General features: G+C 46.3%; 1 protein-coding gene across 3 annotated transcripts; it reads left to right on the top strand.

The window, feature by feature from the left end:
- Positions 1-72,846: 72,846 nt before the first annotated feature.
- On the top strand, positions 72,847-126,593 carry UBE2D2 (ubiquitin conjugating enzyme E2 D2). 3 transcript variants are annotated; one of them, XM_065408811.1, is made up of 7 exons: positions 72,847-73,148; positions 89,675-89,738; positions 94,778-94,809; positions 94,891-94,968; positions 95,372-95,477; positions 122,707-122,800; positions 124,951-126,593. In XM_065408811.1, exons 1-7 carry the CDS (start codon positions 73,125-73,127, stop codon positions 124,994-124,996), a joined length of 444 nt encoding a protein of 147 aa, XP_065264883.1. In that variant the 5' UTR covers positions 72,847-73,124; the 3' UTR covers positions 124,997-126,593. The 3 variants fall into 3 exon arrangements, with proteins under 3 accessions (XP_065264883.1, XP_065264885.1, XP_065264884.1); XM_065408812.1 differs by lacking the exon at positions 72,847-73,148 and adding an exon at positions 76,239-76,260; XM_065408813.1 differs by lacking the exon at positions 89,675-89,738.
- Positions 126,594-144,179: the final 17,586 nt, after the last annotated feature.

Genomic DNA, 144,179 nt, shown 5'->3' with positions numbered 1-144,179 from the left:
ACCGTGGCATGGGGGCATGTAAGCAGGCTGGTGAAGCAACAGGGGCATGGGCAATCAGGCTGAACACAGAGCAGATCCAATGGCCCCAAATCCTGGGGCGGGGGGAGAAGGTGCAGCAAGAGGTGACTGCTAACCCAGCCTAGCCTGGATGAGCAGGTGCCCTTCATCCCAACTGTGTCCTACCCAGACTACTTGTCGATCCCCTGTGCAAATCCCTCTCATGCAGACTTCCCACAAAGGGCTGGAATTTGGCCTATGTGCACTGATTCGGTGGGGTGGTTAGTCAGTCATCTTCCCCACAAGGGCTCAAAAATGGCCCTTAAAATGCAAGCAGTGACCTTTGAAAATCTAACCTCAAAGCTTTCTGAGGGTCCCTGAGGAGCTCTTTAAGGCCAAGTGACCCTCTGTTACCGTGGTGAGAGAGGATCAGACTGTAGGGAGCTTGTTATGGCTTTAGAGAATTCTAAAATAAATACAGAGGAATAAATTAATGAGAACCTCCATCCTCCTCCTCAAACACCAGTAGGCAGCAAGCAGCTGCCACAGAATTTTGCAGTGTTCGACTCAATACTGTTCCCAGGCAAGCAGCACTGAGGGGGCTAGACCAACATCTTGAACCTTGGATTCCTTTCCGATCTGCATGAACTCACTCAGGATCCCATGGGGGAAGTAGCAGCCTCGTTTGATCCCCTCTGAGCTAGGGGTCTCTGAAAAGATCTATTGCATTAATTTAGATGGTCTATATGGGCCAAAGGTGTTAATATCACCCGGTCACTGTTTAACATTAAACAGTGTTAAGCAAGGTTTGGTATACAGAGACATTACTTTGCTTAGTATCATAGCAAACACCATTCAAGAGCTTGCTAACCTTTTATTAAAAATATAGAAAAGAAGGAAAAAACAGTTAAAGCATTTTAAATATAGAGTAGTAAGTAAAACTTATTTCAGCAACTGTTTTCTTTTTTCTTGTCTGGAGAGAGATTTCAGAAGGAAGAGAAAAAGTTAGTTGAGATGGGTTGGAGCCGTCATTGTTGCTGTTCCTGTTATAGTCGAGTCCTGTTTCCTAGAAGACAAAACACGACAAAGACACACAAAGGGGACAGAAAAGAACAGCAAAGGTCGAAAATGCAGCTTCTGGCTCTTTGGGGTTGATATTTTTTTACAAAAATTACAAAAAAAAGTTTGGTGTTGCAATAGCTTTTGGTGGTTTGAGATTTAATGTATAGTTAATGCTGTAGCAGCTTTTAATTAAGTTGGCATTTCGTTAACAAGAAGGGGGTCATTTAAGATGTCATTTTAGTAAAAGATTGCTTTAGCAATCTAACAATTTAAAACATTATTTCCCTACTTTTCCTTTTTAAAAATACTTTTACATTAAACCTTTAAAGTTTTTACTGTTTATAAAAACTACAAACCCTAAAATAAAGGGGGGGGGGGAAGAAAACAAAACAAAGCATTTGTTAAAAAAAAGTAAAAGAATTTATAACTTTAAAAAAAAAACCTTTTAAAAAACAAAAGCATTAATGGTTTGCTTTGCAAATTAGAAAAACACATGTAAAATTTTAAAACAAATTTTTGTTTTAAATCAGCTTTAAAAACCAATTGCTTATTTGCTAAGCTATTAGCTACTGGGTATGTATTAACCCTTTAGGCCCCATCTTGGGTGCCAAAACTGTTGCACTAATTTAGATGGACTGTATAGGCCAAAGGAGTGAATGTAACACTGTCACTGTTTAACGTTAAACAAGGTTTTGGGTTGGGTATACAGAGACTTTAGCTTGTTTAGTGCCATGGCAAACAGACCATTAAAAATCATTTTAACCTTCTATTAAAAATACAGAAAAGAAGGAAAAACAGCTAATACTTTACATTTCAAATGCTTTAAGAGAGACTTATTTTAACTCCTTTTTTTTTTTTTTTTTTTTTTTTTGTATTTTAGCTGGAGAGAGGTTTTTAGATGGAAAACCCCCCCATGTTTGACAGTCTTTTAGATGGTGTTAAATATGATAATAACTGGTTTTTTGGGGGTGGGAGGGTGAGAAAAGAAGTTAGTAGAAATGGGCTCGAGCTGTCATTGCAATAGCTGTTAAAGTGCAATCCCATTTCCTAGAAGACAAGACAAAGATACACGAAGGGGACAGAACAGAGCAGCAAAGATCAAAAATGCCACTTCTGTCTCTGGGGTTGATTTTTACTTGCAACTTTACTGCTGGAGAAACACAGGCAGTTTTATTAGCTACTTTGGGACTCAGCAAACTTGTACCAGCGTTGGGCTGTTTAGGGCATTGCATTTGGCTGCCTTGGTTTGATCACAGGGTACAGCTGTGTTGCAAAATGTACACTTTTGGCTATCTAAGCCACACTCTGGTTAGACAGAAAGAAAGGTGGGGAAGGAAAAGGACACATTGGAGGGGAGGGGCAGGGGAAAAGCCTCACAATGTCATTTGGCTTGGTTTCTTTGGCTTGGTCAGGAAATTTTTTAAGCTTAGGATGACAAGGACCTGGGGTCCCAGGACATGGCAGGGGTGACAGTCATGAAGGTGAAGCTCATGTAACACTGACAGATCCCGGTCGTCAGCAGCTCTTTCTCTCTGCCACTAGATGGGACAGAACACCACACTCCGGAGGTGTGTGGGTTACACTCCTCCAGCAGTCAGTTTTTCTTTTTCTTTAAGTTTTTCTTTAAGAACCCAAAATGCGAGTGATAGGTGGAATAGCTCCTCCCGCAGAAGCGGCGGAAGGTCCCTAACAGTGGGGGAAGGCCCCACCCCATTCCTTCCACCCAAGACCCCGCCACGCTTGCTCTTCTCCACACACACACACACCCCCATCGCTTGTCCTTATGGCTGGGAAAAAGTGGGAGGGCCATGGCCTCCTGGCTCCCCCATTCCGGCACCCTTGCCCTCCCCTCATTATATTGTCCACCAATTACAGTAGCCCTAATTTCTGATTTTGGTTCACCGCTTGCTGGTTTTACACTTTTCTTGTTTAACAAACACAATTTTAAGTTATATTAGTGCTTGAGTTATATTAGTAGCCTTTTCATTTGGACTGATTTAGTTTTTGTGTGTTCCTTGTGCAACTTCTCCCATTTACACTTATCATTACAGGGTATTGTGACATATGAATTTACATATAGTTTTTACAGTTGAGCTCACAATTAAGTTAAATTTCTAGGCCCAATTATTACAACATAGTACCCTTTTTTAATTAATCAGTTCCCCATAGGATCAGACCTTTGTTTTGGTTCATAACACCACAATTATAAACAAAAACCTTATTTTAGTTTAAGCCCATAGAAAAACTACACCTCTACCCCGATATAATGCTGTCCTCGGGAGCCCCCCCCCCCCCCCCCCCGAGCACTGCTTTACCGCGTTATATCCGAATTTGTGTTATATCAGGTCGCATTATATCGGGGTAGAGGTGTATTTGGTTGTATTTTAAGGTTTGCAAATTTTTTATTTTAAAATTGGGATTTACAAATTGTATTTGATTAGATGTTACAAAAATATAGTTAAACTTTTTAGCTGTTAATAAAGCTAAAGTCTTATTTAACCCTTCTGCTGGGTGGAGTCGGCAGCATGAAGGGTTAAATATCAAGGGGTTCCTCTTAACACAACCTAGTAATCTGGGAAAATTTACCACCACCCCAGAGTGCCTTTAAGAGCCAATACTTCCCCTCTCACAAGCACTGAGTGTGTGTATAACAAAAGAGAACTTTCATTAAAAGGAAAAGGGAACCAAGCATTAGTTTGGGAAAACACAACCACCACATTCACCAGCACACAACCCTAAACGAACCCAACCTCACAGCGGATTAGGCAGTGTCCTCTGCCTCAGTTTCCCACCTTGTGGTGGGAAAGTCCTACAAACAAATGTCCCTTTAACACATCACCTCCTCCCCCCCGCCACTGCACCCTACTCACAGTTGGCCGTCCTTGGTTAGCAAAGACCCAGAGTTCAGAGGTGGGTTCACCTCTCACCCCAGAAAGGGGGGAGAGGCACCAAGCAATGTATGCAGTCACTGTGCGCCTCTGTAACTGGCTGTTTGCTGTTGCCTCTGCTGCCACTGCTTTACTCATACAATAAGCAGAACATTTCATTCCCCGGCTCTCAATACTGAAGTGATCTGTAACCCAGCACCAGCCAAAAGGGATCATTTTGGCAAAGCAGCTCCATCATCATGCTGCATGCGTAGGCAGAGTAGGCATGACTATGCAAACTCAGTCTATTCCTGAAGTGTCTTCCCCTAGCTCATCCCTAGATGTCAGGGAGAGCTCATTCACACCCTGCTTACACTTACAACTTATTTTATTTGTAGCTAAAACAAAGCCCTAGCTGTTGTTATATTTGTAAGATGTTTAATAACAAACCAGTTTTTGTTATTATTATTTTTTGTCTGTGCACTGAGAATGGGTAAAGATGGGAAAAGATTTTTCTTTTTTGCTGCTGATACATTTAAAGCTACACATTTATACAAATTGTGAAAACTTCATGCACTAGTGGTTAATTTGGAGAAAAAGCTTTAGTGCTGATGGTATTTTTACCCAAGTGTGTTGCTTTTAAAAAGGCAGCAGCAAAATGATGTTTTTTGGAATTATTTTTGTATTTGTGAGCTATTTGTAACACCTAAAGGCAGTCAAAATTTGAAGCAGGGCTGTTGATCACAATTAACTCAAGCGATTAACTCAAAACAAATTAACTCAATTAAAAATTAATCACAATTAATCACAGTTTTAATCGCATTGTTGAACAATAATAGAATATTAATTTAAATTGATTATAAATATTTTGGATTTTTTCTACATTTTCAAATACACCTCTACCCCAGTATAACGCAACCCGATATAACACAAATTCAGATATAACGCAGTAAAGCAGCGCTCTGGGGGGCGGGACTGCGCGCTCTGGCGGATCAGTGCGTCAGTGTGTCTGGCTCCGACACGCTTCTCTGAGTGGCATGTTAAGGGTGCCAGGCTGGAGCTGAGGGGTTGGATAAGGGGCAGAGGGTCTCGGGGGGCGGTCAGGGGACAGGGAGCAGGGGGGTTGGATGGTTCAGAGGTTCTGGGGGCGGGGCGGTCAGGGGATGGGGAGCAGGGGCGTTAGATAGGGCATGGGAGTCCTGGCGGTGATTAGGGATGCGGGGGGTCTCTGGAGGGGGTGGTCAGGGGACAAGGAGCAGGGGGGCTTAGATAGGGACTGAGGGACTGTGAGGAGAAATAGGTTAGACATTCGCATGCATCTGACGAAGTGGGTATTCACCCACGAAAGTTTATGCTCCAATACGTCTGTTAGTCTATAAGGTGCCACAGGACTCTTTGTTGCTTTTTAAGTTAGACATTGTGAGGCGCTCAGATACTATGGTGATGGTGCCACATGCTATCCCTTCCCTTGGTTTTGGCCCCTTCTTTTCACCTATCCCCTTCACATTTCCTTCTTTTCTTAATGTAATCTTGGCTGTATGTCTTCTGAATCCCCTGTGTTCTGTCTTAACCCACCCCCGCAGAGGCATTTCTGTTTTACAGGCTCATCTAAGGACTTCCAGATCCTTAATTTAATTGCCAGCCCTTTCTTATCTGAATCACTCTGCCTGTTTGTAAACACTCCATGCCCTAGGGGCACAACCTGGAAGCCCCACCTCCCTGCAGAACTCACATTCCACATATGCGGCAGAATAGAAAGAGGAGCTCTGTGGGATAGCTGCCCAGAGTGCACCACTCCGCAAGGGCCTAGGGTGACCAGATGTCCCGATTTTATAGGGACAGTCCCGATTTTTGGGTCTTTTTCTTATATAGGCTCCTATTACCCCCCCCCCCCCCGTCCCGATTTTTCACAGTTGCTGTTTGTGAAAAGTGCCGCAAGTGTGAACACGCTATTGTGCAGGCAGCTGTCAGTCTGAACACACAACAGCGGTTTTCCTTTGGCACTCTCTAAGCAGCACTGTAACTGCCGGCACTGTTACTTTACCAGTGTAGACATGCCCTCAGTTAAGAGCTCTGCCTGGGGCTAGGACATATGCCGAAACTGAGGGGAGGGGGGCAGAAGCCCCCCACCCCCTTTAAATGGTGCCCCTGACACCAGCGCCCGAACCATGGCCCTGCCCCCATGCCGCCCCTTCCCCCCCAAGGCCCCGCCCTTGCACTACCCCTTCCCCTGAGGCCCCACTCCTATGCCACCCCTTCCTCCCAGGATCCCCCCATTTCAGCACCCCTGGCCTAGGGTCACAGAGGAAATTGGGGAGCAAGGAGATAAACCCAGGTCTTCCAAGCGCTAGGCTAGTGCAGACCTCAATTCCTAGCTATCAACTGAGCCTTCCCCCCCACGGAGAGTGGCAATTGTACTTGCGGCACTGGCCATTACCTGATGTCCCAGGCTGGGTCCTGTCTGTCTGGGTTTGGTACTAGTGCCTGTCACCGTAGCATCAGAGTGTCCCTCATGTTAGACTGACAATGGCCAGGGCCCTAGTGGCCGTATAGAGAGCTCTGCTTGGGGGGGAAAAAGAGGGGGAGTACCGGCCACCAGCTGTGGGAGGAAAACTGTGTCACCTACAAGGTCCTGCAGGGCTAGTGGGAGATGGTCAGACTCTGGGTGAGTCTAAACTCCTCAGGTCTTCCAGTGCCGAGTGGGCCGCGTGGGATGCGGTTCTGTCAGGAGGGCAATTGCCGCTCTGGTGGGCTCACATGACAACATTCTGGGGAGCAGTTTAAGAGAGAGAGCCTCCCTCCACCAGACACCTCCCAACCCTATTCCCCACCTCCGCCTCCCAGGTCAGCATGGACTGACCAGTCCATAGGCTGAGAACCACTGCCAGTGGGATCACAGAGCCATGGGCCTCCAAAGGCCTGGCTGCCTCCAGCCTCCAAAGCGCCAGTGAATAAGAACAAGACAGAGGCAGGGTCAGGGCTGGCTCTAGGCACCACCGTGCTTGGGGCAGCACTTTTCAAGGGGTGGCACTCTTTTTTTTTTTTTTTTTTGCTTGGGGCAGCAAAAAACCTGGAGCCGGCCCTGGGCAGGGTTCAAGCTGTCTGTCAGCATTAGGTCTGGCCCAGCTACCCAGGCACTGGAGGGCGGGAGCTCTCTGCACCTGCTGGGGAATGCTGCGCTCACCTGTGCAATTAACAGCCCGTGGTTCTTGAAGCTGCTCTGATGTCTCCTGTTCTGGTGGTTTGCTCCACGCCCCGGCCCACACACTTGCAGCTAGTGCTTTCCGAGGCAGGTCAAGAGCAGAAATTGGAACCCGTCGCTCTGCCACACGACAACTGAAATCTCTGCGTGAAGATACCCAGGGTGGGGGTTTGTGGAAACTCATTCAGAGTCTGATGATTCATTGAGAAGAGCAGCCCACAAAATGGAAATGAAACCAGCAGCCTGCATGCAATTAATCCCTTACAATCCTCCTGCCTAGGCTGAGTGCTCTCATGTTCTGTGGTCACACAGGAATCTGCAGCACAGGGGCTGGGTTCTTTGCAAAGTTGAGTGGGAAGCTGCAGGTGTCTCTGACATAAACTGATACTGGCCATTCCTAGAAGAGCCTGCATCTCAGCCCTTTCATCAGCCACAGGCTGTACCCTGATTTAAAAAAAAAAGGGGGGGGGGAGTCAAACAGGGCTGAAACTTGTCAAGATCAGCAGTTTGCCAGGAAGAGTTTAACATCTGGCCGATAATGCACCAACAATGAGGAGTATTTATAAGAAAATGGTGTCACATGTATGGGTGCCAGCCACGTGTTGCTGTGGCTACAGCTCAGCAAATTAGAAGTAGTAAAGGTTGGGGAATTCCAATGCACACAAAATAGCCTCCCCGAACATACTGGAATAAATAGTACTTGAATATTTTAGTGGGGCTTAATGACCTTATACAGCTTTGAAAATCCCAACCGTAATAATTAAAGTCACTAATGAATCATTTAAGAGAGAAATAAGGTCTGAATCAAAGTTCAGTGAAGTCCCTGGGTGTCTTCACTGGGCTTGGGTCAGGCCCACAGACAGCAAATAGAATTCATAGTTCAAAAATAAAAGATAGGCAGTGGGTCTCAACCAAGGGTACACGTATCCCTGGGGGCATGCCGAGGTCTTCCAAGGGTGCATCAACTCATTTAGAAATTTGCCTAGTTTTACAACCTGCTACAGAAAAAGCACTAGTGAAGTCAGTACCAACTAAAATTTCATACAGACAATGACTTGTTTATACTGCTCTATATACTATACACTGACATGTAAGTACAATATTTATATTTCAATTGATTTGTTTTATAATTGTAACCCTTCTGCCTCTCTGAGTTGGCAGCAACAAGGGCCGGGTTCTGTATCTAGGGGTTCCGTTTCAATACCGCAATGCAAAACCGGCTCGAGCCCCCACCCAGTGACCTGGGACAATTACATATCACCCCCCCGGGCACCTCTAGGAGGCAATACTTCCCCTCTCGCAAGCACAGAGTCTGAGTGTAGCAAAAGCCTTTTAATAAAGGAGGAAACAATGCGGCATTATGTTGGGGAAACACCACAAACAGGATTCATAACACAAACCATGAGCAAAAGACCCACCTCCAAGTAAGTTTTGGCAGTGTCCTTTTCCCCTCAGGTTCTTAAGTCCAATCACCCCAAAGTCCAACAACCCCAAAGTCTCTGTCCCTGGTCAGTGCCGCCCCAGAGTTCAAAAGTTTATCTGCAGAGTTTTACACCCCCAGCCTGGGCAGAAATGGGGGGGGGGCACACGGGATGTTAAGGGGCACCTTACATGGTCCGAGGCCGACTGCCCCACCTCTCCATGGAGTTCTGCTGCAGCCTTTACCACAAATGGCTCCGCTCTACCAGCCACGCCGTGCCGCTCCTCCAGCCGTCCCCGCTATACTCCCCGTTCTGTGGGCCGCTCCAACCGTCCCACAAACTGCTCAGCTCTGCCAGCCGCTCCACTCCACCAGCCGTCCCATGAACCGCTCCAGCTGCCTCCGCAAATGGCTCAGCTCCACGCCGCTCCGCTCGCTGTTCCATGGGCCGCTCCAACCATCCCACAAACTGCTCGGCTCTGCCAGCTGCTTAGCAATATATCTTCAGGCTCCCCCACTGGTTAACACAGCACTCAGTGATCTCAGCTCAGCAATTTTAGCTCTTTTAGTGATTTCACCTTGTAGTAGGGGAGCCCCAGTGCTGGTGCACCGTTGGCCCAAAGTGAATTCAGTTCAGCAATTTCTAGTTAGACTCCTAATGGAAGCAAACTTAGCTCTGCTATTCAACTGGGGGGGGGGTGTCATGCAATTGGTGTTCCAGGCCCTCAAAAGGGGGCCCATACCATCAGCTACACATATCTGTCCCCAATCCCTCTCAATTCACTGGGTTTTGTAACCCATGCCCCTTGTCTAGCGAGTGCTACTTAGTTACGGGTGAGTCCCTCTGTCATACAACAGTTCCACTGGCCTTGATTCACAGAATCAGGGTAACAACACTTTATTCTTCCTGCCCCAATAACAGAGAAACTGGGGATCCCACACCAGCCAAAGTAACCACTTTCAGTTGTTGTTGTCCCAGGCTAGGCGGGTGGGTGTGCCTATGCAAACAAGATCAGCCCCTGAAGTTCTTTTCCACCCTCGCCATAATTCACCACCAGATGTCAGGGTAGAGCTTATCCTGACTCTGCTTACATCATTATATGGTAAAAATGAGAAAGTAAGCAATGTTTCAGTAAGAGTGAGCTGTGGCACTTTTGTATTTTTATGTCTGATTTTGTAAACAAGTAGTTTTTAAATGAGGTGAAACTTGGGGTACACAAGTCAAATCAGGCTCCTGAAAGGAGTACAGTCATCTGGAAAGGTTGAGAACCACTGAGCTAGAGAACAAGATTTTCAATAATTGGTGGTAAATGTGAGGCTCCTGAATCTGCGGCCCCGATCCTCCAGACTCATTCATGCTTAGCTTGACTTTGGAAGTGGTCACTCAGGTTAAACTAAGCCTGTGGGTAAGTGTTTATGGGATCAAGGCTAAAAAATGGACCTGTATGCCTAAAATTAGCAGTATTGCCAACCCCAGGCACTCAAAAACCATGAGTCAGGCTCCCTATGATCAGGAGATTGGCTTAAACATTAGGAGGATTTTAAAAACAATACATCTTGGGTTCTTTTTACTTGGGGTTTTGAGCCTTTGCAGTACATATAGGTCATGTTTTGAAGGTTTTCTCCACACCGGGAAGACTAGAAACGTCCTGTTTTTAATGAAAGCGAGATTCTCACATATTCACATGATTCCAGGAGGTAGGGCTTTGAGAGCCAACTACCAAGTAAGTATCATCAGACTTGCAATAATATCATGAGAGATGGTAACACTGAGTTAGGCTCCTATTTTCGAAAATCTTGGCTCTGACTAATATTTCAATACAGAAGCGCCTTCCTATTACCTTGAGGAGCAAAAACTGCTTTATACAAAAGCCTCAGGTCGTGAACAGGAAATAAAGCGCTGTACACTCATGAGTATTGACTGATGTCAATCACATATCACAGACAAACAGACACTAGAACTAGAGCAAGTCCCAGAGAAGAAGTGAACAGAGGCCATGGGGTTTTAAAAAGTTCAAATAGTGCCACAATCTTTGAATAGAATAAATCAGCATATTCCAAAGTGTGTGGTATCCCCACATCCCAGGAGGGGAGGGAGAGGACAACTGCCTGGCTGACGCGGCCTGCGCAGACCTCTGAATAGTTCTAAATCTAAACTTTCACTTTAAGAAAGTAAGGCCAAGATCCTCAAAGGTATTTAGGTGCCTAACTCCCATTTAAATCAATGGCAGTTAGGGGTCTAGATAGCTTTGAAGATGTGGGCTTGAAGTCACTAGTGGTTAATAAGCTGAGTGTAATGAATGTAATACCAGCTGCCTGAGTTTGCAGAGAGTCTGAAACAATAGCTTCATGCTGTGAACTGCTCCATTCATTTCAATAGGTGCTACCTCAAATGCCAGTGATGGTATTTTAAGTGCCAACATTGTTAACTATTTCACTGCCAATCAAAGCAGAAGGGAAAGGAGAAGTAGCATATTATGAAGATCTACATTATCTACTCTGATTGACAGCTCATTTCAGGTAGGCCTTCAGCAATACATGATGGGGCTGAGGGCGAGGGGAGGTCATAATTGGTTACATTTTGTTGAAATGGGGGGCGGGTTTCAACTTGCTAAAATCTGGGAAATGCTCGATTACATGAAAACACCAGTTTGATGGTGCTTGTCAAGGGGAGCGATAACTGACCAACACCATGAGTAAGGGCAGAGAGAATGGGGGAAGGGATGTTTTACAGACATCTGTGGAGTGGTTCTCATACAATAGCAATGCTGGGGCAGCTAAGGCTAGCAAATAACAAATGTTCCAACAATAGTCAACAGCAGCAGCAACTGGGGCAAATGAACTGATCACTTAGAAGAAAAAGGCCAAGGGCCAGTTTTTCAAGAGCTCAGCACCCAGCATTTCCCATTGTGACCACGAGGGCCAGGTCGTCAAAAGAAGTTCCAAGGAGACTGGGCCATCAAATGGAAAACCAGGACTGTCCTTGGAAACTGGGGACATAAGGTCACTTTACCAATGCCCAAAAGAATAGGCCTCCCTGGTGGAGAAGTCAAGGACTTGTATATTTCAGGTAGTGTGTACAAAACAGAACCCTGTAGAACAGAACAGAAGTGTTCTCCTGGGAAGATGCTGAATCAAGTTTTCAGGTGTCCTTGATCATTTGCAAAATCCCGTGTTCAGCAGAGGCTCAATGTCTGTCTAATAATTAAAAGTGAAATACATAGTTGATTTCAACTAATAAGCTTGGTCATTAATTTGTTGAGAAATCTCACTCCTTTATTTTTCACAGTGCATCTGACGCTGCAGCCTCCTTCATATCCATCTTTTGCAGGAGTGAGTGTCCATAGAAGGATCTCCTTTCTCTCAATTGAAAGTATCATTTATACTATGATACAATCTCATTTTAAATATATCCCGCTGAACTAATTTACCACTGGCTACAAAATGACTGGATGGAGCAGAAATAAGCCTACTCAGAAACTGGGATTTTATGCCTTCTATTGCTTGCAATACTCTCCAGCTCAGAAGAATCCCATGGATCCATTTGTAACACCTATCCAGCTTTTCACGGGGTTTGTGAGTCACTACACTAACGTCAGAACTCTTGCGGTTGGATTCCTTGCAATAATTTGGTTCAGTTGTATCGTCAGAACATAGCATAATGTATGAGCTATTTAGAATCATAGAATATCAGGGTTAGAAGGGACCTCAGTAGGTCATCTAGTCCAACCCCCTGTTCAAAGCAAGACCAATCCCCAGACAGATTTTTGCCCTGGATCCCCAAGTGGCCCCCTCAAGGATTGAGCTCACAACCCTAGGTTTAGGAGGCCAATATTCAAACCACGGAGCTATCCCTCCCCCTCGAATAGAATATCAGGGATGGAAGGGACCTCAGGAGGTCATCTATTTACATCTATTGATCTGCATGAAAGAAACATTTTTACTACTGCAAACTGCAGAAGAAAAGTGCGATCAGCAGAAACGTGGAGATGGAATACAGGATCCAGAGCAGCTGTCGTTGTCATGCAGAAGGAAATTCCATTTGTTGATTACAATCCAACTAACAAACGCTAGGAAAAGCAACTTTAGGCTCCAGTTCTGCAAACTATTCTGTCCAGGCAAATCTCTGTGGGAGTCAGTGGAGTAGTTTCCAGAAGTGGAGTAGTTGCAAGCCTTAGCTTGCATAGCTTCTCTCCTGGAAAAGGCAGTGCCTGAAAGACGGCTTGTCTGCATTCCATAATCTTCCCGACACCCATGGCTCCTTGGCGCCTAAACATTTCTCATCACCTGTTGTCACGTTCTGGGGTACAATCCAGACAAGTCAGAGATGGTGTTACCGCCTGCCCTGTAACCCTGGGTTCCTCAAAATGCTCTGCTGCTGCTGTGGTTCTCTTGTCTGGATGCTTCCAGGCTCCTGAGTCCCTGTGTGCTGTGCAGCCCTGGTTCAGCACTCTGACCCCACCAGCCTGCCCACAGCACAGCAGCCCCGCTCTAGTCTCTCTCGTCCAGTTACCTTGTGCAGGGGTGACTCCGCACACACTCCCAGCCCTGAATTTTCTCAAAGCCATGTGCTCTGCAATATCCATCCCTCTCCTGGAGCACTCAGAGAGATAGTAAGGTTCATTTGTGCCTTTAAAGACAAAATACCCAGCAGCTTGCCACATTAACTGGAGTTAACATTCACTTTACCTCCAACGAGCACTGGGCTAGTTTAGATTACAAAGTAAAACGAGTTTATTAACAAAGGGAGGTAGGATTCTAAGTGAGTTCAGGTACAAAGGATAGAGTTAGGAATGGTTTCAAGCAAATAAAAGTGGAAAGCGCATTCTAGAGGCTAATACTTAACAAAACAAGCTACAGCCTATGTTCAAGGTAGTTTCCTTACCACTCTACCTTCCAGCCAGGTGACTGGTCTCCACTCTGGTCAGGATCGCCCACAAAGTCCAACGAGATCGGTTCCTTTGTCTTCTTTGGTGAGAGATGTCTTGGGGTTCTTTGCCGCTCTCTTTATAGTGCAATGAACCTCTGAAATGGATTCTTCAGAAGGTTCCCCCTCCCCCCCCCGATGTAAAGTCTATTTAATCTCCTCACCCTACTGTCTTGATGACCCTGTTTAATTTTCATTCCTATTGTCTCTCAATGGACCTTGGAGATGTCTTCCAGGTGGCTGAACCACAGTCCTTTGTCTAGGATGGGGTAACTTTAGTCCAGCCTGGCAGACCCACTTGTCATTTTGAATATGTCCTCCGTACATTCACCACACAATAAGACGAAGGATCAGTATGTTATTAGCTGCCTATTGATATCTTAGTGGGAACCTTTTAGATACAGGTCTGACATTAGTGAGTTGGGGTACGCTCAACTGGTCAGGCCATCTGAAACTCACTTCCACGTACTAATGAGCCCCATGCCCTCACAGCTGTGTAGCCTATTTCACCCCTGCACACAGTTTATTCTCATGGAGCTGCGGTAGGTTTTCATATGAGGCCGTGTCCATATTGCTGCAGGGTACCATAGGTTTCCAGTCAAATGGATGTACCGTTTGTTTCCATCGTGGTATGTGTCACTTTCAGTCTCTGCCTTGATATTTTATTTGTCATTAGAATTTCTGATTTAAAAGTGAGCCAATAGGTCAGTAGGAGGAATTGGAATTTCTCTTTAAGGTGAGTGTCATGCTGGCAAAAGGAAATTGCCTGAGAGCCCTGGAGAGTGAAGTCTTAAGTGTAAATAGGGAGGGACTCCAGGGAGCTCCCTGGGCCAGCTCATGGCTCCCACTACAGTGCCAGAAAATTTGGATGAAAATAAAATGTAGATGAAAAAATAACAAGTCTTGAAAATGTTTGTGATTTCCTCACCCGCAGCAAATTTCCAGACAGCACTACCATGTCGGGAGCCTACATCTACTCTCAGATGGGGAAACTGAGGCACAGAGCTGAGACGTGACTTTCCCCACAGTGAATGAGGGGCATAGCTGGAAAAAGGACTCAAGTCTCATGATTCCTTGTGCCCTGGTCTAGCCACTAGACAATGCTGCCTTCTTCCTTCTGTCTCACTGTCTCGTATCAGTGATACCAGTATCACAGCAACGGCACTGCCAACTCATGATAAGTGGTGTTTTTCTTAAAGTCCCAGGCTCCTCAAATCATGTGATGGCATGAGAATCTCAGCATTCTTTTTTTTTAACAAGTTTCTAGTCTTCGTTGTTGTGGGGAGATGGTTGAAAACATGACTACAGTGCATCTTAAAGGCTTAAAAGACAGAAGGCAAATAAAGAGAACCCAAAATGTTTTATTTTTAAAAAAAACTCATGATTTTTAAGCCAATCTTGTGATTTTTTTGAATATTTGGGGTCAGCAATGCAGCAGCAGCTATCTAGAAATATACCATAAAATCAGCAACAGGAAACACAGCAGATTTTAGCATCACCCTGACCACGGCAATGAGCTTTAGAACAATGACATGACCAACAGCTCCACAGAAAAAATAACAGCAACTGCACCATAAACCAGCAATTAAACTGGCCACAAGTAAAGAACAACAGAATCAGGGCTGGGTGTGGTCCCAAAACTCCTGGGGAAGGTGGTGGAGAAATGGTTCCAGCTTTGAACTATCCCTACAAACCATCTGGGAGCAAAACCAGACAGCTGAGAGCTAGACATCATCCAGAAGAAAAAGCCTGGATCCAGACACCCAGGACTTGGGGAAAGAATGGATTGGGATCTGAACTTTGCAGTTGGCTCCAATCTCTGTGATGTGCCAGCCCAAATCCCTGGATCTCAATACCCCCCAAATTGGGGAAACTTTGGATCTGGATCTAGATCTGAGTTTTCTAGCTTAGGCCCATCTCTAGTGAGGAGAGGTGAGGATAAGGAATTAGCAGGCTGGGATGGGAACGCTCAGTGTCTCTTTACTTGTCAATTACCCGAGCTGGTAGAGAGAGCGAAAAGACACACTAACCTCTGCCAGCTACTGACTATAGAGAAAAATCCGGTGCTGCCTTGCGACTTACAGCTCCTCTGCGGCTAGCTGCCTGCGGTGTCTGCTACACATTGCAAAGGGAATGAACTACAACTAAAGGGACTTTGTGAAGTGCCGCTGGCTTCCACTAGTGGGAGTCTGACACACAGGTGTGAAAAACTCATGAGAGAAAAGATCAGTGTAAGCCTCTCTGAGCCTCCAACAAAGCTTAAGCTGTGGAGATCCTGTCGCCAGAGAGGTCTTCAGTTTAAATGACTGAGATAATGTCTCCCTAAAACACACAGGCCAAGAAAGAGATGCTTTAAAATCTGCCTTACGATGAGTCCCAAAGGAGACGATCTCTCCAAATGAGTGGGTCTTGGCAGGTTTGCATTCCAGCAGAGACCAGACACCCAGGCATGCAGTGACCTGGCTCAGCTTTCTGGGTAGTCCTTGGTATAATCTGTGTTCCTGACACGTGGAAAGAGGAAAGGAAAATGGATCACCAGCAATCGCAAGAATGGGTACAGGATTCTAGCCTCTGAGTGACAGGCAAACACCTTTAACCAACAGGATCTGGGTGTCATTGTGACTTGTCCGAGTGGCACTGATGACTTTCATCCAGGGATGAAAGTAACTTAAAGGACTTACCGGTACGCCGGAGTCCTGAGCAGGCGTGGCCTCAACCGGAAGAGTTGCAGGAGCACCGGGCCCTTTAAATCCCTGCCCAAGCCCGGCTGCAGGAGCCCCGGGGCTCTGGCAGCGATTTAAAGGGTCAGAGGCTCCAGCCGCTGCCGGGAGCCCCAGGCCCTTTAAAGCACCGCCAGCGCTCCGGCAGAGGGGCTCGGGCGGTGCTTTAAAGGGCCCGGGGCTCCCCGCAGGGGCTGGAGCTCCGGGCCCTTTAAATCCCTGCCCAAGCCCGGCTGCCGGAGCACTGGCAGTGATTTAAAGGGCCCGGGGCTCCCCGCAGCGGCTGGCGCCCTGGGCCCTTTAAATCACCGCCGGAGAAGCCGGTCCAGTTCGGCACGGCGTACCGGCTCTTGCCGGTATGACATACTGGCCTGGACCGGCTTACTTTCACCTCTGCTTAGTGCTTTCATCTCTCCTGTGGAAATGCACAGAAGCACATTTCCCCAGTTCTCTGCAAGTTCTAGCTATCCCCTGACTTCCTGTTTCAGCAAGTATGTTACTGACAACCATGCGTCTCTGAAGATGACTCTCTGGCTCCATCTGCTGGTGAACACATCTCACAAACCCATGCCACTGTTTGAGATTAAAGATAATCTAGCATGGTTCAGCACCTCAACAAATGCTTTGCCTCAGTTTTTAATAAGACTAATGAGGAGCTATGAGGTAGTTGCAGAGCGGCTAATGGAAATGACCATATGGAAGTAGAAATTACCATATCGAGGCGTAAGTCAAACTCAAACAGTTTAATGGGACCAGATTGAGGAGGATGGATAATCTACAACCAAGAATATTAAAGGAACTGGCATATGAAATCGCAAGCCCAATAGCAAGGATTTTTAATGAATCTATAAATTGGGGAGTCATACCTTATGACTGGAGAATTGCTAATATAGTCTGTGTTTTTAAGAAGGGGTGTGGGGGGAAAAGATCTGGGAAACGACCTGTTAGTTTGACCTCAATTGTATGCAAGGTCTTGGGACAAATTTTGAAAGAGAAAGTAGTTAAGGACATAGAGGTAAATGGTAATTGGAATAAAATATAACATGGTTTTACAAAAGGTAGATTGTGCCAGACCAACCTGATCTCTTTCTTTGAGAAGATTACTGCATTTCCTTTGTCTAAAAAAATCAGTTGATCTACTCTACCTGGATTTCATTAAGGCATTTAATATAGTTCCACATGGGAAATTATTAGTTAAACTGGAAAAGATGGGGATTAATATGGGAATTGAAAGGTGGATAAGGAACTGGTTAAAGGGGAGGCTAGAAAGGTCATATTGAAAGTCGAACTGTCAGGCTGGAGGGAAGTTACTAGTGGAGTTCCTCAGGGCTTGGTCTTGGGACCAATCTTATTTAATATTTTTATTAATGACCTTGGCTCAAAAAGTGGGAGTGCGCTAATAAAATTTGTGGATGACACAAAGTTAGGAGATATTGCCAGTATGGAGGAGGACCGGAATATTATACAAGAAGATCTGGATGACTTTGAAAACTGGAGTAATAGAAATGGGATGAAATTAACAGTACACTTAGGGACTAACAACAAGATTTTTTTGCGATAAATTGGGGGTGTATCATTTTGAAGTGACAAAGGAGGAGAAAGACCTGGGTTTATTGGTTGATCACAGGAGGACTATATGGTGCAAATGTGATGTAGCCATGAAAAAGGCTAATGCAATCCTAGGATGCATCAGGTGAGGTATTTCCAGTAGAGATAGGGAAGTGTTAGTACCATTATACCAGGCACTGGTGAGACCTCATCTGGACTACTGTATGCAATTCTGGTCTCCCATGTTTAAGAAAGATGAATTCAGACTGGAGCAGGTGCAGAGAAGGGCTACTGGGGTGATCAGAGGAATGGAAAACCTACCTTCTGAGAGGAGACTCAAAGAGCTTGGCTTGTTTATCCTAACCAAACGAAAGGTGAGAGGAGATATGATTGCTCTCTATAAATACATCAGAGGGATAAACATCAGGGGGAGAGAGGAATTATTTAAGTTAAGTTCCAATGCTGACACAAGAACAAATGGATATAAACTGGCCATCAACAAGTTTAGGCTTGAAATTAGATGAAGTTTTCTAACCATCAGAGGAGTGAAGTTCTGGAACAGCCTTCCAAGGGGAGCAGTGGGGGGAAAAAATCTAACTGGCTTCAAGACAGACCTTGCTAAATTTATGGAGGGGCTGATATGATGAAACTGCCTACAATGGCATGTAGACAATCTGCGACTGCTAGCAGCAAATATCCAGTGATAGGACAATCGATAGGGAGGGCTCTGAGTTACTCCAGAGAATTCTTTCCCAGCTGTTTGACTGGTGGGTCTTGCCCACATGCTCAGGGCCTAACTGATCGCCATATGTGGGTTCGGGAAGGAAATTTCCCCTGTGTCAGATTGACAGAGACCCAGGGTTTTTTTTGCCTTCCTCTGCAGCCTGGGGCCCAGGTCACTTGCAGGTTTAAACTAGTGTAAATGGTGGATTCTCTGTAACTTGAAGTCTTTAAATCATGATTTGAGAACGTCAGTAACTCAGCCAGAGGTTCTGGGTTTATTACAGGAGTGGGTGGGTGAGGTTTTGTGGCCTGCAATGTGCAGGTCAGACTAGATGATCATGCTGGTCCCTTCTGGCTTTAAAGTCTATGAGTCGAACACAAAACTGGATCCTGTATACAAACTGCATGATAGGCCATCTGAAGGCATTGTGCATATTTGGGTGTGTCTTTGCTTGTGGACGTGCCATCTGCCAGCCTGTGTGCATGTGCATATTGCTGGGGTGTGCCTGGCTGTGATTGGTCGGGGTTGGTACTTGCCCATCATTATTAATCATGTTTATCACAGTACCATGAGTGACTGGTGCACTTGTGTGCACGAGTGTATTTGTGTGTGTGTGTGCATTGATATGTGGCACTGACATGTGACATGTGCACCTCTCTGCACACATGTGCCCAAAGATATGGATAAATCCACATGTGTACATTTGCCAGCACATACATGAGTGTGTATGGACGGCAGCCTGCACACACCACCTGTGTATGTGGGACCCCCTGCGTGTTTGAATATTGAATATTCATGTCTGCTAGGGTGTCTCTGTGCTTAATTAGCTGTGCTGCCTCCCCCAGCAAACTCTCAGCCTCTTTGTGCTAAACATACAGCACACATTACAGACCCCATCCACAGGTGAAATGTATGAATTGATTTCTGTTCATTGTGTAAGTAGCTGCTGCATCCTTCCATCACCATGCCCTGTAAATACAGAGCTCTGCATTTTATAGCCTAGTCCACAGGTGAACTTCTGCACCTCTCGAATTTCAGGAGATGAGTTAGAAGCGCACCCCAGCTCCAACCGTCCCCTACAGTTGTGCCCACGGGGGGCACAACTTCCCCCACCTCCCTTGCTGGGAACTTAATTACGATTGCTTCTTGCATGAGTGTGCTTGAGTGGGCTGGGGAGAAAGGGCCTGTGCACCCATCTCTATTGTATCTGAGCAGGAGCTGATATAATCTGCTGATTTTCCCTAGCACCATAACTGTGCTGGTGCTTTGCAGGTGAGAAGGACAACACAGTCTCAGCCCCAGGAGCTTACACTCTATGGTAAGTCAGAATACAGGCATGACCCCAAAGCAGATTGGGACAGGGGATGAAGCTGCAGGTATTGTTCAAGGTAGTTACTTTAAAGTTTAGGGGCTTGATCCACTGCCCATGGATGTGAATGGAAAGAGTCCCACTGAGATCAATGGACTTTGGGTCAGACCCTGCGTTACTACATCTATAGGCTTTGTGTAAAGAGCAGAGGGTACATAGGGGGAAGCGATAAGCTGTTGGATGTGAAGGGGGAGATGGGCCCCGGCGACATTCCAGCATCCATCAGTGCAGAGGGCAACGCGAGGCTACTCAGCACCACTCAGCCCAATGGGAGCATTGCTGTGGAAAGCGGCAGCCCCTCTGTGTCCTGATAGCCATTTGATGGCACCAGTGTCATCCAGTGGGCAGATGGGAATAGAGGGAAACTATGAAGCGAATTTATGCCTGTCCACACCCTTCACTGCTCCTTTGGGGTGCACAAAGATGGCTGGGGGAATGGCCCAGAGCCAGAGACGAAGCAAACCCAATCTCAGTCAGGGAGGTCTCTGCCCCACTGTCCACCCTCAGCATTTGGGAGCCAGATGTAGAACAAGAACATAACAGAGATTAGCAGAGACACAAATAAACAGAACTCCCCTGCCCTCAGACCTAGGACCCCTGGCTGTAGAACCTGCCCTTCCCAAGGGTTTTGGGGCCAGATTCTGGGGTCCCTTAATATTGCTCCAGATGAAGTGAAGGGGGCAGAATGCTCCCCTGTGGGATTCAGCCAGCACAGGAGCAGTGTAGGGATGACATACTTGTTCCTACATCACCCCCTTCCTTGCAGCTTCCAGGGTATGGGGTATGCCAGGGCCAGGAGGGGGTGGCCAGAGCTTTAGGTATTCAGATCTGCAGAACTGCCCATACACAGCTGCTGTAAGCTAGAACAGATGCTGGGGCCTAGGGTGACCAGATGTCCCGATTTTATAAGGACAGTCCCGATTTTTGGGTCTTTTTCTTATATAGGCTCCTATTACCCCCCATCCCCTGTCCCGATTTTTCACACTTGTTGTCTGGTCACCCTACTGGGGCCGCTCGAACTTGCCACAGGGGTCACATGTAAATCTGTGAGGCACAAAGGTGGCTGAAAGGGCCTGAGACGTGCAGCACAACACCAGGCCCATTCTCTTCCCTGCTCTCTGGTAGCCCTTCCCCTGATCACCCAAGCAAGAAGATGGAGGAGGTGGAGATGAAGTTAACCCCTTGTTGACTAGGCACTAGGCCAGGGATCGGCAACCTTTGGCCCGCAACCCGCAAGCGTAAGCACCCTGGTGTGCCGGGCTGGTTTGTTTACCTGTTGTGTCCGCAGGTTCGGCCAGTCGCAGCTCCCACTAGCCGCGGTTCACCACTCCAGGCCAATGGGGGCGGCGGGAAGCAGCGCGGGACGAGGGATGTGCTGGCCACATGCCAAATGTTGCCGATCCCTGCACTAGGCAGTGCCTCAGCCTGCTGACCCAACGGTCCCAATGTATGATACCAAATGTCTTTCCCCTCCCGATTATTCACATTAGAAATATCAAGTCATGGCTTCCCTCTTGTTCCTGGAGCATTGTGGTAAGATCACGTCATGACGCCATGTCAGTCAGAAGTGTGAGTGATGCTCTTGCTACCCGCCCATGGGGTGGGGTGAGGGATGCTACAAAGACAAAGGAAAGGTCTCCTTTATCACTGATGAATAATTTAAAAATTTAGTTAAATATCTATGGCAACAAATCAGTAGCCAAGGTTACAGAGAGTTGAACAATCAGCTGGTACTTACTTGCCAGGTCCTGTCAAATTAAATCACAAAGCACTAAAGCTGAGAAGCCCTGTAGGTCACTTTTGGTCCATCCCACTGTGGAGAGCAGGGTGGCCTCAGCATAGTGACCAGTGCCTTGGCCAGTCTAGTTTGAAATGCCTCGGCCACTTCCTTTGGGAGACTCCTTTGCAATCTAATAGAGCTCCCTATTAGAAACTTCCTTTGGATTTTCATCCACAACTTCCCTTTGCTCAGATCACCCTATTACTCCACCAGACCACCTTGAACCTCTGATTGAAAGGCAGGTTCCAGGTAGGGCTGTCAAACCTTCAGGATTGTCTTGGAGTCTCCAGGAATTGGAGATCAACATTTAATTAAACAGTATGTCATGTGACGAAACCTCTAGGAATACATCCAACCAAAACTGACAACCCTAGGTCCAGGCCCTGGTTGCAGATTGAAATGGGATTGCCACAAACTTGATGCCATTGGCTTCCTAGCCTGGAAGCACTGCACCCATCAATCCACCTTGGCAGGCCCCTCATAGAACTTGTCAGCTGGGTAAACCTTGTGATAAGATGGTAGATGGATGTGGTAACCCGCACTGTGGTCATGGTGGGTGTAAAATTGCTTGCCTTTCCTGCAGGCTGCTTTGTGCAGAAATTCCCGCTGCAGCACGCTTTTTATTTGCAGAAGCTTTTTAGCAACAGGGAGAAGAGACAAAAGTGGAAAATAAAGAAAACCCTGCAGTTTTCTGGACCTGCCCCGCCCCATTCTCAAAATGGGCAGCGCTTCAGGTTTTCATTCCCTGCTAAGGAAACCTGCTTTGGAAAGTAACACTTCCCCCAGGGCTGCTGTTGGCCAAGCAGATCCTTTGTGTCACACTGTACAAACGCATAGCCAGGACCCCCTCTGAGCAGGATGTTGCCACTTACCTCAGCGGCTCCCTGGAGGCTGAGTTTGGGAGAGAGGGGGGAAACCTGTCCTCTCTCTGGTCCCGCACCCGCAATGCCTCAAGACGCCTAGGAAAGAGGATTGGCTGCCGCTGGAAGTGGTGCGAGGAGTGCCGGGAGCTGGAAATACTGGTGCCACACATAAAGACCTCGGACCGCACCATCGTCACCCCGACCACCAGAACAATGCTGGAAAGTACCCTGAAAGACGCCATCCGCTGCCACTACGCCGAGAACCTCAAGCGGAAGCCGGACCAGGGCAAGGTGTTCAAGGTGTCCAGAAAGTGGGACGCCAGCAACCACTTCCTCCCCAGGGGCAGCTTTACCAGGTTCGCCGACTGGCGGTTCGTCCACCGGGCCCGACTCAACTGTGTTCCCCTCAATGGAGCAGTCCGCCACGGCAACCGGGACAAGCGCTGCAGGAAGTGTGACTACGCCAACGAGACCCTGCCCCACGTCCTGTGTGGATGCAAACAGCACTCCGGAGCCTGGCGGCACCACCACAATGCCATCCAGAACCGACTGGTGAAAGCCATCCCGCCGTCCCTGGGGAAGATCACCGTTGACTCCACCATCCCCGGGACAGACAGCCGACTGCGACCCGACATCGTCGTGACTGATGCAGAAAAGAAGAAGGTCCTCATGGTAGACGTCACGGTGCCATTTGAAAACAGGTCACCAGCCTTCCACGAGGCCTGAGCACAGAAGGTGCTGAAGTACACCCCGCTGGCCGAGACCCTGAGAGCCCAGGGCTATGAGGTCCAGATACACGCCCTGATCGTGGGAGCCCTGGGCACGTGGGACCCCCACAACGAGCCAGTACTGAGAGCGTGCGGAGTCGGTCGATGCTACGCCCGGCTCATGAAACAGCTCATGGTGTCTGACACCATCAGGTGGTCCAGAGACATCTACACGGAACACATCATGGGACACCGCCAGTACCAGGTCGAGTAACCGAGACCGCCAACCAGGGAAATAACCCACTTCCTTCCCTGACGAACCGAGGGATGCACCCCACCCATGTACTTATTCTCTACACCAATATCAACTTGGACTCTTAATACATTCCATGGGTGGCGTACCCGAGCCCACCTATCCACTGATGCTTTAAAAACTCCCACACCCCAATCTGGATCTATGCTGGTTATGTGATATGTATGTACCTCATGAACCTTGTAACCGATACTCGCAATCCCCCATAACCCAAGCCGGACCCCAGATGTACAGTAACTTCCCTCTTAACTTGTGTAAATTTGATTTCAAACATTAACTTTAATAAAATTTTTAAAGCTCTTGGCCCACTCTGCAACAGCAAGTTAAAATGCTGACTTTCAACTATTCTCTGTGTTTCTGGATCATTGAGCCTTGACGGACAGATGGCAGTTGTGCATTAAGGTCTGCAAGATGCTGAGTACTCTGGATCCCGTCCTGCTTAATTTAAAGCATCTGTGTAAGCCCATTGGTGGCAGAGCACTTAAGTACATACTTAATGTTCAGCACCTTGGCAAGACAGGCCAGAATGCTCAGCATCTTGCAGGATTGAGTCTATGGTAACAGTGTTCCAACACACTTCAGCTCTAACCAAAGCAAACATATTCCTACAGCCCTGTTCTTATTCAAATTAAGGAGAATGCTACTTACTGTAAAAATTGCAACATCCAAGTTTGGTTACATTCATGTGAAGAATGTTTTGAAAACTCATGGCGATCGGGGGAGGTCCCGGATGACTGGAAAAAGGCTAATGTAGTGCCCATCTTTTAAAAAGGGAAGAAGGAGGATCCGGGGAACTACAGGCCAGTCAGCCTCACCTCAGTCCCTGGAAAAATCATGGAGCAGGTCCTCAAGGAATCAATTATGAAACTCTTAGAGGAGAGGAAAGTGATCAGGAACAGTCAGCATGGATTCACCAAGGGCAAGTCATGCCTGACTAACCTAATTGCCTTCTATGATGAGATAACTGGCTCTGTGGATGAGGGGAAAGCAGTGGATGTGTTATTCCTTGACTTTAGCAAAGCTTTTGATACGGTCTCCCACAGTATTCTTGCCGCCAAGTTAAAGAAGTATGGGCTGGATGAATGGACTGTAAGGTGGATAGAAAGCTGGCTAGATCGTCGGGCTCAACGGGTAGTGATCAATGGCTCCATGTCTAGTTGGCAGCCGGTTTCAAGCGGAGTTCCCCAAGGGTCGGTCCTGGGGCCGGTTTTGTTTAATATCTTTATTAATGTGGACTGCACTCTCAGCAAGTTTGCAGATGACACTAAACTGGGAGGCGTGGTAGATACACTAGAGGGTAGGGATCGGATACAGAGGGACCTAGACAAATTAGAGGATTGGGCCAAAAAAAACCTGATGAGGTTCAACAAGGACAAGTGCAGAGTCCTGCACTTAGGACGGAAGAATCCCATGCACTGCTACAGACTAGGGACCGAATGGCTGGGTAGCCGTTCTGCAGAAAAGGACCTAGGGGTCACAGTGGACGAGAAGCTGGATATGAGTCAACAGTGTGCTCTTGTTGCCAAGAAGGCTAACGGCATTTTGGGCTGTATAAGTAGGGGCATTGCCAGCAGATCGAGGAACGTGATCGTTCCCCTTTATTCGACATTGGTGAGGCCTCATCTGGAATACTGTGTCCAGTTTTGGGCCCCACACTACAAGAAGGATGTGGAAAAATTGGAAAGAGTCCAGCGGAGGGCAACAAAAATGATTAGGGGTCTGGAGCACATGACTTATGAGGAGAGGCTGAGGGAACTGGGATTGTTTAGTCTCCAGAAGAGAAGAATGAGGGGGGATTTGATAGCTGCTTTCAACTACCTGAGGGGGGGTTCCAAAGAGGATGGAGCTCGGCTGTTCTCAGTGGTGGCAGATGACAGAACAAGGAGCAATGGTCTCAAGTTGCAGTGGGGGAGGTCTAGGTTGGATATTAGGAAAAACTTTTTCACTAGGAGGGTGGTGAAGCACTGGAATGCGTTACCTAGGGAGGTGGTGGAGTCTCCTTCCTTGGAGGTTTTTAAGGCCCGGCTTGACAAAGCCCTGGCTGGGATGATTTAGTTGGGAATTGGTCCTGCTTTGAGCAGGGGGTTGGACTAGATGACCTCCTGAGGTCCCTTCCAACCCTGATATTCTATGATTCTAAGAAACAGTTAATGCTAGATATCCCAGTTCTGCACTACTGTGTGTATCAAATGCAACCTATTCTGAACACACCCCAAACATTCCTCTGCTTTGAATTCAGAGTTTGTATGCATGGAACTGGAGTGCTGAGGCTGGAAAATGAAGGTTGCTGCTTTTCCATTTCTCAGATATATTGTGATTGTATGTTCAGACTTTAGCTTTCAAAATGTCCCCACATTCAAAATGATCTGGACAAACTGGAGAAATGGTCTGAAGTAAATAGGATGAAATTCAATAAGGACAAATGCAAAGTACTCCATTTAGGAAGGAACAATCAGTTGCACATATTCAAAACAGGAAATGACTGCCTAGAAAGGAGTACTGTGGAAAGGGATCTGGGGTCATAGTGGATCCATGATGTAGAAATCATCCATACATCCTTCTCGCTTTTGACTGTTGGCCAGTACCCTTGTTTACTATTGCTCTGGGCTTTGGCTTATCTGGTCCATTAATAAATATAGCACTGTTTGTAAGTATCTATATACATCTATCATCAATCTGTGCTAGGCTTTTCTAGGTACCTATCATCATGATCACTAAGCAGAGGTAAGTACTGTGCTTTCTGGATGTGTGGGGGAGCGAAGAGATCGTATGCCTTGGTTGTGCATGTTACATAGTAGAAGTCTCAGAGGATTTATTTCTATATAAGATAGATAATTATTGGTCCAGGATGGTTTTGAAAGACTTTGTTATTGTGACTTAAAAGTCTGCCCTGACAAGTGATTGTAACAATGGCATCAAGGAGTTCCATGCTCATCAAGTCTGTCTCTAAATTGAATTAGTTCAGTAAACAAGATGGAACTTCTAATTGCTGACTCTGCAAACTCACCCCAGGAGCTGAGAATCAAACCAGGTTCTTTTCTGGCTCTGAAATCCAAATATTGAAGATTCTACAATGGAACTTTCTGTAGTTAACAAATCTATTGATGATGCATGAACCAGAATAGACTCCAGCTCACTATTGCATGGCTGTGTTGGTGCTCTAGAATGTAACAGGACTAAAAAGTAGTAAGATTTTCCTATTGTTATTCTACATTTATATTGGGGTAGTACCTAGAGGGGAGCCTGGCCAGGGCCCTATCGTTTTAGGTACTGTACAAATAAATAGTGAAGGATTGTCCCTGCTCCGCAGAGCTAATCTGGTCAACAAATATGACTTGGAATACACAGAGATGGCACATAGATGAGGACAGAGAAAATAAGAGTGGCTGATATGAGAGCCATGATATTTGATTTGTCTCATACCCCTAAAGACATAAAACTTAAAGAAGTTACAGAAACAAGTTAAATCCTATCAATTCCTGGCTTCTGAAGGAAATGCAAACTGCTTTGCTGTCTGTCTCTGAGACTCAGAGAGAGAGCTTTCTTCTTGCTAACCCTTGGCTCCACTTTCACCACCATTTCATACCTATTGTTCTGCAAGTGTCTTTGAAGCTGATCACCTCATGTGTGCACAGAACAGAGGTAACTTTTTCCAATTGTGTCTTATCGCTGCGTCTCTTTTCTTAGCATTCTAACAATGGCCCTGCAGGTTGCATGGGCCCATAAAGATTGGCTTTTGCCCACTAGGTTGAGAAGTTCATCCTTTTTATATCTGTGCATATAAGCATGTTACCGTTTCCCCCCAAATATAGAACAAAATCCTGATTTGTTGTGCACAGGTGAGCCGAAGGAGAAGAGTGTACAAGAGTAGGTCAGAACATGGATTCTGGGCTCCCCTGAGCACAAGGTAGGGCCCAGCTAACACAGGTTCTGGGTGTGGCTGAGTCCTCGTAACCCCAACAAGGCTGGGCCCAGGATTCCTAGGGGGCTCAACCCCAACCTTGTCGGGGTCACTTAGGACAGGGGCTAGGGTGTCCCCACTCCGGGGTGCTTTCTCCACACTGGACGCTTTCCTAACCTACTGATCATTTCATACAGTTCATAGCAAATACAATTTATTAAACAGCAACCAATTTTAAAAAATAAGGAAAAAATGGGAAAGGTTAAAGGAAAACACATCACCCCGCTCTGTGGCATGGGGACATCACAAATAGCCATCGCTGGAATGAAAAGGAAGTTCAGTCTGTTCCTCACATGTCCCAGGCCTCCTGCTCAGGTCCTGGCTGTGCTGCAGGGATGCTGCGGGTTGGACACTTGCTCTGGTGGTGGCCACACGCCTTCAGGCTCTAGGTGGCAGGACCCTTCTTCCCAGCGTCAGCCCCCCGCCCCCATCAGGGTTATGATCCCCCTCAATTCTGCCCTGCAAGACTTCTTGGCTTGTGGGGTCCCCCTGTGCTGGGCCCTCTGCCCAGGGTCCCCCCTCGCTCTCCCCAGCTGCTCACCGCATCCAGATTTGGACTGCTCCAGACCCAGTGTTGCTGCTGCTCTGCTTCCCGCTTCCTGGACTACCTCTCTGGCGCTGGTTGTTGCAGCTTCCCTCCCAGCACAGATCTGCTCTCTGGGCTGCTTCTGTGGCTCTGCTCCCAGCACAGGTCTGCTCCCTGGGCTGCTTCTCTGGTTCTCTCTGGCCGGCATGGCTCTGCTCCCAGCTCAGCTCAGCCCCAGTCTGTTCCAGGCAATTCCAGCTCACACGGAGGACGGGACCCCCCTGGTCTACTGACTCCCTGATTAGCCTGCCCGCCCTGTCAATCAGGCTGACCTGGAGCATTGGTCTCTCTCCATTGCCCCGGGACTGTCAGTCCCAGGGTCCTGATTTCCCCTTTCGCCTTTTCTTTTGGTACTAGGAGCTAGCCAAGCAAAAAGCCCCACTGAGTAAGGGGGCAACAGTCTCCGTGCCATCAATGGCTATCCCACACTGCTTTGCAGTTGACTATTACTGATGTCTGTTTATCTGTGTGCCCTCCCCTCCTCTGGTGTCAAGTTCCCAGGATGTCCCCTCCCCTGTTTAAAAGCTGGCCTGGGGCCATATTTTTGCCCATTTGCTCCTGAATTCGAGTGTATCAGTAATAGTGTGATACTACAGCAATTCTACCCCACAAACCCGCCTCATGCTGCTGCTTGGAACCATGCTGACACCCTGGATCTCATGGCTATCTCAGGACAAGTGCTGGTGCAGGAGGCTCTTGCTGCCTGCCACTGTAATAAAGACCTGTTTGTGGACATTGTAAAGCAGATGTGGAGGGCGTGATTGGGATGCCCACCAGTGCCAGACAGAGACCAAGCAGCTCAAGTGGGCTTCATTAAAATGAGGGATGCAAGGAAAACGTTGGGCAGGGGACACGGGACTAGTCTGTTTTATGAAGAATGGGACAGGATTTTACAGTTATAGAACTGCCCCTCCCAGTTTTTACATCTTGCTGACAGCTCTCCTTCCCCGCCAGCCCCCAGGACAGCCGGCAACACTCACTGGCACATGAGTGGGACAAGGCCAGAGAACTGTCCCCTGAGAGCCAGGATCTGCTTGGGACTCAGACCAGCTTGAAAGCCAACCAGATTCCTGTCCTAGCCCAACGCAGCCTGATTCCTGCCCTGCATTGGCTGAGCCCAAGCCCCAGCCGGCAAGCCAGGCCAGGACCAAAGAGGAAGATCCTCTGGAGGGAATCTTTGGCAGGCAAGTACTTATCTTTACAATGTATTATTAGGATTAACTGTGCTAGCTTCTGTTACAGGTGCCCCGTGCCTGCAGTCATTTTATGCAGATGTGAGCTAGCAGCCTCCCTCCCCCGAAGCTCAGTCCCCCCATCCACATTCCTAAAATGACAGCTGCTCCATCCAGGATCCAGGCCTCTGTTATATGCTAACGTCCTGCCCACCGGCCATTGTTAGGCCTACAGTATTGAGGGCACATAACCCATTGACCCCTTTTCCTGTTCCCTTCCCTCAGCTGCCCTGCCCGGCAAAGCCCTCCCCTGTCGTATAATGGGGGCCGGCAGCATGGCGCAGCCACCACCCCTTCCCCTGGCAGATCCAAAAACTGAAAACATGTCTTTGCTCAGAAATCAACCCTTCATGGAGACAGCGGTGTAACCGTGCCTTAATGGGTCACAACTGAGGATGCCAAATTCAGGATGAACTGCTGAGAAATAGGGCAAACACAACCCAAAACTGGTGGTTATTCTTTTAGAAGATATACCAAAACCAGCCACAAAAGTAAACTCATGTTTCATCACACAGACTAACAAGAAAACAAAGGCAGTTTCCTCAGGCATTCCAGTTCTTATATCACCACCAAAAATACTGGATTCAGAGATGAGTGGTTCTTTACAGCCAGTCTCATCAAATAATAGGTTTTCTAATCCCAAAGGACCAGCCACACACCCAGGTCAATATATAACTTAGGGTATGTCTACACTACGAGGGTATTTCGATTTCACTTAAATCGAATATGTGGAATCGATATTGCAAAGTCGAACTTGTGTGTCCACACTAAGGACAGTAATTCGACTTTGTGAGTCCACACTAACGGGGAAAGCGTCGACATTGGAAGCGGTGCACTGTGGGCAGCTATCCCACAGTTCCCGCAGTCCCCGCTGCCCATTGGAATTCTGGGTCGAGCCGCCAATGCCTTCTGGATAAAAAAAAAGGGTCGAGGGTGCTTTTGGGTAATTGTCGTCATCCGTCTGTCACTACCGCCCTCCCTCCCTCCCTGAAAGCGCCGGCGGGAAATCAGTTCGCGCACTTTTCGGGTCAGTAACAGCGCGGACGCCACAGCACTGCGAGCATGGATCCCGCTGCGACCATCGCTGCAGTTGTGGCACTTGTCAACGCCTCGCAGGTTATCATCCACCTTTCCCAGAGGCAGATGCAGATAAACCAGGCGAGGAGGCTACGCCACCGCGGTGAGGGCCTGAAGTCTGAGACTGGCACAGACCTCTCACAAAGCACGGGACCCAGCTCCGAGGACATCACGATGACAATGGGTCATGTGGATGTTGTCGAAAGGCGATTCTGGGCCCGGGAAACAAGCACGGACTGGTGGGACCGCATAGTGCTGCAGGTCTGGGACGAATCCCAGTGGCTGCGAAACTTTCGCATGCGGAAGGGGACTTTCATGGAACTTTGTGAGTTGCTGTCCCCTGCCCTGAAGTGCAATGACACCCGGATGCGAGCAGCCCTGACTGTCCAGAAGCGAGTGGCCATAGCCCTCTGGAAGCTTGCAACGCCGGACAGCTACCGGTCTGTCGCGAACCACTTTGGCGTGGGCAAATCTACCGTGGGGGTTGTTGTGATGCAAGTAGCCAACGCAATCGTCAAGGTACTGCTCTCAAAGGTAGTGACCCTGGGAAACGTGGAGGTCATCATAGATGGCTTCGCCGCGATGGGATTCCCAAACTGCGGTGGGGCTATAGATGGAACTCACATCCCTATCCTGGGACCGGACCACCAGGCCAGCCAGTACATCAACCGAAAGGGCTACTTTTCAATGGTGCTGCAAGCACTGGTGGACCACAGGGGACGTTTTACCAACATCAACGTTGGATGGCCGGGCAAGGTTCATGACGCTCGCGTCTTCAGGAACTCTGGTCTGTTTAGACGGCTGCAGGAAGGTATTTACTTCCCGGACCACAAAATAACTCTTGGGGATGTGGAGATGCCTACAGTGATCCTTGGGGACCCAGCCTACCCGCTAATGCCCTGGCTCATGAAGCCCTACACTGGCGCCCTGGACACTGAAAAAGAACTCTTCAACTACCGGCTGAGCAAGTGCAGAATGGTGGTGGAGTGTGCTTTTGGACGTCTCAAGGGGAGATGGAGAAGCTTACTCACTCGCTGTGATCTCAGCGAAACCAATATCCCCATTGTTATAGCTGCTTGCTGTGTGCTCCACAATCTGTGTGAGAGCAAGGGGGAGACCTTTAAGGCGGGGTGGGAGGTTGAGGCAAATAGCCTGGCATCTGATTACGCCCAGCCAGACAGCCGGGCGATTAGAAGAGCCCAGCGGGACGCGCTGTGCATCCGGGAGGCTTTGAAAGCCAGGTTCCACAGTGAGCAGGGTAACCAGTGACTTTTAAGTTTCTGTACAGAGAAGCTGAACCTGCCCCCGTTTCTTTACCCAGTTAAGGATGACTATCCTCTCCAGTTACAGACCCCCTCCACCCCCTTCCAAAAAAATAAAATCAGTTTTACTTTTGTTATTGAACACCGTTGTCTTTAGTACTGTTTTCACGGGAATCTTTGAAACCGGGGACGCAGACTGTGGTGGGGAGCGGGTGTAGTGTACTGATGCAAATGATCCTTCTAAACTCCAGGAATGACAGGATTCACAGTAGCGGACTGGTTGTTTCAACGGAGCCTGCCAGCCCTCCTGAGTGGGACTGCGTGTATGTGGGGGCTATGTGACTTTATGGCAGGGGGAGGAGGGTTACAGATCCCCTCCTGCGTGGCTCTGTGATCCAGGACAAGGACCGCTGCATACGATCTGTAACTGCCCTCCCCCCCCACAAAGTCACAGAGCAACTAACCCCCCCCCGCCCCCCACAGAACATGAAAACCACCTCCCAGACTGACAAGGGTAACTAGTCACTGCACGGTGTATGTGCCCTGCTGCTGGACCTGCCCCCGCCTCTGTAGCCTGCTAAAGGTGACTGTCCTGTCCAATTACCAAGCCCCTTCCCCCCCTGCAGACAGACTCTCCCTCAAAACAGCCTGACTGAAACAGTAATGAACACAAACGTATTTTTTATTAACAACCACACATGAAACTGGGGGGTGAAACTTGGACGGGGGCTTGGGTGAGGCGGCCAGGAAAGGACTTTTCAAATTTTGGGGAATGACAGCCTTCTGGTGCTTGAGCAGTCTGCAGGGGTGGAGTGAGAGTTTTCACGGACTCTTCCGCCCCTCCTTCTTTGGACTTTGGGCAAGGGGGGTATGGGACTTGGTGGCGGGGGAGTGAGGTTACTGATAGACTGCAGCAGGGCTCTGTCCTCCTGCCTCCGTTCCTGCAGAACATCAACAAGGCGCCGGAGCGTGTCCGTTTGCTCCCTCAGAAGTCCAAGCAGCGTTTGAGTCGCCTGCTGGTCTTCCTGCCGCCACCTCTCCTCACGTTCCATGTGTGTCCGGTGCATTTGGGACAAATTCTCCCTCCACTGGTTCTGCTGTGCTGCCTGGGCTCGGGAGCAGCCCATTAGTTCTGAGAACATGTCCTCTCGCGTCTTCTTCTTCCTCCGCCTAATGTGCGCTAGCCTCTGGGAGTGTGATGCCAGGCTGGGTTGGGAGACAGTTGCAGATGTGGCTGTGGGAATGAGGAAAAGGCAGTGAATTCCTCCGAAAGATAAATGTAGTTGTGAATCAAGAACATAGTCTTTCTCTGTGAACAAGACCATGAACCACACCTATCACATGCGCACTGAGGACAAGGTCGAATTTTCAAACCTCGCCTTCAGTGCCTGGGCTTTTGCACTGCCGATCTGGGAACCGGGGCAGGACACGGTACTCTCTGTAGCAGGCAAACATGGTAAGCCGTAGACTTGTGGCAGATTAAAACTTTAGGAGTACCACTGGCCTCCTTTCACATTGAAAGCACTGCCAGTCTGTGCTGCCAGCAATCGGCCAAGCAGGAACTCTGGCCCTGTCCCACCCCCTCGCGGATGTGCCAGGGAAAGATCCCTGGATGCTGGCCCTCTCCCGCCCCCACCGCGTGGCTGTAAACCAGCGGTCACAGTTCTGTAAAGGAACTTGTTGCAAGCAGTCCCAATACTAACAGTCCCCTACCTAATTCAAAGCAGGTTGTCATGAGCGACATTACTCTCATGAGGATCCCGGACACCGAGATCCAAAGGATGCTTCGAGAAAGCCTGCAGAGACCGGGGCCCTATGCCGCCATGCTATGCAAGGCACTGATACCAGAGTACCTGCTTGTCTCCTGGCGCGGGAACGTCTCGTACTTCGGAGGACCAAGTAAAGCCGCTCTCCCCAGGAACCTGATGAACAGGCTATCCCATTACTTGCAGGAGAGCTTTGTGGAGATGTCCGTGGAGGACTACTGCTCTATCCCCGGACATATAGACAGGATTTTCATCTAGCTGCAGTAGCAGGGACTAAAGAGTGGAGCAGCTTGGGCAGCACAATCATGCACAACCGGACACTGTTTGATTTTTTTTAAATAGTTGTTACTGATTACTTAAGCGCCCAGGGGGAAGAAATCATGAATCACAGATTGTTATTAGTCTTAATATTCAAGTTTTGTAAAAAATAAAGGTTTATATGTTTAAAGCACTTACCGCTTGATCCTTCCCCTGAATCTGTGTCCGGGTTAAATTCTGGGGAGGGTTGGTAGGGCATCTCTGTAAGGGTGATAAAGAGCTCCTGGCTGTCAGGGAAATCAGCTTGGTAAGCGCTGTCGACTGCCTCGTCCTCCTCATCTCCTTCCTCATCTTCCCCGTCCGCTAACATGTCCGAGGAACCAGCCGTGGACAATATCCCATCCTCAGAGTCCACGGTCAGTGGTGGGGTAGTGGTGGCGGCCGCACCAAGGATGGAATGCAGTGCCTCGTAGAAACGGGATGTGTGGGGCTGGGATCCGGAGCGTCCGTTTGCCTGTTTGGTCTTCTGGTAGCCTTGTCTCAGCTCCTTGATTTTCACGCGGCACTGCGTTGCATCCCGGCTGTATCCTCTCTCTGCCATGGCTTTCGAGATCTTCTCATAGATCTTTGCGTTCCGTCTTTTGGAGCGCAGCTTGGAAAGCACGGACTCATCGCCCCACACAGCGATGAGATCCAAGACTTCCCGATCAGTCCATGCTGGGGCCCTCTTTCTATTCTGGGATTGCACGGCCATCTCTGCTGGAGAGCTCTGCATCCTTGCCACTACTGCTGAGCTCGCCACGCTGTCCAAACAGGAAATGAGATTCAAACTGCCCAGACAGGAAAAGGAATTCAAATTTTCCCGGGGCTTTTCCTGTGTGGCTGGTCAGAGCATCCGAGCTCGGACTGCTGTCCAGAGCGTCAACAGAGTGGTGCACTGTGGGATAGCTCCCGGAGCTATTACCGTCGATTTCCATCCACACCAAGCCTAATTCGATATGGCCATGTCGAATTTAGCGCTACTCCCCTCGTTGGGGAGGAGTACAGAAGTCGAATTTAAGAGCCCTCTATGTCGAACTAAATAGCCTTGTGGTGTGGACGGGTGCAGGGTTAATTCGACTTAACGGTGCTAAATTCGACATAAACGCCTAGTGTAGACCAGGCCTTAGATCTTACCCAAAAATCACACTGATGCCAATCCTTTAGTATGTAAAATCTAAAGGTTTATTTATAGAAAGAAAGGTGAGAGTTAAAATTGGTTAAAGGAATCAATTACATACAGCACCAAGTATAGAGCCAATACTTATAACTTCAAATACAAAAATGATACATGCATACAAATAGCATAATCAGAACCAGCAAATCATAACCTTTTCATAGACACCTCATGCGACAATCTTTGTACAATATTAGCTGCAAATATATAACAGTGGTTGCAACAATGATCTATATGATCATATTTTAATCAGATAACTTTACAAGCAGTATGGAAAAAAAACATTTGGTCAGTGATCGTAGTTTACATGAGATATACATGCATATTGTGTGCCCAGTGCAGGTACACAAAGTTCTGCTCTCCACGGTGGTATAAATGTTCTGTAACATGCACTCTACCATTCAAACACCACAGGACCCTATTGATTTTTTTTTTTTTTTTGCACACTCTCTCCCTGCAGGGGAGATAAAGCAGAATTTCGTACAGAGACATTGCTCAATCTTGGTTCACGTTATAGGCAATAGCTGGCTGGCCTCTTCCCCCACTATAGTAAGTACCCTCCACTTCTGGAGGGGGTGGAGACCATGTCGGTGAATAACTTCACAACCTACTGCACTTGTCTGCCCTTTGCCTTTTTGAATAAGGCCTTTCTCTTGCAGAACCAGGTCCACAGATCCTCAGTGTGAGGTAGTCACCTGGCTGTAGAGGTAAGGGCAGAATCAGAGTTGATTGGACTGCTGATGAAAGACTAGCGCCCATCTTTTGGAGACCCTCCCTGTCTTCTGCATCCTGTAGCTATTGGCAGGGCAGTGGAATCCAGCACCTATCATGAGCAAGAGAATTTGTAACAAAACAAACAAAAAAACCTTGAAGGGGTTCTTTGTCTCCTGCATGAAATTACTACAGCACCTTCATGTCATCCCCCCTCTGCTCTCCCCTCACTCACTGCTCAGATAACAAGTGAGGAAGATGGTGGAGAAAGGTCCAAACAGGAGACCTAGGCTGTGTCCCTCCAGAGGGTGCAGGAGTGGTTTGTGCCTTGTGCACTCCAACCACTACATCCGCTGGGCCAGAAAGGTTTCGCTTTGGCTGCCATATCCTGACCCAGGAACTGGTTCCCCAGGAGTTCCCCACCAGCGGGGATCTGACAGCTGGGCCACAAATGTCATGAAGGATGGTGGAAAGATTGAGAGCCCTTTGGGCACCGGAGGCAATTACAGCAAAGACCAGTGGTCCAATGTGGAGAAATCCTCCAGAGACAGAGCAAGTAGCAGCCCCTAACACCAGTTTGCAGCACAGGTCTGATCATTTGCCTCTCCTTTCCCTCATCGGGCAATTTGGTTGGTCTCCTGCCCTTAGCCCCAAGGGAAGTCAGGAATTCTGCATGGAGGGGAGAAGAAGGGACTCTTCCCCGGAGGAAGAAATTCTCTCTTGGCTAGGGAGCTCTCAGATTTGGTGCAAAGAGTGCCTTTATGTTAGAGGCCACCATCTTGTGAGCCCCAGGCAGAAGCTGCAGTGTCCCCTTACAGGCCTTCTACCCACTCTCAAAAGAGCAAAGATAAAAAAGAGATGCCTGTTAGCAGAAGAGATTCTCAGGACTCAGGTTCCCAATTCCCATGTCCCCTAAGGAGTAAAATTAAACAAGGGAAAATGGGTTTAGGAAGTTACCTTAGAAACTTAAGAGAAAACTGGCCTGTTCTTCTGGGAATAGTAGTTCCTCTGTCTTCTGTTCAGCAGGTGCCAGAGCTAAAAGCTCTGCTGACCAGGTTTTTATACTTGGAAAGAACAAGCATTAAAAAAAAAAAAAAAAGAAGTTTATGTGTCGGGTTCTGCTTCATCATAAAATGTATGTTCATCCTCATCTTCATGGATATCACCAATTAAAAAAGGCTAGGCAATCTGTTCGGCCTAGTTCCAAGAGCGGTTCCATCTGAAAAATGGGACAAGATCAGATCAACAATTACCCTCCTGAGGAGGTGTCTGAGGACATTAGATAAGCACCTTCATGAGCATTCTAGGGATGATCATGTCCTGCACAGGGATAGTGCCTTGGACAAGAATGCATATGGGACTCTCTCCAGAGTTTCCTGCTGTCCCTTCCCCACCATTTTCTGATTTTTTTTTCCATACTGGATAGTGAATGATCCATCACTTGTGTTGAGATCTCTGGTTTGGTGGATAGGTCCAGAGAAATTCCAGGGAGGGATGGCAATGGTGGAGCCAGAGAGGTCTGTTGGGTAACATGTGGAGCATTCTCTGAGAAGTTGGTAGCCCAAGGAACATGGTCCTTCTTGGAATAATTCCTCCCCCCCCCCCCCCGAGCTGAAGGCAATAAAGTATGTGTAGTGAGGAGGCGTGTCCTCCCACAGACCCAGAGGCGGAGGAACCACTCACTGAGCCCTGGTAGGCGGAACCAGGCCACATTCACCCCTCCCACTGGAAGTCAGTGGGCGGGACAGGAAGTATTAAAGGTGGGTCTGGGAGCTCAGTTGTGCTGCAGCCGCCGAAGGAGCCAGATGCCTCCTCCTGAGCTGGGAGACTGCCGCAGGCCCCTGCGGAGCTGAAGAATGGCCAAATCTGCCGGAGCCACCCGCTGACCAAGCCACAGAGGAGTTGCCAGGACTACCATGGGCCTTCTAGCCTGACGACCCTCTATGGATCTAGGTACACCGAGAGGGGGAGGTAGGAAGTAGCGCAGGGAAACTAGACAACACTAGATACCCCACCTGTGGGGTGGCGGTACTCCCCCTCCTTAGGCCAGGAGGCCTGCATCAGCCTACAATCTGCCAAGCTAGGACACTAGGCTCTGTGAATCCTGCCTGAGCCTCCTTGACTGTATCTGGGTACTCCACCCCTGCCTGAGGACTTGTTGCCTGCTCTGACAAAGGGCTTTGGCTCCAAACTGTTTGTTGCTCGACCCTAAATACAGGCCCAAGCTAGAGACTTGTTACCCTGCCCTGACTAAGGGCTTGGACTCCTAATGGTGTTTGCTACTCTGCCCTGACTGCAGGCCAGAGCCCCAGGCTGCGTGTTGCCATGCTAATTCCCCAACGGTAGGCGACACAAGGCAGAGTAGCCACCCAGGGCAGCGGGGACCACCACCAACAACCCACTACAGTATGCTAGCCAACAGCTGGCCCCAGCATTGCCAAAATGGTTATGTTCTGATAATAACAGACAATACGTTGGCAATGACATATGTAAACCTTTGGGATGGAAGGTAGGAGGAAGAGGTTAAGGGATCTAAAAAAAGGAAGCAACATAATTGATGTAGTGGGTGGAGACCCAGCTACAATTTAGGGCCTGGCATATCAAGGGCACTGGCAATGCGAACAGCGGCAGCTCCAGGCACCAGCGCTCCAAGCGCGTGCCTGGGGCGGCAAGCCGCGGGGGGGCACCCTGCCGGTCCCTGCAAGGGCGGCAGTCAGGCAGCCTTCGGTGGCATGCCTGCGGGAGGTCCGCCGGTCCCGCGGATTCGGCAGCAATTCGGTGGCGGGTACACCGAAACCACGGGACCGGCGGACCTCCCGCAGGCATGCCGCCGAATCCGTGAGACCGGGGACCTTCCGCAGGCGTGCCGCCGAAAGCCGCCTGCCTGCCATGCTTGGGGTGGCAAAAAAGCTAGAGCTGCCCCTGAATGCAAAGGCCAACTGTCTGAGCAAAAAGAAAAAAAATCAGGTGGAATGGACTCTTGATGATCATTTGGAAGGATGCATCCTGAAAAGTTTTGGAGCTCCAGTTCTGGATCTTTTTGCATCCAAGGCAAACCCGGAAGATTCACCAATACTTTGCAAGAAAAAGGGAGCCGGGAGCCCTAGGCGTAGATGCCCTGTTGTTCAAGTGGCCAGAGGGCTTACTTTATGCTTTTCCTCCAGTGCTCATCGCCACCAGGATAATACAGAAGATCAGAAAGGAGATCTGCCAAACTCATGAGCATGTCAGTGGATCCACTATTGTTCTCAAATCCAATGCCAGATTTGTTATCCCAGTGTCTAGTTCTTCACAAAGATCCAAGCAAGTTACATTTAGCAGCTTGGCATTTGAAAGGAGGTTTCTAGAATGAAAGGGTTACTCTCCTGGTCTCATTGAAACTTTGTTAGCATCTAGGAAAGAACAAACAAAACAGGACTTACTCAAGGATCTGGTCTAAATTCAAAGACTGGTGTCAACACAGACACATTTTAGCATCATGTAGCCAAAATATCTCATGTTCTGGAATTTACAAGATTGTTCGTTATCGGGTTGCAGGCTAATACCTTCAAAGTTCACATTTCTGCACTGTTTTCAGTTTTGAGTATATGCAGAAAATCTTCCATTTCCCACCAAAAGGGCATATGTTGCTTCATTAGAGCAGTTCAGCTATTCTGCCATCCTAAAGGTACATAAAGCTTGGTTTTGGGATTTGAACGTTGTGCTCAATGCCTTCATGCACATGCCCTTTGAACCCATGAAATCAGTTTCATTGTATTACCTGACTATCCAAATAACCTTTTTGAGTGCTATCACTTTGGCAAAAAGGGTGTCAGAGTTGGAAGTTTTGTCAGTTGATCCATCCTGCTGCATCTTTCACAAAGAAAAGGTGGTTTTGAGAATGGATCGCACCTTTATTCTCAAAAGTAAATTCAGTTTTTCACTGAGCATGAGAGCTCATTGCCTTCTTTTTGTCTTCATCCTTCTCACCCAACCAGAAACTAGGGCATTTGTAGGGTGCAAGGCAAGCCTGAATGCTTTATCTGAAAGGAACAGAGCATGAGCAAAACAGCCTTCCTGATCTTATTTCATCCGAGGAAAAAAGAGGTGCTAAAGGCATCTAGAGCATCAGTCTCACAGTGGATATGCTGGTGCATTGCTGAAGTGTATAGAGCAAAAAGGACTCAATCCTCCAGTGGACACCAGAGCTCACTCAGTACAAGCGGCAGCAGCATCCTGGGCTGAGAATGGGCAGGGCCCTTATGATGAAATCTGTAAAGCTGCAACTTGGTCATCCCTGCATACATTTACCAAGTTTCACAAGATAGTCTTTGGCTGATGCAAGCTTTGGCAGGCGGGTCCTGCATGCTGTGGTAGTGCCTTCAAGTAAGCGAATCCTTTCTCTCTGGGTACGTGTAATAGTGTGGCACCCACATCTCACAAGCGCTCCTTCTAGCCAGGTGTGTCTGCAGTCTTTAAACAGTCCCGGTATTGGGCCATACCCGCAAGTCTTCCTCCCTGAAGGCAATGGTTTCGCCTTCTCTGTGCCTCGCCCATCAGGAATGGCGCTATGCGAGCCACCCAAGTCAACTCTTCCTATCCTGATGCCTTTGCCACCTGCTCAAAGGTCTGGAGGAAAGCCTTAGGTCATCATGTGGTCTGGCCTTTGCCAGGCCCAGAGCCAACCAACCACCAGATCCAACACCAACTCAGTTCCCGGGTATGGCATGAACCAACCGCCCCTGTATCCACACTGGGGATCTGTGGACCTAGCCCTGAGAGAGAATGGAAGAATTTGTGGTTGTTTACCTGAAATTTTTCTCTTCTTTAAAGGGTTAATTCCATAGATCTAGCCCTACCTGAAAAAGGGAGATCTGTTCAATTTATGGCTGAAGTTCTGAGATAGTTAAATTTTTCTTGTTGTTCAGAATTTCTCTTGTTGAGTATTTTTGCAGCATGAGGACAAGAGATTCGTTTTTTCTTTCACAGTCTAGCTTTGGAAGCATCTCCAAACAGATGGGGTCTCCAGATGGTGGAGGCTAGTCCCTTGTCAGCCACGCAATCAACTTTGATTCTGCCTGTACAGGGGTAGCACTCGCCTCTTGTGACCTCTCCTTGGTGGAGTGTGTATGCGGCCTTTCTCTCCCTATAGCCTCCTTGGGCTCAAGTCCTTAATTAGTCCCGTAGTCTTTATATGGTCTCAGCCCTGGTATTGAGCCATACTCCAGGGTGCCCTCCCTGGAGGCAATGTCCTCACCCTCTCTAGGCCTTTCTGGTCCCAGCTCTCCTACTGGGCCACTAAAGAGTTCAGTTCCCCTTCTGGGGTGTATCAAAGTCAGGGTCACTTCCCCAGTGGCCAGTGGAGGTACCCAGGCCAACCCACTACTCTGGGTCCCAGCCCAGAGACCCTATAGATAGCAGCCGTCCACCATATCTCTTTATTTACACTGGTTCACTGCTATGAATCTCTAGGCCACTTCCCCACGGCCCCAGCACATTCTTCACCCTTACCTCGGGGCAGGGCCGGTGCAAGGATATTTTATGCCCTAGGCGAAACTTCCACCTTGCACACCCCCCTCCCCTCCCCCCGGAGCATTGCTTATTATAAACTTTCAAAAATGAATACTGCATAATATGGCATTGTTCATTAGAATTAATACACGTTATTGGACTCCATATCTACTCTGGCGACACCATCAGAGGACCCAACCACATCAGCCACACCATCAAGGGCTCATTCACCTGCACATCCACTAATGTTATATATGCCATCATGTGCCAGCAATGCCCCTCTGCCATGTACATTGGCCAAACCGGACAGTCCCTCCGCAAAAGAATAAATGGACACAAATCGGACATCAGGAATGGTAACATACAAAAGCCAGTAGGTGAACACTTCAATCTCCCTGGACATTCTATAACAGATTTAAAAGACTATTCTTGAACAAAAAAACTTCAGAAACAGACTTCAAAGAGAAACAGCAGAACTAAAATTAATTTGCAAATTTAACACCATTAATTTGGGCTTGAATAGGGACTGGGAGTGGTTGGCTCATTACAGAAGCAGCTTTGCCTCTCCTGGAATTGACACCTCCTCATCTATTATTGGGAGTGAACTACATCCACCCTGATTGAATTGGCCCTGTTACCACTGGTTCTCCACTTGTGAGGTAACTCCCTTCTCTTCATGTGTCATTATATAATTCCTGCATCTGTAACTTTCACTCCATGCATCTGAAGAAGTGGGTATTTTACCCACGAAAACTTATGCTCAAATAAATCTGTTAGTCTTTAAGGTGCCACCAGACTCCTTGTTGTTTTTATAAAATTAGAATAGCAGATACTCCGTCATACTGGGGGATCAGGTTTGGTGGGGAAGGGAAGCAGACTGGGTTCGGGTCAGTAGGGGATTGGGTTTGGCTGGGGAGCGGAAGGAAGCAGTGCGGTTGAGTCAGTGCGGTATCGGGTTAGGTGGGGAAGGGAAGCAGAGAGGGAATCGGGTTTGATAGGGAAGGGAAGCAGATTGGGTTCGGTCAGTGGGGGTTCGGATTTGGCTGGGGAGTGCAAGGGGAGCAGACTGGGTTCGGTCATAGGGAGGATCAAGTTTGGCTGGGGAGGGGAAGGGAAGCAGACTGGGTTTGGGTGTGGAGGGGGGAGAGGGCGCAATCTGGGTTTGGCCGGGGGGCGGCGGGCAGGGTAGGATTCAAAGAGCCGCAAGGTGAAATGGGCCCTCTCCTCTCCAGTCCCTGGCATGCAGCAGCGGGCCAAGTGCAATTGCAACAGGGCAATGGGAGCGTGTCCCCTGCTTTGCCTTAATGAGTCCGTCCTGTGCCCGGGCTGGAGAGTTGAATGCTGGGCTCTCGCTCTGGCAGGGGGGCATGGGGCAGGCAGGACTGTGAGGCAGAGAGTGCGCGGCCCTCACACCAAAGCAGGGTCAGGAGGGTAGAAAGTAGGGTTACCATATTTTAATTTAAAAAAAAGGAGGACACTCCACGGGGCCCCGGCCCCGCCCCAACTCCCTTCCCTGCCCTCGCCCCTTCCCCAAAGTCCCCGCCCCAACTCTGCCCCCTCCCCTGAACGCTCCGCCCCCTGCTCCTCCCCCTCCCCTGCTTCCCACGAATCAAATGTTCGCGGGAAGCCTGAAACAGGGAGGCAGCAGGTAAGCTGGGGCTGGGGCTGGGGCGGGGCGCGGCGCGGCCCTGTCCGGCTCCCCCGGCCGAGCGGCTCCCTCCGGCGGCCGGCCGGCCCAGGCCAAGAGGCTCTGGCCCCGGTGTCTCCCACCCAGCTCGGCTCGGGCCCTGGGGCGCTGGCCCCCGGCCGAACACCATCGGCCCCGGCCCCAGCCCGGCCCCCGGCCCCCAGCCGAGCACCGCCGGCCCCGGCCCCGCACCGCCGGCCCCCAGCCCCCGGCCCGGCCCCCAGCCGAGCACTGCCGGCCCCGGCCCGGCCCTGGCCGAGCACCGCTGGCTCCGGCCTGGCCCTGGCCCTGCACCGGCCCTGGCTCCGCACCGCCAGCCCCGGCGGAGCACCCCCGGCCCCGCACCGCCGGCCCCAGCCCCCGGCCGAGCACTGCCGGCCCCGGCCCCGCACCGCCGGCCCCGCACCGCTGGCCCCGGTCCCCGGCCTGGCCCCGGCCCCCGGCCGAGCACCGCCGGCCCCAGCGGCTCCGGCCCCCGGCCAAGCACCGCCGGCCCCTCCCTCCCTCCCTATTTTCCCGGACATGTCCGGCTTTCTGGGATTTCCTCCCGGACGGGGATTTGAGGCCCAAAAAGCCAGACATGTCCGGGAAAATCCGGACGTATGGTAACCCTATAGAAAGCTGGAGCGCATGGAGTGGGTTAAAGCGGCTTAGCCGCCCCTCCACGCGAGAGAGCCCGCAGAGCTGCCAGCCGCGGCGTCCCTCCCTTCTCTCCTCAGGGAGCAGAGCCTCTGCCTGGAAATCCTGCAGCCCGCTCTCAGAGCATGCCATGTGCAAGCCGGCCCCGGCCTGCACCGCACTGACAGCACAGCTCAGTCCCAGCGGGGGTCTTACACTTCCCGCCACAAGCTGCTCCACTCTCCTTCTGGCTGCTGTGCAATCTACAAGACAGAGGAGCTATTACTGTAATGTACCTACCAACACAGCAATATCTGTACAATTATCGATTCACAATCAAAGGACTTCACTGGCTTTCTAAATGGCAGGAGTCGGAAAGCAATTCATTGGGAGTGTGGTTCTTATCATATACGTCCTCCCTACAGTCTGCAATCTGCAGCCAGCGTGTTGATTGGCGGCGGCGCCCATAAATCTTCGTGCCCTAGGCGGCCGCCTAGTTTGCCTAGTGGTTGCACCGGCCCTGCCTCAGGGCCTTGTCCTGGTTGAATCCCAGCAGCCAGCCCGGAGCTCCTTCTTGCTCCCGACAGACTCTGCCAGCACTGCTCTGTCTGAGGTCCTGTAGCTCCTTCAGCCAGCCAGGCACCCCATCCATGCTCCTCCAGCTCCAGCAAGGAACTGAACTTGTTCTGGCCCTGCAGCTCTTTTTACACTAGCCTGCTGGGCCCTGATAGGCTGCAGGGGAGGCAGCCACTCTAGGCCGCTTGGAGGACCCCACTCTGTCTTTTTCTATGACGGGGTGTGGTAAGACTGCAGGGCCCTCCAGAGGGCCTCAAAGGGTCTGGTACAGTCCATCACACTGTGCTATAGGAAAAATGGCTGAAATTGGACACGCAGGGGTATTTGAAAATCGTACATTGAATATGCTCAGTAAAAAATGTTGCTAAGTTGTAAGATGCATATCTCAGGAGAGAAATTTCTTACAGAATTTCAGTGCATGTGCATGTAATGACCTCTCCTTCTCCCATGGGTTATCATCAGCATTTGAACTCAGAGCATTCAGCACTAAGAACCAGATTTTTAAAGATATTTAGTCTTTTAATTGACTTTGAATGGGACTTAGGCTCTTACGGGTAGGATTCACAATGGAGACATAGGCTGAGCATTGTAGCATCTCACTGTTGGCGCCCTACTGCCCAATGAAATTCACAATTCCAACTTAGGTGACAAGGATTGGTGTACAATGCATTGAGAGAGTTAGGCACCTAAAACAGGACTTCACAGAAGCCAGTATATTAAGTGTGGAAGCTAGCCAGTAGGAAATGCCAGAGAGGGGTGAGGCCTAAGCCCCACCCCTCAAAGGGGGTATTAAATATTATTGGGCCAGAGAAAGATTGATTGACTTTATAGCCCAGTGGTTAGGGCCTGAAGCTGGGATGAGGGAGACCTACTCCAATGACAATTTAAGTATGGTATACCATACAAAATGGAACAGCTTCAACAGGAGAGAATGAGAGAGACCCACCCCACAGCTGGGAGACCAGAGTTCAAATCATCTCTCTTTTTTTACATATACACAGAGAGAGAGAGAGAGAGAACAGGGAGGATTTGAACCCAGGTTTTCCAGATCCTTGATGATACCCAATAGCTCAGTGATTAGGGGTATCATCCATTGGCTGTGTTTTGTGCATGGCCAGATCTGATAGATATGCCCCAAGAAGGGTGACCAGACAGCAAATGTGAAAAATCGGGATGGGGGTGGGGGGTAATAGGAGCCTATATAAGAAAAAGACCCAAAAATCGGGACTGTCCCTATAAAATCAGGACATCTGGTCACCCTAGCCCCAAGACAACCTCTGAGCATATCTATTGGATTAGTCCTTGCAGGAGAGAGAGGCAGGGAAATGCCTACTTTGTGAATCTCACTGGAGGTAGGTGCCAAGCAGCTGAGTGGTGTCAAGACCAAGGGGATGTGCACATCCCCACCAGCACAAAGGTAGGCACCAAGGGGACTTTACCAGTGGCAATTTAGGCCTTACTGAGTTTAGGTGCCTACAGCATTAGGCAGTAGCTGAGCAGGGGATTTGAGGATCTAAATTTTGAATGTAGACACCGTATGTGGAAATTAGGTGCCTATGTCCCTCTTGTGAATGACACCCTCTAAATGCCTAAGTCACTTCTGAATATAGGACTTAATGGTCTAAGTCACTTAGGCGTTGCATTGCCTAAATACCCTTTAACAATATAAGCCCAGGGCCCCAATTTAACAAGGTACTTAAGCATGGGTCTAACTTGAAGCACATGAATGGTCCCTCCCAGTGAAGTTACCAGGACTTGCTTAAAACTAGACATATGCTTAAGTACCTTGCTGAACTAGGACCTACAAACATGGGTCTTGACCACTTGAGCTACAGGAATCAGGGTTTTGGAGCTGTGCTCCGGCTGCTCCGCGCTCCAGCTCCGGGTTCCGCTCCAAAGCACTGTCAGGAATAACTCCTCTAGCAGTTATCTTGCCATCTTATGTGGACCAACCACTAGAGGGGGATATGAAACACACTATGTCAGTGTGTTAAATGTGCACTACTTGTGAATTACGCAGTTGAAGATGTGCTTAAGGTGACTTGCAAAAGAAATAAGAAATGAGTTTATGCCCCTTTTCCTTCATTTTGATTTGGAAAGAAGCTCTGAAGTTTTTATTTTTTTCGGCATGTTTTTACATCAGAAATTGAAATCTTGTCAATGCTTTTTTTTTTTCTGGAAGACTCTGATCAAACTGGGCAACTAGTGGTTTTATGACAGAACAGATGCCAAGCAAGTGAAATGTAACGAAGTGAGAGGTGAAATGATCAAGTCACTTGCTGAGCACCCCTGACCCAGTGAATAGACTCATACTCATAGACTTTAAGGTCAGAAGGGACCATTATGATCATCTAGTCTGACCTCCCGCATGATGCAGGCCGCAAAAGCTGACCCACCCACTCCTGGAGTAATTCTCTCCCTTGACTCAGCTGTTGAAGTCCCCAAATCATGATTTAAAGACTTCAAGTCGCAGAGAATCCTCCAGCAAGCGACCCATGCCCCATGCTGCGGAGGAAGGCGAAAAACCTCCAGGGCCTCTGCCAATCTACCCTGGAGGAAAATTCCTTCCCGACCCCAAATATGGCGATCAGCTGAACCCCGAGCATGCGGGCAAGATTCTCCAGCCAGACCCTCCGGAAAAAAGTTCTCTGTAGTAACTTTTAATATCCCATCATTGACCATTGTTACTAATTACCAGCGATGGCACGTTATTGACTAAAATCACGAATAGTGTGGGTGCTCAGTACCTTTGAAAATCAAGCGCTAACCCTCTTGTGCCTCACTCTCCTACCTGTGAAATGTAGATCACACTTCCCACAGGGGTGTTGTGGTGATACTTTTATTAATGTCTGAGAGTCACTCAGATACTATGAAGATGGGGGCCATATGATGACCGAGACAGAGGGTGATCTAGAGCAGTGGTTCTCAAACTAGGGCCGCCGCTTGTTCAGAGAAAGCCCCTGGCGGGCCGGGCTGGTTTGTTTACCTGCCGCGTCCGCAGGTTCGGCCGATCGCAGCTCCTCCCACTGATCTAGAGACAGGGGAGTTGTCAAAAAGTCCTGCCTCCTGAGATTTTGGGGCTGTGATTAACCTTCAGCTCTGTCCATCAAGGAGATTCTAGGAGACAGTTGGGCACCTCAAAACATTATCTCCCCCTGCCTAGATGCTACCCCCAGTCCTTCTCCACAGGGACTTTAATGGCTCCCCCTGTGTGGCTGCTTCTAGCAGCTTCCCCCCCAGCTTGTGCCTTCCCTTCTCCCCGTTCTTCAGTCCTGGTAAGGAGAAGTTCACACACACTCTTCCACCAGCAGGATCAGGCTGCAGCCACCACTGTGGGGCTGGCTGGGCAACAAATGAGAATGAACTCTCCACAAAATGAGCACTTGAGACATAGGTGGCGGGTATAATAGGCTAGGGGAGGCTTAGCCTCCCCTGGTGCAGCCACCTCCAGATGCCTGGGCCATGGTGGCCCTGCCTGCACTCTGCATCTTTCTGTCCCTGCTCTGCCTCTTCCCTGAGGCCCCCATAGACACCTGGCTGAGTCCCTCCTCTCCTCCATTCCATCCCCCCTCTGCGGAGGTCCCAGCTGCTCACCACGTCCCTCCTCTGTGAGGCCCCCCCACTCGCCGCGTGCCTGTGGGCCTAGTGGGGGAAGGGAGTATGGCGAAGAGAAGGGATGTGGTGGGTGATGGGGTCCTTGCGGGGGAAGAGGGTGGAGGAGAGGAGGGATGTGGTGGGCAGCAGCAAGCGGGGCTAGGCCTGAGGTGGAGCAGGGGTGGGGCCGCGGGTGGAAGAGGCGGAACAGGAAGCTAGCCTCCCCCAGGGGAAGCTTCACCTGCTGCCCATGATTTGAGAGTTCTGCCTCTGATGTGCCAGGGCTGGGATTAGCCTTTGGTTCTGAACATCATGCCCTCCCTCAGGGGACAGCTGAGACTCCTACCTGGCATTGTGAACTTTCCCAGCTCCTGAACTTCTCCCCCTTGGAACAATGGAGAGCAGGGAGCAGCAGGGAAGGAGAGCAGATACTCATGCCATCCAATGGGGCCGCAAGCTAGGGATGAGTGTGATACACGGAGAAGTCTGAGTGAGGCTGTTGTCTTCCTCTTTTGCAGGGAATAGGGTCCATTCCTTAATGGCAATGTGAAGAGGAGGAAAAGGCTAGAGAACGGGGTAAAAAGACAGCAGCAAATAGCCATAAATTGAATCAAAGTAGCAGAAACATCCCAGGAAAGGGAAAAAAAACTTTTTTATGAGGTGGTGTGGGTTTTTTTTTTCTTTTCTTTTTTTTAAATCAAGTATCAGGGAAGTAAGGGAAGGCAAAACAGGGGATGAGAACAGGTTTTCCTTAGGGAGAACCCAAATGCAGCACAAAAGCACAGGAATTAATTGGAAATTCACCCTAAACTTGACCACCTGAGAAGAATTTCTAGAACGTTATTGTAGGAAGGATGGGAATTGAAGGCAGTAAGAGAACAATTGATTACTACAGTTCAGCCTTCAGCTCAGGTGACAGTTACCAAGCCACAGTATCAGTTTAGCCACTACCTCCACCAGGACTAGCAGCTCCTTCTGTCACATTGGTGACAAGTGCCGTCAGAACTTTACTTCACATTCTGAACTTGATAACCAGAAGGGCTGGATGAGAAAAAAGTGATCTATTGTTTTGGGAAGGAAAAACATGATTTTATCTCTGAAGGCACCATGCCTGCAATATTATGGAGCTTATAGCCCTTAACAATTCCAATAGATGGGGCTAAATTCATCCCCAGATAACTCCATTGATTCCAGGAATTCATCTGGTCTGTTGTGTTAATTAACAGAATTTTAAAGGTGAAGTGTTGCAGAGGTTAATGGTATAAACTGATTAATTTTACAACTACATTGTTAGCAAACTCTCATTGCACAAATCCCAGGTTATATGCAATTCCAGAGCCTGTGTTTGGGGGTTAAAGTAAACAGTGGGTGCTTATTGTTTTAAAATTCAAATTTCCCTTCTCCAGTTTGGAGGGTCTTTTCTGGTTTCTGGCCTCTCCAAAGTGAGTTAGCGATTGGGTGCTTATAGCTGGAGCAAAAGCTGGTTGGGGAGCTACCCTAGAAGCTGGGAAATCTGGGTTCAATTCCATATGCTGTCACAGACTTCCTCGGTGATTTTAATTGATTTCAATGGCAGTTAGGAGCCTAAATACCTTTGAGCATCTGGGCCTTTGTGTCTCTGTTTGTTTTCCATCTGTAATTTTTTCCATCTGCAAATTGGGGATAATAGCACTTGCTACCTCACAGGGTCATTGTGAGGAAAAATATATTAAAGGTTGTGAGGTTCTGAGATACTATGGTAATGGGGGGGCCATATAAGTAAATTAGCATGCTTTATTCCTCTAGCCCATGCTGTCATACCGCTGTAATTTATAAAGTGTAAAAAAGCAGAAGATGGCTGAGAACTTAAAAATTGGATGGTGAGAGACTGCGAATCCCAGGGATGATCCCTGATGATATTCTTAACAAAAAGAGCCCTCAGCCATGCCTGTAGTTGTTTCCATCGCTTCACAATGACTCAACAGACATTCTAGGCTTCAGAATGATACACAGACCGAATGACAACACTGGAATCTTATTAGATAGATAATATAGATAGGGGTGTATGGAGAGAGATAGATGTGTATGGGGATTGTGATGGGGTGCAGCAGCACCCTGATCACTGACATTGCTGCAGCCTGGGGAAGGCTGCAGGCTCAGCTGAGGGCAGTTATACACTTTCTGGTGGGGGATTGTGAGTATCTGGGTGACAACCACCAGGCCAACAAGGATTGGGGAGAATATAAGGGGAGGAAACAGGAATCAAGGGGTAGCTTAGAAGGAGGCTCACAGGGTGAACCTGGGCAGGGGAGCGAGTGTTGCAGGGAAGCCTACCATAGGTGCTGGAACTAGAGGTGCAGGGGGTGTGGCAGCACCCTGTCATCTGAAGTGGTTTCCATCGTATACAGGGTTTACAGTTTTGTTCAATGCTTTTCAGCACCCCCCACTATAAAAATTGTTCTAGTACCTATGAAGCCTATCCTTGGTGTACGCCTGTATTGCCTGGTATTCCTATATAAGAGGGGAATAAATATACACCTTGGTGAAAGATAAACAGCCTGGGGTACATTTGTGACTGTGAAACCATCTGAATTAATCAGGCACTGTGGATCACCAGGTGGTGATGGAGATGCCCTGTGACAGGGATGGATAGATAGCTGTGTTGGCAGCCTTTTGGTGTCTGCATGGAATTTAATATGTTGGTTTTCACCTATAAAGCCCTAACTGACTTGAGACTGGTCTTCTTGAGGGACCACCTTTCCCTCTGAGCCCTACTGCCACAGTTAAAAGCAGAAATGCTAGAGCCCCCTTGGACTAAATAAGGCTACGTCTTCACTACAGGGGGGGGTCGATTTAAGATACGCAAATTCAGCTACGCGAATAGCGTGGCTGAATTCGACGTATCGCAGCCGACTTACCCCGCTGTAGGGACGGTGGCAAAATCGACCTCTGCGGCTTCCCGTCGACGGCGCTTACTCCCACCTTCGCCGGTGGAGTAAGAGCGTCGATTCGGGGATCGACTGTCGCGTCCCAACGGGACACGATAAATCGATCCCCGAGAGGTCGATTTCTACCCGCCGATTCAGGCGGGTAGTGTAGACCTAGCCTAAGAGAGAATGATGCTGTCTAGGCATTCTCCGTGAAGGGCCTTCAACATAGAATCTACTTCTGGTCTAAACTAGCCTTCATGGCCGTCTGCAAGGAACATCTCTTTGCTCAGGCCTTTGGAAGAAAGAGGGTAGTAATAGAGGCTCTTGTTTGTGTGGGGATGGGCAGTACTGTCAGGCTTGATTTTGCTATGGTTGGTTATTTTTGGCTTGGGAGCAGACAGCAGCTGTGGTTCTGCTTTTGTTGATTGCATTCTTAAATATTGGCAGAAGCACCTAGAGCCTGGGATAGGTGCTTGTTTGAACATATATTGCTTTAAATCAAAATAAATTTAAAATGAATGGGCGGAATGTGATACTGAACATCAGTAAACAGGACTGAGATGTTCTTTCTATTCAGTCGGCTAGACCCTGTAATCATGACTATGCTTAACGTTAAGTCCCACTCAGGGCCGACTCCAGGCACCAGCTGAGCAAGCTGGTGCTTGGGGCGGCAGATTGTTCGAGGCGGCATTCTGCCCAATCCTAGGGCAGCACGGCCGCTTTTTTCTTTGTTTGTTTGTTTGTTTGTTTCGCTCCGGCCGCCCTGTAGGGGTCAGCGGCGCGGAGAACCAGAGTGCCCTGCAGGGCAGTCCTCTTCCTTCCCTCCCCGCCGACCGGAGTGGAGCCCTCGCGGCAGGCGGCAGCGCAGCGGGAGGGGCCGTGTGGCAGCGCCCCTGCTGTAGCCCTGGCAGCCCCCTTCTCTCTCTCTCCCGCCCGCGCTCCGGCCGCGCCGCAGGTTTTTTTTTTTTTTTTGCTTTGCCGTTCTGGCCGCCCCGTTTTTTTTTTTTTGCTTGGGGCGGCCAAAAAGCCAGAGCCGGCCCTGGTCCCACTGACTTCAAGTTAAGCACATGCAATTGGGACCTTCACTCCTTGCTCACAGGATCTTTTATTTTCTTTAGAACTGTTTATAGTCACAATGCCACTCATGCTTGACCTCCCATGCACACATGTAAGGGAACAGACACAGATATCGTCTTTGGAGGGCTTAAGAGTTACAAAAATTAATATGAAACATTTTCAGTATTCAGAAAACAAAAGAATAATAGCTAAACATTGAAAAACCTGCCTGCAGGGCTGGAAGCTCAACTACAACAGCATAAGAACCCAAAAGAAAATCTAACGGTGAGGTGCAACTGAACGGTCTCATTCCACAGTGCCAAGATGGCCGAGGAGAAAGAAACATTATAAACAGTGAAAATGTTGGATTATTATAACTGAGAGATTTAAAAACATCTATTTTAGTAACTCAGAGGTTCGGGGAGAAGCATAGAGATTTCTAAGATTTAGAGTTTTTTAAGAGACTATAGACATTTAAGGATTTTGTTTTTAACGTAATACTTATCTAGTCAGTGTCCATGTCGCTATTTCTAGCCCTGGCTCTCTCTGTTTCTAGTTAGTCCAGCATAGGCTGCTTTTTTGTTTCTGATTTCACTCATGATGATCATCCATTCATGCCCTGATGTTGTAGCTATGCAAATAGGAAGAGATTATATGGCTCAGAAGATTGGTAAAAAGACACAGCTCATGGTTACTGGTTTGACTCCATCCCTGATTGGTAGGGATCAAAAGTTACTATCTGACTCTTTGATGAGAGCCTACATGAAATCAAATGCACAGGTGTCATGTGCAGGGCCGGCTCCAGGCACCAGCCGAGCATGCTCGTGCTTGGGGCGGCAGATTCTATGGGATGGCATTCCACCCAATCTTAGGGCGGCACGGCCGCTTTTTTTTTGGTTCGCCAATCTGGCCGACCTGTACTGGGCGGCGGTGCGGAGGAGGAGAGCACCCTGCTGGGAGCGGGCTGCGCACTCCGTCTGCCCCAGCCGGTGCCAGGTCTGTAGCAAGCCCGGCAGGGCAGCCCGCGTCCTTCCCTCCCCGCCGACCGGAGCGGCGCGGAGCCCTCCCGGCAGGCGGCGCGGCGGTCGGGGCCGTGTGGCGAGTGCCCCACTGAAGCCCTGGCCGCCCCCCTTCTCTCTCTCCCCCCGCTAGCCGGGGCACGTCTGCAGCGCAGGGAGTCCCCCTGCACCCTGGCTCCGGCTGCCCCGCAAGTTTTTTTTTTTTTTTCCTGCTTTGCCGCTCCGGCTGCACCGCAGGTGGTTTTTTTTTTTTTTCCTGCTTTGCCGTTCTGGCTGCGCCGCAGATTTTTTTTTTGCTTTGCCGTTCTGGCCACCCCGATTTTTTTTTCTTTTCTTTTTGCTTGGGGCGGCAAAAAAGCCAGAGCCGGCCCTGGTCATGTGCACATCCATCACAAAACTACCACTATAATCTTCACTGTTATTGATGCTCTTGATGGAGAGGCCAACAAGCGAATGGAACTTTCCTTTCACTGCTAAAAGTGGTAATCTTCAGGGCACAGTTGAGGAGCGCTGGCAGGACACTCCAGGAGAATCTTGCATTACTGCTATATATGCTGTAACTGCTCTGTGTGTAGAAAACTTCATTCTCCAGGCCTCTCAAACAGACTAGTGCTTTTCACAAGCATTAAATTTGCTTAAATAATTTAATGATTGGTTTTCCTTACTACAACAATGCTTTATTGACAAGTTCAATAAGCTCGAGGCTTGACACATTAGAATTTTTTTTTTTAATACTGCAGGTGAAATATGGCTTGCTTGATATCTTTATAATAGCTGTAAAATGATTTGCTGGGTATGGTTTCATCTAAAACTTGTCACTTTGTGGTTAAAAAATGCAAGTCTACTATGAGTCACAGAATTTTGCCTCTTGAGCCTTGAAAGGCATAATTTAGCCCATTAGAGCCATTTTAGCAGTTAAAACGAGTGGCCAGAAATATTTTTCCTGTCGTTTGACACACTTCTGGGGTATTTCCATTTTCTGTCATGGGCTTTATTTGTCTCAGCTGCTCTCACCACTTTCTTGCAAAGTTCCATATCATCTCCATTCCCCACCATTTCTGAGTGTTGATGAATAAGGGCTTGACCCTGCTGTCATTGAAGTCAATGGCAGAACTCCCAATGAGTTCAGTGGTGAAGGATCAGCCCCCTAAATCCTTTGACAGGGCAGCTGTGTATTTTCACCTTCTTTTGCACAGCTTAAAAATCCACCTGTCCACTCCAATGCCCATTTTTAGGTGTGCAGTTAGAACCCAATGTAAAAACTCTGGATCTATGTTCATATACACACAAAAAGTAACTAATCAGCACTTCAGAACAACCCTATAACAACAAGTCATAGTGCAGGTATAAAACAGCAAAGGGCATTTGTTTCAAGCTACCAGGGTTTATAGACTCAGACTTTAACATCAGAAGGGACCATCATGATAATCTAGTCTAACCTCCTGCTCATTTATAATACAATAGTGATCATAACACCTCAACATTGTCCTTTCCCATGACTCATTCTTTTTTCGGTAATGCGTAAGATGTGATGCAAAGACAAAGGGATAAAGCCAACACTGGGGTAGATGGGAGCAACTTCTTTTGACAGAGCTGCCCCTGCTTATACCAGCAGCAAATTCAGGTTAAAGGTTGTAAACTTTTTGGGGCAGAGAGACTGTCTTTCTATATGTCGGTATGGCACCTAGCATGTGGCCCCCATCCTAACTGAGGTCTTTAAGAGCTATACAAATAATTAGTAAGTGTGGTAAGTCTAAGAGGACATCAGCAAGTCCTCCTACCGCTGTTAGTTTCACCTGAACCTGAGGGGAAGGAGAAACAGCAAACATTCCAGCATGTTACCTGGCAACCTGCCACTGGATTAGAAATGGGCATTAATCACACATGGACATGTGGAATTAAACCCTAGACCCAACGTAAACCCTATCCTGGGCAAATCCTTGAAGCACTGTATCTGACTCAGACAGACATCTGAAAGTTTTAGTGGTTTGGCAACATTTGCACGGTGTGTCATACCCAACAAGTGTTCTGAATTTGATTTGACTCACAGGGTGTTTGTATGCAGTGTTGTTGTAGCCATATTGGTCCTGGGATATTAGAGAAACAGGGATTCTAACAACTTTTATTGGACAAACTTTTGTTGGGGTGAGAGGGACAAGCTTTTGATCACGTGCATAGGCGTGCGCAGCCCATTTCATTAGGGTGTGCACCCAGGGAGCCCTGCCCTAGCCCTGCCCCACCCTGCCCTAGCCCCGCCCCCATCCACTCCCTCCTACTTCCCGCCCCCTGACTGCCCCCCTCAGGACCCCCCCGCTCCTTGTCCCCTGACTATCCCCTCCTGGGACCCCACCCCTTATCTAAGCCTCCCTGCTCCTTGTCCCCTGACTGCCCCCCTAGGACCCTACCCCCTACCTGTCCCCTGACTGCCCCGACCCTTATCCACACCCCCGCCCCCAGACAGGCCCCCGGGACTCCCATGCCTATCCAACTGCTCCCCGCCCCCTGATAGGACCCCCAGAACTCCCAACCCATACAACCCCCCCTGCTCCTTGCCTGCCCCAACCCCTCTCCACACTCCTGCCTCCTGACAGCCCCCCCCCAGAACTCCCGACTCATCCAACCCCCCCAGCTCCTTGTCCCCTGACCACTCCCTCCAGAGACCCCCCCCCACCCTAACTGCCCCCCCAGGACCCTCCTTGCTCCCTGTCCCCTGACTGCCCTGACCCCTATCCACCCCCTGACAGACCCCGGGACTCCTATGCCCCATCCAACCCCCCCCCCGCTCCCTGACTGCCCCTTCCAGAGACCCCCCACGCCTAACCACCCCCCCAGGATCCCACCCCCTATCCAACCCCCCCTGCTCCCTGTCCCCTGACTGCCCCCACCCCTTAGCCAATCCCCCCCTGCCCCGGACCCCTTACCATGAGGCTCCTAGCAGCATGTTTTGCTCCGCGCAGAGCCAGACACACTGCCCCACGCATGGGTGGCAGGTTTGTAGAAATTTTGGTGGTGCCCAGAACCCGCCCTCCCCACTCCACCCCCCACCTGCCTAAGGCTCTGGGAGGGAGTTTGGGTGGGGGGAGGAGGTCTGGGGTGCAGGTCCTGGGCTGCAGGTCCTGGGCTGGGGATTAGGGTGCAGGGTGCAGGCTCTGGGATGGAGTTTGGGTGCTGGGAGCAGGCTCCGAGCTGAGGCAGAGGGTGGGTGTGCAGGAGGGGGTGAGGGGTGCAGGCTCTGGGACAGAGATTGGGTGCAGGCTCTGGGCTGGGGGTGGCGGCGGCGGCGTAGGAGGGGGTGAGGGGTGCAGGCTCTGGGAGAGAGTTCGGGGGTGGGAGGGGGTGCAGAGGGAGGGGGTGCAGGCTCTGGGAGGGAGTTTGGGGGCAGGAAGGGGTGTGTGGGAAGGGGGAAGGGGGTGCATGCTCTGGGAGGGAGTTTGGGGATAGGAGGGGGTGCAGGGGTGAGGCTGTGGGGCTGAGGAAGACGGGCTCACGATGCAGGAGGGGGCTCAGTGCTGGGGCAGAGGATTAGGGTGCAGGGGGATGAGGGTTGGGCTTGAGGAGTTTGGGGCATTGGAAGGCTCAGGGCTAGGGCGGAAGGGCAGGGTAAGGGCAGCCTGCCCTGCCATTAGGAAATGGGGGCACTAGGATCCTGGGGCAGCAGACAGCAGTTGCTGCCAGGAGCCACTGCTTTCTTCCAGGCAGGGACACGGCAGGGCAGGGGGGGAAGGACCCGCAGGCGGGGGCCGGGGCCCACTCCAGGCAGGGCCGGGGGAGAGACCCAGCTCCAGATATTGGTGGAGCAGGGCCCCCAGCCCTGAATATTCCTGGAGCATGGCTCCAGGGGAGGGGGAAGGCGGGGGAGGGGCCAGCGGCTTGCTGCACTGGGAGAGTGGAGCCATTTGTCCACCCCGCATTAGGGTGTGCCTGGGCACACCCCGTGCACACGCCTATGATCATGTGACAAAATGGCCAGTGTTGGTATGGGGAGGAGTCCCACGATTTTCTTGGTGGGGGGACTAGAACACCACCCCTTGCTCTGCTTTTGGGGCCCCCAGTGCCCCCACTAGTAGCCCAGGAAGATGGTAGAGGAGGGAAGGGGTCTGGGTTTGCTCCTCACTCTGAGCCCCAGCCTCTCTCAACATGTGCGGGTTTCTTACTCTTTTCCCCCTTGGGTAGGGTTCCTCTCCCAGTGTCAAGGACTGAGAGTGAATCGCCCTGCTCTGCTGGGGCAGGGGCTCCCTTCCTCCAGATCACTAGTCTTTCAATTCTCAGCAACACACCTCCAAACTCCAGTCCTCTCTCTTTCCTCACTCTACTCTGTCTAGCTGAAGCAGGGTTTTTTTTTATTAGGTTCCTGACAGGGCCTTAATTGGCTACAGGTGCTCCAATTAACCTGTAGTAACCTTCCCTAGACTACAGGGAACCATGCCTTAATTAGCCTAGGGCTTATATATCTCCCCTGGACACTCTCCCACTGCTCCATCACAATGTACAGAAAGCTCTTCTTCAGGTCTGGAAAAGGTACAGTATCACAGCTAAATAGAAGATTAAATGGACAGTTTAGCACAAGTAGTTAGCACATAAGAATGGCCAGTATGGGTCAGACCAAAGGTCCATCTAGCTCAGTATCTTGTCTTCTGACAGTGGCCAATGCCAAGTGCCCCAGAGGAAATTAACAGAACAGGTAACCATCAAGTGATCCATCCCCTGTCGCCCATTCCTAGCTTCTGGCAAACAGCGGCTAGGAGACACCATCCCTGTCCATAGTGGCTAATTGCCATTGATAGACCTTCCTCCATGAACTTATCTAGATCTTTTTTTAACCCTGGTATAGTCTTGGCCTTCACAACATTCTCTGGCAAAGAGTTCCACAGGTTGACTGTGCATTGTATGAAAAAATACTTCCCTTTTTTGTATTAAATCTGCTGCCTATTAATTTCATTTGGTGACCCCTAATTCTTGTGTTATGAGGAGTAAATAACACTTCCTTACTTACTTTCTCCACATGATTTTATAGACTGCTATCATATCCCCCCTTAGTCATCCCTTTTCCAAGCTGAAAAGTCCCAATCTTATTAATCTCTCCTCATATGGCAGCCGTTCCATACCCCTAACAATTTTTGTTTCCCTTTTCTGAACCTTTTCCAATTCCAATATATCTTTTTTGAGATGGGACGACCATATCTGCATGCAGTATTCAAGATGTGGGCGTACCATGGACTTGTATAGAGGCAATATGATATTTTGTGTCTTATTATCTATCCCTTTCTTAATGATTCTCAACATTTTGTTCACTTTTTTGACTGCCGCTACACATTGACTGGATGTTTTCAGAGAATTATCCACAATGACTCCAAGATCTCTTTCTTGAGTGGTAGCAGCCAAGTTAGACCCCATTGTTTTATATGTATAGTTGGGATTATGTTTTCCAATGTGCATGACTTTGCATTTATCAACATTGAATTTCATCTGCCATTTTGTTGCCCAGTCACCCAGTTTTGAGAGATCCTTTTGTAGCTCTTTGCAGTATGCTTTGGACTTAACTATCTTGAGTAGTTTTGTATCATCGGCAAATTTTGCCCCCTCACTGTTTACCCCTTCTTCCAGATCATTTATAAATATGTTGAACTGGGCCCCATAGAGACCCCTGGGGGACACCACTATTTACCTCTCTACATTCTGAAAACTGACCATTTATTCCTACCCACTGTTTCCTATCTTTTAACTAGTTACCAGTTGTGACGGGGCAGTCCCGCCCCACACTAGACCCAGCGACGTCAGGCCAGTAGCTCTGATGGAGGAAGTCCCGCCCCGTGCGTACTGGGCATGCGCCAAGTGCTCAGGGAGTATAAAGGGAGGGAATTCAGCTCAGTCTGGGCTGGCAGCCGCAGGGGAAAGACCTAACCGGGAAGCTCCAGCAGAGGACCAGCCAACGCTCTCGAAGCTGCTCGGAATGGAGGCTTCTACAGGCTGGCACGAACCCCTACCAAGGGAGGAACCAGGGGAGGCGATGGACCCGGAGACCCGCAGAGAACCCTGGGATTCGTGGGAGACCCCAACTCCCAAACCGGTAGGAAGCGACCCGGTTGGGGGGAGGGTGATGGACTGATACCTTGCCCCCGGTAAGCCTCAGCATGTTTCAGTAGGACCTCCCCCGCTGAGCCAGCAGTAAGGTCCTACTGCCCTGTAACTAGGGCTTATTCTATGGACTCGGGTCACTAGGCCGTGCTGCCCTGCAACCAGGGGCAGTTCTATGGACTCTGGCCACTAGGCCGTGCTGCCCTGTGACAAGGGCTTATTCTGTGGACGCTGGCCACTAGGCGTAAACCCTCACACCAGTCCATAAGAGGACCTTCCCTGTTATCCCATGACAGCTTACTTTGCTTAAGAGCCTTTGGTGAGGGACCTTGTCAAAGGCTTTCTGAAAATCGAAGTGCACTATATCCACTGGATCCCCTTTGTCCACATGCTTGTTGACCGTAGATTGGTGACGCATGATTTCCCTTTACAAAAAACATGTTGACTCCTCCCCAACAAATTATGTTTATCTATGTGTCTGACAATTTTGTTCTTTACTATAGTTTCAACCAGTTTGCCCGGTACTGAAGTCAGGCTTACCAGCCTGTAATTGACAGGATCACCTCTGAAGCCCTTTTTAAAAATCAGCGTCACATTAGCTATCTTCCGGTCATTTGGTACAGAAGCTGATTTAAATGATAGGCCATGGACTACAGTTAGTAGTGCTGCAATTTCACATTTGAGTTCCTTCAGAACTCTTGGGTGAATACCATCTGATCCTGGTGACTTATTACTGTTTAGTTTATCAATTTGTTCCAAAACCTCCTCTAATGACACCTCAATCCATAGGTGCCGACTCTGTGGCTGGAGCACCCACAGGGAAAAACCCACCGGCAGCTCCCCGCCCCACCCCTCCGCCCCAGCTCGCCTCCGCTCCGCCTCTTCCCCTGAGCACGCCATCTCCCTGCTTCTCCCCCTAGCTCCCAATGCTTTTCACCGCAAAACAGCTGTTTTGTGGCAGCAAGCGCGGGGAGGGGAGGGAGAACGTGGCGTGCTCAGGGAAGAGGCGGGGCTGGGGTGGGGACTTTGGTGAAGGGGTTGGAATGGGGGCAAGGCCAGGGGGGTCGAGCACCCACCAGCACCAGGAAAAGTTGGCACCTATGCCTCAATCTGGGACAGTTCCTCAGATTTGTGACCTAAAAAGAATGGCTCAGGTTTGGAAATCTCCTTCGCATCCTCAGCCGTGAAGACCGATGCAAAGAATTCATTTAGTTTCTCCGCAATGGCCTTATTGTCCTTGAGTGCTCCTTTAGTATCTCAATCATCCAGGGGCCCCACTGGTTGGTTAGCAGGCTTCCTGCTTCCAATGTACTTAAAAAAAATTTTTTGCTGTTACTTTTTGAGTCTTTGGCTAGGTGTTCTTCGAATTCTTTTTTTTTTTTTTGCCTTCCTAATTATATTTTTACACTTCATTTGCCAGAGTTTATGCTCTTTTTCTATTTTCCTCATTAATAGGATTTAACTTCCACTTTTTAAAGGATGCCTTTTTGCCTCTCACTGCTTCTTTTACTTTGTCGTTTAGCCACAGTGGCACTTTTTTGGTTCTCTTATGTTTTTTAATTTGGGGTATTCATTTAAGTTGAGCCTCTATTATGGGGTCTTTAAAAAATTTCCATGCAGCTTGTAGGGATTTCACTTTTTCACTGTACCTTTTAATTTCTGTTTAACTTCCTAATTTTTGTATAGTCCCCCTTTTTTAAATTAAATGCTACAGTGTTGGGCTGCTGTGGTGTTTTCCCCACCACAGGGATGTTAAATTTAATTATATTGTAGTCACTATTACCAAGCAGTCCAGCTATGTTCACCTCTTGGACCTGATCCTGTGCTCCACATAGGACTAAATCAAGAATTGCCTCTCCTCTTCTGGGTTCCAGGACTAGCTGCTCCAAGAAGTAGTCATTTCATGTGTCAAGAAACTGCATCCCGTCCTGAGGTGACATGTACCCAGTCAATATGGGGACAGTTGAAATCCCCCATTATTATTTTTTTATTTTAATAGTCTCTCTAATCTCCCTGCACATTTCATAGTCACTATCAACATCCTGGTCAGGTGGTCGGTAAAATATCCCTACTGCTATATTTTTATTATTAGAGCATGGAATTACTATCCATAGAGATTCTATGGTACAGTTTGGTTCATTTAAGACTTTTACTTCATTTGATTCTACGCTTTCTTTCACATATAGTGCCACTCCCCCACCAGCATGACCAGTTCTGTCCTTCTGAGATATGTTGTACCCTGGTATTACTGTGTTCCATTGATTATCCTCATTCGACCAAGTTTCTGTGATGCCTATTATATCAATATCCTCGTTTAATACAAGACACTCTAGTTCACCCATCTTATTATTTAGACTTCTAGCATTGGTATATAAGCACTTTAAAAACTTGTCACTTTTTAGCTGTCTGCCATTACATGATGTAATTGAATGGGACTTTTTTCATTTGACTGTTTCTCATCAGATCCTACCTCTATTTTATCAACTTCCATCCTCTCCTCCTTACTAGGACATAGAGAATCTCCATTAATAGATCCTCCCCTAAGGGATGTCTCTGTCCGAACCACATGCTCCTCCGCACCTGTCAGTTTCCCCCCCCCAGCCCTTAATTTAAAAAATGCTCTATAACCTTTTTAAGTGCCAGCAACCTGGTTCCATTTTTATTTAGGTGGAGCCCATCCTTGTTCTATAGGCTCCCCCTTTTCCAAAAGTTTCCCCAGTTCCCAATAAATCTAAACCCCTCCTCCCTACATCATCTACATACACATATTCTAAGGGACCATTCAAGGTGAAGTGGCCTAACACTCCTGTAATTGTAGGACAAAAAAGGGGGTTAGTAGGTACAGATTGTTGTAATAAACCATAAACCCAGTATCTTTATTAAGACCATGATTTTTAGTGTCTAGCAAAGTTATGAATTTAAGATCCCGGGCTCATTTTTAAAAAGTGTTGTGCAGGTTTCCTTTGAGGATGAGGACTGATAGGTCAGACATAGAGTGATCACTTTGTGATAAGTGTTCACCCACATGTAATACGGTGGTTTTTGTCTTTTATAATTTTCCTGTGTAAGTTCATTCAAGAGCATAATGATTGGTTTCACCCACATAGTTGTTATAGGGGCATTTAATGCATTGGATGAGGTACACCACATGTTGAGATTGGCATGTGTAGGACCCATGGATCTTGAAAGGTGTGTTGAGGGGGGTGTTGATTGTTCTAACAGAGTAGATATATCTGCAGCTTTTGCATCTGTTCTGGCAGGGTCTGTGGGGAGCTTGCTTCTGACGATGAGCTTGGAGATGTGGGGGGAGGGGGTGGTTGGAAGGCCAGAAGAGGGGATTCAGGAAAGAGATGTAAATATTGTTTTAAAAGTTAACTATTTAAACAATTAAAATTGAATCAGTTAATGGATATAAGGGAGGGGCTGGCAGGCATGGCTGGGGCTACTCTCGGAGGCATGGGGCTGGGGTTGCTCTAGCCAGCTGGCACAGGGTTGGGGCCGTGCCAGCTGGCCCACTATGGCTGTGGGCTAACAGTTAGGGTGGGTTAACCAGTAAGACTAATGCTTACTGGTTAACCATTTAATATTTTACATTCCTAGTTCAGGAAAGATTTCTTTCAGGCTGGTGTCCCCAGTGAGTATGGGTTGTAGTTGTTACACCCCATCCAGCAAGGGTGTTGAATGTTTAACCTGGATTGTATTAGGCAGAATGTGACTAAGTTTCCACATTGTTTTGTCCAACCCTCCCAATTTTGTGTCATGACAATGATTCATCTACCAGCTCACTTGAACTAATGAGCCATTTCCTCAGTTTTAGGTCTCCAGATGGCTTGCAATTGTCACACAGGAGGAGGATCCTTACAAGGGAAGCGTCTTCCTTCCTTCTGTCTCCCTTACAGGGTACGTCTTCACTACCCGCCGTATCGGCGGGTAGCAATCGATTTATCCGGGATCAATATATCATGTCTCGTTAAGACACGATATATCGATCCCCGAACGCGCTCACCGTCGACTCCGGAACTCCACCAGAGCCAGCGGCGGTAGCGCAGTCGACGGGGGAGCCGCGGCCGTCGATCCCGCGCCGTGTGGACCCCAGGTAATTCGATCCAAGATACTTCGACTTCAGCTACGCTATTTGCGTGAAGTTGCGTATCTTGGATCGATTCCCCCCCAGTGTAGACCAGCCCACAGAAGCACACCACTAGAGTAAGTAGTGATAGGATTGCATGCCCCTAACCAGAAATAATATATGGCGATATACCTATCTCCTAGAGCTGGAAGGGACCCTGAAGGGTCATTGAGTCCAACCCCCTGCCTTCACTAGCAGGACGAAATACTGATTTTGCCCCAGATTTCTAAGTGGCCCCCTCCAGGATTGAACTCACAACCCTGGGTTTAGCAGGCCAATGCGCAAGCCACTGAGCTATATGAAATCAAATAAGACCAATAAAGCAATTTGATTTTTTTCTTTTCCTTACGCAAATGTAGTGAGTCATAATATATGTATTATTATACTCCAAATGGGTAATAAGTCATGAATTCCACTGTTGGTGGAAGTGCTGAGATCACAGAAAATAACTGTTGCTACATAATCAGTTTAAAAAAAAAATCTGATGCTTCCAGCTAGGCAGCTGGTTAAATAGCTGGAATTGCTGTTTTTATTTCCACACAGCACATGACAAAGCTGAGAAAATGCCTGGTGGTGGCTATTCTTCTCCGAAGCTGCTGTTGACAAATTGTCCATGCTATAATTTAAACCATAGCAGCACTTTCTACACTTTCAACTGGACTTTCTCTGCCTTGTGTTAATTGTCTGTTTGCTCCCTATCCCTCATTCTTCACCTCAGCTCCACTCTCTTCTCCCCTCACCTATCCCATTCCCCACCTGATTCCCTTTTCATTGAGCTTATCCCCTCTTAAGTAAACCCACTTGTCATAACTATAAAGGGAAGGGTGACAGCTCTCCTGTGTACAGTGCTATGGAATCCCTCCTAGCCAGAGACTCCAAATCCTTTTACCTGTAAAGGGTTAAGAAGCTCGGGTAACCTGGCTGACACCTGACCCCAAGGACCAATAAGAGGACAAGATACTTTCAAATCTTGGGGGGGGGAAAGGCTTTTGTGTGTGTCCTTTGTTTAAGGGGTTGTTCGCTCTTGGGACTGAGAGGGACCAGACATCAATCCAGGTTCTCCCCATCTTTCTAAACAAGTCTCTCTTATTTCAAAATTGTAAGTAAAAGCCAGGCAAGGCGTCTTAGATTTACTTTGTTTTCTCAACTTGTAAATGTACCTTTTACCAGAGTGCTTATCTTGTTTGCTATACTTTGAACCTAAGACAGAGGGGATTCCTCTGAGCTCTTTAAGTTTGATTACCCTGTAAAGTTATTTTCCATACTGATTTTGCAGAGATGATTTTTACCTTTTGCTTTAATTAAAAGCCTTCTTTTTAAAAACCTGATTGATTTCTCCTTGTTTTAAGATCCAAAGGGGGTTTGGATCTGTATTCACCAGGAGTTGGTGAAAGGAAGGAGGGGGGAAGGGTCAATTTCTCCTTGTTTAAAATCCAAGGAGTTTGGATCTGTATTCACCAGGGAATTGGTGAAAGGTTTCTCAAGGCTTCCCAGGGAGGGAATTCTTAAGATGGTGGCAGCGGACCAGAGCTAAGCTGGTAGATAAGCTTAGAAGTTTTCATGCAGGCCCCTACATTTGTACCCTAAAGTTCAAAGTGGGGATACAGCCTTGACATGGTGGCACAGCGGTGGGATCGTTTTAAACCCAAAAGCCAGTAAGAGATTTTTTTTTCCTTCTAGCTGCTTGGAGAGCAGAGCTGAAGGTAGATGCATATCTTATCTCTCCTTGCCTGAAGGCAGAGGTGTTAAGTTTTTTTAACAAGGTCCTTTGTTAAGAGAACGGTTCAATAAGTGAGCAAACTTTGATCTGGTAAAGGTAATTTACAATCTGAATTGTTTTTTTTTTTCTTTTTACATCCTCGGAAGTAGCTAGTTAGAAAGTCTCTGTTAACTCAGCAGCACTCAGCAGGAGCCTGAGCTAAATACATCCCAGTTTCAGTCAACTGCAGAGGGTGTGACCCAGCACAAGAAAACAGGAAAATAGCTGCTTCTTTGGTAGTCAACAAAATAGAACTGGCCAAACTAGAAGCAGAAGAAAATGAAAGAAAACATCAAAGACTGCTTCAAATTAAAAAACTTGAAGAGGAGGCCCATGAAAGAGAGGAAAAAGCCAAAGAGGAGGCTCACAAGAAAGAGATGGAGCTGAAAAAAGCCAAACATGACAAAGAAGAGAAAGCCAAACAGGAGGCCCATAAAAAAGAAAAAAAAGCCAAACAGGAGGCCCATAAAAAAAAGATGGAGCTAAAAAAAAAAGAGATGGAACTGAAAGCAGCAAGGACTAGGCAGGGTGCATCAGACCATCCTAACAACTCCTCTCCAGGTACCACTTCCCATCCCAGGAAATTCCCCACCTACAAGGCAGGCGATGATACTGAGGCCTTCTTAGAAAATTTTGAAAGGGCCTGCCTTGGATACGACATCCCTCCAACCCAGTACATGGTAGAGCTGAGGCCGCAGCTCAGTGGACCCTTAGCAGAGGTGGCGGCTGAACTGCCTAAGGAACACATGAATAGTTATGAACTTTTTAAAAACAAGGCCAGAATCAGAATGGGGCTAACACCCGAGCATGCCCGTAGGCGGTTCAGAGCCCTAAGGTGGAAACCTGATGTGTCATTTACCCGACATGCCTACCACATTGGGAAAAATTGGGATGCCTGGATATCAGGAGCAAATGTTAAATCTACGGAAGAGTTGCCCTTCCTATTGCAAATGGAGCAGTTTTTAGAGGGTGGTCCTGAGGAAATAGAAAGGTACATCCTAGATGGGAAGCCCAAAACTGTAACCGAGGCGGGGGAGATTGGAGCCAAATGGGTGGAGGTGACAGAAAAGAAAAAAGCTAGTAGCAGTTGGAGCGAATATCAGAAGGGGCAAACCGAAACAAAACCTTATCACCGGGGACAACCCAAGGCCCCACCCACATCCCAAGGGAAACCCCAGACGCCTTCTCACCCCACCACACCAGTCTCCATCAACCAACATCGCCCCGGTGATACCTTAGCAGGGCGATGTTTTAAATGTAATGAACTGGGGCATATAAAGGCTCACTGCCCCAAGAACCCCAACCGATTACAGTTCATTACACCCCAATCACACCAAAGAACCCCAGACCCAGATGCCTCTCTCATACCCTCGGAGCGAAGGGAAACCTTGAGAGTGGGCGGAAAGAAGGTTATCGTTGGAGGGACACTGGGGCACAAGTGTCAACTATCCACCAATCCCTAGTGGACCCCAAACTCATCAACCCGGAGGCTACAGTGACAATTCAACCCTTCGTGTCACAGTCTGTAACCTTGCCTACAGCCAAGTTGCATGTCCAGTACAAGGGCTGGTCAGGAATGTGGACTTTTGCAGTCTATGACAATTATCCCATTCCCATGCTACTGGGGGAAGACTTGGCTAACCATGTGAAGCTAGCCAAGAGGGTGGGAATAGTCACCCGCAGCCAGGCTAAGCAAGCTTTCACCCCCATCCCTGTTCCTGAGCCGTCCACCAGGACCCCGTCTGTGTTACCGGAAACCCAAACACAGGTGGTGGAACCGGATCCCCTGCCAACGACTGCAACAGCCGTAGTGGATCCAATCCCAGAGACCCAGCCAAAGCCAGTCCCAGAACCGGAACTGGCAACGCAACCAGCACCAGAACCATTGCCAGCACTGAGTCCAGCGCTTGCAACCCCGTCTACAACTCCAATGCCAGAGGGCACCAGCGAGCCTAAACTGGCGGAAGCAGCAGATAACCCTACCCAAGAGGCTCAGCCAGAGCCTGAAATACCACATAGTGCACCAGCGGACAGCGGTTCACAGTCAATGGAAAAAGCCCCAGCACCTGCATCGCTTCCAGAGGGACCAAGCCCCAGTCCACAGTCCAAGGAGGAACTGATGTCTCCAGCATCAAGGGAACAGTTCCAGGCCGAGCAGGAAGCAGATGACAGCCTTCAAAAAGCTTGGGCAGCGGCACGGAGCACCCCACCGCCTCTCAGCTCTTCTAACCGATCCCGGTTTGTTGTAGAAAAAGGACTTTTATACAAGGAGACTCTTTCTGGTGGGCACCAGGAAGACTGGCATCCTCAAAGACAGCTGGTAGTTCCCACTAAGTATCGGGTAAAACTCTTGAGCTTAGCCCATGATCATCCCAGTGGCCATTCTGGGGTGAACAAAACCAAAGACCGGTTGGGGAAGTCCTTCCACTGGGAGGGAATGGGCAAGGACATTGCTAATTATGTCCGGTCTTGTGAGGTGTGCCAACAAGTGGGAAAGCCCCAAGACCAGGTTAAAGCCCCTCTCCAGCCACTACCCATAATTGAGGTCCCATTTCAGCGAGTAGCTGTGGATATTCTGGGTCCTTTCCCAAAGAAAACACCCAGAGGAAAGCAGTACGTACTGACTTTCATGAATTTTGCTACCCGATGGCCGGAAGCTGTACCCTTAAGCAACACCAAGGCTAAAAGTGTGTGCCAGGCATTAGCAGACATTTTTGCCAGGGTAGGGTGGCCCTCCGACATACTTACAGATTCGGGAACTAATTTCCTGGCAGGGAACATGAAAAACCTGTGGAAAGCTCATGGGGTAAATCACTTGGTTGCCACCCCTCATCACCATCAAACCAATGGTCTGGTGGAGAGGTTTAATGAAACTTTGGGGGCCATAATACGTAAATTCGTAAATGAACACTCCAATAATTGGGACCTAGTGTTGCAGCAGTTGCTTTTTGCCTACAGGGCTGTACCACATCCCAGTTTAGGGTTTTCACCATTTGAACTTGTGTATGGCCGCGAGGTTAAGGGGCCATTACAGTTGGTGAAGCAGCAATGGGAGGGGTTTACGCCTTCTCCAGGAACTAACATTCTAAACTTTGTAAGCAACCTACAAAACACCCTCCGACACTCTTTAGCCCTTGCTAAAGAAAACCTAAAGGATGCTCAGGAAGAGCAAAAGGCCTGGTATGATAAACATTCCAGAGAACGGTCCTTCAAAGTAGGAGACCAAGTCATGGTCTTAAAGGCGCTCCAGGCCCATAAAATGGAAGCGTTGTGGGAAGGACCATTCACGGTCCAGGAGCGCCTAGGAGCTGTTAACTATCTCATAGCCTCCCCCACCTCCAACATAAAGCCTAAGGTATACCATGTTAATTCTCTTAAGCCCTTTTATTCTAGAGAATTAAACGTTTGCCAGTTTACAGCCCAGGAAACTGATGACGCGGAGTGGCCTGCAGGTGTCTACTATGAAGGAAAAAGGAATGGTGGCGTGGAAGAGGTGAACCTCTCCACGACCCTGGGACGTCTGCAGCGACAGCAAATAAAGGAGCTGTGCACAAGCTTTGCACCGATTTTCTCAGCCACTCCAGGACGGACCGAACGGGCATACCACTCCATTGACACAGGTAATGCTCACCCAATTAGAACCCCACCCTACCGGGAGTCACCTCATGCCCAAACTGCTATACAAAGGGAGATCCAGGACATGCTACAGATGGGTATAATCCGCCCCTCTACCAGTGCATGGGCATCTCCAGTGGTTCTAGTTCCCAAACCAGATGGGAAAATACGCTTTTGCGTGGACTACCGTAAGCTAAATGCTGTAACTCGTCCTGACAACTATCCAATGCCACGCACAGATGAGCTATTGGAAAAATTGGGACATGCCCAATTCATCTCTACTTTAGACTTAACCAAAGGGTACTGGCAAGTACCACTAGATGAACCCGCTAAGGAAAGGTCAGCCTTCGTCACCCAGGCAGGGGTGTATGAATTCAATGTTCTTCCTTTCGGGTTGCGAAATGCACCCGCCACCTTCCAAAGACTTGTAGATGGTCTCCTAGCAGGATTGGGAGAATCTGCAGTTGCCTACCTCGATGATGTGGCCATTTTTTCTGATTCATGGACAGAACACCTGGAGCACCTGAAAAAAGTCTTCGAGCACATCCGGCAGGCAGGACTAACTGTTAAGGCTAAAAAGTGTCAAATAGGCCAAAACAGAGTGACATACCTGGGGCACCAGGTGGGTCAAGGAACTATAAATCCCCTACAGGCCAAAGTGGATGCTATCCAAAAGTGGCCGGTTCCAAAGTCAAAGAAACAGGTCCAATCCTTCTTAGGCTTGGCCGGATATTATAGGCAATTTGTACCACACTACAGCAAAATCGCCGCCCCGCTGACAGACCTAACCAGAAAGAAACAGCCAAATGCAGTTCAGTGGACTGATAAGTGTCAAAAGGCCTTTAACCAGCTTAAGGCAACACTCATGTCTGACCGTGTGCTAAGGGCCCCAGACTTTAACAAACCGTTCCTAGTAACCACAAATGCTTCCGAGCGAGGCGTGGGAGCAGTTTTAATGCAGGAAGGACCGGATCAAGAATTCCATCCTGTTGTGTTTCTCAGCAAGAAACTGTCTGAGAGGAAAAGCCACCGGTCAATCAGCGAAAAGGAATGCTACGCCATTGTGTACGCGCTGGAAAAGTTACGCCCATATGTTTGGGGACGACATTTCCAACTACAAACAGACCATGCTGCGCTACAGTGGCTTCATACCGCCAAGGGAAATAACAAAAAACTTCTTCGGTGAAGTTTAGCTCTCCAAAATTTTGATTTTAAAATACAACACATTTCGGGAGCTTCTAACAAAGTGGCTGATGCACTCTCCCGGAAAAGTTTCCCAGAGTTAACTGGTTAACAATTGTTCTTAAAATAAAACATATTGTTAGTTTTTATATAATCAGTAGTATGTCTAAAGGTACATGTGTTTTATTAACTCTGTTTTCTCCTAGAGCTCCAGGAAGAAATCACAGCCAGTGTGGAACCGGACGTCCAACACTATCTGTGATTTGGGGGGCGTGTCATAACTATAAAGGGAAGGGTGACAGCTCTCCTGTGTACAGTGCTATGGAATCCCTCCTAGCCAGAGACTCCAAATCCTTTTACCTGTAAAGGGTTAAGAAGCTCGGGTAACCTGGCTGACACCTGACCCCAAGGACCAATAAGGGGACAAGATACTTTCAAATCTTGGGGGGGGAAAGGCTTTTGTGTGTGTCCTTTGTTTAAGGGGTTGTTCGCTCTTGGGACTGAGAGGGACCAGACATCAATCCAGGTTCTCCCCATCTTTCTAAACAAGTCTCTCTTATTTCAAAATTGTAAGTAAAAGCCAGGCAAGGCGTCTTAGATTTACTTTGTTTTCTCAACTTGTAAATGTACCTTTTACCAGAGTGCTTATCTTGTTTGCTATACTTTGAACCTAAGACAGAGGGGATTCCTCTGAGCTCTTTAAGTTTGATTACCCGGTAAAGTTATTTTCCATACTGATTTTGCAGAGATGATTTTTACCTTTTGCTTTAATTAAAAGCCTTCTTTTTAAAAACCTGATTGATTTCTCCTTGTTTTAAGATCCAAAGGGGGTTTGGATCTGTATTCACCAGGAGTTGGTGAAAGGAAGGAGGGGGGAAGGGTCAATTTCTCCTTGTTTAAAATCCAAGGAGTTTGGATCTGTATTCACCAGGGAATTGGTGAAAGGTTTCTCAAGGCTTCCCAGGGAGGGAATTCTTAAGATGGTGGCAGCGGACCAGAGCTAAGCTGGTAGATAAGCTTAGAAGTTTTCATGCAGGCCCCTACATTTGTACCCTAAAGTTCAAAGTGGGGATACAGCCTTGACACCACTCCCCTCCAAAAATCATAGAACATGACATTTGCTGCCATCACCTTGTTCACTCTCCCTGCGTGTTCTACCCCTTTCCTCCCAGTGTGAGTATCTTATCTATTTAGATCATTAGCTCTTCAGGGGCAGGAATTGACTACTCTGTGTATGTGCAATACCACCGGCCCTGAGGCACTGCTGTAACAAGATGAATTACTGTTCAAAAATACAGTAGAATTATGGTTGAGAACAATTTGCCAGAAGACTGCGTGCCACATGGCTTTGTCTGTGTATTTAACAGTTCAAACTTTGCTATGAACTGGTCCCTTCAGGTGCTCACTTGCATGATTTTTCAATGTGTTCTTTTAACTGTACTGAGTGTGCATGCAACTCATTTTAAACTACTTTCAAATACTGTTACATGGCACACTATGAACAAGGCACCAAATGTACATTAAAGAGGGCAAGCAACGGACAGGCAGGAAAAGGAGAGGCACAGAAAACAGGAGCAACCAAAAGATGCATTCTTCCAGACACTTTCACATTTTTGCAGCTGAGTGGCAAGAAATTATGCTATGTGGAAGAAAAGGTGGCTTCTCAGCCTGGTCTGTATGACGACAGGCTGCAGGATGCCTTATTCCTGCTTCTCCCACTGCAGGGTTACCTACAACCATGGGGGAATAAAGAACAAGTATTATTACAGCCTTTAGCACAGAAATTTAAAAGTGAACCTCCTCCCACCTCATTCCCAACTAGGCATCAAGTCCTATCAGTACTGCCTGTAGAGCAGAAAGTCTAGACTTTCACAGGACCAGCCTTTGTGCAGATGCCCATTACTCCTAGAGACCTCCAACTTCTCCTTTCAGAGAAAGACCATGAGAGGATCTATCTCCCTTGTCACTGCCATGGTTTAGATCATGTTGTGGGTCACCAAGCAGGAAAGCAGAGCCAAAGGCTTATCATTCTGAGCCCTTAAGGCAGGGGTGGGCAAACTTTTTGAACCAAGGACCACATCTGGGTATGGAAATTGTATGGCAGGCCATGAATACTCTCAAAATTGGGGCTTGGGGTGTAGGAGGGCTCCAGCTGGGGGTGCGGGCTCTGGGGTGGGACTGGGGATGAAGGAGTTGGGGTGCAGGAGGATGCTCTGGGCTAGGACAGAGGGCTGGAGGGGGAATCAGGCTCTGGGTGGCGCTTACCTCAAGCAGCTCCAAGAAACAGTGGCATGTCCTCCCTCCAGCTCCTATGCAGAGGTGCGGTCAGACAGCCTTGGTCACTGCCCTGTCTGCAGGCACCGCCACTACAGCTCCCACTGGCTGCAGTTCCTGGCCAATAGGAGCTGCAGGGGCAGCACTTGGGGTGGGGACAGTGTGCAGAGCCTCCTGGCTGCACCTACACATAGGAGCCGGAGGGGGAACGTGCCGCTGCTTCCAGGAGCCATGCTGAGTGGGGCAAGACCCCGACCCCACTCCCCAACTGGAGCACCGGAGCAGAGGAAGCCCCAGACCCTGCTTCCCGGTGGGAGCTCAAGGACCAGAATAAAACATCTGGAGGACCAGCTGTGTCCCCCCCCCCCCCCCGGCTGTAGTTTGTCCACCTCTGCCTTAAGAGGTAGGCCAAAGTGCACCTGACCTTGCCCACTGGCGCCTCTGGGCACAAGCCCTGGCAGGACCTAGGGGAAGGAACCCTAGTGCGCGCAGGCACTTGCTCAGGGAGCTAGAACTGGGGCATAGCCTCCAGCCCAAGAGCGAGGAGCACAGGGCCCCTGGAAGAGAAGAGCGGGGGAGGGCAGGCGAGGCAGGGTGGGCACGGGCCTAGGCCAGAGAGAGGAGGGGATGGGGCCCCCTGGAGGGGAAAGGGAGACGGGCAGCAGCGCGTGGCGGGGCAATGGGCCCAGGCCGGAGAGAGGAGGGGATGGGGTTCCCTGGAGAAGGGAGGGCAATGGGCCAAGGCCGGAGAGAGGAGGGGACGGGGCCCCGGGCGGGAAGGGGAGGTGGGGGAGTAGCGCGGGGGGAACATGGGCCCAGGCCGGAGAGAGGAGGGGACGGGGTCCCCTGGAGGGGAAAAGGAGGCCGGGGGGCAATGGGCTCAAGCCGGAGAGAGGAGGTGACGGGGCCCCGGGCGGGAAGGAGACAGACTCTCCCCTTCCCCTGCAGTGCCGGGTCCCGATGCACACTACAGCCGGGTGCGGGGTTATAGCCGCCAGCCGGAACCTCCCTGCTCCAGGCCCAGGCCCCCTCCGCACTGCGCAGCCGCTCTAGGTTTCCCTGCTACTCTGCCCCTCCACCGTCCGGAACCTCTTTCTTTCTCTTCTCGCGAGATGTCACTTCACTCCATCCCTTTCCCTCCCAGATCGTATCCTTCCGCTTCTCCGAGCCCCTTTCTGGATAGTTCTGTGTGAAAGGAGAGTGAGGAAATAGTCCCTGTGCCCGAGCGGGCCTCATCACCAGGTGCTGCTGCCCCTCCGCCCGGCTGCCCCGCTGGTGACTATTGGGATAGTGGCGGAGTGATACGGCCTCGGAGGCAGCAGCGCATAAAGGCCCCGCGGAGTGATGCGGTAGCAGCTGCGGCAGCGAGCAAGAGCCCAGCGGCCGCCGGGGGAACAGAGAGTGAGGCCCTCCCGCCGCACCGAGACTCCCTCCGCGCCACCTTCCCCCTTCCAATAGCGCCGCCACCGCCGCGCCCCTCCCCCCGCGAAATAATCCCGGGCGAGCTCCCCTCCCTCCCCCACACCGCCCGAGCCGCGCGCCCCCTCCCCGCACCGAGCCCCTCACACACACAATGGCGCTGAAGAGAATCCATAAGGTAAGGGCTCACGGGCTGGGGCGTCGCGCGCAGGGCGGGCCCGGCCGGGCTCCTGCTCGGCCGCCCGGGAGAGAGGCTTTCTCCTGTTCCTGGCCGCCACCTCGGCCTCCTTGTCCGCACCCGGCCGAGTCAGGCCGCAGCTAGGGGCCGGGCCTCGGCTGTGCTGTAGGCCCCGCGAAGGGCCTGGCCTCGCCCCCTGGGGAGCGCAGGGACCCGGCTCCCGAGTACTGGGCGGGGGGTGCTGCCCGGGTTCCTTCTTTGGTCCCCATCAGGGGGCCGGGGGCGGCCTAGTGGTGAGGGAGGCCGGGTGGGGGGCAGCCCGTCTCCCCTTACGTAACCTCGCTGGTAGGGGCTACCCGCGCAGGAACTGGGCCTCCCCTGCTGCGAGGCGAGCCCCGAGCGGCTGCCCGCCGGCCCGTGTGCGCTCGGCCGAGAGGGAGCCTGCTCGGGAAGGGGCTTCCCGCAACCCCAGAGTGGGGCTCCGCGCAGGCGGCTCTGAATCCGGAGCCAGCCAACTCGCGTGGCCGAGATAGAGATGCTCGTTGTCGCTGTCAGCCCGGCGAGCTCTGGCCGGCCCGGGACCGTCCCTTCTCAGCCATCGCCGGGCGAACCGAGCTGGCCTGAAGGGACCCCGCACGGGGAGGTTTTGGGCTTTTGCATCTCTTTGTTGTTTTGAGGCTCGAAGATGGCCTGGCAGGTGTCTTTCAAAGACCCAGGTAGTCTCTTACGAGAGAAATGTTGGTTCTGTAGGCTATAGAGAGAGATTAGTGACATTATAAGAGCAGAAAGTGAAAGCTGAAAAACTGACGGTGAGGGATTGTAACCAGACTCCTCAAACCTTCTGGGTTTTTATCAACACGTATTTAAGGTCAATAACTTTTCTTGACTAAAGAAAACCATTATTAAATCTTGAACACTTTGCCTCTGTTAGGGGGTTAGTGCTCACAATATGCACCCACAGAAGCTGACATTTGTAATGGTAAACACGCAGAAAAACCTCTCAACCTTTTATGAGTTGAAGGACCTAAATCAACTATATATTTTTTAAAGCTGGGTGGCAAAATCTGAGGCAGAAGAGAGTCCTGATTGCTCACTTAGTTATGTGGTCTTTGCATAATCCCCAAGAGTCAAAAGTGGTAAACTCATTTTGATTATCAAAGCTTAACAAATAAGACTCTAATACAGGGAGTAAGATCCTCCGATCCTAACAAGCTTTCTGCTCAAAGTCTCCCTCCTCTGTGGAGGACATGTAAGGTGCTGCCCAGGAGTTTTCTTTTGAGGCTGGAGGTAATCCTTTTTGTAGGAGTTGCTATGTAACCCCAGACCTTGAAACTCAGGAAGTCCTTCCCAGGTGCAAGTTTGCTTTTGTTTAACTTAAGTATTGAGTGTGGCAACGTTAATAGACACATGTACTTGCTGTATGAGCTTGTATTTTTCCTCAGCTGGAAAACTTACCCAGTAAGAATTTTAAACCTTCTAGTGAAAGCCTTAACTGACCTTTGTAACTACTGTATCTAGTAGATTGTTATTCTGCCCAGTTTCAGATTTAATATTTGCTAATCGGAAGCTACACTGTATCAGATTCTTGTATTTTGGTAGGTGGTAGTGCCTACTAATTTTTCCTAATCTATTCCTCCCTTTTAATCCCCTCTACCACTACTTGGTTGTCTGTTAGTGGAGGGTGAAGTGACCATAGTTGTCAAACTGATTAGCTGAATACGTATATTCAGCTAGATATAATAGTACAATGCCATTTATTGTATGCTACTGCTCATTTACAAGTGGCTTCATCAGAATATAGTTACTTAACACATCTGAAGGAAAATACACCTAAAAAAGTCTGTTCCTGTAGGCCAGAAAAGTCTCCTGTCTCTTAGTCTTTTTGTAGGAGACTGTCAGTTTCTCTTGTACTCTGGAAAGCATTATAAGAAATTCTTAAGTAGTCATCCCCATAGTATCTAATAAAGATCTGAAAAGGACAGCTGTCCAAGAGTAAATTATTTAGGAATCTTTTGCTACCCTGCTTAGTCTGCCAAACAAATGGCATACTTCTCCAAAACAAGATCCAGCCCTGAACTCTGACTTTTAAGTCCAAGCCCCAAGTGTGCAACCTTCCTGTGTGTTTTCAAGTGTGGATTACGTGTTTCGATTCTAACTCAAAAGTTGGATAAAATGTATAGCTGGTGGCTGATGTGGAGATCTTTGAGGCCATTTCTGTTCTGATGCACCCAGCAATGGACTAATTTTTTTCTGCTGTGATTGCATGGCATTTGTAAGTGTTCAGGAAGCTTTATTTTAATGTTTTCCATTGATCAAATTAAAGTAGCTCATGGAGTGCCAAAATGTACCAGTTTGAAAAAGCTTGTAAGCTTGAGATTTGTCCACACGGGGAAATTTATTGGCATAATTATACCAGGCTACCTATAGCAATATAATTCCCCCACGTGGACCTGTACTTATGGAGTAAGAGTGCCTTTTTCTGGTGTAGCTTATGTTGCTTTGGCAAACTTTAAAGTGTCTTAAGCTAGCTTTGAAAAAGACTCTCTTCTTCTGGAATTAAACCACTATAGCTAGCTGGTAATTTCCCATGTTGAAAATAATTGTGATTTTACAGATATGCTAAGGGTACCACTGGGTCTACACACGTTCACCAAACTGATATGCCTGTCAAATACCATTTGGCTTACCTTTGCTTTCAGATGGGTTAAATTCCAGTTTAGTTGGTATCCTTTCACTCTGCACAAGTCTAGCACCCCTGTAGACAGCATTAAAATGACAAGTGGTTCAGACAGTGGCCTTTTCAAAGTCTCCTAGAGTCCACTGTCTCTGCAGGTTTGTGCCAGGAACTGAGAAGTACCCAGAGGGAGTTGTAGCCAACTGTAGAACAGCACTAGTGTGAATATCATGCAGAACACTAGTTTACCATTTGTCCTAGGCACTTGTTTCAGTGCTCAAGTCTAGCCCGAAGTGGTTAGGTTGTAACATGGCTTAATCACTCAACCTTTAATTCTTTGTGTTTTAACAACTCAAGACTTGAAGAAATTTCAGTCCTTGTAACAGATGGAAGACTGAAACTGAATAACTGTTCTTTCATCTGTTCACAAGGGTGTTGGTATGGTGGCTGCCCTTGAATGCTAGTCCCATATTCCAAGATAATTATAATTTTGGGGAAGGATGGGGCACTTTAAAATAACCATAATCCAAATGTTGGCTGTAGACAATTTATCTCTAAATATTTGAAAAATGCCTGTGGCATGTGCTCTTGCAACTAAAACTACATATAGCCTTTTTATTCTAACATAGGAGGCATTCCAGTAGAGTGAAATGCATATTCTAAAATGCTAACTTTAAACAGGGTGTTGTTGGGGGAGGGGGAGAAGGGAATCACATCCCTTTGTATGGGAAGGGCTCCTAAGCCATACATTTCTACAGATTTTAAGCTTTCATTGAAAAAGTTTCTAACCCTTTAAAATATTTTGACACTTAGGCCATGTCTATACTGCTTTGTAGTTTGGACTATGGGGAGCGAATAGCAGTGTGTGCTAAAGTGCTGTGCAGTAACTCCTGTGTTGATGCTGCAGACACTGACTTAAAGGTTTGTACTTTGCACTGAAGTAGTCCTGGAGAAGCAGCAGAATTCTTCATGGAGGAAGACCTCCCTTAAAAACCACCTCAGAAGCTGGAATAGCAAATTCTCTCTCTGACTTTACTAGAGGAGAAAGTTGTGAGAAGTGGCTAACGTAGCAGCAGTCCAGTAGACTTTGGAGAATGGGGTAGGGAAGATGAAAGTTTCTTACCCCTATTTCCCTAACATAGCTATCAGTCTCTGGCCTGTAGGACGATGTTCATTGTGGGTAAGGCACTGTGAACTGGGATTTGAGATATCAAAGTTCAGTTCCTAGTTCTGCCACAGAATTTCTGTATGACATTGGGCAAAGTCAATTTGTCTAATTTGTCCTTGCCTTGAAGGGGGCTGGGTGATTAGCTCACTAATGATATATTCTGATACTGTGGGGATGGGAGTTACAGAAGTACTTATGTTTGTGATCCAAAAGTTGAAGCCACTGATCAATTTACAGGGACAGTACCCTGGTGGGGTTGTGGTCCGAGATGGCCTCTTGGGAGTCAGGTCATTTCAGAGGCAAAGCAAAGTTGTTTGAAGTCTGACTGTCAAGAGCTGTAGATGCTCCTAGAGGGTCTTGTATGAAATCTGATACAGTGGCCACATCTCATTCAGCAGGTATCCACAGGAGAGAGACTTGCTTTGGAGTTCTGTATTCTCTAGTCAGAGTGCTTTGAAGAAACTTTAGTCCTAAAACAGATGAGGTCTTGGATAAATTAAAGGCTGTAAGATAAACTGTCAGATCTCTTGGGTTGTGTTAGTCTGTTCCTTGCAGAAAATTTTCCTTCAGGTTGCACAAGGGGCAATCTCAGCAGACCTTATCTGCATGTCTGCTGACTCGCATATCTAGAAAGTTTGTGAAGCACTTCCCTGTTGGAAGAAGCAGATCTTCAGACAAACCTGAGGATGTGCAGGATGACCTCAAACCGGTCAGGAGATCCAGAGTTTCTTCCTTCCCACTATCTGGGGAACACTTGTCCCAACTCTTTCAGGCAGGGGAAATCATTTCGCTTGACGTCCTGTTCAAAGCTATATGCCAAATTCCAGCTCATCTGCTTTTTCATGGATTCTTTATGGGAAAGGTTGAGAAAAGATCTTAGTTCTGTTGAAAACAAACTATAGGAGTGATGCCTGAGCCTTACAAAGGGAAAAGACTTTTATTCTAGTATTTCCTTATCCCTAAGAGGATCAGTAGTCTGTGCCAGACTCTGGATCACTGCAAACATCTGAAGAAATCAAAACCTTTTAGCTTCTTTGCAGAGTATAATACCTACACCCCACCTGAAGGACAGCTTTGGGGCATCTCTGCTTTGGAGATAACTTATCAACATGTGGAAGCAAGTAAAGGCTCAAGTACCAGCTCAGATTCAAAGTGGACAACAGTAATTGGCAGGTGCTGCCATCAGACCTTGTCATAACCAGATAATTGAATTACTGGTAACTGAATGGATTGTGTTTGAGTTAGCTATGCTGAATGAATTTAAATTTTGTCCTGTGTTCACACTGTACTCAAACACTTTCACTTGCAATACCCTGTGTGTACTTATCCCAGAACTCCAGCTCTGCTCCAGAAGCAGTGCATTTTGGGAGACTTCAGAAGGCCACTGATGTATTGTGGGACAGTAGTGGAAGGACTAGGTGAACCATATCCTCTTATTTGAATCCACACTGGCACCAGTTTAGTCTATATTGATTAAGCATTAACTGGTTATTTAGACTTCAGTTTTATTAAATTCAACACCAAAGGGAGACTATATAAAGTTCTGGGCATTCTTGACATATATTGAGACGTTTACAAGCAGGTGATAAAATTTAAAAACTGACCAAAGCAGCAGTACTCATCAAAACAGGATGCCTGTATGAAAATAATCTGTTCTTCCCACCCCTCCATTCTGGAATCCATGTCCAAAGGCATTTGCAGGTGTAGAGTAACTTGGGACAGTGGGAGGGGGTAGGATATTTGTTATAACCTCAACCTATAGAATGTAGGGCTTGTCCTGAACATGCCAATATACTGTCAACTAATAGTCAATGTTCTGTGGCCAGGCACATGAAATACAGTTTCTGTAGAAGTAATATAGCTGGTCTTTCCAGAGAATGTTTTTCAGAAAGTTGGAAGTTGCTCTGACCAGTTTTAAGGTACAGGCAAGTGTCACTCACTATTCTGTTTACCATACCAGCAACTTTGCCTAAACTTCACACTTGCCTAATATTAAATCCTTAATGAGAGCTACTCTTTACTAAGGCTGTATGGGGAACAATTTAGTTCTTTTGGCTGCATAACTTTAAACATCTGCACCTATTACACCTCTACCCCGATATAATGCAGTCCTCGGGAGACAAAAAATTGCACCGCATTATAGGTGAGACCGCGTTATATCGAACTTGCTTTGGTGTTCCTTGTTCCCTGACTGCCCCCTCCAGCGACCCCTGTCCCTAATCACCCCCAGGACCCCACTCCCTACCCACCCTCCCTGTCCTCTGACTGCTCCGACCCCTATCCACACCCCTCATCCCCTGACAGGCACTCACCGGCAGCGGCGGGAAGTGGAGCAACATGGCCCCAGCCCGCTCCACTCCGCCACCTCCCAGCCGCGGTGCTCCGCTTCCCACCACTGGTGAGTGTGGGGAGGTTGGGGAAAGGATGCCCTCCGCACTCACCTGCGGCGGGAAGCGGAGCGACGCGGCCCCAGCCTGCTCTGCTTTCCTTGCTCTGGCCCCAGCCGTGTCGCTGAAGGGGGTTGGGGAAAGGTCCGCACTCACCTGCGGCTGGAAGTGGAGCGCCAAGGCTGGGAGCTGGTGGAGTGGAGCAGGCTAGGGCCAGGCTGCTCTGCTTCCCACCCCCAATGAGTGCAGGGAGGTTGGGGAAAGGACGCCCTCCGCACTCACCGGCGGCGGGAAGCGGAGCAATGCGGCTCCAGCCTGCTCCACTCTGCCACCTCCCAGCTGCGGCGGGAAGCAGAGCGATGCAGCCCCAGCCCGCTCCGCTTTCCTTGCCCCAGCCCCACCCTAGCCGTGTCGCTGGGGGTGGGGTGTTGGGGAAAGGTTCTGCACTCAACTGCGGCGGGAAGTGGAGCGCCGTGGCTGGGAGCTGGCAGAGTGGAGCGGGCTGGGGCCGGGCTTCTCCGCTTCTGCCGCTGTCGGTGAGTGCGGGGGGGATCTCTTCCCCCAAGCCCCCTCCCCGAGCGACATGACTGGGGCCGGGGCGAGGGAAGCGGAGTGGACTGCTTCCGGCCTCCCGCTAATCCCCCGGGCCACTCTGGGACTGCAGGGCCTCCAAAATTGCCCCCCCACAGCTCCTGCCTCCTAGACCCTGGGGGGGGGCAGGGGGAGAGCCCCTGACCGCCCCCGAGACCCTCTGCCCCTTATCCAACCCCTCGGCCCTGGCCCGGCACCCTTAACACGCTGCTCAGAGCAGCGTGTCAGAGCTTTACCGCGTTGTATGTGAACCCATGTTATATCGGGTCGCGTTATATTGGGGTAGAGGTGTATCTTCATAGACCTTGTTTAAATTCTGTTAAAGTGAACAGTAATTCGAGTATCTGCAGGGCTGAAATTCAGTGAGACAAAGCTACAGATGAGGGTGAAAAGAGAACTTGCTTTATGTCCCATGAGGGAAGTTTCATGGTGCTTATGAGCTATGACAGTAGACTGTAAATCTCCTGAGGTTTATAGTACGTAATACTTTAAAGCTTTGCTGGCAAAGCTGGTAGAATTTGAAAGTACACTGAGAAGTAGATGGGGTGGATTTGATTTAAATCACTAGTCAGGAAGACTCGATTTAATCATGGTTTTCTACATAAGTGTATTCTTGTTGGTTGTTGTAATTGAAACAGATATTTATGAAATTGGGAGGTGAATGATCTCCAATTCAACAAGTTAATCATTAATATTTGGAGGATTTTGTTGCCATGCTGTATTAGGAGGAGAACATCACCAGACAGACATTTAAATTTTTATTTAACTAAGACAACGTTAAGTATTCTGGATTTTTTTTCTTCAACAGCAAACATATAATATTTTAACAAAACACACATGTCCCTTGCTTCTCACATTTATCTCCAGACTTCTTCTCCTTGTCCAGATCTATTCTGCCCCCAACACTCTTCTATTCATTGAACTTCTTGAAACTTTGTACTTTTAGGGCATGGCTACACTTGCAGATGTAGAGCGCTTTGAGTTAAACCAGCCTTAGTAGAGCGCAGTAGGGAAAGCACTGCAATCCGTCCACGCTGACAGCTTCAAGAGCACCGGTGTGGCCACATTTGCGGCACTTGCAGTGGCATTGCGAGTGGTGCATTATGGGTAGCTATCCCAGCATGCAAGTGACTGCAACGTGCTTTGGAAATGGGAGGGGTAGGAGGGAGTGTGTTGTGTGTATGTGGGGGGGGAGAGAGTGGGTTTTTCGGGGGCTGAGAGCATGTCTGTCAGCATGCTGTCTTGTAAATTCAGACAGCAGCAGACATCCCCCTCCGCCCCACCTCAATTGCTCACAGCATTCCACAGTAACGGCTTGCATGCCGGCTGTCAGAAACGGAGTTTTGAACGGGCATTTCTGCATTCCTACAGGAGTTCAAAACAATGACGAGTGGCCACTTGACTTAAGGGGATTATGGGACGTTTCCGGAGGCCGATCAGAGCGCAATAATGCAACACCTCGTTCACGCTGACGCCTGGGCGTTGTAGCCAAAGCGCAGCAAACGTTATTCTTCTCGCCGAGGTGGAGTACCAGCAGCGCTGTAGCTGCGGAGTCAGAGCGCTCTACGTGCCTTGCCATTGTGGACGGGTAGTGAGCTAGTGTACCGGGGCTCCTTTATTGCACTGTAAGTCGCAAGTGTAGCCAAGCCCTTAGAGGGAGGTAAGGGATTGACTCTGTTTACACAAACTTGCACAGGGACAATAGAATTGAGGTCTGTTATTTCTATCTATCTATCTATCTATCTATCTATCTATCTATTTAATATTTTTGCTGTTAACAAGCATGTTACACCTGGAGAAACAAATCCACAGTTTGAGAACTGCAAAACTAAGCATCTCTGATGGTATCTTCTAGACCAGGGATCGGCAATCTTTGGTACGCTGCCTGTCAGGGTAAGCCCTTGGTGGGCCGGGACGGTTTGTTTACCTGCAGCGTCCGCAGGTTCGGCCCATTGTGGCTCCCACTGGCCGCAGTTCGCTGTCCCAGGCCAATGAGGGCTGCAGGAAGCGGTGGCCAGCACATCCCTCGCCCCGCGCCGCTTCCCGCAGCCCCCATTGGGCTGGAACGGTGAACCACGGACAATGGGAGCTGCGATCAGCTGAACCTGCGGGCGCTGCAGGTAAACAAACCGTCCCGGCCCACCAGGGGCTTACCCTGATGGGCCGTGTGCCAAAAGTTGCTGATCCCTGTTCTAGACTGAACACTGAGTCCCATTGGGTAAATAAAAAGATTAATCCGTTCTAAATAATCTGTACAGAAGGCTGTGGAACCCAGTAAGATTGGGTCCCTAATCCATGAACTATTGGAACTCATTTACAAAACTTTTCTTAAACATTACATGAATATATTGTCTCCTACTATAGAATTATGATTTATAATCCCTATTCCATGATGAGTTACATTATAGCTCAGAGATATCTTAATTAAAATGATCTTTAGGTAAGTTTTTTCCTCAACAGCATTTTATCCACAAAAAAAAAAAAAAAAATCCGATTTTTTTTTTAATTGATTTTTATCCACCCTGGAAGTAGATATGATTAGCCACTGCTAGGCACATGCAGAGCTTATAACTGCTGTGCGAAATAAATGTGGTTTATAAGTCTTACAAATAGTATATGCTGGCAAAGCCAAGAAGCTCATATCTCCAGCTGATGGCATTAATGTGGTTTTAGCATCAAATCTGGTGGACCCTGTGACTTGCATAAGAACGGCCGTACTGGGTCAGACTAAAGGTCCATATAGCCCAGTATCCTATCTTCTGACAGTGGCCAATGCCAGGTGCCCCAGAGGAAATGAACAGAACAGGTATCATCAAGTGATCCATTCCCTGTTGCTCGTTCCCAGCTTCTGGCAAACAGAGGCTAGGAACACCATCCCTGTCCATATCCTCCATGAATTTATCTAGTTCTTCTTTGAACCTTGTTATAGTGGTGGCCTTCACAACCTCCTCTGGCCAAGAGTTCCATAGGTTGACTGTGCGTTGTGTTGAAGAAATACTTCCTTTTGTTTGTTTTAAACCTGCTGCCTATTAATTACATTTGGTGATCCCTAGTTCTTGTATTATGAGAAGGAGTAAATAACACTTCCTTATTTACTTTCTTCACACCAGTCATGCTTTTATAGACCTCAATCATATCCCTCCTTAGTAGTCTCTTTTCCAAGCTGAAAAGTCCCAGTTTTATTAATCTCTCCTCATACAGAAGCCGTTCCATACCCCATATCATTTGTTTCCCTTTTCTGAATCTTTTCCAATTCCAGTATATCATTTTTGAGATAGGGCGACCACATCTGCATGCAGTATTCAAGATGTGGGCATACCATGGATTAATATAGAGGCAATATGATACTTTCTGTCTTATTATCTATCCCTTTCTTAATGATTCTCAACATTTTGTTCACTTTTTTGACTGCCACTACACATTTGACTGGATGTTTTCAGAGAATTATCCACAATGACTCCAAGATCTTTCTTGAGTAGTAACAGCTAATTTGGACCTCGTCATTTTATATGTATAGATGGGATTATGTTTTCCAATTTGCATAACTTTGCATTTATCAACATTGGGCAACAAAATGGCAGATGAAATTGAGTACCTAGTTTTGAGAGATCCTTTTGTAGCTCTTCGCAGTCTGCCTCGGACTTAACCATCTTGAGTAGTTTTGTATCATCTGCAAATTTTGCCACCTCACTGTTTACCTCTTTTTTCCAGCTCATTTATGAATATGTTGAATAGGACTGGGCCCCGTACAGACCCCTGGGGGACACCACTATTTACCTCTCTCCGTTCTGAAAACTAACCCTTTATTCCTAACTTTTGTTTCCTATCCTTTAACCAGTTACCGATCCATGAAAGGACCTTCCCTCTTATCCCATGACTGCTTACTTTGCTTAAGAGCCTTTGGTGAGGGACCTTATCACCTTAGTTTGAGGAGGGACACCACTGTTCTATTTTTGGGGCTTAGGATAGGACTATACGACTGGGTTAAGTTGCAGAATACGTCTAGTCTTTCTACATCCGTTCTAGATAGACATTAACCTTGATCATGCTCTTGGTGTTTTGCAGAAGCTATGAGGATTTAATTTAGGACTAGTGGTTCATGGAATCTTTTGTAGGTGAGCTGGCATTCCTCCTGGAGGCTATAGGGTTCTTAAAAGGTGTTATAAAGATGAACTGGATCTCCGTCAGCCCTTCATCTGAGGGTTTATTACATATAGTGCAGGTAAACTGGTAGAGCTAAAACAACGAGAAGTCCAGTGGCACCTTAAAGACTAACAGATTTATTTGGGCATAAGCTTTCGTGGGTAAAAAAACCACTTCTTCACAAAAGCTTATGCCCAAATAAATCTGTTGGTCTGTATCCACAAAAACGAGGAGTCCGGTGGCACCTTAAAGACTAACATAGCTACCCCTCCGGTAGAGCTAGTAACCCTCAGGAATTAGTTTTAAAAGCAGTGTCAGCAAGATGGCAGACTTCATTATTCATTCATCTTGGATCAAGGAGCTTAGAAACTGCTGGAGGCTTTAGTGGATCTTACATCTCATGGAAGTCTTTGGCATACATGGTGACAATTAATTTTTGTACCAACTGAGTACTTTGTGCATCTCAAGCCCATGTTTTCAAAAGGCAGACAACCACTTGGTGGGTGCACATATTTTTGGCGCACACTTAAGAAATGGGCCTGCCCCAACACTGGTTTCATGTGCAATTGTAACTGCATGGGCAAATGCAGCTGCTCTGAATTGTGGGAAAATGATTAGTGGAAATCATACTGCCAACATGCTGGTACAAACACAGTGGCACATAAAGATTACTAGTGCCTCTGCTTTGCCAGCAGATCTTGTAATCTTAGTCTCTTCAGGGTTCAAAGTCAACCATTTGCCTACTGACGTTAATACACCTCTACCCCGATATAAGCGGTTGTGGGGAGCCAAAAATCCCTACCGTGTTATAGGTGAAATGCCGTTATATAGGGGTAGCGGTGGCAGGGCTCCGGCCGCTGCGGGGAGCCCAAGGCCCTTTAAATCACTGACCGAGCCCCGCTGCCGCAGCCCCGGAGTAGCGGCGGCAGGGCTCTGGCGGTGATTTAAAGTGCTCCGGGCTCCGGACGCTGCGGGGAGCCCGGGCCCTTTAAAGCGCCGCCAGAGCCCCGCTGCTACCGCGCTATATGTGAACCCGTGTTATATCGGGTCTCGTTATAGCGGGGTAGAGGTGTATGACTAGAGCTCTAAAGAGAATGTCTTGTGGTCGTTCATTCCTCATATTTGTCATTCTAAAGCTTCAGGAACTGTGATGCTATTTTTTGCTGAAACAATGTCTGAAATAAAGGACTTGGGTTACTTACATCTACCAGTTTCAGTGAATTTATGCATCAGATTCCACTCAACTGCCATCTTGCTGACACTGCTTCTAAAACTAATTCCTGACAAATGGTTCTTGAGGGTTACTAGCTCTACCAGTTTACCTGCACTATGTGTAATAAACCCTCAGATGAAGGGCTGATGGAGATCAAGTTCATCTTTATAAGACCAAACCTGAATTTGCAGCTTAGAGTAGGAGTTGCATCATTAACATGACTACATACATATGACTTGATCTGATGAATCGTGGCTTTCCTAGGGAAACTACTATGCACAACTTCATTAATTGTGAGATTAATTAGAGGTAAGAGGAAATAGCATCATTGTGGTAACAGCTCAACTTCTAATGACAGCCATAACTCTACCTTGTATCCTCATCTGCCATTCAGATATACACCAGAGGATCTCACAATCAGCATGATAGTAGCAGACTCTTATATATGGTGTCTAATCAGTGCTTTAGTGAAACTCATGACGGCAGCACTGCAAGATGATATAGCATAGTTTGGAAAAGTAGTGTGGACTCTCTCTATAATGAATTGGGTGAACAGGTTTTATGCTAAAACTAGTTTGTATGTGGAATTTATTGCCTCCGCTTTATAGCGAGGAGGCTGTACAATGGGTTCTTAGGCCTGTAGTAGGGTGGTGGACCGGAAGTTTGTCCTGTATGTGAAAACTCAAATAAGGTATTGTAGCTTGTGAGGGAGGTTTAGTCGTGGTCCAGCTATACAAGTGTATAGCTAAGATGGAGTGGGTGGATTGAAGAGTGGTAAGAGGGAGGTCTAGGCTGGGGTAAAAGAGATGGTTGCGGGGCTGGAATTTTGAGTACTATCAGTCCTAGATTGGTTTAGTTACCTCACTCAAATAATGACACCATCGTGATATAGATCCCCTGTCACTTTAAAGGTATCTCAGTCTTTATTTAGTCTTTGGGGTTAATATCTATTTCAAAGTGAGATAGTCAGTATTGTATTGACGACTGGGGTCATGGGGTATCATCCCATACAGTCTGAGTGGTGTGGACAGAGCCCAGTACTTGCATCAGAGCAGTCTGCAGTGCAAGAGGCCTGGGTGGCTCAGGCACTCAGCTAAACACTTGAGACTTTGAGGGCTGCTGCTATAGTTAAAGTGGCTGGGGCAGAGTTGGGTGACGCTGCTGCTGGTTGGGTGGCAGGGGCATGCAGCCACTAATGCTTAAAGGGCTTGATTGAGGGCTTCCAACACTATACCATTCAAGCATTGGTTCTTCCGGTGTAGTGGTGCATAAAAGGGGCCTCTCTTGCACAGGACAACAGGCAGTGGGTTTTCCACTACTTGTCTTCAGGCTGGCTGGAGCCCCTGCTGCTCTCTGTTCAGTCCAGTCAAGGAGATAGAGGGGCAAGGATGGGACCTCAGCCCCATGTGATTCGAGAGTTGTTTTCAGACAGCATGAGGTGCGCAAGTCCTTTTGCTGGGGTGGAGTGGGGCTGAGGCATCGCTCTTCCTGATGAGCAGCACATCTTGGAGACCCCTCAGCCTGTCCTGAGGAGTGGTTGTAGGCACCCCAGCAGATGGTAAAGATCATCTTTGCAAGCTACCACTGCCCCAAGCACAAGTGGAGCCATGGGGCTCCCTGTGTAGGGATGTACATACAGCCTAGGATGGTCTTAATCCAATTTTGGAAGCACTTAAACTGTGGAATACTTGAGAACAAGATCTGATCTGAAAGCCTTTAGTTGCCCATTGTGTCTAGGTCAAGACAATATCCTTGTGGTGCAAAGTCACAGTACAGAAATGAAACAGCAAGTAAATCTAAATAAAGCTTCACTTCCTTTTGTTAAGGAGTATATTTGACCCTTAATTAGATGTGAGCTTTGTTAAACTGCCTCCCCACAGATGGGAGGTAGGGGATAGATGGAGATTTTAAAATGTACTCAGTTTAACTTTTGGAAAGGTATTGGCTATATATCCATTGTGGGCATGTACATTGCAAACTTTCCTCCCATTACAGCTAACTATCTTGATCCTTGCTGTTCAATACCACTGTTTCCCCGTAAGCCTCAAATACTGTCAGTGATCTAACTATAGATGTTCAAATGTGGGTTAGTCCTGCTAAGAACCAGAGTGGCTCCACTAAAACTTTGTTTTGATTCAAGGCCTCTTTTTAAGGCTTGTGTATTAACCCTAGCAGGCTGTGGTATGGGAGGTAGAAGTTAAGTCATAAAGGATTTATTTTAGAGACCTATTCTAGTGACATTTATAGCGGAAACGTGCATAAACAGGTTACTGTAATCAAATCTTTGAGACTGTTTAATGCAAATATTTCTTGCTTTATTAGATGACTGGTTTCAGTTCATTTGTAGCTAAACATTTAATCCAGTGTCAAAATATGGATTAGATTAAAAACACACACTGCTTATAGATTTGCCAGAAACTTTCAAATAGTAGAAGGCTCTTAAAGCTGAGATTCCATGTGAATGCTCCCTGGGCGTTGCTTCTTTCCCACTTGTTCTTGGCTGTTACAACCTGAACAATACTTCAAAAGATGATTTATATTATGTAAATTTCATGGAAAACTAAGCAGCAGAGGTATAACTGAACTGGTGGGGAGGCATAAAAACCTGGATGTGAAGAGGAAAGGAAGCTCTGTCCCTCTCCCCAAATTTGTTGTCAGCCAGAAAGCAATAGGAGAGTCAGATGCTGCATTTCTCTCAGCAGTAGGGGCTTGGGAGCTCTGAATTTTCCACACTTGGGTATGAGAAGGAGCAGAAGTTTCAAGTGTGGTAGATGTTCCAAATGGAAAATAACTTCATGATGTTTATGTAGCATTCTAGGCAATGAATCAGTGCTGCCAAAAGTTAACTAAAAGCACAATACCCTAACCTAAAATTCTCAAAACCACCTTAATGCTTTCATCAAAACAGCTAATTTATAACACCTTGAAAGTAAGGAGTTCAATAAATTCAGGGAAACTCATAACAAGAACTCCTTTTGGCATTAAACCTCTCCAGTCTACCTAACACCTAGCTCATAGCATCTTTCTTCAGTAGATCTGAGTGCTTGACAAAGGAAGTCAGTATCTATCCGCATTTCACAGGTGAGGAAGATGAGTCAGAGGCAGCATGAGTGGCCCAAGGTCACCTAGCATATCAGTGGCAGAGTCAGAAATAGAACCCACATCTGAGTTCCAGTCACTGCTTCCTGCTTAAATCCCCAGTACCCTGAACTGTAAGAGAAAGTGTCTCAAACACAGTAAGATGTCTGGGGAAAAACTAGTGGGACCAACTTGTTAACATTTGGATTATCAGTGATAATCTATTACTTACGTAAAATATAAATCTATAATCATTTTTGGAAATCTTCATGAAGCTTGTAGGATTTTTGTGTGTGTGTGTTTTGGACTGAAGTTCAAAATTCTGTGGCTACTTAAAACTGTATTGAAATTTCCTCAGAAATGTTCTGAACCATGAAACACTGACTCCAGTGCCCATAGCAGAATGAGACTTCCACAATGAGATTCTTCAGTCTAACTTGACCATTGGTTGGGCATTTAGTACACCCTCTCTTTCTTTAAGTGTGAGTGCTACATGCTCCTCAGCAACTCCATGCATAACAAGTTCAAATTCTGATAACATTCTTTCCCTAGTCTGTGGGAGTGGAGGAGGATAGGCCAGCAAAAAGGTATCCATGTCCTTAATGCTGTAGAGCGTGCAGGGAAGGTAATGTTACTTCATACATTGAATTAATAGCTGCTGGTCACTACAGCAGAAGCATGCAGGTAACTTGCATTTCCCTATTCATAGGCCATTTTTACCTTTTGGTAAAGGTCTGATTTTTGGGAGTTCTGGTATGGATTAAGGCTATATTCCTAACTTCATTTTTGTTACATGGCCCAGGCTTAAAAAGTGGGATTTAATGTCACCTATCTTAATTTTGTGAACATTTAAGAATGCCTTACTATCAAAGCACAAATAGTTAAACGGAAATAACTTGAAGCATGATGATAAACTTTTCAGACCTGATTAGTTTCTCTATCTGAGATCCTATCCCTAATTTATTAATATGGTCGAGAACAGTCTAAAGGGAAATAACTGAAGATGCAAGTGCAAGAAATTTCAGCACTGCTTACAGGGGACAAAAGATTGATGTCATAAGTGCAGGTTTTGATTAAACTTCAAAACCAACTTCACATAGTAAGAAATGATCCTCACCAGATAAATGAAGTTCCATTTGAGATTTAGGAATATACCACTGAGGGGAAAAGTGCCGCTGAAGTACCAGTGTCAGTCTTTTGTGAGAGAGGCAAAATGTGATTTGATTTTTGGATTAAGTGAAACATCAACTGTCCATCCATTCTTTCTTTTAGGAGTTGAATGACCTGGCACGTGATCCCCCAGCTCAGTGTTCAGCAGGGCCTGTTGGAGATGACAGTAAGTACTGCCTCAGTAATAAGGCATCTAGCATGCACATTCATAGGCAATACTGGCACTGGCCTCCACTTTCTTATCTCTAAAATGGGAATACCTAACTCACAGGAGTCTCCAGCTTCAGGAAATACTTGTAAAGTCTTATCTGAATGGAAGATCCTAAATAAGTGCTAGATGTTACTCCATGTACGCTTCCAGATTCTACTCCAACACCTTAATATTTTCCTCCTGGTAGTGGAGATCTTCCAGTGACTCTTAATTATTGCAGACATCTTAAACTCTCTTTACCTTCTGTTACATATTCTCTTGTATGAACAGTGGTACACATGGCCCGCTGCTACAACAGCGGGTAAAATGCTGGGGTAGCTATCAGAGTTCGTATCTAAACCAGCAAGTACCCAGGCTTAACATATCTTGTGATGCATTATCTGCCTTTATACAGAGGATGCCATCAGGACTACAGTGTATACAGGAGCAGCTTTGAAATAAGGTTGTCACATTAAATATAACCCTTACATAAAATAATATAACCTCTGCACAAAAGATACATGACAAGAATCTTAGCTTAAAAAACCCCTAAAGCAACAGAAATGCATTGTTGTAGTCTGATATAAACTGCACAATCCAATTACCTCTACTTTAGCCTTGAAGAGGGCTCCATATCATCCTCTCTGAGGAAGAATGTGAGGGCACATTCTTACTATGGTCAAACAACTTAGACACTGAAAGAATCTCCATCCTCAATCTCAGCATCAATATGGTTGTATTAAGGGGAGATCTGGGTCATACTTGTTGTTTTTTTTTTGTTTTTAAAGTAGGGAAGAAAAATTGGGGATCCACCATACGTATTAAAACAGGGTGTTAACATCTGGGAGTCTGACTTCTTCTAGGGCAGTGGTTCTCAACCAGGGGTATGTGTACCCCTGGTGGGATGCAGAGGTCTTCCAGGGGATACATCAGCTCATCTAGATATTTGCCTTCTTTTACAACAGGCTACATAAAAAGCACTAGCGAAGTCAGTACAAACTAAAATTTCATACAGACAATGACTTGTTTATACTGCCCTATATACTCCTGAAGGTCTTCTGCGCCAAAAAAATTAAAATTCTGCACACTATTTTAAAATTCAGCAAATTGTATTGGTCAATAATTAAATGTGGAGGCTCCAGCATGGCAGTGGGGAGCACAGGCCACTGACTGCACACAGGTAGATCACCCTGTGTGCCGGGGTGCCCTCCTCCCCTCCCCCCCCCCCCCCCCCCCCACACACACACACATGGGCTTGGCAGTAAAGTTGCACCCGACCCTGACACAGTGCAAGGACCAGGACTGTCTCAGAAACACCCCGGGGCCCTGCCCTTCTGTGCCAAGCACGCTAGATGTAGGCAGGCAGGCTCAGCCCAGCAGGATCCAAGTATGGAGGGGGTTAGTGTCCCTTCATCCAGGTGTCGGGTGCTAGGGTTCTGTGTGGGGTAATCTGGCTGTGCGCGGCTTGGTGGGGGTCTGGGTGCGAGGGAGATCTGGATGAACAGGGGCTTGTTTGGTGCGGGGGGCATCTGATTGCAGACACAATGGGGGCTCTGCAGGAGGGTCCAGGTGAAGGTGGTTGGAGCTCGGTGGAGGGCTCAGCTGGGGGGTCCAGGCGCTGGCTTGGTGAGGTGCAGGTCTGGGTGCTGGCTTGGTAGGGTTCAGTGGGATGGGAGTCTGCGTGTGGGGAGCTAGTCAGGGTGGGCCAGGTGCATGTGGGATGGGACTTGTTGGGGTGGGGGTTTGAGTGCGGGGGGTGGTCTGGGTGCAGGGTGAGGTCCAGATGCAGGGAGGTGGGGCTTGGCGGGGATTGCGGGGTCTGGGTGCAGGAGGGCTCCAGATGCAGAGGATGAGGCTTGTTGCGGTGTGAGTTTTGGTCAGTGGCGGTTCTGGGTGCAGGGCGTGAGGCTTGGCGGGGCAATCTGGGTATGAGGTGGGTCCAGATGCACAGGGGTTGGGTGGATGGGGGAGCAGCTCCCCATATAGTGACTTCTCTCCTCTCTCTCTCTCTCTCTCCCCCCCCGCCCCCCCCAGCAGAGGAGCGATGGGGGCAGGACAAACTTATTCCTTTCCACACAAACATACACATTCATAGGAAGATAGGATATCAGACTAGTGGTGGTCTAGTCCAGTGTCCTGTCTTGAACTCTGACTAACATCAGATCTTGCAAAGGAAGCAAGAAACCCCCAAAGTGAATATTTTATTAAATCTCCTGTGTAGGAGAAACTTCTTCCTAACCCCATAAAGTTTTTGCCTGTCCTGCAGCATGAGGTCTTATATTCCTTATATAGCAGGGTTTCTCAACCTGAGAGTCACCAGAATCTTGGAACCAGTTGGGCTCCCTACTCTGAGCATTGCGACCTGTTGCACATAGTTGCAGCAGTGCTCAGGTTTGGCCAAGCTGCCTCTCTGGCTCTGCATCATTATGACAATCAGGCCAAGTTTGTGTGAGTGGTGCTCTGACCCCCTTTGCCAGGTCACAATGCCACTCTCCCCAATCCAGGCCTGGCCAGCTCCTGTCATGGGGTCTGGGCCAAACCTGAGTGGTGCTGTGACCTCAAAGGTTGTGATACCTGAAGCAGGGAGTTGAGCCCACCCAGACCCATTGGACAAGAGCAAGGAGGGGGCGGTTGGGAAATAGTGGCCCCCAATGTAACCCCTTCCCTGCAACCCAGGCCATCTTCCATACTTTCTGCCTGCCCCCATCCCAAGCCCCTGAGGCGGTTCTCCCTCATAGTTGGATGATTCCTTCTGTCATACCACCTCTTTACCCTCTACCCTCCATGGGCCTTATGTGGGGCTGTATTTTTTGGGGAGCTATTGGCTCGCCACCTCTTTGCCCCCACTTCCTTCCCCAAACCCACAACTCCTTCCACACTATACCACAATCTCCCCACTTTACCTTCAGGTCCCCAAATCTCACCTGCCCCATAATGCCATTTGTCTCCCCGGGCTATGGGGGAGAGGCTGTTTTGGGGATATCTCAGCTTGCCACTCCCAGTTGCCACTGTATGAGGTCCTCAGCTGTTCACATCTGGCCAGAGCATCTGGAATCTTAGCTCTGAGCACCCTGATGGATCCCTGCAGGGGAAACGGGGCATCAGGTCTGGGGAAGCATCGGCAGGGGAGAAATCTCTGGGTTGTGACAAGCTATCAAGGTTTACAAATGTATTTTGAGCCCAAAGGTTGAGACTTGCTGACTTTTTAGCAGTCTTTTATCCTGGGTAACTCTAGACACTCTACATAATGTACAACCAGTTAATCAAGTGCATAATCTTAAATAACCATATACATTCTTTGATCTACAGCCAACTTACAATCTCTCTGAAATATCAGTCTTTTGTATACTCGTACTCTTCATGTTTGTGGCCATTGTCTTAAAACTAAAACCTAGATCTTGCAAATAGACCCATGCAGGCAGACCCTTATGCCTGCGTGGACTCCCATGGCTCCTGTGCAGGTAGTGTCTTCCCACACTCCTCCCTACACATCCAAAATTGGTCTAGTTTCACAATTAGGGCCTTATTTGCTTCATATTAAATATGTATTTTGTTTCTCCTCTCCTAGTTTAAAATAGACATTTAGGAAAGTCAGAATTCTTCTAAAAATCCAAGTATGCCAAAGTAGGAATTAGAGATGATGTAAATTTCAGGATTACATCTGTCTGAATCTTGTATTCTAAGTTGTTACTTGTACTGATACCGCGGTACTAGAATTAATACCTCAGTATCATTAGAACTGAAAAGCTAGCAAAAAGCACTAACTTTTAACTTTGTGCAGTTCATAACTTGTATAGTCAGTTTCACTCTTTGCCTGTATAGTTGGTCAGGCTTTTTTCTTGCTCAAACGTTTCTTTAGATTTTTTTTTTTAAAGATTATAAACTCTCGTAGCTTACAAGAAGTTTTAAAAAATTAGTTTAAAAAAATCTGTCAACTGTCCCTATGTAGTTGAATATTTGACCTTGATCTTGTATAACTGGATGTGTGGCAGTGTAGATTTGTACTGTAGCAGAATGTACTGTATGGTGTCTTATAGGATGGGAGTATGGCTAGATGGTATGTGAATGGTTTGATTTAGACTTCTAGGGATTGTGGTGTTGATGTGGTACTACGTATTTCAACTTTCATGTAGGAGTTTCCTGGCTTACTACACTCTACCCCGGGGTGGACAAAGTATGGCCCATGGGCTGTTTTAAGATGTCCCTCGAGCTTCCGCTGGGGAGTGGGGTCTGGCACTTGCCCTGCTTCAGCGTTGTTCTGCTCCAGCCAGGGAGCAGGGTCTGGGGCTGTCCCACACCACTCCCGGAGTATCGCCCTGCTCAGGCTTCTATGTGTAGGTGCAGCCAGGGGGCTCCGCTCTGCACGCTGTCCCCACCCCAAGCGTTGCCCCCACAGCTCCCATTGGCCAGGAACTGCGGGGAAGTGCGCAGAACTGCCTGGCTGCGGCTCCACATAGGAGCCGGAGTGGGGACATGGCCGCTGCTTCCAGGAGCTGCTTAACTCAAGTGCTTCCTGGAGCCTGCACCCTGAGCTTCTCCCCGTGCCCCAAACCCCTGCCTCAGCCCTGATCCCCCTCCCGCCCTCCAAACCCCTTGGTCCCAGCCCGGAGCACCCTCCTGCACTCCAAACCCCTCATCCCCAACCCCACCCCAGAGCCTGCACCCCCAGCTGGAGCCTTCGCCCCCCCCCCCCTCCCCTGCACTCTATTCCCCTGCCCCAGCCTGGAGCCCCCTCCCGCATCCTGAACTCCTCATTTCTGGCCCTCCCTGGAACCCGTGCCCATACGCACCTCAACCCCAATTTTGTGAGCATTCATGGCCCGCCATACAATTTCTATTCCCAGATGTGGCCCTGGGGCCAAAAAGTTTGCCCGCCCCTGCTCTAGCCCTTCTTCAAAGGGTTGTTTTACATATGCATACAGTTTACTGACCAGTGCTTTGGTGATAACTGCAAATACTTTTGGACTTTTCAGATTAGAAATTATAGTAAGTAACTTGTGTTTTCCTCTTTTCAGTGTTCCATTGGCAAGCTACAATAATGGGACCAGTAAGTATATGAATTTCACATCTCCGTGTAAAGAACCCTTGAAGTTGATTCTCTTGTAATAATGATTCTTTATTTTAACAGAATGACAGTCCCTATCAGGGTGGAGTATTTTTCCTGACAATTCACTTCCCAACAGATTACCCCTTCAAACCACCTAAGGTGAGTGGCTTGTATAAATCTACATAGTGGAGTGTTGTATAGCCTACATCAGGGGTTGGCGACCTTTCAGAAGTGGTGTGCCGAGTCTTCATTTATTCACTCTGATTTAAGGTTTTGTGTGCCAGTAATACATTTTAATGTTTTTAGAAGGTCTCTTTCTGTAAGTCTATAATATATAACTAAACTGTTGTTGTATGTAAAGTAAATAAGGTTTTTAAAATGTTTAAGAAGCTTCACTTAAAATTAAATTAAAATGCAGAGCCCCCTGGACCGGTGGCCAGGACCTGGGCAGTGTGAGTGCTACTGAAAATCAGCTTGCGTGCTGCCTTTGGCACGTGTGTCATAGGTTGCCTACCCCGGCCTACATCGATGAGCCTAAACTGAAATTTCACCTCTTCTGCAGGTTGCATTTACAACAAGAATCTATCATCCAAATATTAACAGTAATGGCAGCATTTGTCTTGATATTCTACGATCACAGTGGTCTCCAGCACTAACTATTTCAAAAGGTAACTAAATGAGCATTGGAGGTAATCTTACTTTTGTTAAATTATTTATTTGGATTTATTAATGTGAAAAACTGTTGCCTGCCTATTCCTGATTACTCATGTGGTCAAAACTTCTAGCTCAATATCTAACTCCATGAGTGCTGCATATAGGGGAGGGATAGCTCAGTGGTTTGAGCATTGGCCTGCTAAACCCAGGGTTGTGAGTTCAATCCTGGAGGGGGCCACTTAGGGAGCTGGGGCAAAATCAGTACTTGGTCCTGCTAGTGAAGGCAGGGGGCTGGACTTGATGACCTTTCAAGGTCCCTTCCAGTTCTAACAGATGGGATATCTCCATTAATTTATTTTTTATTTATTTTTATACTTTTCATCTAGAATCTTAAACACTGTCCCTATGGTCTAGTTATACCAATGAGTCCTTGATTTATCTCAGTGGCATAAGCAGAGGTAACTCTTATCTCATTACCCAGGCTTGCTGGTCTGTACCTTTGTTCATATGCATTTGAACAATGAACTTACATTTAGGAGTTTAAGCACATGGGGTGGGAAAGTGCCTGTAGTAATGAATTTTTCATACCACGCTCATGACTGTAGTAAAGCACTTGCCAGTAGTGTGCTTAGCAGTGTGACTATGCATCTGGCATGTGGTTTTTATTATCTTTTCTCCATGGGAAGATGCATGTGCATTGGAGAGTCTTGTTTTGGTAGGTTTTGTACTTGGAAGGGAATAATTCATGGTGTTTAGGTGCTATTCTAGAATAATATAGCTATATCTAACAAAACAAGCTGTTAAAATCAGACTATTTAAGTCAATTTACACGAGTAAAACATCTTAAAGCAGACTTCCTTTATTCAGAGGAAAATATACATAGGGACAAACTCTTATATCTTTCAGTGGGACTGAATGATAAAACCATGGAGGCATGGGTTTGCTAAGATCACATTGTTCCAAAACAAATTGTCTTGCAATATCCTCAACTACTGCCCTACATGCCCTGAAAAATCTCAACTTGGTATGTCCTGTTTTTATGACCATCTGTGCCATTGTGTGGGGTACATTTTACTCTCTCAAACTAGAGGATCATAATTTGTGAAGTATTGGACAAGCAGTATATCCCATGTTAAAGGGCCATTCATGTCCAATTTGACATAATCTTTCTCTCCCATGCCACTACATGGGTTTCCAGGTTCGTTCTTCCCTTCTCACTAGATGTTCACCTAATGCTGGTGGTTGTCCATAAAGGCAGCTCCTGCTACCTCTTCTCTTGTGTACTAAAGCTCCTAATGGGAGCAGTTAGGCTGGCTCACGTCCAGATACTCTATAATATATAGTGTGGCATTCAAGAATGTGTATGTTTGCAGAAGCAGTTGGAAACAAAAGAGCTAGACCAGGGATCACTATTCGTTCATGAAGCTGAAAGTGAAATTGTCACTGCTATGAAGTGATGATCCAGCATCAATAGAGAAAATAAACTAGATCTTAAGTCCTTTGACTGTCAAATTAAGATACCAATTTCCTTACTTATGACCTTTGCCTACAGAAACTTTGATCACCATCTAGTTTTCTTTGTGTACTTTATCACACAGAGCTGTCTTTTTTCCAAAGCAAATACATTTTTCTCTATACAGGAAGGGTTTTAAAAGGAACAATGAGTGAAGAGTATAAATCCCTTTTTCTACTTTATATATGCTAAACTAGAGAAGCTGGAAACAAAACAGTCAAAAGCAAAGTATAAGATAACAGGACAATTTGCAAATGGCTGGTTTATGTTTTATTCGGTATAAAATAAAAAGCAGGGTGTGACAGCTCTGGTAAAACTCCCCAGGCTGCTGTTTGGGTGTCGTCATGCTGGAACCTATACACTTAAGTTTCCCTGGGTTTCGGTGGGCTCCAGCCATCATCTTTGGCTCCATATTCCCTTGCACACTTCCTCATACAGACTGTTAATCTTTCGTGGAAGTGAGTCTTCCAGGTCCAGCAGCTCTAGACACCAGGTCCTGTTCTGACCCCCAAGATACCACAGTAGCTCAAGCACACCCTTCAGAGATCCAACCTTTTGAGCACTGTAGTTTACAGTACCTCTCCAGGGGCACATAAGTGAAGCACATAATACATAGGCTTTGCAAAGGTTTCAAACACAATTACATTGATAAGTACAAGAAATATACATATCTAAACAACAGACTTGTGTATACATTTCCCTTCCTCAATTTCCTCACCACTCCGTGTTGTTTGGGACTTGTCAGTCTTCTATCACCCCTGCCCTCCTGTAGATGGCTTCGTCTCTGGAACATGGAATTTCTCTGGTCTCTTTTCCATCTCCTTCCAATATTGCCAGTGAGATCCTTTCTTTGATAACTTCCAGTCCCCTTTGTCAGAGGACTCCTGATCAGTCTCATGAGATGCAGTCCCCCACCAGATGATCCATTGTTTAGTTATGTTTTCCTGGAGTCCGGACTTAAAAAACTGGGGTTTGCTGAGTGGTACCCATTTCTTTGTCCAAGGGGCCCTCCATGTGACTAGAGGTCATCAAGATTTAGTGACCCTCCCTTGTTAGCCCTGTCACTATCCCTTGGAAATTCAGCCTAGCATGGAAGTAAAAATACAACAAAGCATTCAGCCCCACATTCAAAATGGAGTTGTTTGATAAAGAGCTCATCCTCCCCAACTGGAATTTATAAATTTACACAGATTCCCCAAATGGTCATACAAGGACAAACCACCAAATGCCTACTGAAAAGGAGGCAGTGGAAATATTAGCTCTGCCATGTCAACTCTGAATGCCAGCTCTCAATGTAGAGGCAGAATGGGGAATCAACTAAGTTCCCTGGAAGAAGTTCAGGGATCTTAGAGAAACTTTGTTCTTAGTAAACAATTAGTAGAGTTCATCAGGAAATAGAAGGTTTTCCATGGAAATTCCAACATTTTTGAAGTTTTTGTTCCGAATTGGAACAAAGTCAACATTTACCAAAGAAAGGAAATCTGTTTGGAAAAACTGACTCCTTAAAATAAGTTAAATATTTTTGTATTATGTTTTAAATATCTTAACTATATAATTACGCAATTTGTTTGGCCTTTATTCTCTCAACGTTTGTCAAAATTGATACTTCCAGGGTCTTCAGATTTTTGACAGAACTGTTCCATGAGATTTTGATCAGCTCTAACAATCGGCTAAAGCCATTAAGTTCGATTGAACCTTCTTTAAAAGAAGGTTCAAACTGAATAATCAGTGCTCTCTTTAAAGGACAACAGCTTAAAATCTATTTTTTTCTTAAAGGCAGTGAACTTAAAATGAATAAAAGGAAATGATTTTTATAAAGCATAATTAATTTGTAGAACTAAATACTATAGCATGTCACTGAGGTTAAGAGCTTAGCAGAAAATAGCACATAAAACTTTATTCACCGTGGCATAAGCCAACCACTAACTGCTGGAGGTGAGGGGAAAGGTTAGGAAGAATCTTCGTCTAGGTCAGGTTGAGGCTTAACTGCACTACAAGACTTCTTACATAACCTTCTGAGTCATCTGGCGCTGACGAGGCTGCAGGGCTAGACATTACTGGTCTGGTCTCGCATGTTCCCAAAGGTACTTTTGGGTATTACACCTTGGAGATGTCTTGCCAACTTGCAGGGCAGTGGCTTGTCTTGTCTTAATTTCTCTTTCCTGTTTGTATAGCTTTCTTTAATTTTTCATAAACTGAAATGGAGAAGCTTTCTGTAAGTTGTTTTGTAATATTTGGTCTAGTAACAACGGTAGCTGAAGACTCAGGCTGAGAGTTCTTTAAATTGCGTGTTACATCAGCAACAATATGTAGTCTTCAATTACAAATAGAACCTCAGTTATGAAAATCTTGGGAATGGAGGTTCGTAACTCTGAAATGTGTGTAATTCTGAACAAACATTATGGTTCTTTCAAAAGTTTATTGACTTAATACAGCTTTGAAACTTTACTATGTAGAAGAAAAATGCTGGTTTTAACCATCTTAATTTTAGTGAAACAAGCATGGAAAGGTTCCTTATCTTGTCGAATCTTTTTTTTTTTAAACTTTCCCTTTATTTTGTTTAGTAGTTTACATTTAACACAGTACTGTATTGCATTTGCTTTTTTGTCTCTTCTGATGCCTGATTGCATACTTCTGGTTCCAGATGAGGGGTGGGTGTATGTGTGTGGTTGACCTGTCAGTTCGTAGCTCTGGTGGTCGTAACTCTGAGGTTCTACTGTATAAGTGAACCTCCTATGGTGATAGGAATTGCTAATAAGAAAGGATATAAGGGAAGGATGAATGAAGACCTCTTATTTTGGACAAATTTAATGCAACTTGTTCTTTAACCACTTCTGGGTTGTGGCTTTTGCTTGCATGTGCTGTGTGCAGTGACTTCACTTGCAAAATTACATATAGATTACATTCTTTTAATGTATGTGTTTTTTGTGAAGCTAAGGCAAATGTCAGTGACGGTTGCCCATGCAATCTTAATTCAGTCCCCTTGTGCATATGTATTATGCTAGTCTTTAACTACCATGATCACATACTGTCCCACAGGACCCTTGCCTAATGCAGTGCACAGTATGGACTATGCCCACTGAATGGGTAGCTATTCAATATTTCTCTTTAACCTCATTCAGTGTGGCTCTGCACATTACTTCACACCATTTAAAACCTGCACTGAATACTAAGCTCTGTGTCTTAGTATCTTAATGAATTATCTTCTCACAACCCATGTGAAGTGAGACGACATCCCCATTTTACACATGGGGAACTGAGGCACAAAGATTAAAGCCAAAATTATTAATGCCCACTAGTTTTGGGTGCCCCATTTGAGAAACCTCGGATTTTCAGAATACTTAGCATTTTATGGTTTTACTAATAGTTGAAAGCCTGTGCTGTCACACAGGTATAATTTGTAAATTTAAAATGTCTGAGAATTTAAAAATTGGATGGTAACAGACCGTGAATCCCAGTGATTGAACCTGGTGATATTCTAAACAAAGAGCTTTCAGCCATGCTTGTAGCTCAGTGGTTCTCAAAGTTTTGTACTGGTGACCCCTTTCACGTAGCAAGCCATTGAGTGAGACCCCACCATTATAAATTAAAAACACTTTTTAAAAAATATATTTAACACTGTTATAAATGTTGGAAGCAAAGCTGGGCTTGGGGTGGAGGCTGACAGCTTGTGACCCTCATGTAATAACCTCGTGACCCCCCTCAAGGGTCCCGACCCCCAATTTGAGAGCCCCTGTTGTAGCTGTTTCCATTGCTTCATGCTGACTCAGCAGTCAGTCTAGGCTTCAGAGTGACAATCCTGGAATTTTTATATATAGATATGTTCCTAGCTTCCATTGATGCCAATGGGAGTTGCAATTGAGTGCTCACTCAGCACTTTTCCAATTCAAATCTCCAGTGTCTCAGATTGGGCATCCAGGAAATGAGGAACACACAATTATTGGCCACCTGTAAAGCACCAAAACACTCTCTTGCCCAGCATCACAAGACCTCTGTGGCAGATGCAGGAATAGAAACCAATTCCTCAAGGCAACATTCAACTGCCTTAACCGGGAGATCATCCTCTCTGCCTTCACTATCCTGCCAAATTCACTACACATCTTCCAGTTTCTTCAACAAAGGAATCAGGGGATCCTACAAATAGTCTCCTTCACTACACAGCCCTGATTCATTCCCAGAGGACAGTGCCTGTGCACTGAATTAGGCAGGGTTCATGGGGGGGGGGGAGATACTGCGTGATCATGTAATAAAGACTCTCACATAATGCATATGCACAAGGGGGCTGAACTAAGATTGCATGGGCAACTTTAACTCTCTGCATAATGACAGGTTTCAGAGTAGCAGCCGTGTTAGTCTGTATCCGCAAAAATAACAGGAGTACTTGTGGCACCTTAGAGACTAACAAATTTATATAATAAATTTGTTAGTCTCTAAGGTGCCACAAGTACTCCTGTTATTTTAACTCTCTGGCATTTCTTAGCTTTTGAGTTGCTTGATTTAGCAACCTTAATGTTTTCACTGTTGTTTTTGTGTGTAATTTCCTAAGTATGAAACTTAACTTGAAAAGATAATTGATTTTCTTTAACTGTGTCAAATCTTATTGACCTCTCCTTCACATGAGTAATCATTGGTGTTGGGATTTTTATTTCTTCAGCACAACGTTCTACCATGTGAGCTAATTAAAGTAACTGATAGCAGGAGAAAACTTATCTTCTGCATGGAGCCTGTGCGTGCACGTGCTCTTGCTTTGCCAGTGGGTTTTGCAGCTATTTGCTTGATAGCAGCAAAGGAATGTTTAAACTGGGAAGTGATGGGTTTGGTTGCAAATTCTGGAAGGGAGTGGGTTCTCATGGGAAGTAGAGTCCCTTCTGCCCCAGTCCTCCTCTGTATTAGAGTCAGGTGGCTGCCTGTGTACCAGCAGGCATGGGAAGCATTGAAAGCACTGCACATTCTTGTGCACAGTGCCCCTAGTGGTTTGGAGGAGCAGTTGCGGGGAGTATCCCATCCCTGGGCTGGAGCATAATCAATTCTATAGCAAAAAGAACAGGAGTACTTGTGGCACCTTAGAGACGAACAAATTTATTAGAGCATAAGCTTTCGTGGGCTACAGCCAAGAAGTGGGCTGTAGCCCACGAAAGCTTATGCTCTAATAAATTTGTTCGTCTCTAAGGTGCCACAAGTACTCCTGTTATTTTTGCGGATACAGACTAACACGGCTGCTACTCTGAAACCTGTCAATTATATAGGGCAGTAGTTTTCAAACTTTTTTTCTGGGGACCCAGTTAAAGAAAATTGTTGATGCCTGTGACCCAACTGAGCTGGGGATGAGGGATTTGGGATGTGGGAGGGGCTCAGGGCTGGGGCAGAGGGTTGTGGTGAAGGGGTGAGGGCTACAGGGTGGGGCCGGTAATGAGGGGTTCAGGGTGTGGGAGGGGGCTCTGGGCTGGGGCAGGGGTTTGGGGTGGGGGAGGGGGCTCTGGGCTGGGGCAGGGGTGTGGGAGGGGGGGTCAGGACTCTGGGCTGGGGGTGCAGGCTCTGGGGGGATGGGTTTGGGGTGCAGGAAGGGGATTGGGGCGTGGGGTTGTGGTGCAGACTTACCTCTGGCAGTGCAGCTGGGGTGCAGAGGCAGGCTTCCCACCAGTCCTGGCCCCACGCTTCGCCTGAAGCCGCCAGCAGCAGGTCCAGCTCCTAGGCGGAGGCACACAAGCAGCTCTGTGCGGCTCTCACCTGCAGCCACTGCCACTTCCCCCTCCCCCACCAGCTCCCATTGGTCGGGAACCGGAGTGCAGTGCTCAGGGTGGGGGCTGCGCACGGAGCCCCGTGGCCCCCCTGCCTAGAAGCCGGACCCGCTGCTGACCGCTTTCGGGGTGCAGCGCGATGTCGGAACAGGTAGGCACCTAGCCTGCCTTAGCTGGGCAGCACCGCCAACCGGACTTTTAACATTCCGGTCGGCGGTGCTGACCAGAGCAACCCAGTGCCTTATATGCCATGACCCAGTATTGGGTCGTGACCCGAACTCTGAAAAACGCTGATCTAGGGAACAAGTATCAGGGGGTAGCCGTGTTAGTCTGTATCTACAAAAACAACAAGGAGTCTGGTGGCACCTTAAAGACTAACAGATTTATTTGGGCATAAGCTTTCGTGGGTAAAAACCTCACTTCTTCAGATGCATAGAGTGAAAGTTACAGATGCAGGCATTATATACTGACACATGGAGAGCAGGGAGTTACTTCGCAAGTGGAGAACCAGTGTTGACAGGGCCAATTCAATGAGGGTGGATGTAGTCCACTCCCAATAATAGATGAGGAGGTGTCAATTCCAGCAGAGGAAAAGCTGCTTCTGTAATGAGCCAGCCACTCCCAGTCCCTATTCAAGCCCAGATTAATGGTGTTAAATTTGCAAATGAATTTTAGTTCTGCTGTTTCTCTTTGAAGTCTGTTTCTGAAGTTTTTTGTTCAATGATAGTGACTTTTAAATCTGTAATAGAATGACCAGGGAGATTGAAGTGTTCACTTACTGGCTTATGTATGTTACCATTCCTGATGTCCGATTTGTGTCCATTTATTCTTTTGCGGAGGGACTGTCCGGTTTGGCCAATGTACATGGCAGAGGGGCATTGCTGGCACATGATGGCATATATAACATTAGTGGATGTGCAGGTGAATGAGCCCTTGATGGTGTGGCTGATGTGGTTGGGTCCTCTGATGGTGTCGCCAGAGTAGATATGGGGACAGAGTAGGCAACGAGGTTTGCTACAGGGATTGGTTCCTGGGTTGGTGTTTCTGTGGTGTGGTGTGTAGTTGCTGGAGAGTATTTGCTTCAGGTTGGGGGGTTGTCTGTAAGCGAGGACTGGCCTGCCTCCAAAGGTCTGTGAGAGTGAGGGATCATTTTCCAGGATAGGTTGTAGATCGTGGATAATGCGCTGGAGAGGTTTTAGCTGGGGGCTGTATGTGATGGCCAGTGGTGTTCTGTTATTGTCCTTGTTGGGCCTGTCCTGTAGTAGGTGATTTCTGGGTACCCGTCTTGCTCTGTCAGTCTGTTTCCTCACTTCCCCAGGTGGGTATTGTAGTTTTACGAATGCTTGATAAAGATCTTATAGGTGTTTGTCTCTGTCTGAGGGGTTGGAGCAAATTCGGTTGTATCTTACGGCTTGGCTGTAGACAATGGATCGTGTGATGTGTCTTGGATGGAAGCTGGAGGCATGTAGGTACGTATAGTGGTCAGTAGGTTTCCGGTATAGGGTGGTGTTTATGTGACCATCACTTATTTGTCCCCATATCTACTCTGGCGACACCATCAGAGGATGGAAAAACTGTCGTGGAAAAACTTCAGCCTAAATGGTTGGCTTAACAAAGTTAAGACCCTATTTTTCATTTCTGATACTGAAAGTGCTGGGCAACCTTTACTATAGGCATTACTATCTGCGCCACCTATAACAGAATTTCAGTAATGATCTAAGCTTTTATTCACTTTTTCTTTGGCTTGAGTTATTGGGAGCATGAATTCATGAGTTTTTTGCATCATTCTGTTACAACATTTAGCTAAGGCTCTCAACTAGAGTTCCATGAAGTTGAGGGCCTTCAGGAAAATGCTGTCTCTAACTATCTCCTGAAACTTTCACCCTTGTACCCTGATTGCTACAGCATTTGCAGTGCGTGCAGCTGTCACAGTAGGGGATGAATGTAATGGTGGTCTGACATTGAAATTCAGAGCCCACTGAGGCCCTCAAGAATAGAATCAAGTTTTTTAATTATATCCAGAAACTAATGGGAAGCCTCTGGGGGAGGTGGGGGGCATGGAGCACTTGTAAGATAATCATAGCAGCTCTCCTCTGAAGTGGAAAAAACTGCTGCATTGTAGAAACTGGAGCTTGTATCTTTTAGCCCCAGGCAGAGTGTATTACAATAGTCTAACTGGGGGCTTGATGGAGACACAAACAAGAGGCTAGATACTCACCTTAGACAAATGGCATAGTATGCCAGCAACCATAATAAACCTATTCCCCTTAAATGCCAAGACCCTGAATCCAAGATTGTTATCTTTGATTGCAAGTCCTCTTAATTCATGATGTGGTCAGTAAACCTGTTCACTTTCAGAATGTAACTTGGAGATGGCCAGAATGGCACAGGTGTATCTTAACTGGGTGTAGGAGTGTTCGGAAATATAGCTAAAAATCGAATTGCAAGAGAGGCCTTCATATCATGCAACCATTTGGCTGGGATGTGGGGATGGAATCTGTAAGCTTATAACTGATATTGGAAGTGGAACAAATGGTGAGAGACCATAGCCAGATTCAAGAGGACTTGGATGGTTTTAAGTGACTGTCAATAGCAGGCAAGTGTAATTCAGTGTAGGCAGAATAAAAATAGCTTGTCCTGACAAGAGCTGATGAATGTAATAGTGTTCTGCTACGTTATCACCATACTTCACTGTATTGGGGAAACTTGTTTCCAGTCTCTCTAGTGGACAGCAGCAGGGAAAAGGCTTTAATAGGATGGGTGATGGCAGCTTTAAAAATCCCTTTAGACAATTTGAGACTCATCAGTTTTTTTTAAACTGATACAGTAGAACCTCAGAGTTCTGAACACCAGAGTTACAAATTGACCAGTCAACCACACACTTCATTTAGAACCAGAAGTATGCAATCACGCAACAGAGACAAACAACAAAGAGCAAATACTGTACAGTATTGTGTTAAATGTAAACTACTAAAAAAAAGGGGGGGTGTTTAAAAAAATTGACAAGGTAAGAAAAACTGTTTCTGTGCTTGTTTAATTTAAATTTAGATGGTTAAAAGCAGCATTTTTCTTCTATATAGTAGTTTCAAAGCTGTATTAAGTAAATGTTCAGTTGTAAACTTTTGAAAGAACAATCATAATGTTTTGTTCAGAGTTACAAACAGCCTCCATTCCTGAGTGTTAGTAACTCTGAGGTTCTACTGTATGTTAAATGAGGGAGAAGGCACATGGGGGGGCTTTGGAGCCTGTAGGGGTACTGCAGAAACACTTTGCCTCTTGGAAACTTCTTAGGTTCCTCAGGGAGGCTAAAGCTTCCAATCTGTTCAGGGAAGTCTTCTTTCCTAGCTCTGGGAGACAAAAAGTACCCAAGAAACTGAATGTTTGGAAAAGGCTAGTCAGTTCAGTTTGTAAGATTAAAGCTGTCAGGCCTCTTTTCCTGGCCAAACTGTCTTGGGCAGGTGATAGTCCAAAAAATACAGGATATTAATCCTAGTAATCCATGAAGGAAGGCCAAGAGGTATCATCACTCCATTTTTTTCCTGGCATAAATTTAATCTCCAGTTTGGTGGATCCTGATGTGGTTACACCCTGCAGTTTGTTATGCCAAAACTCATTATCCCCATTTTGCTAACCTTCAGAAAAGTTCCTAAATAGGAAGTCAGTGCTCCGGTATGGATTATAGAACGAGTGGCAGTACCTTGCAGGGGAAGATTTTGCTTAATTTCTTGTACCTTCCTAGTCCAATTAAGAAATTAGTGCCCAGTTCCAGAACTTCCAGAGGAGGTAAAAGTATCCAAAGATAAAGTTCTGTAGTTTCTCTGGAGGACAGGTTGTATCCTTAAACTCTTGGGATTGGTTTGAGCACTCATTGAAATGTTGATGGCCTAGCCCAGGGGTCGGCAACCTTTCAGAAGCGGTGTGCCGAGTCTTCATTTATTCACTCGAATTTAAGGTTTTGTGTGCCGGTAATACATTTTAACCTTTTTAGAAGGTCTCTTTCTATAAGTCTTTAATATATAACTAAACTATTGTTGTATGTAAAGTAAATAAGGTTTTTAAAATGTTTAAGAAGCTTCATTTAAAATTAAATTAAAATGCAGAGTCCCCCGGACCGGTGGCCAGGACCCAGGCAGTGTGAGTGCCACTGAAAATCAGCTCGCGTGCCGCCTTCGGCATGCATTCCATAGGTTGCCTACCCCTGGCCGAGCCCCAAGAATAAGCAAACACATTGTGGAAGTTCCTCTGGCTGAGTGGGAAACAATCACTCAGTATACTACCGCCATTGGGAGTTGCTAGCAACTTTGTCTATATACCACATAATTGGCAGAGACTGTTCCACCTTCCTTGTCTAAAAATACACCTACAGTTATTAGCAAGGCATGAAACTCTAAAAATAGTGCTTGAGCCAAAGTGACTTGCTACTTGTTCTGCTTCTGAATATAAGTCTATATTAAAGCCGATGCCAATTTAGACAATTAGGGTTGTCTTCAGATTCCAGGAGGGTGTCTTCTGTGAATTCAAACTCTCCGGGAGTCTCCTCAATCAGAAAAGAAGGTCAGTGTTGCAAGTTGGAAGTGCTAGGCTGGGACTTGAAAGGTCTGTGTTCATTTCCTACTTCTGTCAGACTTGTTACTATGGTCACATGACTTAATCTCTGCTGGAGTTTGTCTGGTAAAATATGGCTAATACTCCCTTCGTTTTTTCTGTTTGGCCTAACAGCTCTTTGGGGGCAAGGACTGCTACTCCTATGTGTTTGTACAGTGCCTGGTCTGACTTGAGGGGGAAATATTGATTGAGGTTTCTGTGCCACCAGAATAGAAATAAACACACACAGGACTGGAAGGGACCTCAAGAGGTCATCTAGTCCAATCCCCTGCACTCGTGGCAGGACTAAGTATTATCTAGACCATTCCTGACAAGTATTTGTCTAACCTGTTCTTAAAAATCTCCAATGATGAAGATTCCACAATCTCCCTGGGCAATGTATTCCAGTGCTTAACCACCCTGACAGTTAGGAAGTTTTTCCTAATGTCCAACCTAAACCTCCCTGGCTGCAATTTAAGCCCAGTGCTTCTTGTCCTGTCCTCAGAGGTTAAGAAGAACAATTCTTCTCCCTCCTCCTTGTAACAACCTTCTATATACTTGAAACTGTTATCATGTCCCCTCTCAGTCTTCTCTTCTCCAGACTAAACAAACCCATTTTTTTTTTTTTTCCAATCTTCCCTCTTAGGTCATGGTTTTCTAGACCTTTAATCATTTTTGTCACTCTTCTCTGGACTTTCTCCAATTTGTCCCCATCTTTCCTGAAATGTGGGGCCCAGAACTGGACACAATACTCCAGTTGAGGCCTCCTCAGCGTGGAGTAGAGCGGAAGAATTACTTCTCGCGTCTCGTTTACAACACTCCTGCTAATACATCTTAGAATGATGTTCGCTTTTTGCAACAGCATTACACTGTTGACTCATATTTAGCTTGTGGTCCACTATGACCCCTAGATCTCTTTCCATAGTACTCCTTCCTAGGCGGTCATTTCCCATTTTGTATGTGTGTAACTGATTTGTTCCTTCCTAAATGGAGTATTTTGCATTTGTCCTTATTGAATTTCATCCTATTTACTTCAGACCGTTTCTCCAGTTTGTCCAGATCATTTTGAATTTTAATCCTATCCTCCAAAGCACTTGCAACCCCTTCCAGCTTCGTATCATCTGTAAACGTTATAAGTGTACTCTCTATGCCATTATCTAAATCATTGATGGAGATATTGAACAGAACCGGATGCAGAACTGATCCCTGTGGGACCCCACTCATTATGCCCTTCCAGCATGACTGTAAAGCACTGATAACTACTCTCTGAGAACCGTTTTCCAACCAGTCTTGCACCCACCTTATAGTAGCTCCGTCTAGGTTGCATTTCCCTAGTTTGTTTATGAGACGGACATGTGAGACAGTATCAAAAGCTTTACTAAAGTCAAGATATACCACGTCCCCCCCTATCCACAAGGCTTGTTGCCCTGTCAAAGAAGGCTATCAGGTTGGTTTGACACAATTTGTTCTTGACCAATCCATGCTGACTGTTACTTATCGCCTTATTATTTTCTAGATGTTTGTTTGCAAATTGATTGCTTAATTATTTGCTCCATTATCTTTCCGGGTACAGAAGTTAAGCTGACTGGTCTGTAATTTCCTGGGTTGTCCTTATTTCTCTTTTTATAGATTGGCAGTATATTTGCCCTTTTCCAGTCTTCTGGAATCTCTCCCGTCTTCCATGACTTTTCAAAGATAATCACTAATGGCTCAGATATTTCCTCAGCCAGCTCCCTGAGTATTCTAGGATTCATTTAATCAGGCCCTGGTGACTTGAAGACATCTAACTTGTCTAAGTAATTTTTAACTTGTTCTTTCCTGATTTTAGCCTCTGGTCCTACCTCATTTTCACTGGCATTCACTGTTAGACGTCCAATCGCCACCAACCTTCTTGGTGAAAACCGAAACTAAGTTATTAAGCACCTCTGCCATTTCCACGTTCTCTGTTATTGTCTCTCTCTCTCTTTCCTTCCCCCCTCCCCCCCCCAATTGAGTAAAGGGCCTACCCTGTCCTTGGTTTTCCTCTTGCTTCGAATGTATTTGTAGAATGTTTTCTTGTTACCCTTTATATCTCTAGCTAGTTTGATCTCGTTTTATGGCTTGGCCTTTCTAATTTTGTCCCTTCGTACTTGTGATATTTGTTTATATTCATCCTTTGTAATTTGACCTAGTTTCCACTTTTTGTAGGACTCTTTTATTTTTAGATCATTGAAGATTTCCTGGTTAAGCCAGGGTGATCTCTTGCCATACTTCCTATCTTTCCTACGCAGTGGGATAGTTTGCTCTTGTGCCCTTAATAATGTCTCTTTGAAAAACTGTCTTCAATTGTTTTTCCCCTTAGACTTGCTTCCCATGGGACCTTACCTACCAACACCCTGAGTTTGCTAAAGTCTGCCTTCTTGAAATACATAGTCTTTATTTTGCTGTTCTCCCTCCAACCATTCCTTAGAATCATGAACTCTACCATTTCATGATCACTTTCACCTAAGCTGCCTTCCACTTCCAAATTCTCAACCAGTTCCTCCCTGTTCGTCAAAATCAAATCTTGGACAGCCTCTCCCCTAGTAGCTTTCTCCACCTTCTGAAATAAAAAATTGTCTCCAATACATTCCAAGAACTTGTTGGATAATCTGTGCCCTGCTGTGTTATTTTTCCAAACAGATGTCTGAGTAGTTGAAGTCCCCCATCACCATGGATCGATTGCTGTGGTGCTGGAGGATTCTCTTCCTTGAACAGGTTGTCATGGCCAAGAAATAGGACCTTCTTAACAAAGTATTTCCTGCACTTTAAATGGAAGCACTTTGACTCTGAGCTGAAAGAATTTACCCTGAATCATATCCATCTGGGTTTCATTTTATTCCTCATCACAGTGCAGAAATACAACCCTAATTGACGGTAATTTCATCTTGCCATATTCCAGTTCAGAGGGCTTCTTGTTAATCTCCTCACGAAATTGTTCCTGAAATGGTTAAATTTGTAAACTTAAGTTTGAAAGCCTGAATATTTTCAGACTCAAATTTGGTGCTTGCTAGGCTTGTGGAAGGTTGTTTTAAATCTGTTTTTCCTCTTTCCTAGTGACTAGAACATCATCCAGAAGGATATTGGAGCTACAGGCCCTTGCCTCTTCTTTTTCCTTATGAAAACAATAGAAAAATATCATTAGACTTGTTTTGTGTAACAAAACCCTATACAGGAGAACTCAATTAATGGTAGCTTGCTCTCAGTAAGCATAGCTAAAATATCTGGATTCATCTATAGGTTGAGCCTACTATACTCTTCCCCTAGCTTTTTTTTAAAATAGCAAATTTAAAGTAGACTACATTCCAATTTAAATATTAAGTTTGGTAGGCTGCCAGTTTCTAATGTGACTCTTGAAAGTTTCAAGTCAGGAAATTAAGTTGTCCTCACAATTGAGCTGATTCCCTCAAATTAAGAAACTGCAATTTTTAACACTCAAACTCTTTGCTGTGCTCAGCTTGGTCTTGTTTTAAAAAAAAAAAAAAATCATTTATATTGAACTGAATTCTGCCAGCTGCATCAAGAATACCTCTTTAACTGATGATGGGAGTATAGGTAGCTTGTCATTGTCTTATTAGCCTACATCCAGTATATAGTGAAGCTGGTCTGATAGGAACACATTATCTTTCTGAATGAACCTGAACCATTGTTTTAGACTTCAGAAAATTAGGGCAGTATTCCCCATTCTCACTTTTTTAGAACAAAAAGAGCCTGTTGATTACAGTGTAGCCTAAAAATTGGAGGCATAAACAAGAGTTCTACAGATTAGCTAAGGAAAATAAAGGCACCTAGATAATCACCCCATTGTTGGGCACTGTGTCCTGTATTTGTGGTGTGACAAGTTGGGACACGTTGTATCTTCTAGGACTAAAAGTTCTGTCCCTTAGGCTATATACAGTGTATAGGCTTATCTCTTACGAAAGTTACTCTCCTTAGTGCATGAGCCTTGAAAACTTCGCAAGTCATAGTTCAATGCCCATTATAGTAGGAAGACAAGCTGGAAAATACAGAGTCTTTAAGAACCTGTGATGGCTTCAGTGGTGGATGGAGGAGATGATATGCCCATGATGTCAGGCTGAAAGCTCTACTTAGAATACATTCATGACTTAGTAAATAGCAGCCTATTTTTAGCATATTGAGTATCCTAACTATGTATAGCCAAACTCAAATTGTAACAGGACAGGGGATATAGACAAGAGTTGATTGGCCTTTTTGTGAAGTGAGATGAGAGCTAGGGCCCAACATAAAATCCATTTAAAGTTTTACCTCTGTATTTTTATCTCAAGTACTGCATGACTTGATTATTAGGTCTGGTACAGCTGTGCTTGAGGCAGAACTGGAAGAGTGAAGGGAGGAGGTAACTTTATGTATGCCTACCCCAGACCCAGGGGCCATTTTGGTTTCAGGAGTGTGCTGTCTCAAAGCTGCCAACAGCCCCAAAGGTGAAGTCTGCTAGCCAGGTTGCTGGGGCACTTCAAGCACTTATCACTCCTGGGGACTTCCCCATGCTGAAGGAATCCTCAACTGGCCAGTGAGGCTACAGGTCCATTCTGCTTCTAGAATGATACAGTGGGATCTTGCTGGAGCCAAGAATCTTATCCCAATTTCATCAACTACTTGAAGGTGTAGTTCTAAAGGAGTTGGCTGATGTGATTGCAGAGACATTGGCCATTATCTTTGAAAACTCATAGCGATCGCGGGAGGTCCCGGATGACTGGAAAAAGGCTAATATAGTGCCCATCTTTTTTTTTTTTTTTTTTTTTTTAAAGTGGAGGAGGAGGATCCAGGGAACTATAGGCTAGTCAGCCTCAGCTCAGCCCCTGGAAAAATCATGGAGCAGGTCCTCAAGGAATCAATTTTGAAGCACTTTGAGGGGAGGAAAGTGATCAGGAACAGTCAGCATGGATTCACCCAGGGCAAGTCATGCCTGACTAATCTAATTGCCTTCTATGACGAGATAACTGGCTCTGTGGATGAGGGGAAAGCAGTGGATGTTATTCCTTGACTTTAGCAAAACTTTTGATACAGTCTCCCACAGTATTCTTGCCAGCAAGTTAAAGTAATATGGGCTGGATGAATGTACTATAAGGTGGATAGAAAGCTGGCTAGATAATCAGGCTCCATGTCTAGTTGGCAGCCGGAATCAAGCGGAGTGCCCCAAGGGTCGGTCCTGGGGCCGGTTTTGTTCAATATCTTCATTAATAATCTGGAGGATGGCGTGGATTGCACCCTCAGCAAGTTTGTAGATGACACTAAGCTGAGAGGAGTGGTAGATACGCTGGAGGGTAGGGATAAGATACAGAGGGACCTAGACAAATTAGAGGATTGGGCCAAAAGAAATCTGATGAGGTTTAAGAAGGATAAGTTTTAATCCTGAGTGGAGCGCAGGAGCTGGTCCAAGAGGTAACTATAGCGGGACCGCTTGGAAATAGTGACCATAATACAATAGCATTCAACATCCCTGTGGTGGGAAGAACACCTCAACTGCCCAACACTGTGGCCTTTAATTTCAAAAGGGGGAACTATACAAAAATGAGGGGGTTAGTTAGACAAAAGTTAAAAGGTTCAGTGACTAAAGTGAAATCCCTGCAAGTTGCGTGGGCCCTTTTTAAAGACACCATAATAGAGGCTCAACTTCAATGTATACCCCAAATTAAGAAAAACAGTAAAAGAACTAAAAAAGAGCCACCCTGGCTTAACAACCATGTAAAAGAAGCAGTGAGAGATAAAAAGACTTCCTTTAAAAAGTGGAAGTCAGATCCTAGTGAGGCAAATAGAAAGGAGCACAAACACTGCCAACTTAAGTGCAAGAGTGTAATAAGAAAAGCCAAAGAGGAGTTTGAAGAACGGCTAGCCAAAAACTCCAAAGGTAATAACAAAATGTTTTTTAAGTACATCAGAAGCAGGAAGCCTGCTAAACAACCAGTGGGGCCCCTTGACGATGAAAATACAAAAGGAGCGCTTAAAGATGATAAAGTCATTGCGGAGAAACTAAATGGATTCTTTGCTTCAGTCTTCACGGCTGAGGATGTTAGGGAGATTCCCAAACCTGAGCTGGCTTTTGTAGGTGACAAATCTGAGGAACTGTCACAGATTGAAGTATCACTAGAGGAGGTTTTGGAATTAATTGATAAACTCAACATTAACAAGTCACCGGGACCAGATGGCATTCACCCAAGAGTTCTGAAAGAACTCAAATGTGAAGTTGCGGAACTATTAACTAAGGTTTGTAACCTGTCCTTTAAATCGGCTTCGGTACCCAATGACTGGAAGTTAGCTAATGTAACGCCAATATTTAAAAAGGGCTCTAGGGGTGATCCCGGCAATTACAGACCGGTAAGTCTAACGTCGGTACCGGGCAAATTAGTTGAAACAATAGTAAAGAACAAAATTGTCAGACACATAGAAAAACATAAACTCTTGAGCAATAGTCAACATGGTTTCTGTAAAGGGAAATCGTGTCTTACTAATCTATTAGAGTTCTTAGAAGGGGTCAACAAACATGTGGACAAGGGGGATCCGGTGGACATAGTGTACTTAGATTTCCAGAAAGCCTTTAACAAGGTCCCTCACCAAAGGCTCTTACGTAAATTAAGCTGTCATGGGATAAAAGGGAAGGTCCTTTCATGGATTGAGAACTGGTTAAAGGACAGGGAACAAAGGGTAGGAATTAATGGTAAATTCTCAGAATGGAGAGGGGTAACTAGTGGTGTTCCCCAAGGGTCAGTCCTAGGACCTATCCTATTCAATTTATTCAAAAATGATCTGGAGAAAGGGGTAAACAGTGAGGTGGCATAGTTTGCAGATGATACTAAACTACTCAAGATAGTTAAGACCAAAGCAGATTGTGAAGAACTTCAAAAAGATCTCACAAAACTAAGTGATTGGGCAACAAAATGGCAAATGAAATTTAATGTGGATAAATGTAAAGTAATGCACATTGGAAAAAATAACCCCAACTATACATACAACATGATGGGGGCTAATTTAGCTACAACGAGTCAGGAAAAAGATCTTGGCGTCATCGTGGATAGTTCTCTAAAGATGTCCACGCAGTGTGCAGAGGCGGTCAAAAAAGCAAACAGGATGTTAGGAATCATTAAAAAGGGGATAGAGAATAAGACTGAGAATATATTATTGCCCTTATATAAATCCATGGTTCGCCCACATCTCGAATACTGTGTACAGATGTGGTCTCCTCACCTCAAAAAAGATATTCTAGCACTAGAAAAGGTTCAGAAAAGAGCAACTAAAATGATTACGGGTTTAGAGAGGGTCCCATATGAGGAAAGATTAAAGAGGCTAGGACTCTTCAGTTTGGAAAAGAGAAGACTAAGGGGGGACATGATAGAGGTATATAAAATCATGAGTGATGTTGAGAAAGTGGATAAGAAAAAGTTATTTACTTATTCCCATAATACAAGAACTAGGGGTCACCAAAAGAAATTAATAGGCAGCAGGTTTAAAACAAATAAAAGGAAGTTCTTCTTCACGCAGCGCACAGTCAACTTGTGGAACTCCTTACCTGAGGAGGTTGTGAAGGCTAGGACTATAACAATGTTTAAAAGGGGACTGGATAAATTCATGGTGGCTAAGTCCATAAATGGCTATTAGCCAGGATGGGTAAGAATGGTGTCCCTAGCCTCTGTTCGTCAGAGGATGGAGATGGATGGCAGGAGAGAGATCACTTGATCATTGCCTGTTAGGTTCACTCCCTCTGGGGCACCTGGCATTGGCCACTGTCGGTAGACAGATACTGGGCTAGATGGACCTTTGGTCTGACCCAGTACGGCCTTTCTTATGTTCTTATGTTCTTAAGTGCAGAGTCCTGCATTTAAGATTGAAGAATCCCATGCACTGCTACAGACTAGGGACCGAGTGGCTAGGCAGCAGTTCTGCAGAAAAGGCCCTACGGGTTACAGTGGACGAGAAGCTGGATATGAGTCGACAGTGTGCCCTTGTTGCCAAGAAGGCTAATGGCATTTTGGGCTGTAGGAGCATTGCCAGCAGATCGCGGGATGTGATCATTCCCCTCTATTCGACATTGGTGAGGCCTCATCTAGAGTACTGTGTCCAGTTTTGGGCCCCGCACTACAAGAAGGATGTGGAAAAATTGGAAAGAGTCCAACGGAGGGCAGCAAAAATTATTAGGGGGCTGGAGCACATGACTTATGAGGAGAGGCTGAGGGAATCAGGATTATTTAGTCTGCAAAAGAGAAGAATGAGGGGGGATTTGATAGTGCTTTCAACTACCTGAAAGGGGGTTCCAACGAGGATGGATCTAGACTGTTCTCAGTGGTAGCAGATGACAGAACAAGGAGTAATGGTCTCAAGTTGCAGTTGGGGAGGTTTAGGTTGGATATTAGGAAACACTTTTTCACTAGGAAGATGGTGAAGCACTGGAATGGGTTACCTAGGGAGGTGGTGGAATCTCCTTCCTTAGAGGTTTTTAAGGCCCGGCTTGACAAAGCCCTGGCTGGGATGATTTAGTAGGGGATTGGTCCTGCTTTGAGCAGGGGGTTGGACTAGATCACCTGTATTTTAAAGAATCCTTATTGCGGTTGCAGGAACAAACCATCCCAATGTGTAGAAAGAATAGTAAATATGGCAGGCGACCAGCTTGGCTAAACAGTGAAATCCTTGCTGATCTTAAACGCAAAAAAGAAGCTTACAAGAAGTGGAAGATTGGACAAATGACCAGGGAGGAGTATAAAACTATTGCTCAGGCATGCAGGAATGAAATCAGGAAGGCCAAATCACACTTGGAGTTGCAGCTAGCAAGAGATGTTAAGAGTAACAAGAAAGGTTTCTTCAGGTATGTTAGCAACAAGAAGAAAGTCAAGGAAAGTGTGGGCCCCTTACTGAATGAGGGAGGCAACCTAGTGACTGAGGATGTGGAAAAAGCTAATGTACTCAATGCTTTTTTTGCCTCTGTCTTCACGAACAAGGTCAGCTCCCAGACTGCTGCACTGGGCAGCACAATATGGGGAGACGGTGACCAGCCCTATGTGGAGAAAGAAGTGGTTCGGGACTATTTAGAAAAACTGGACATGCACAAGTCCATGGGGCCGGATGCGCTGCATCCGAGGGTGCTAAAGGAGTTGGCGGATGAGATTGCAGAGCCATTAGCCATTATTTTTGAAAACTCATGGCGATCGGGGGAGGTCCCGGATGACTGGAAAAAGGCTAATGTAGTGCCCATCTTTAAAAAAGGGAAGAAGGAGGATCCGGGGAACTACAGGCCAGTCAGCCTCACCTCAATCCCTGGAAAAATCATGGAACAGGTCCTCAAGGAATCAATTATGAAACACTTAGAGGAGAGGAAAGTGATCAGGAACAGTCAGCATGGATTCACCAAAGGGAAGTCGTGCCTGACTAACCTAATTGCCTTCTATGATGAGATAACTGGCTCTGTGGATGAGGGGAAAGCAGTGGATGTGTTATTCCTTGACTTTAGCAAAGCTTTTGATACAGTCTCCCACAGTATTCTTGCCGCCAAGTTAAAGAAATATGGGCTGGATGAATGGACTGTAAGGTGGATAGAAAGCTGGCTAGATCGTCGGGCTCAACGGGTAGTGATCAATGGCTCCATGTCTAGTTGGCAGCCGGTTTCAAGCGGAGTGCCCCAAGGGTCGGTCCTGGGGCCGGTTTTGTTTAATATCTTTATTAATGATCTGGAGGATGGTGTGGACTGCACTCTCAGCAAGTTTGCCGATGACACTAAACTAGGAGGCATGGTAGATACACTAGAGGGTAGGGATCGGATACAGAGGGACCTAGACAAATTAGAGGATTGGGCCAAAAAAAACCTGATGAGGTTCAACAAGGATAAGTGCAGAGTCCTGCACTTAGGACGGAAGAATCCCATGCACTGCTACAGACTAGGGACCGAATGGCTAGGTAGCAGTTCTGCAGAAAAGGACCTAGGGGTCACAGTGGACGAGAAGCTGGATATGAGTCAACAGTGTGCTCTTGTTGCCAAGAAGGCTAACGGCATTTTGGGCTGTATAAGTAGGGGCATTGCCAGCAGATCGAGGAACGTGATCGTTCCCCTTTATTCGACATTGGTGAGGCCTCATCTGGAATACTGTGTCCAATTTTGGGCCCCACACTACAACAAGGATGTGGAAAAATTGGAAAGAGTCCAGCGGAGGGCAACAAAAATGATTAGGGGTCTGGAGCACATGACTTATGAGGAGAGGCTGAGGGAACTGGGATTGTTTAGTCTCCAGAAGAGAAGAATGAGGGGGGATTTGATAGCAGCCTTCAAGTACCTGAAGGGGGGTTCCAAAGAGGATGGAGCTCGGCTGTTCTCAGTGGTGGCAGATGACAGAACAAGGAGCAATGGTCTCAAGTTGCAGTGGGGGAGGTCCAGGTTGGATATTAGGAAACACTATTTCACTAGGAGGGTGGTGAAGCACTGGAATGCGTTACCTAGGGAGGTGGTGGAGTCTCCTTCCTTGGAGGTTTTTAAGGCCCGGCTTGACAAAGCCCTGGCTGGGATGATTTAGTTGGGAATTGGCCCTGCTTTGAGCAGGGGGTTGGACTAGATGACCTCTTGAGGTCCCTTCCAACCCTGATATTCTATGATTCTATGATTCTACCTCCTGAGTTCCCTTCCAACCCTGATATTCTATGATTCTATGCTCTTTAAAGTAGTCCTAAACAAGTACTGCAGAGTTCATATTTCTATAGTGGATTTCTGTATCAAATTTGCGCCTTCCTGAAAACACAATCTGAGATGTACACAAGATAGAAGGAATTCTCATTATTACTAAAATTGCAGTCAGCCACAATTCTGTGGTTGATGTGCAAGACAGCACTGCGGAGATGATAAATCTGAGAGCGGGATTCTATTTCAACAGTAAAGTAAACTCTGAAATTGTAAATACAATGACTAAGTACATAGGGAAGCATATCTCTTAAGGTTCTCTAACTTCTAACCATTACACTTTAGAGGGAGAAGGGTCTTTCACCTCTTTACGCTGTTGTCATGAAAGTTAAGACTAAAGTCCAGGTGAACTAGAATGCCTGGCAATGCAAGAGGATCTTGAAATTGGTATCCCACCATATTTCAACACTGCCTAACATTCTGGGGGAAGGGGGTACATTAACACCTGGTCATAAACTAAACTGGACAGATCAGGCTGTAAAGGTGAGGAGTAGTACTATATTTAAAGACTCCATAAAATCTAGTGAGAGAAATTCTGAATGAAAAGACCAGATGACTTTTATAGATAGAAATTCAAAGCTGTCAGAATACAAATTTACTTAAGGTTACACTGCTGGCCTTCTAATCAGAAAAAAGTGAATGCACAATACTGAGATTAAATAGGCAACAATCTAAAATGGTAGTAATGGAGGACTTCACCTACTTGCATATAAGCTGGTCAAATGGGACATGGTATAGAGAAGCAATGTTGTGACACCTTAAATGATTTTTTTTAGACCAGCTAATTCCAGAGTATGAGGAGAAGCTGCTCCTTAGTCCAAAGTAATACACAAGAATTGGTTCAGGAAGTAACTATAGTTGAGCACTAGGTAATAATGACTGCAGCATAATTAAGTTCCTCTTTAGCGAAGAAGATTACAGAAACTAGCATGATAAAGTTTAGAAGGGGGAGCGAGGGGGATTAAAAAAGTTAAATTACCTCCAAACAAAAAGTAGGGGAAACCCTCATCCTTGAAACTGATATGGTTCATTTAAGAAATCTCCGTGTCATAAAAGATGCATACACTTAACAAAAAGAAGGAACAGAAGTGGAAAGCCACATAGTAAACAAATATGAATAAATAACTATGTTCAAGAGGTTACTTGCCAAGCCTAGTGAAGACAAGAACACTTAACTTCAGTAGGCAAAACACGTAGGAAGGAAATTAAGAAAGCTAAAATGGACTATGAAGAGCAAATAGCTAAATGTAAAAAATCCTAACAAGAATGTACTATAGGCAGGAAGTTTACAAGAGAACTAGGAGGTAGCCTGGATCACCAGAGATTAAACTTAACAATTGAACGATAAGGATATGGTAGAGAAGCCAAATGACTTGTTTGCATCAGCCTTCACTACCAAGTAGGGTTGCCAGTTTTGGCTGGATGTATTCCTGGACGTTTCATCACATGTCATAATCTTTCATTTCTGGAAACTCCAGGACAATCCTGGAGGGTTGGCAACCATACCACCGTGGTTTTGGGGATATCTGCTCATCTCAGGTATTGAGGTGTTGTCAAGGACTGAAGTGCCTGCACCAACTTGATTAAAGTAAAGCACAAGTCACCAAGACTGGTTTGTCTATATCCAAGAGTTCTGAAAGCACTTAAGAATGGCAGTGGCTGAGTTGCTAGCAAACCAGATGTCCGCCTTAAAACAGCTACTCTGCTGAAGGATTGGAGCGTGGCAGATGTGTAGGTTTGCCTTTTCTTTAAAAGGCCTACAGGCTATATTGGGATTAAGACCAACGAAAAGTTAACAAGGGTGTCCTAAGGTTCTATACAAAGACAAATGTCTGTAGTAATGAGTGATCTACAAAATCAAGACAAAGAATGAGGGAGAAAAACTTGCAAATATCTTTGTCAAAGACCTAACCAACTGATGTGAACAGACTGCATAATGGCAGATGAAAGTCTTAACAAATGCACAGTGGTGCAACATGGAAAAACTGTTCATGAACCTTGCTGGGTTCTAAATTGTCTAACAACTTGGGTATTTAGGGGGAAATCTGAACATCATTGTGGACAGCTCAAATCAAACCTCTGCTGTTGTGCGGATTAAAAGATAATGTTAAAATCCTTAAGGGAAAGGGATGGACAAAACTGAAAATAAAGCTACTATATAAATCCAATAAGATGACCTCACCTGGAATACTATGTTCTATTCAGGTCACTCTTTAAAATAAAAAAAAGGGGGGTGGGGGCGGCTGGGGAAGTGGAATATGTTGAGACAGTGAGTGACTACAGCCAAGTAGAAACTTCACGTGAAGAGATTGAAAAGACAAACTACTTCAGAAAGGAGGTGAATAAAGGGCTTGATATTCAAAACAATGGCATAGAGAAGATGGAACTGGCACTGCTTTTCACCATCTTATAATAGCAGAATAAGGGAACATTGAATGAAATTGAAAAATTGATAAAAGGAAATTCTCTTTCACATAATGCACATTTAGCCTATGGAACTACAAGGTATTGAGGCCAAAGAGTTTTTAGCGGATTTCTGAAAGGACTGGATGTTTTATGCATAACATCCAAATCTTACAATAATAGGGATGTTAGTTTATCCTTTCCAAAAAAACCTATGTCATGTCAAACTAACCTCTGACAAGTATTCGTCTGCTTGTGTAGGAAGTATTTTTCCTATTCCATAACTACCTGCTACAGGATTTCTTGTACCTTCCTCCAAACATCTGGTACTGACTGGGCTGTCAGAATATTGGACCATTGGGACTTCTAGTTTGAAACAGTGTGACCATTCCTGAACTTTTAAAGTTCTCTAAAATTGTGTGTACAGATACTGATGAGGGTGCAGAAATTCTGTTAACGCAGAATACTGTTTTGTCATACTTTTTCTCACTGACAACTATTTTAAGGATTTTGTTTCCTGAACATAGTCTGTCCAATGAAAATTCAACTAATTCATTGGAATATCACAGGTGGTATAACCCAGAAATGGCTGAAGAGTGACCTTTAGTAGACTGGTAACATAGTGTTGGAGGAAAAGAGGCACTAATCTAACCGAGAACAAGAAATAGGTTGACCTTTTCAGAGACCTTACATCTGCAGGAATTTATCCAATACAGAACCTGAATTGTACACCACCAATATTTTTTGTTCTTTCCTAAAATAGTTCTAGAAACCTGGAACTATAGTTTGACACTAATATACCCCACTAGTAAAGAGTCTACCATAATGCAGTGAAAACTACATTAACTCAAGCATCTGTGATCACCTCTTGTTCTCTCATCCCCACCCAATACAACTTAGCTAGTGAAAGCACCTGGCCCAAATACCTGGGATCATTTCTTTTTTCACTCTAGCTCTGAAGTTCTTCTTAGCATGACAAATTAAAGATGAATGTGAGAAATCCATCCTACTCTTGCACTCAGCATATGGGACAACAGTACGTCCTGTCTTGTAGAAGACCCTTTTGTACAAGGAGTTTCTAAAACCATCATGGAGCAAACATCAAATAGTATGATTAGACAAATATTTAATTTAATTTGGACTCTGAGCTGCTAGTGTAGATACAACATTTAAGATTTCCCAGGACTGCTAATGTCATGTATCTAAACTTGCCCAGAGCAGGCCTTGTGTGTGCTAAGACTCCTTCTGTTGCTACCATGAATGGAGCTGAGCTGGTGGTAGGAATTATGGGACATCTGGGAGGCAGGGAGAGCCCTTGTCTATACTACCGTGGCAGCATCAACTGATAAGATGGACAAGGTCATAGCAAGATGTAAAGATGTGTATTTTTAAAGACATGCTTAGTATTGCTTCTCTGTATTAATAAAATCAAGATATTTTTTCCCCCCTTATTTTTAAACCTCAGAAATATCAGAATGTCAACTCTGTTCTTTTCTGGCTTTGCTGGAGGGCCTATTGGATGTCTCAGGCTATGTCTAGTCTTGGAAGACTGGTCATATTTAAAAATACTTAGCGAAAGTTTTAACAAATGGCTTTAAGTACGGCTTTACACTTAGTTCAAACAGGGAAGGTCGTGTTATCTTCTAAATATGACTTTCCCTGTTTACACTAGATGCAGAGCAGTGTTTTAAAACTGTTTAAAACATGTTGGCAAATGTGATCTCTCTTCCTATTCTAGACATGGCCTCAGTTGTCTAATCTTAACTTTAAATGAGTAGTAATATGGACAAAGAATATTGTGAACAGTTGGTCTTAAAATCTCTTCCCCTTCTCAGTTGCTCTTTCACTTTTTGACTATGTCATAACATTAGTTCTCCAGTTATCTTCCAGGCAAGTCAGGACCTAAATTTCTATTAAAAAAAAATTATTTTTTAAAATCTTGTCTTAAAACCCTTTAGGCAATTGTATACATGATATTTTTGTAATTGCATGACACCTTTTTAAAGGTGATTCCAACTTGTAATTGAACAGTTCTGTCCAGCTGTCTCCATACTGGCATGGTGTACTCAAAATAACAATGTTATGGTCCTGCAAAGCCTTAGTTCAGCTGTGAAATGGTAATTACTTTAGGATATGAAGTCATTTGGCTAAATTTTCTGGAATTTACTATTCATTAGTGTTAATGTCTGTTTTGTTTTGGTCACCACATCTTGACTCCAGACATCAAGGATTAAAATAGCAACCAAGTAGGTTTATTTCCTGCAGGTGTTTTCAGCAGCACTTAAATTCTAATGCAATGTTTTTTCTCTCTCTAGTACTTTTGTCCATCTGTTCTCTGTTGTGTGATCCCAATCCAGATGATCCCTTAGTGCCTGAGATTGCACGGATCTACAAAACAGATAGAGAAAAGTGAGTATGGAAGCTAAAAATCTGTTAAACGCTTCAGTTAATGTGAAAACAGGAGAATCTGTACTCAGAGTCAGAGGTAAAAAGAAAATGGGATTACTTTATAAAAAAACTAATCTCTGAATTTGTTAAATTTGTCTTGATCAGTTGGGAACCTTGGTCTTCTAAAGACATTACTTAGAAGAGGCACTGTAATGGCATTGCTATAGGGAAGTCTCTATTTCTAGTTCAAGTCTGTATTGAGGGACTTTTAAGTAAGCCATAACTCCTCCCTCCTCCCCCAAATCCATGAACTAAATTCTCAGCCTATAAGCAAATCTATATCTGTTTAGTTGCTTTAACTACAGGTTTGCCTTTATGATCGATACCCTGATAAACCTGTGAAAATCTCACAAATGTAATCTGTACTAAGAACCATATTTTATACGGATTTTGCAGCATCAGTTTGAGTTACACATTTTAAAAACCCTTCACTGTCTGTGCTTCAATTCTATATAGTCGGCAGAAGGAGAACAAGTTAAACTCTATTACAGGGAGTGCTAATGTTCTAGATGGTGGGGCATGAACACGGAGGTAACCAATACCTCTGATTCAGCTTCATTGACAGCATACTTAGGGTGCAAGGGAAGGATAAGAGTGGTAAAGAGATGTGGGGAAGACTTACAAGCTTTTAAGGAGCAAATTGCAAAAATCAGAAAAACTTTCGCATTAATGTAACTCAAATTGCTTCAGTTTAAAAGGGAACTTCTTGTCTGAGCAATTGCTTGATGATGATGATTGTAAACTAATTCCCCACCTTGAGCTGTTCCCACTCCAGAACTGATCAGCAGTTCCCTTACACGACCATCTAATGAAGTCAAGACAGCACTTCAGCAACCTGTGAGTAGGGAGGGAGGTGAAATTAAGCAAGTTTCTGGATAATATGTTTGGTAATTCAGAAGCAGATACTGGGGAAAGTCCATGCATCTTGTCTGCCATCAAAGCTGCATGATTAGTATTCAGCAGTTCGGCAAGAGGTACAACTGTAAAAGTGTCAAATCCACAGAGCTTATATATTCAGTTCTGCTCATATATTCTCGAAAGGAATATGAAAATATATTAGTCTTGTGCTATCAACACATTTGAACTTGGCTTTTGAAGAGTTTAAACAATGTTGAAGTTAATATAATGGGTTGTCTAAGTAAACCCTGTTATGTTGCAAAGAAACATTTCTTAGGTTAAGTTGACTAATAGCTTTATTGGAACAAAGATCCAGGTGGAATTCTGTATAATAAGGTGGCCAAGTATCCTCTAGCTAATAGAGTGTACTCTCCAGAGTGAAGTGTTTGCAAAATAAATGTATCTCACTTTTTTGTGACAGGTGGAATGGAGATGTCCCAAATATCAGTAGTGCATCAAACATTATGATGGTATTGCAGTGTTTACTTGAGACTCTAGCTAAAATGTCCTGTGTGCACAATTCCTGACCCCAATGGGTGCACTGGGTGCAAAAAGACGGTAGGATTGGGTCTGTAAGGAGCAGGTTGCTCCTTAGAAGTTGAAAGTTGTCATGGCCCAGATTTCGTCCCTCTTTTTGCTCTGTCAAAATAGTCAACCATAATAGCTGGAGCCAAAATAAACAAATGCTGTAACACTATTCTGAATCTGGCAATATCTTGCAGCTCAGCATCTATGGGAAACTGTTATTACTTTTTCCTTACAACTGACAATGACTGAAGAGAAAGCAGAAGCAAAACATTGCCAAATAGTTATTGCATCATACTGAGCTTTCAGACTATTATGAAGATAAAATTTACAACAGTAACACACTGTTGTCCAAAGATAGTGGTTAGAAAACATGTAAATTTAAGTCTTCCTGTCAAAACACTGGTTTTTATGTAATTCTGCCCCAAAGACTTGGTTTTGCTGCTGCTTGCTGAAATAATTATGAACACAGCAAAGATTACTCTCTCTGCCCTGATAAAGGGTTAAGTTGTCACTTATTTGCATGAAACTTTATTTTGCTCTTCAAATTACCTGACTGAAAGTTCTGATGTTGCTGAAGAGAACTTAGCTTAAAGGCATGTGTAGAAAGAACATTCCACTGGAGTTAAAAATCTCTTGCATTTGAGTGGACGATATATGTTAAACAAATCCTCTTTTTATACATACAGGTACAACAGAATAGCTCGGGAATGGACTCAGAAGTATGCGATGTAATTAAAGAAATTATTGGATAACCTCTACAAATAAAGATAGGGGAACTCTGAAAGAGAAAGTCCTTTTGATTTCCATTTGACTGCTTTCTATGAGCCCACGCCTCATCTTCCCCTGTGCACATGTTTACCTGATACAGCAGTGCTGCGTGTTGTACATACTTGGAACAACAAAATAGAAATACTGTATTCCCCGTACCAACATTGACTCCTAGCAAAGAAGTGTGTGTGTGTGAAAAGCCAGTTCTTCAGTCATAACTTCGTTGTGAGCCTAAAAGCATTCCTTATTGATTTAAATTGGGTAATAAAATGAGGGGGGAGGAGTGGTGGGTTTCATCGTTTTCTGGAGACAGTTCACTGACTTGTGGGAGGATTTTTTTTAAATGGAATCCTTTTAAACTCATAACAGTTATGGAAAGCCAAGGTGAAGAACTCAAAGCTGTTTCTGTATTCATTTTATTCTGAAGGATCTACATCTTAGGTAAAAGTTACAACCAACAAGATTAACCCGTACCCACATCCTGTGTTTAAGGTCTAAGTTTAAATGGTCAACATTTAAATGGATTGGAGCTATTAGTGCATCAAGTGATGTTGATTTATTTCAACTCTTCTCTCCCCTCCCTCATATTTTTTTGGTTTGTATGTGGTTTCTCAGTTAATACATAGCTAATAGCTCTTATTTTTCTTAAGTTTTTTAACTGCTTAGGTCTTTCTGGATGTAAGGGTAAAAATTCATTTGACAGAAAACTCGTGTATATTTAAAGACCCAACTGCTCCCCTGGGGCTTGTACGTTCAAGAATGATTAATCTGTGTAATAAACTGATTACTACAGTCATTACATATAACTTTGTGTGAATAGGCTTTTAATTTTAAAACCAGTTTGTTACAGGCTATAATTAATGGTGGCTTGTCCTTAAATGTCTGCATTCACAAACAGTTGCATTTCAGAATCATGAAGCAATTCAGTTTGCATCAGAAAAGGCTATGCGCCTGAACAAGACAAACTTAAGGTTAAAGCACTTACGTGAACTCAAGATATGTAGTGTGCCAGCAACTTGACTGTTAAACCAAAAAAGCAATTTACTTAATGAGGATCTGAGCAACATTTTACAAAGCCTAATGGTATTATTCCCACTTCCATGGGACTTAACACAATGCATATGTAGGTAAGTGAAACCTTATGTAACTAAAAGTAATGGATGTAAAAGGGTAAAAAATATCAAATACACATCAGCACGAACGTTCATAAAATGTAGCTTTTACATGCTTACTTTTGCACTAAACATTTGCAAATGTTCATATGGTTTTAAATTGTACTTGTATGTGTCTTTTATTTGAACAAAGTCTTCACTTGAATTCAATGAAAATGTAGTTTGAAATTTTACTTTGTAAACAAGTGTATTTGCCAGCAACATTCATGTGAAGTAGGTGAGTCTGCAATTTTATCTCCTTTAGTATAATTGTAAACCAAGCCATCAAACTGAAGGAGAGGCTATAGCCTCCAGCTCTCCAGCCACAGGGGTCTGTCCCATCCATTTTCAAATGCATCTTTACGCTCTTGCACAAATGAGGAATAAATGTCCACTGCTTTTGGTCTAAATTTGTTCCAGTTGTCTCATCTCTCAATGTCCTTGGTTATGCATCTCTGCATGTAAAGGTTAGCAGCCTCTGGAGTTTTCTGTGCAGCGGGCTACAGGAAAAACTTGCATATTCAAATGAGTCTTGATAGCAGACACATGGTAACTGCTACGGTTTACACTTGGAGGTTTTTATACTTATTGCATGGGGGGAAAGCAAAGTTTTCTGATTAAAATGGCTCTGAAACAGCAGAGCTTCACTTGCAAAGAACTACAGAATGTATGGCCATATATTGAACAGGTGATGTGCTAAGAATATAGAACGCTTCTTGGAAAAAGTACAATTATGTGAAGTAACTTGTACTGAAAGGACAAAAGAACTTGGGAAAGGCTTGCATTATTGAAGCATTATCTAAGAGCATAATTGTATTTGCCTATGTTCATATGATATTATGGCCATAGAAAAATGAGCCGTAATGGGAGCCTACAGACTGGTTTGATTCACCCACCATGCATGCTGTTACCAGTAATAAGATACAGCCACATAGAACAGGAATTTAATAACTTGTACCTAAATTTGCAGCTGTAGTTTAGTATGAACTTCTGTGCAGTCCTCTTGTCTATTGGAACTTTTAACAGTTATGATCAGGCCTTATATTTAATAGTAATTTTAAAAAAAGCTCCAGTGTTAAATGCGCTGGTACCCTACTGTGGCACTTGGGGAAAGTACAGGGTACTGTGAAGTCACCAGCACAATTTCCTATGCCATGTTTGATCTTCCTTGCCACCTTCAATGATAAGCATAACTAAACAATTACTTGCCTTTAACCGCACATCTGTTTTGAGTATCGTGTATAAAGTCTCCATAGTCTGCTGTAAGTGCCAGAGTGGAATATATAATCTAAATTAATCCTTTTTATGTGGTCATGAAGTAAATTACCATACTCATAAGGCCCGAAGTGTGTGTGGTGGGGGAGAGATTGAGAGGCAAGGGTAGAGGAGTGTTATAAGAAGAGATGGAGAAACAAAAGGAGCCTGTTTCAAAGCTGTGGATGAGGCTCTTGCTTGGTCAGTTGTAATAGAAAGGGTGGCAGAAGTCTGTTCTAGGTAAGAGTAGATAAGATCTAAGCTAAACGCTAATGCAAAATGACGGGAGTGTTCCATCTTCCGCATAATTCCAGCTTACACATGGCTATCATCACTTGTAGTAAAGTGACTTCTACCCTCTGTAGGTGAAGTGAAGGCTTTAAATTTATTGGGACCTGAGTTCATGCAACCGCAGGTGTGAATAGCACCTTGTGTAGATGTGTGCATGCTAGTTGTATTCTAGCTAGCTCATTAAAAATAGCAGTGAGGATGCCACGGCACAGGGCTTAGCAGTTACGTATGTACTTGTGGAGGCAGGCAGGCTTGTGCAGCCTGTGCTAAAGCCCATTCCATGATGTATACTTAAATTAGCTTGCTGCAAATTGGAGTACAGATAACCAAGAATGTCTGTCTACGTGGCCTTGCATTCACATCCCTGACTACAGTGTAGACATATCCTGAAGCATTAAATGTTGCAAGAAGCTTTAGTTTCTGGGTTCTTTGCACAGGTGTTAATGTTGCCCAACCAAGCAGCTAACAGAGAGGTTGTCTTGACTTTACAGTTTGTTTCAGTTAACTAGTTCACTTTAACTGTTACTACTGTGACTTATAGGGTTGTACCTTCAGAAGCACTCTTGCATTTAACAGTTCCCATTTTCCTGGGTGCTAATTATGTCTACTTATTTAAAAAAAAAAAAAAAAAAAAATGGCCGCATTGTGGGTGTCTGAGCCTTCTTGAAAACTCTGGCTGTAAAGATATCTGATGATAGAGCTAATCGCTTAAATGTTTTTATGAAGACTGGGATATACTGCAGTAAGGCAGATGGAAGGATAAATGGTTTCAGATTGTGAACTGTCACTAAAATGTCATCCAGCTATCTTAATTCCAGCAGCCTCATGAAATTATCTGCCAATGCTCTACCTGTAGTTTTAACAATGTGTTATATTCTATAATTGTAGCTCCTGAGAATTCAGTCAAATTGGTGTTTTATTCTGTCACTTCTGTATAAGCCTAAATCATACACTCCTGGATGTTGGACTGTGAAAACTCGCTTTACAGAAGAACTCCACTCACTTGGTCTGTTTTATTAAATGGCTATAATGATTCAGTCTGAATTTCAATTTGGAATACTTGTCTTGAAATGAATCTTGATGTTTTTTCATTTGGGTTTTTGGGGGATGGGATAGCTTAAAGCAATCCTGATTCTTAAACCTCTTCACACTGGGATTTGCTTTTAAAGGATTATATTTAATAACCAAAGCCCAGATTTTTAAAGGTATCTAGGCACTGCTAAATTTAGCATTGCAACACTTAACTGATTTAGGAGCCTACAATCATTTAAAAAGGGGGTCTTGGGCACTTCAGTGGGATATAGTCCTAAATTCTTTTGAAAATGAGATGTAGGCGTCTAAAGCAGGTATAGCTGTGCTCTGTGTTGCAATGCCTAAATAACTTACAAATTTTAGCCTAAATCTCTTCAAATCTTCCTTGTTACTTTCAGATCCTATCCTCTCAAGTTAAGTAACAGGATGAAATTGTCTCTAGATAGTTATTATAGGGTAGGTTCTAAACTTTACAGGTAATGTATCCGGTATATCCTCCAACTTGTTCCTGAATTGGGGGACACTGCTGCACTTCTTACCAAGCAGTAACTAAAGGATAATCTGCTCTAGCACTTACAACTGAGACTCTTCAGTAACTGGGCTGATACTCTAAAAGGAGCTGCATGCTTGAGTGTGTGTTTAGAGACTTTCTGTTAAAGTATTGTCTGCGCTAGTCAAGCAATGTACCATAAAATGTCTTTGTCAGTGTCCATCTAGGTTCTTTCCTCATATCCACCACTGTTTAGCATAGATGTTAAGCAAGTGGTGGTCTCTTCCTTGCTACTGCAGCAGCCAATCACAGACATGTGTCCTGCCCTGCTTGCCTTCTCTTGATGATCCCAATCATCTTCCTGCTGTTTAGAGAAGTTAAGCAGCTCCAGTGATGCCCTGCTGACCTGGTGTTTTGATGACTTGGAGAACAGATCATAGGTCTCTTTGTCCAATTACAATTCCCCGACACGCACTTGTGGGAGCAGCACTAGCTGCCTGCTCTGGCACCTGGGTACGTGGGAGGTGCAGTGGAAAAGTCTGCATCTTTGCTCAGAGCAGTTAGCAATCTGTCAAAATGTCACTTTGCTGTAGAGAGTTTGAAGGACATGACACAAGCTTCGCTGCTGACAGTGCAGCTAGCAGAGGCCTGTGGGGTAGGCCTTGGGGCCTGTGGGGTAGGCCTTGGGGCCTGTGGGTGACGTCTTATCCTAGCAGAAGGATGGCAACTTATCTTCAGTAACATTCGGTTCCATAATTTTTAAACAATGGATAACAAGCCTGTCTTCTTTCTTCTCCCCGCCCCCTCCTCAGGTTAGTTATGCTGAAGCTTTCAAATTCCCTCAACCTATAGATCCCTACCTCATACGTTGCCCCTGTCTTTAATACTTTTAACCAAATTTGATTCTTCTCCCCCTCCATCCCTTCTGTGAGTTCTGAGCACTTTTCACTGTTGGGGTTGTAGATGGAAGTTTTTCCAGGTGACAGCTTCTGCCAAAGCTACAAGAAGGAGCAAGACATTTTTTGAAGGATCTACGGTTATTCTTTTGGGAATTTTAAAGAGCGAACCTGCCATTTTTAGTACAATCTTGAGCATTCTGGAGGTGCAAAGGCCAAACCAGGCATGAATAACAGCAGCCACAGAGGGACATTGGGGGGAAATCCCTATTACCACTGCCCCTCTGAGTCAGGGAGTATGTTCATAAATCTGCATGTGTGATTGTAATGTCTTGCAACGCCTCTCCATTAAATAATTACATTAAATTTACTGTGGCTTGACTGCTTCTTTTGCTTAACTTTGGTGTTTTCCTTTTTTAAACTGGTCTTTCATTCCTTCTGTCTGACTAGATTCTTCTACCTAATCCATTCACTTCTCTACATTCACTTATATCCAATCACAAGCCCTTTCCTTCCTCTCATCCATCATCAGTGGTGTTGCCCTGTCCATCAGTCCTAATCTTGTTCCACTTGCTCCCCCAATCTAGGCTGTCCTTCAAAGACAAACAGTGCTTCCAGGGCTGAATTCAGTAGCACTAGCTAGCTGCCTGTAAATTTAGATTCTGCCTGCTCCCTGTGCTGTGGGGAGTTACTATAGGCATCCCCTCCAGCTCTGCTCTCCTTCCCCCTGGGAAGGGGGTGGAGCTGAGAGCAGCATCACCCCCTAGTACCACCCCTCACTTTCCAGTGAGCAGCAGGGCGGCCAAAGCTGATAGCTGCATTCTCCTTTCAGCATAAGGCAAAGTTTACAGGCTCACTCGCTGCAATAAACTCATACCTAGGAGCACAGAGCTATCTGTGGCATCGCTGATGCCCACAGCAGACCTCATGATGCCTCCAGCCACAGTTTGACTTCTTGCCCGACGGTTCCCATTCTTCCTCAAAGAAAAGCTTGCTGTCAGTCGTGTACTGGCCTCAGTCTGAGATTTGGTGTCAGCATAATAGATAATTCCATAGCCTGATAGTTAATTTAGCATGTCTCTCCCTTGCTTAAGTTACTGTGTCTTTTTGACTGTCCATGCCCACCCCTGGGGGGGAGAGCTCTCGTGGAGGAGGATCTGTTTCTTTTGGGGCCAGTGGGCATTCTTAATGGGTCAAGTTTGCTTTATAGAACTCATTTACATGACGCACACATCTCGTCACCCCTAGAATACTGGTGTCCCAAATCCCTTCATCTGTGGTGGGGGAAAAAAGCTATCAATGAGTGAATCACAAATTCCTGAGGATGTGTTCTAGTGCTACTTAGTCCCCATGAAATCTGCAGGGTCTCTCCAAATGGAATCTTTGGATGCAGACTTTGTGCCACCATCTGAAGTATCAGGCTGGGCGAGGTGATCTTTTTGTATCTACATAGAAGGATCCCTACTTTCATATCCCCGTTTTGCAATCTCAGACTAAATCTTTAGTTCTCTCTGGGCCACTTGAATTTCCTGTATCATTTGTTCCCATTTGGCCGTGTCAGCTGCAAGAACCTTCAGAGGGCTGGCAATAGTCACATTGCTCTTGGGGAAACATGCTCTGCATTTCCCATTGGATAGTTGGGCCATTAAGAGACACATTTAGGCAACTCTCTCCATATGTCTGAGCCATCAGCTGAAAGGCTTTCCTCCTTTGTATTGAAGGTGAAGTCTGGAGAAACAATTTAACCCAAAAGCTAGACCAAGGCTAGTTGTCCATTCCCTCCTTGGTGGGGGAGCATAATGGTTTCCCTTTTAGACCTTCTTTTGGGCCCATTTCATGAATGGGTTTAAGCATTTTATGGAGCCATCTCTGAGACATTGAGGAAAATCTAGTCCTTAGAGTTCAGACCAGAAAGGAACTTGGACCTCATTCATGTGGTGCTGAACCCCACATGACCTTCAGTAAGCCCTCACCATGATTTGAACTGCCCCAGGTGCTGGTCTGTCCGGGTCGGGGCATGTCACACTGTATAGGGTTTTCACTCAAACCTGCAGCTGCATGCTGTTATACTGCTGGTGCTTGTCCTAAAGGATCTCTACTTAAAAGTTGGACATTGAGGTGAGATAAACAACTATCATGTTGGCCAATCAGTTGACACTGGAGCATGAGGCAGGAACCTAATGAAGTAAACAGGTCTGCTGTTTAGGTTAGTGGAGACCAAACTCAAATACCTTGAGGCTCTTTGGTCCTGGAAAGTTCAGTTTCCAGAAATAGATAGATATAATTTTTTTAAAGCAATGGGCAGAGGACTCCCCAATAGGCCATCAATGGGCATCACCTGTGACTTCTCTATTTTTGCATCTGAGAGCAATGCAAAGGTTCACCAATAAACTTACTCAGGATACATTCTCCATACTCTGGTATTAGCATACCCCTTTCTTCCCCTTTCTTTGATTTGACAAGATATTGTACAATTAATTTCCCCTCTTAACTGCATATTTTTTCTCTGGGTACTGCCCAGATGGTTACAGGCACTCCTGCCCCTGAAATCAGCTGAAGGCTCACAAGACTAAAGATTGTTAGCAGCCTGATCATTGTTAGGGTGATTGGGTGTGGTGCTGTGGGCTCTCTCAGCTGTATAGGATTCAGTTGGGCTGATGAGGGGAAACGGGAAAGAAGCGAGCTAGGGTCGAGAGAGTGGTATGGAGGCTTTTGTTTGTGACTGGCTGCCTAACGAGGGGAAGTGGCAATACTATGGTCTGTTCTGTTTTAAACACAGAAAGCAAATTAGCATGTAAAAGGGATCCAATATACCTCAGATTCTTTAGAGTATAGTAATTTTGAGAAAATAGCCTGAAGCAATCCTGTTCATAGCTGTGGAGAGTACTAATGCTCTTTCCCTTGGGCAAGAGAGAAATGAGTATGAGGTGCTTGTTATAAATAAAGCTGAGATGTCTCTAACTGGACAGGTTGGTTTGTTTGAAAATTCCACAGCTCTGTAGTCTAGGGTATTTTCCATTAACATGGCTTAAAGCATATTGTATCAAAGCGCTCCTATAACTTGGGGATTCCCCCGTTTGAATCTTTGCCTAACACCCTGTCTACACTACAGCTTTTAACAGAGTTTGAGCAGCTAGTGTTGTGGTCAGCTTTAAATGTGGCAACATGCAATGTGGATAATACTCTGACGCCTCAAACTTGCAAAGAGTTCTGCACCTGCGTTATTTTATGCATTTGAATAGTTCCATTGAGTGCAACAGGACTATGGAGGTGACTAAAGCATGTACATAACTTTGTAGGGGCCTTTGTAATCATGGCAGCTCATAGTTTTGTCCTCCTGGGCAGCTTGGTTATCTTACAGGTTGTCTCACTGTTTTGCAGTGTAGATAGGCATCGTTCAAGGGGTGGGGGCCTGTGTAACCATATTGGCTGGTCCCCCATCCACCCAGCTGCCTATGAAGAAGGGCATCCAGAATGTGTGACCTGATATGCTACTTTGTGTGCATTCTCCCACTAGCACTGTGTGTGTGTAGTTTTTGCAACCTAAACCTCCCTGCAGGCACTTTTTCCTGGGCTGAGACACTGTAGGATAGCTTAAATTTTCCCAAGATGCATGCACACAGTTGAGCAGAGTGGCTGGTATAGATGCACAAGCACAGGTGACACTTGTGTGTGTCTGTGTGTGTGTGCAGGGGCGGCTCTATGTTTTTTGCCGCCCCAAGCACGGCAGTCAGGCGGCCGTCGGCGGCACGCCTGTGGGTGGTCTGCTGGTCAGGCGGATTCGGTGGCGTTTCTGCGGGTGGTCTGCCGGTCCCGTGGCTTCGGCGAAGCTGCGGGACCGGCGGACCTCCCACAGGCACATCGCTGAAGGCTGCCTGACTGCCGCCCTCACGGCGACCAGCACGCCGCCCCCCGCGGCTTGCCGCCCCAGTCACGTGCTTGCTGCGCTGGTGCCTGGAGCCGCCCGTGTGTGTGTGTGTGGTTTTTGCAACTTAAACCTGTGGCATGGACACAGCTCAACTGTACACAGGCAGGTGAGAGTCAATCTGGTTACGAGGATAAGGTGGTGCTTATAGCATAGATGGTTCTACTTTTCTAGTAAGTTCTGGTAGCTGTTGACTATAAATGTAGCTATTTAATTTCATAGTATCAGTTACTAGCATTGTAGATTTATAAACATTATGTAAAGCCTCTGAGTTCGGTTGCCAAATCAAGCCTGAGTGCCTTTCTGGAAGACACGCTTTAGCCAGAGGGGTCCTGATCCATCACTAAGGCTGTTAGGACTACAGCTATACTGATAATGGGATCTGTAGGTAATAGTGAAATTTTAATAGCCTGTGACGTCAGACTACATGATCTAATCCCTTCTGGCCTTAAATTCTGAATCTGTGGAGCCTTTACCTATGTTAATCTTGTGATATTCAAATATCTCACTCCATATAATGGGTGTTCAATTGGCTTTTATAAATACCCATGATAGAACACACTCTCTGCACAGTAAGCATGTCAGGAACAACCCCCTGTTCCCAAGTACAAACACTCCAAATCCTCTAGAGAAGAGAGGGGCTTTGCAGTGTGTCTGAAAGGCTGACAAATGAGTTCTGATGAACAAGCAATGAGTGAAGTCCAGAGTCCTTGCATTGAATGCCTCGCAGAGCAGCTCCATCCCATGCCTACGAAGGGAGATGCATCTCCAGAACCTGTGCTAATGGCAATGGGCTCTCATTGGACCCTAATTGACTGTTCCCAACCCATGTTTGACCAGGCTCTTTATGATGTGAAGTTCTCTGCTTTAGGAGTGTCTTTAAAAAATTAAGTCAAGATCTGCTTTCAGATTTCAGTGCATTTGGTCCAACTCTTCCTTTTTGCTGCAGTATCTTTTTCTTTTAAACTGGCTTTTTGTTGTTCCTTATCAGTAGCAACATACTTTTAGATGTCATTCAGCTAGCTTACAAGCTATGCTCAAGGTCCCATGTTCTCTTTGGCAAAATAAACCCAGCTTCTACCACAGAGCCCCGGGCTCCCATTGCACTTGGGGGAAGCAGATTAAAAATTGTGGCAGATTTAGGAAAACAAAAACTCAAGGTAATAGTTGACTCCAGCATGAAAACTGGACAGTACCATTGGTACATAAAATTTGTAAGTGTAGCAGAATTTTATATTGACAATGTACAACTGTATTGTGGAAGTTTGGGAATGGTGGAAGCTGGGTGGGGGACAGTAAAGTTGTATGTGGAATTTAAGGTGGAAGGGACTACCAGATCATCTAGTCTGACCTGTAGTTCACAGGCCACCAAACCCCAACTAGCCACCCCCCACACCAAGCCCCAAAACCAGAATTAGACTAAAGTATTTCAGCCCTCTAGAGACTAAACTATTGTGTATCTTAGACCGAGAACAGGAAGGGCAAAAGGTGCACCAGAGCCTGAGGCCCCTGCAGTGGCAGAAGGCACCTGGGAAAGTGGTCTGGTTTTTTGGTACCCAGGAATCAATGGAAGCTTTTGGTCTCAGGAGGGGATTCATCTCCTTGTTCACTCTACCGTGCAGTCCAGGGCAGAGGGGACTTTAAGATTTCTTTTTTCAGACAAGAGTGTAGAAGTCCTCTTCCCCACTCCAGCAACCAGTTGTTTCCCACCCCAGTATGTCACAGTATCCAGCAGCAATGAGTAAGGACGGTCTCTGGCCGGTGGTACTAAAATGAACAGCCATGCAATAGTTAACAATGGTGAGCTATTTAAATAGAGCCATAAGGCCCTTCTGAGTGTAGAAGTAGTGGGATAGGGTTGTATGCCATTGGTGTGCTGAGAGAGAGAAGGCGGAAGGAGCCTATTTATGCACAGCCTGCAATACTGTCATTAGGTGGTTCATTAATTGTATATATTTGAATGGGTTTTATGCAACATATGCAATATACTTCCACTCTGAAAAGTAGTTCCTAATCAAATGCTGAAGAATCATTGCAGAGCAAATCTATTTATAATTTTCCTCCTAATTTGGAGATATCAGTCCTTTTCTGTCTTATCTTCTTGCTTTTGTTGTTAGGATTTCTTGTATTATTTGGACCTCCTTCCATCCCACCACCCTGTAGCCACAATCCCAGCTGCCCTTTTCAGCAGTAATCCAGCAACTAATTGTAGTTCACTGTCTCTTATGAGTTCGGGCTGATTTTTCAAAGCTGCCAAAGCGTTTGGATGCCTGGAAATTGGATATCTACAGCCCTTGAGTTGCTTTCTAAATCTCAGCTTGAATTTAGAACAGTGAACAGCTCCCAGGTTTTGGCTTTAACTCTAGCAAGGAGTTTGAAATGGCTCAAGGACCATACCATTGCAGCTTGGCATTTTGGGAGCATTTTAAAGCTCTATTTTCCTCTTCCAGCTGCTCACTATTCCAGCCCTGTCATCTGCCACTTCAGCCCATCCTCACTGGGTGCTGCCTGAGATATTACAAGTGAGAATATTTGTTTTTTCCAGCCGTGCCCTATCACTGACTCCATGCTCTTGCCAATGGAAATTCCAAACGCCATTTGTGGGAAATTAATCTACCCCGTTAACACATTTTTGCTTAAAAACCGAAAGATTTAGTTTGTTCCTTCAGTGTTACTTTGTGTCTCCAGTATTGCAAGGGGAGAAAATGCGTGGATGCTAATGACCAAATGAGAAGTGCCCTCATGGAAACCAGAAGTAGCTAAATGGTTAATTGTTTAAATCATTAATGCAGAGGGAAGTATTTTTCCTTTTTAAAAATCTGTGGCCTCATTCCTCTCCCTCCCTCATTAAATATAATGCCCCAGACTCAAGAAACCTTATTCAGGGTAGCTTTTAAGCACATGCGAAAGTGCTATCCTGAATTGTGGGGAATAAGTGTAGGAATATGAGGGCTTGTCTGCACTGGCAGTTTACAGCTCTACAGCTTTCTCGCTCAAGGGTGTGAAAAAAAAAAAAAAAACCCTGAGCGCAGCAAGTTTCAGCGCTGGAAAGCGCCAGTGTAGGCAGTGCACCAGTGCTGGTAGCTACGCCCCTCGTGGAGGTGTTTGTTTTTTTTTTTTTTTGAGCGCTGGGAGAGCTGTCTTCCCAGCACTCTGCCACGACCACCAAGCCACGTTAAAGCACTGCTGTGGCAGTGCTTTAGTGTTGCCAGTGTAGACTAGCCTTTGTATATTTTGAGTCACAAGGTCCTACCTTTACACTGCTGTGAGTTGGTGCATGACGTGACATCGTTCAAAAGGCCCAGCCAGCCAAATCAGAATGTAGCTTTAGACAATCAGCACCCCTAGCCATAATCTGATTAGATTTGAGTTCACAGTGCTGGGAGGTGGAAGGGCAGTTTACATCTCTCAGAACTATTGTTTCAAGCTGTCTATAGCTGCAGACAGATAGCGTTATAGTGGTTTATATTCAAGTTACATTTGGAAGTTTTCCTCCTCTGTGTGCTTATCCAGATTCCATTGCTGGCTGAGTTCGGATTCTTTTGGCCAGTGCTGTCCATTGGGCCTATGCCTGCACCCCAACTGTTTGTGTGCCTGTAGCCAAGGCCATAAATGGTGGGGCAACCCCAACTGCCCCTCAGTTCCTTCTTGCCACCCGTGGCTGTGAGTTGGAACTTGCAGTGTCTGAGTCTCTTGGCTCACCGTGTGTTTTACCCATTGTTCTGTAAATACTTATCCGTGAGACTGTCCTTCGTGTTAGATTTTCTGATAGCCTTTCCTTTCTTCCTTTTAAAAGAAAACTTGTTTGTTTTGCCTGCGAGTTTGCCCCGGTACTGAGACCAAGCACTACGACTGAGCTCAAATCTCCAGGTTTTAAAAATTGCCTTTCGTGCGAGGCAGTGATGCCTCCCAATGATGGGCATGCCAGATGGTTACTGTAGATAGCTGTGCCATGTGTAAATCCTTTTCCTAAGAGAATGCAGAGAGCTAGGGAATCTCTTACAGATGTTCCTGCATCTCTCTTCAGACCCAGAGATGCCTGGGGCAGAAACTCCAGAGTATGTATCAGAAAGTGCTCCTGCTGGCTCCTCAGGTCTTGGGGTTGTGATTGCTGCTCCTAAAGACCCGTCCTCCTCTAGGAAACTTCAGGAGACAGGGAGAAAAGAGCCCTGAGCCCACAAAGGGAAGACAGCCAGGTCTCCTTCACCAGGTTCTTGCTCTAGGAGCCACAAATCCTATCAAATCTCATCTGAAAAGGGTAGCACAAGGCCCCGAAAGGGTCCCTCTGGTTCCCATTCAGGCACCAGTTGCTGTGCCACTAAACTGGTGTCCTAGATGCTACAAAACTTGCCTGGCACCCATCTCTCAGCACCGAGGCCCCCGGTACTGACAATCCTGGTACAGTGTCATCTAACCGCCTGACTAACCGCATCAACTTACACTGTGCCGAAAGCCTACACGCCATCTAAAGATCTGTCTCTTCGTTATCAGACTCCCCGCTTTTGGCAATAGTAAAGGTACCGTCTCCAGTACCAGCCTTCACTGCTCCTACATCAGTACCGACCACATCAGTGCACACTCTGTGGCATTCCAGCTGAATCGGCTGCCCCTCTCCAAGGGGAGTAGTCGTTCCCATCCTGCGGCTCTGACAGTAGGGAGGTATCACTGATTCATACCCTGGGGCCAGGATACTCGGAGCCAATGTACAGAGGGGAGCTGAGGGCTAATCTCTATTACAGGGCTGCATCAGGCTAGAAGGTCAGTGTCTACACCCCAATCTACAGCTAGATCCCCTGCTCCACAACCTCACAAGGGAGCTTTACAACCAGCCCAATCTGCTGCACTGCCTACTGAACAGACTGGTCAAGGCTCACAGGAGGAATTGCAGGCAGTACCAAGTGCCTTCCCAGCGCTTTGAGCAATTCTGTATGCACCCTTCACTGAAATCGTTCATTGTCACTGTGGCTAACGAGAGACCTAGAGACAGTCAGCAGAAAGGAACACCTCAAGACAAGGGGTCCAAGAAATTAGATTGTCTAGAAAAAGTATTCTACATTGAGTCTCCAAACAAGAATGGCCAACGACCTATTGAAGTGCAATTATCAGGATTCCATAGGTAAAGTTTGCAGATAGGCTTCCTCAAGAAAGCAGAAATTAATTTAAACCCTTAATCTCTGAAGGGGGGATGTACATTCCTCCAGGGCAGTCCTTGATTCTGTGGCCATAGCTTCCAGATCTATGGCTGGTTCAATTGCCATGAGGGGACCCTCTTGGCTTCAGTCACTAGGGATCCGTAAGGAAGTACAAGGTACAATGGGGGATCTTCCATTTGAGGGCTGTGAACTTTCTCAATGAGAAAACAGATGAAGCTTTATACTCTGAGGGTGGGGACTGTAGCTGACACTGAGGTCCTTGGGAGTCTATTCTCCTGCATCAAAGCAGAAGCACTGTAAGCCTCAACCCCAGCAGAGGCCATCATTCTCTACACAATATAGGCACCATGAACCATCTCTACAAAGTGCCAAAAATTCCAGAGGAGGAAGTCATCTGCATGCATCCACCACATCCCCTCTCATCAGACCTCGTCACCAGCAAGGTAGCAGATGTGACTCCTGGCTGGGAGCAGTGTACAACTTTTTTTGGGAAACATTTAATTCTGTACATAAAGGTTTTTGATCCAATTCATCCCTGGACTGTGACTTTCATTCTGGCTCTGGCAGCGTAAAAGGGCCATAAAGCCAGGAGATCTGGTCCCTAGGGAATTCCCTGCACCAGTGGGGGCTTCTCTGACTTGTACAGGAAGGATGAATCACTATATGAAGATAAAACACTGAGGAGTCCTTGTGGCACCTTAAAGACTAACAAATTTATTTGGGCATAAGCTTTCGTGGGCTAAAACCCACTTCATCAGATGCATGGAGTGAAAAATACAGTAAGCAGTGTAAATATTACAGCACATGAAAAGATGGGAGTTGCCTTACCAAGTGGGGGGTCAGTGCTAACGAGGCCAATGCAGTCAAGGTGGATGTCGGCCATTTCCAACAGTTGACAAGAAGGTGCGAGTATCAGCAGAGGGAAAATTACTTTTTGTAGTGACCCATCTACTCCATCTTTATTCAGGCCTAATTTGATGGTGTCCAGTTTGCAAATTAATTCCAGTTCTGCAGTTTCTTCAAGTCAGCGACACTGCTATGGGTCCCCGCATGGCCCCACAGTATGCCAACATTTTTATGGCTGACTTAGGGGAAGCGTTGTTCTAGCACCTTTACTCTACTTGCGCTACATTGATGACCTCTTCCTCATCTGGATCCACGAGAAGGAGGCCCTTGAGGAATTCCACCAGGATTTCAACAGTTTCCACCCCACCATCAACCTCAGCCTGGACAAGTCCACACAAGAGATCCACTTCCTGGACACTACAGTGCAAATAAGCGATGGTCACATAAACACCACCCTATACCAGAAACCTACTGACCGCTACCTACATGCCTCCAGCTTTCATCCAGACCACATCACACAATCCATCGTCTACAGCCAAGCTCTATGATACAACCACATTTGCTCCAATCCCTCAGACAGAGACAAACACCTACAGGATCTCTATCAAGCATTCTTAAAACTACAAGACCCTCCTGGTGAAGTGAAGAGAGAGATTGACAGAGCCAGAAGGGTACCCAGAAGTCACCTACTACAGGACAGGCCCAACAAAGAAAGTAACAGAATGCCACTAGCCGTCATCTACAGCTCCCAACTAAAACCTCTCCAGCGCATCATCAAGGATCTACAACCTATCCTGAAGGATGATCCCTCATTCTCTCAGATCTTGGGAGACAGGCCAGTCCTCGCTTACAGACAGCCCCCCAACCTGAAGCAAGTACTCCTCAGCAACTACACACCACACAACAAAAACACTAAACCAGGAACCAATCCCTGCAACAAACTCTGTTGCCAACTCTGTCCCCATATCTATTCAAGGGACACCGTCATAGGACCTAACCACATCAGCCACACCATCAGGGGCTCGTTCATCTGCACATCTACCAATGTGATATATGCCATCACGTGCCAGCAAATCTCCTCTGCCATGTACATTGGCCAAACCGGACAGTCTATATGCAAAAGAATAAATGGACACAAATCAGACATCAAGAATTGTAAAATTCAAAAACCAGTAGGAGAGCACTTCAATCTCCTTGGACACTCAATAACAGACTTAAAAGTGGCAATTCTTCAACAAAAAACCTTCAAAAACAGACTTCAATGAGAAACTGCAGAACTAGAATTAATTTGCAAACTGGACACCATCAAATTAGGTCTGAATAAAGACTGGGAGTGGATAGGTCACTACAAAGAGTAATTTTCCCTCTGCTGATACTCACACCTTCTTGTCAACTGTTGAGAATAGGCCACTTCCACCTTAATTGAATTGGCCTCATTAGCACTGACTTCCCCCCCCCCCCCACCCCCAACTTGGTAAGGCAACTCCCATCTTTTCATGTGCTGTGTGTATGTACGTATATATACTGCTTTCTGTATTTTTCACTCCATGCATCTGATGAAGTGGGTTTTAGCCCACGAAAGCTTATGCCCAAATAAATTTGTTAGTCTCTAAGGTGCCACAAGGACTCCTCGTTTTTTCTGATACAGACTAACACGGCTACCACTCTGAAATATGTGAAGATAAGTGTCCCAGGGGTTGAGAGCTACACACCAGTCATGTAGATAGAAGATTGGAACTGCTGAGGTCAGTTACCATCCCAATGCTCTTTTGTAATAATCAGCATTGACTATTTAATATCCCAAAGCATAACATGTACATGAGTAGCATGATAGAACTGGGCATTGCTTCTAAATACACGCATCTTCGCAACAGAACAGGAAAAGGGGAAAAGTCACTTCTTCCTTTACCTACCTACCTACCAAGACCCAAGTTCAGGGCTTGTCTTGCTTCAATTGAGACACTGTTTAAGTAGCCACCCATTGTCATGTGACGAGCTGGGAGTTAACTCACCTGAGATTGCTGAGGAGTTTGCAGTGTTGTAGCTGTGTTGGTCCTTGGATATCGGAGACACCCAAGGTGGGTGAGGTAATATCTCTTATTGGACCAACTGCTGTTGGTGAAAAGAGACAAGCTCTTGAGCTTACACAGCTGTTCTTCAGGGAACACACAGCACCTGCCTTCATCTCGGAGATCCTAGAAGGCTGGTTCCCCCAGACTTTGGTGTCAGTATTCACCAGGTCTGATCTTGCCACCTTCCTGCCCAATATATAGGTAAGGTCACAGGGGTATATGAGGCATTGTAATGGGAAAATGTTTCATCAAACCCATAGGCTGTGGTCTCTCAGTGCTTTCCCAGTGACATGACTGGGCACTGGGAACAGAGTACCATGACAGGTGCCCAGCCTAGAGGAGATGGAAGTGATGCTACTTGTTTGGGGGAGTATCTAGAGGGATGGGCAAGAGCTGGATCTGCACTGGCTTTGGGGGTTGTATGGCTTCCCTTTTTGGTATAGCGCTCAGCCATAGGACTCTGTATTGACAGTGGCCAAGGTGCCTCTTTCTCTCTGGGGGTGGCTAGGAGGCAGTGCTCCTTCCTCTCTGCTGCAGTTACCCACGTCTGTTACCCTTGCAGCTGGGTCACTGCACTGTGCTCCACCTCTGGCTACCACTGAAGTGTCAGGAATGCAGACTGGCAGACCGTATCCGCTTGCCTTTGGGGCAGAGCGAGCTAGAAGCAGCACATAATGCCAGGGCTCCAGGCACTGCACGTCAGGGTGTGATGCAAGGTATTGGCCAGAGCCAGTGAGCCCCTACCTGCTCTGAGCCCTGGTAACAGACAGCACTTCTCTTTCTCCCTCCATCCCAAGAATGGATGCTTGCTGGAGTGCTGTGTTCATGCCTGGAGTTGCACTGCCCAGTGCTTGGACAGTCCACCCATGCCCTCATGGCTACCTTCAGGATGCAGCGTCAGGCTCTCCTACTCACTCTGTCTTCAGTATCACAGCTAGCACTGGCCTGAGTCACCCTGTGTCTGAATGGGAGTTGCCCAGGTGCCAGGGCAAAAGCCACCCTCCTATCTGCGAAGTATAAATGTACAGGACATGTCTTTAAATTTAAATGGGGACACTGTCCTTTCTCCATGAGTGCCCCCAACTCCTCCCAGGGCTGAGGAGTGCTGCTTCCTGTCCTGATTTAGGGTTCAGTGGGAGCAACACCAGCATGGAGAGCTCAGGCTTGGCAGATGAATTGCTGTAGAAGCCAGCACAGGGCCATTTGTGCCCTGAGCAGTTTGAGGCCAGCTCTCCCCCCTGTATGAGTCTAAACTTAAACTGTGTGGAAGGGGAGGAAAAAATCCCTCAGCTGGCTGGGGAGAGAAGTATCTTACATTTACATTTAGGAGGGTAAGTGTCTCAAGTCTTCACAACTTCCCTGGGAAATACCAAGAGGGGGACATGAAAGAGATTTGATTAATGCTCATTTCAGCTGAACCTTAAATAGAAGAGCAGCAACTAGCCTCACTGGAGGGCTCAACCAGTCGGACTGGCTCAGGAATGGGCCCAAGGAGAAACTGACAAGATCTCAAACAGCTTTAAAAGACAGGGCTATTAAGAGCACAGCCCCAGGATTCACACCATCATCTATTGTTAAATAAGTCCCCGATTCAGCAAATAAACGTAAGCATCTGCCGAACTCCAAGCACAAGTCCCATTGAAGACTACTCACATGCTTAAAGTTAGACACATACTTAAGTATCTTATTCACAGATAAGGCCAGAAGGGACTATTGTGATCGTCTAATCTGACCTCCTGTATAATATAGGCCATAGGACTTCCCTGAATTGATTCCTGTTTGAACTAGAGCAGCTATTTCAGAAAAGTATCACATCTTCATTTAAAAATTGCCAATGATGGAGAATCCACGAAGACCCATGGTAAACTGTTCCAGTGGTTAATTACCAGCACTGTTTAGAAATAACGTACATTTTTTTGGTCTGTATTTGTCTAGCTTCAACTTCCAGTCATTGGATCCTGCCAGACCTTTGAAAAGCCCCTGATCAATTTTCTGTTCCACATATAGGTGCTTATAGACTGTGATCAAGTCACCCCT

Source organism: Emys orbicularis, chromosome 8 (assembly GCF_028017835.1).
Source record: "Emys orbicularis isolate rEmyOrb1 chromosome 8, rEmyOrb1.hap1, whole genome shotgun sequence".
Classification (NCBI taxonomy): Eukaryota; Metazoa; Chordata; order Testudines; family Emydidae; genus Emys; species Emys orbicularis.
The sequence above is the reverse complement of the archived record's forward strand: the minus strand, read 5'-3'. Positions and strand labels throughout refer to the sequence as shown.

Excerpts from the sequence above, each read along its gene's own strand:
- UBE2D2 (XM_065408811.1), top strand. The coding sequence starts at position 73,125 with ATGGCGCTGAAGAGAATCCATAAG. Across the intron at positions 89,739-94,777 it reads AGGGCCTGTTGGAGATGACA|TGTTCCATTGGCAAGCTACA; the intron begins GTAAGTACTGCC and ends TCCTCTTTTCAG. Across the intron at positions 94,969-95,371 it reads ACCCCTTCAAACCACCTAAG|GTTGCATTTACAACAAGAAT; the intron begins GTGAGTGGCTTG and ends CCTCTTCTGCAG.